The sequence below is a fragment of the Bombyx mandarina genome, chromosome 07 (genome assembly GCF_030267445.1).
Source record: "Bombyx mandarina strain Sakado chromosome 07, ASM3026744v2".
In the NCBI taxonomy this organism is placed as follows: Eukaryota; Metazoa; Arthropoda; class Insecta; order Lepidoptera; family Bombycidae; genus Bombyx; species Bombyx mandarina.
The window spans coordinates 11,479,690-11,623,868 of NC_143214.1; the positions used below are offsets into that span (position 1 = coordinate 11,479,690).

At 40.3% G+C, this 144,179-nt stretch overlaps 3 protein-coding genes and 3 long non-coding RNA genes across 12 annotated transcripts in view; 1 reads left to right on the forward strand and 5 right to left on the reverse strand.

Annotated features, from left to right (window-relative positions):
- bnl (fibroblast growth factor branchless) overlaps positions 1-39,056 on the reverse strand; it is a 278,176-nt gene extending 239,120 nt beyond the window's left edge. Inside the window, exons 1-2 of one of the 3 annotated variants that reach the window (XM_028181499.2) lie at positions 38,894-39,056; positions 37,790-38,115 (exon numbers count right to left, since the gene is read on the reverse strand). The gene's annotated coding sequence lies outside the window, so the exon portion shown is untranslated. Of the gene's footprint in view, positions 1-37,789; positions 38,162-38,796 lie in introns of all 3 variants that reach the window. The other 2 variants (XM_028181500.2, XM_089728771.1) reach the window with 2 other exon arrangements.
- Positions 39,057-55,364: 16,308 nt separating this feature from the next.
- Positions 55,365-104,901, forward strand: LOC114248305 (MYG1 protein). Of its 4 annotated transcripts, XR_016323341.1 has the most exons (6): positions 55,893-56,933; positions 58,831-59,081; positions 59,454-60,020; positions 60,374-60,551; positions 89,075-89,196; positions 102,668-104,901. XR_016323341.1 is itself a non-coding variant. In XM_028181513.2 (5 exons), the coding sequence occupies exons 2-5, from the start codon at positions 56,838-56,840 to the stop codon at positions 60,537-60,539; spliced, it is 1,080 nt and encodes a 359-aa protein (XP_028037314.2). In that variant the 5' UTR covers positions 55,365-55,463; positions 56,724-56,837; the 3' UTR covers positions 60,540-60,559. The 4 variants fall into 4 exon arrangements, 3 of the variants coding, with proteins under 3 accessions (XP_028037314.2, XP_089584893.1, XP_089584892.1); XM_028181513.2 differs by lacking the exons at positions 89,075-89,196; positions 102,668-104,901 and adding an exon at positions 55,365-55,463 and having other exon boundaries at positions 56,724-56,933; positions 60,374-60,559; XM_089728767.1 differs by lacking the exon at positions 89,075-89,196.
- On the reverse strand, positions 90,816-91,446 carry LOC114248315 (uncharacterized). The gene is made up of 2 exons (XR_016323345.1): positions 91,158-91,446; positions 90,816-91,035 (listed from the first exon to the last, which is right to left on the reverse strand). It is a non-coding gene; the product is annotated as an uncharacterized LOC114248315 (long non-coding RNA).
- Positions 91,451-92,553, reverse strand: LOC149502687 (uncharacterized). 2 transcript variants are annotated; one of them, XR_016323342.1, is made up of 2 exons: positions 91,948-92,553; positions 91,451-91,573 (listed from the first exon to the last, which is right to left on the reverse strand). It is a non-coding gene; the product is annotated as an uncharacterized LOC149502687 (long non-coding RNA). The 2 variants fall into 2 exon arrangements; XR_016323343.1 differs by having other exon boundaries at positions 91,524-91,677.
- An 8,423-nt stretch (positions 104,902-113,324) lies between the features above and the next one.
- On the reverse strand, positions 113,325-118,735 carry LOC114248311 (uncharacterized). The gene is made up of 2 exons (XM_089728779.1): positions 118,362-118,735; positions 113,325-114,148 (listed from the first exon to the last, which is right to left on the reverse strand). Exons 1-2 carry the CDS (start codon positions 118,476-118,478, stop codon positions 113,867-113,869), a joined length of 399 nt encoding a protein of 132 aa, XP_089584905.1. The 5' UTR covers positions 118,479-118,735; the 3' UTR covers positions 113,325-113,866.
- Positions 118,736-137,871: 19,136 nt separating this feature from the next.
- Positions 137,872-139,910, reverse strand: LOC149502688 (uncharacterized). Its single transcript, XR_016323346.1, has 4 exons — positions 139,466-139,910; positions 138,788-138,898; positions 138,002-138,110; positions 137,872-137,910 (listed from the first exon to the last, which is right to left on the reverse strand). It is a non-coding gene; the product is annotated as an uncharacterized LOC149502688 (long non-coding RNA).
- Positions 139,911-144,179: the final 4,269 nt, after the last annotated feature.

The window sequence follows — 144,179 nt, forward strand, 5'->3', positions numbered from 1 at the left end:
ATATATTTTTAGCCTATTGAATAAACTGCGACACGAAATGTTAACAGCGAACCATTTGTGTGAGTTGGCGTTGGATACGTTTGTCGGTGTGTTAGTCATTGACGTTGATAATGAGCAAAAGACAAATGACAGTTGCACGAGTGGACGAAAGATATTCTAGTGAATATTTTTTTTATTGCTTTAATGGGTGACGAGCTCACAGCCCACCTGGTGTTAAGTGGTTACTGGAGCCCATAGACATCTACAACGTAAATGCGCCACTCACCTTGAGATGTTATCTCTAAGGCCTCAGTATAGTTACAACGGCTGCCCCACCCTTCAAGCCGAAACGCATTACTGCTTCACGGCAGAAATAGGCAGGGTATATATTATAAAGTATATACTTACCCGTGCGGATTCATAAGAGGTCCTACCACCAGTAAAAATCTTCAAAAATATGTTTTTTTTTTAATCAATAAGCCAAGTATCCGCATCCTCGAAAATGGTTGTCGTGTGACATCCATTTATATTTATTAAAGTTACATTATAATATTTTTATTAAAAATAATAATAATTGCATTCCAGAAAGATTATTGTCGATAAATTCAACGTTAAATGCGGATTATTTCTCAGGCCCAAGCCTTATAAGCGTTATTTTATTGAAGCGGAAACGTTATTAGCACCTTGTCGTTAATGAATTTATTGAATGAAAAATGAAAAAACACCATTTTATTTAATCCCGAATTCAGCAACATTGTTGATTTTGTTTCGTTTTTTTTTTATTGCTTAGTGGGTGGACGAGCTCACAGGCCACCTGGTGTTAAGTGGTTACTGGAGCCAATAGACAACCACAACGTAAGTGCGGCACCCAGCTTGCAATATAAGTTCTAAGGTCTCAAGTATAGTTACAACGGCTGCCCCACCCTTCAAACCGAAACGCATTACTGCTTCACGGCAGAAATAGGAAGGGCGGTGGTACCTACCCGTGCGGACTCACAAGAGGTCCTCAGTAATAAAAAAATTAAGTTACGAACGTCTTCACGTTCTTTTATAAAAGTAAATATTTCGATTATGATTATGTAATATCTAATAATAATAATAAGTTAATATTGATAATACTGGTTAACATTAAGTTAATATTAATAATGGATATTTGAATTTTTATGACATTTTCTGGTCACTTAGTCAAACTGGTCGATTATGACGAAGAGTTCGACGAGCGGACTAACCCACAGACACAGCCCACTGAGTTTCTCGCCGGATCTACTCAGTGGGTCGCGTTTCCGATCCGGTGGTAGATTCTGCGAAGCACTGCTCTTGCTAGGGCTAATGTTAGCATATTCTCCTCAGGTTGAGCCCGTGGTCTCACCTAGCCCTTTATCCTCTACCCTTCAAAGACATGTGCGTGTAGGTTGTTGCTCTCTATAAAAGGCAGTGGGGGGAAGATATTCAGAGCTCTCTCATATTTAGTGACACAGAAGCTTTGTCAGTTTGATTCAATGTTATTTATAAGGCGTTTCTATTTTACTGTTTCATTGATTCCTTGATTTTGATTTTAATTGATCGGAGTGTAAATAAATCTCATTGTTCAATATTGTTACTTAAAATTCCTTTTCGAAGGGACAATTTGCACTTTTAGAATTGAAGTGGCATAACTAAAAAATGTAAGAAAATTAGTTGTATGTATACTTCGAATGACTTCTAAACCTATTCTATCAGTTTATCAAGTTAAACAGTCACTTTTAGTCCGGCAAAAGGGCAAACGTACTCTTTCCGTCTCTTTTAAATCAAGCGCGTACCTTAAATTAATATTTAAATCGAAAAACTAAAAATTTAAAGCGTATCAGTTACATTTTTGCGCTCAACAATTTTTTTTTTTTTTGATTAAGCCACTAAAGTTATGAAGAAGCGAATTGTTACTTTGTTTTTAAACTTTATTTCACTTTCGTGTCTTAAAACAGTATTCTGCAATAATATTATTATGTTGTTTACTATGAAATATTTACGCGCAGAATCGAGAATCTCCTACATCTTACCATTTAAAAAAAAAAACTAACAAAAAAAATATAATCTAATATTTAAAAAAAAAGACATACCCGCTGAGTTTCTTTCCAATTCTTCTCAGGACGGAGGCTAGTTCTTGTGAATTGGCGGTAGTTCTTTTGACGTTCAACAAGTATGTACTTTCATTTGTGTTGAATAATTTTTTTTTGATTTGATTTGATTTGATTTGATTTGATTTAAAATTCGTATAAAAATTCTGCATCAAAAATGTAATAATCATGCACATAAACTGGCATAATCAAAAAATCGTTCCATAACATCTTAAACAACGGCTTAAAACAACGTTGCAAAGTTTCACGCTTATATCCATAACCCGTTATTTGTACACGATCATTTCACATTGGCAGCTTACATACATACATTCATTTTTATTATATTACAAACTGGTTTTATTTAAAAATTCGAAATTCCTAAAAATAGATAAAACTTATGTTGCTCTATGGTATTAAAGACACATAATAATAAAAATATATATATTGCTTATCTGGACCTCACGATGAGACGACGACCTTATGACCTCACGGCTAGTATTAAGCGGTTATTTAAGCCCATGGGCATCAACAGCGTCAATGCTATCACCGACCTTGAGACATGAATTCTACAGTAGTAGCGCTCTTCATTAATTTCCTCCCGATCCATTAACGGCGCTCTTAGGCACTACGAAGCACCGATCGCCGTCTTCGTCGAACCCGTCGCGTGCGTCGAAGGGCTCGACGAGTTAATTAACCCATAGACGACGCAGCCCACTGAGTTTCTCGCCGGATCTTCTCAGTGGGTCGCGTTTCCGATCCGGTGGTAGATTCTGCGAAACACTGCTCTTGCTAAGGCCAGTGTTAGCAACGCTCCCGGTTTGAGCCCCGTGAGCTCACCTACACGTCAAGGAGAAGCGGAAATAGCCTCTCAAGGCTATCAGCATAGGTACGGAAAAAATACATTAAGGCGATAATACAGCATTTAACAAAAAAAGGCCATAACAGACATATTTCTCCTAAAATCTATACTGATATCATAAAGCTGAAGAGTTTATTTGTTTGAACACGCTAATCTCAGGAACTACTGATCCGATTTGTCCGATTGAAAATTCTTTCAGTGTTCTGAAAGAAGTTTTCAACAATATTATCTAATAAGATAACCCGTTTATTAAGAAAGGCTAGATAACATCACGCTAAGACCAATGCAAGCGGAACACTAATAAAGAATGCTTCAAAACCGGTTTTTTTTCTCCTTTTGAGAGCTTCCGCTGCGTGCGCTACAGAAACGGTTAAAGTTTCGCTAAAATAATGTATGACAGAATTGTTCTCCTTTAAAAGATCTAGAAAAAAATCCGCAACAGCATATGTCTATATGTTAAGGTTGGCTCACTATAACGTTTTTTATGCTACCCAAATTGGTTCTAAAATAAAGCATTATTTTTGAACTATTCTACGCGGACGAAGTCGCGGGCAAAAGCTAGTAACATAATAATTTCGTGTATTTCTTAACAACTTAATATAATTACAAGAAACCGTTGTACAATTGTAGACACTTCATGAGCATACCCGTAAACACAATACTAAGCCTATTCATGATTCCCAAGATTACGCTTAGTCAATTCCGTAATTGACATTAAATATAATAATAATATTCGTGTAACTAATAACGTTATTTATTACGGACTGACAGTTATTAACGATGCCAATTCAGTAAGCGGCTGCTTATTATTTGATGTTCGAATTGAGTTGCACCCGTTATTTCAGACGTGCAAACGTGTCATCTACGCATCCTACGCATAGTACGATCTATAATCGATTTTATTAGTCAATCGATTAAAATGTAAAAAAAAAAATTACGTTTAAATCTAAAAAGACCAAAAATTCCAAAAATGGTCTCACAATGTTTTGTTTTTTGATTCTTTTTTTTATTGCTTAGATGGGTGGACGAGCTCACAGCCCATCAAGTGTTAAGTGGTTACTGGAGCCCATAGACATCTACAACGTAAATGCGCCACCCACCTTGAGATATAAGTTCTAAGGTCTTAGTATAGTTACAACGGCTGCCCCATCTTTCAAACCGAAACGCATTACTGCTTCACGGCAGAAATAGGTGGGGTGGTAGTACCTACCCGTGCGGACTCACCAGAGGTCCTACCGCCAGTAATTCACAATCATGTAATCATAAAATTGTTATGTAGATAAAATTTGTTCCTTATCCAATATAGATGAAATAATAATAGCTGAATCTGTCAAACAAACCTTTTTAAATGATAACTGGTAAAGGTTTCACGGTAGAAATAAGCAAATGCTAGAAGACTCAGCCGATAACACGCCCAGTACTATGTCACTACACATCTACACATTTAGATGAAAATTAAGAAGACGATAATTGGTGGTTTTTTTTATTTAATTCTTTGTTAACTGATTAGAAAAACTAATGTATATTTTAAAGTAATCTGTAATGAAACTAATATTGACGAGAATATAAAAAAAGGAAACTATAACTTGAAAACGACTATAGCAAGCTATCGTTTTTTTCCTACCCAAGCCGGTAGCCTTGAGAGGCTATGCCAGCGTAACCGAGTGAATAGGTGAGCTCACGGGGCTCTAACCTAACGACGTTGCTAACACTAGCCATAGCAAGAGCCGTGCTTCGCAGAATCTAGCACCGAATCGGAAACGCGACCCAATGAGAAGATCCGGCGAGAAACTTAGTGGGGTAGCTTAGCTACTGAACAAAATAAGGTATATATGAAACTAAAGTCAAAAGAGCGAGGCGTGGTGCTTACATTAATATGCATGAATTATAATTCATATTAAATAGAACATATGTTATTTCATTGTATTCAGGATTTTCACTCTTTATTGAGGTGATTTAATGTCATACACATTACGCTCATTTTAGACATAAATATTAGACCAAACCACCTAATATGCAGATTGCTATGATGTCAGAAATGGTGATATTAAAATAATAGATCAGAGCTATTTTTCTTTCTTACTGCGACGAGGTACTTCAAACCGTAGCGGGTAAATATCGCGGTACACAAGATAAGTTTGCATAAGTATACAAGTTCCGATAACATTCGGGCGATTCCGATCCGATGATAGATTCTGCTCTGGCTTTAGCTAGTGTTAGAAAACTCTCTATATGAGCCCGTAAACTCACCTACCGGTTCGCATGCATTTGGAATAGCCCCTTACCAGTGAAGAGGCAGAAAAAACTCCTTGGGACCGTTAGTCTACCGAGAAATATCACCCGCTCGGTGGAAGATCTTCTCTTTGTCGCTACCTCCCGAAAATCAAACGTCCTCATCAAAATACCGTTCAAACTACACACACACGCATAAAAAAGGTTCATGACTCTTTACTTAAACCATACACACCCAAAACTGTGATTTGGTCTTAAGCAGCCCTCATTAATACATCAATTAACACACAAACTCTGTTCGTTCCAGGAATGCTATAAACGTTATCTCGCGAGATAATGAAGTACGGAACAATAAAAACGTCAGTTTACATCTTCAACGCCACTTGACAGATACGAGTAAGATGGTTAATAGCACGCGTACAGTCCTACAAGTATATCTATGAAAGAATGGGGTGATTGTTTTATTTTAAGCAATTCGTGTTCCGCTCTTGTTGATTTCACGAAATCACTATGGTACCTTGGTTTTAGTTCAGACTGAAACCGTATAGGAATGTAATTAGAAACTCACAAAATGCGCTTGAAGATACTGTTTTTTACCGCTACTTTCCTATGTACCTTGCATAGCAAAGTGAAATCTTTAAGCAAGGCAAATCGACCGAGTGGATAATGCGTTGACTGTGTCGCTAGCATTGTCAGTGATGAACGACAAAAATATGTCAATAATGATTATTAACCAAATCAGTCCTTGGTGGAGACGACACAGTAGACTAAAATATAGGGATTTCTTAATGTATTGGTTAAGTGAAAAGCGTCATAATAGAAATTCCCGATAATAATACTTAGTACTTGACCTACGTCTCCTTCTTCGTCAACTCGCCGAGACGGTGGAGCATGTCCCCTTATGATGCTGCATTGGAATTTGGCACGAGTTGTACGTTCAACCCACAACCCTCTTTAGGCTTCATATCTCCACAATTCCACTGCAACGCGCCATAGGGATTGCCATTCATTTCTTTAACATCACCTGTTTTTGTTTCCTCAATCTTCTTTTCATTTACTTTATCCATTTTTGGTTCTATAATTTGCATTTCATTATAATATTACAAACAGTTACTGTAAAATTTAGGTTATTTGCTAATCCCCAAAAAGATAAAAATTTATTTATATTATTATTATTATATTATAAAACAACTCTATCTACGTGCATTCTTGGATATTTAGAGCTAATGATACGCAATAGAGAAACACAATCAAATATGTAAATAAAATGAAACTTGTTAAATTATGCACTAATGATGTTTTAATTGATCATTATTTATATAGGTTGATCTTTATAGGCATACATTTATCTAACGGCTTGTCGGTCAGTAGTCACCGGAACATACAACTACCGCTACATATCGTAAAACAGGTAGGTTTTGTTAGGCTGTGACTAGGCTGTGCCCCTGGCATTGCTCGCGTCCATGGGCGACGGTAACTGCTCACGATCAGGTGGGCCGTATGTTCGTCTACCTACAAGGGCTATAAAAACATACGATGCTTTTTTTTTGCCCATAGATGTCTACAACGTAAAGGCCGCCACCTAACTTGAGTTATAAGGTTTCAAATTTCAATATAGTTACAACGGCTGCCCCATCCTTCAAACCAAAACGCATTACTGCTTCACGGCAGAAATAGGCAGGGCGGCGGTACCTCCCCGTGAGGACTCACAAGAGGTCCTACCACCAGTAAAAGCACCGATGTAAGTACGAAGAGTACGTAAGCAAGAGAGAAGATGCATGTGACTAGGAGATGTATGGAAATGGTAGTGCAAGGTAGAGGGAGAAGAGGTCGACCGAATAACCCATGGATGGAGTGTGTGAAGGACGATATGAGAGAGAGAGAGGAGTGAGTGTGGAGATTACGGCTGATAGAAGAGAATGGAAGAAAAAAATTAGCTGTGCCGACCCCACCTAGTGGGATAAAGTGAAGAAAAAGATGAAGTAAGTACGTGGTGCTAAAAGTGTTATCTCCGTCCATAGAACGTTCTATGCCCTAACAAACCTCATATTAGAGTATTAGGGCCAAGCAATGACGTCATGCCGTGAATACGACAGATAGATCAAAAATTCAAAAGAGGAATTTTACAACGGCTGTCGCACTCATAGAAGTCATCACTTACACACACAATAGACCTGACAGAAGACCAATAAAAATTGACACCCGCCACTGCATCCGGACATTATTGCAACCCGATATCAGCACATTTATTAGGCTTACGGTATTCCATTTCCACGGATGAAGATTGGGTTTCCAGATCAGCACAGTGAAAGTATGAAAGTAGTAAAGGATCATGATGACTCACAAATTTATATTTGGGTAACTTTCATGACATGTGAATAGTCTGCGCGCCCATTCAACATACTGCATGATAGTAGTAAGCAAAAGATCATGATGACTGACAAATTTATATCTGAGTATCTTTCATGACATGGGAATCGTCTACGCGCCCATCCAAGATACTACAAGTAGATTCATCAAACCAGTTGGCAATTGGCGATCGTTGACTGGTCCTAAATACATATTCGCTGTTTTATCCCATTTCTTGTTAATTTTTTATTGCTTATATTTGAAGACCAGCTCACGGCCAGGTTTCAAGTGATTATCGAAACTCATCAACAACATCGTAACATCACCAACGTAAATGCATCCACCCAGAACTTAATTCTAAGTTTTTGTTTTTATAGTACAAGGCTACCTCAGCCTTCAAATTCAAACTGCCTATAACAGAAATAGACGGGTGATGGTACATCCCATGCGGACTCGCAAAATGCCCTAAACTTTTTTATTTTATTGCTTAGATGGGTGGACGAGCTTACAGCCCACCTGGTGTTAAGTGGTTACTGGAGCCCAAAGACATCCGCAACGTAAATGCGCCACCCACCTTGAGATATAAGTCCTAAGATCTCAAGTGTAGTTACAACGGCTGCCCCACCCTTCAAACCGAACGCATTACTGCTTCTCGGCAGAAATAGGCAGGGTGGTGATACCCATCCGCGCGGATTCACAAGAGGTCCTACCACCAGTAAATGCAATCACGCAAAAGTTTAATATAAAAGTAAAACAAAACCAAAAGTTCCGAAACATTTGGAAAAAGTGTCTTGAATTTCATAGAAAAACATTACGTCCGCCCACTTCCTGAATTAGCTCATTGAAAAGGCGGTTAAGACGATCGGACTGTAGGGTACCACGATTGTCGAACGGCTTAGTGGGCGTGCCACCTTGTCGCACAGTACCCTATTGTTTTTCACCTATGACTTGGAAAGTACATCAGAGCGGGACATCTGCGCATTCCTTCGCGTTTCAAGTTTTTTGTAAAAAAAACTTCATTTCGACATCTTGAAAACTAAAGAAAATTCCTAGTTACACATTTAGGCAGCAGCTTGGCTCTGCCCCTGGCATTGCTGAAGTCCATGGGCGACGGTAACCACTCACCATCAGGTGGGCCGTATGTTCGTCTGCCTACAAGGGCAATAAAAAAAATTCATTACTGCAATAATTGATCTGTTTATATGGATAACAATGTCTTTTAAGATGTGGCTTTTTATTCGATTCTGATAGTCCTGTGTATATATATTTTTTTAATGCTTATCGATTTTAAACAATTCGACTTTAGAAACGTTATTTAAAATCACGTTAAAACCCACGGTAAAAATCACGCTATCGCACGACATTGAACCCTCATGATTGTATTTTAATAAGCCCTTAAATAATTTTAATCTCCGAATTCACAATACTAACGTTCTCATTTTAAAATTGTGAAAACATACGAATATGTTTTTTGTATTTATACGTTACATAGACGCGTTTATGTTATCGACCTTATTGTTCGGTCCCAAAGTCTGTATTGGACCGGCCATATCGTAACAATTCAAAACATTAATACTAAAATATGAAGCAACGATACAATCGCTCTTTTGTGTTAAAAACTTCTTGTGTTTTCTCGAAAAGACGAAGATTACATTTAGCTACAGACTTCTTCTCATTTAACATGTTTTGTTAACCCACAGACACAGCCCACTGAGTTTCTCGCCGGATCCTCTCAGTGGGTCGCGTTTCCGATCCGGTGGTAGATTCTGCGAAGCACTGCTCTTGCTAGGGTCAGTGTTAGCAACTCTCCGGTTTGAGCCCCGTAAGCTCACCTACAAACGTTAGGGTGAAACTGAAATAGCCTCTCAAGGCTATCAGCATAGGAAAAAAAAAAGTTTTCTTTTTTTTTTTTGGGTCTCCGTGAAAGACCAGATCTATCTCAATGACCCACAAAGATGGAATTCGGGAAGTTATCAAGGACTATCAACCGCAAATGTGCGAATTAGCGTCGGAAATTTCATGAAAAGACTAGGCTTCGTGCTTCTTCTTAGTCGAATACTTCATTGCTGAAGGTCGTGTCCTTGAAAGCCCTTCGTGGCTCTTTGTACCCTCAGCTTCCATTTGCTTCGCTTTTCGGCTTCTCTCAGGGCGTTCGTAACAGAGAGTCTAGTGAGCGTGGTTATCTGATCCGATCAACGGTTTGGTGGCCTAAAATCGTGCAAGCGTCCTAAATCGTTAGCCGGTAAATTAGAATTTTTTTTCGTTATGTTTACATGTTATGCCAACTATACAAAAATTTAACACCTGTAATTTACAAATTATTCCTTCTCACTTCATTGAGTAATTCTTGAAATAGTATGCTTTTAAACTTCACAAATTACCAGACCAATTTAGCATACCTAATCGTCTTCTCACATCCTGGTCGGCACATTACTAATTCTGTGTTGCTAATCAACTTCAGGCGTTCCGGTTTGCAGTAAGAATAGCCTAAAGCGAAACAAACAATCACTTAGACGTTTACTTAAGAATTGAGATATGATCCAGATTAAACTTCAATAATATTCTATTGTTTTAACATTTAATTATGGGATATGTTATTTTATTTGACGGCCGTGTCTTTTAAAAGCGAATGCGACTGCTCCCTGGCCTCTCCGTAGGATCGTTGGTAAGAAGTAACTGGTGATTTTTTATCCGGTTTTCATTTTTATTAAACGGTGCTCTTTCTTGATACGCATCATATCATTGACATCGTCCTATACGCTCAAGCGGTCACGGTGCTTGTCGAACCCGTCGCTTGCGACGAAGGACTCGACGAGCGAATTAACCCATAGACACAGCTCACTGAGTTTCTCGCCGGATCTTCTCAGTGGGTCGCGTTTCCGATCCGGTGGTAGATTCTGCAAAGCACTGCTTTTGCTAGGGCCAGTGTTAGCAACACTCCGGTTTGAGCCCCGTGAGCTCACCTACACGTTAGGGTGAAGTTGAAATAGCCTCTCTGGGCTATCAGCACAGGTAGAAAAAAAAAACGCTCAGGCGACCGCTTAAAAGCATCCGCGAATTAATCTACCCATAGGTACAGTGATTATTATGTTGTCACAAAAGACTATATTTAAGGCGTCACAAAACAGCGTTATTTGACTGCGGCTAATAAACGCGGGCCTATTTTAGGCGCGTTATTCTCGACTATTTCATGACGTGCGTACACACAGTCGTTGCGCGGGCTCGGTGCACGTGTGTTCAGGTCATGTGGACGCAGATCTAGATACCGTATTCAGGTTTGTAAGCGAAAGGACTATTAGAGGACAATTCTTGTTACAGTTACAGCTCTAATTATTATGTGTATGTTGGGGTCAGAAAGTTCTTGAGTGGCGACCGCGTATCTGATGACGTAACGTGGGTAGGCCTCTCATATGATGTACCGACAACCTATTGAGGTTCGCGGGGATCCGCTGGAGGCAGGCGGCGCAAGACTGGTCTTTGTGGCCAGGCTTGGGGGAGGCCTATGTCCAGCAGTGGACGTCTGTGGGCTGATAAGAAGAAGAAGAAGTATATTGGAATATAAATTATATGATTTCATATCATATTTAACGGTATATATCTATTTATTATATGTATATGAGGCCGTCAGCGCAAAAGTGTCCTAACCCATAATTCATATTCGTGCTTATGTACCATACCTATTACAATTTAATTTGAAACATTATAAATTTTGATGAAAAATCGGCCTATCCCTAGTTTCATCCATAAATAATAGATGCCTTTGTAAACATCATTTTAGCGCGTATTTTTTTTGCTTACGAAGTATTTTAAAGGTAAATTCGAACCTCATTATCTCCATACTAACTATGTTAAGCTTAGGCCACTTTTGCGCTGACGGCCTCATATATTTCCTTCAATCATGTATTATTAATAGTACGACGCAACATGCCTGCTGTATCTTAATTTTTTCAAGAATTTCTGTTAATTAAACGGTGGTCTGGGAGAAATCCCTTTTAGCGATAAGACCGCCTATTGTACAAACGTATCTGCTTGTTGACTGTTTTCTAATGTTTGATGTGTTTTGATGTGCAATAAAGTATGTTCTCTCTCTTTCTCTCTCTTTCTAAGCGTAACTGAAGGATTTACACTATGTGTTGTATGAATCTTGGAATGTATTGAAATTATTACGTTGGCGAACTACTTACAACTTTTCAAGCAATTCGTTCACCATGAGCTACTCGTGAACTAGAAACACGTAATGTATGCTACATATAGGTATAAGCGAAAAATGTAATTAATATTAATTTAATTAATTGCCAATTAATTGCATTCTATTTCGAACATTTCGTTTGGAATCAGTAAATTGTAAAGAATTAGTTCTTTTACGATATAAACGAATGAAATTTTAATAAAATACAAATAAAACCCACAACGAACGTCCATTGGACCGGACCGCTTGCAGAAATAATACGGCTACAAAACTTTCCTTGAGCGAAAATTTTCATTACACGTGTAAAAATAAACAAAAACACACTGACACAAATAAATACAGTTCTATTCGCAGCTAAAAAGCGATGCTTATAACTCTAGCCTAGAGGTATACAGATCTCTCTGGCAGCGGCCAAAACTCGATGCCTATATGTATGCCTATGCGCGCACAGCGATCTGTCGGTGCGTACGCCTCATTATTCAATTGTTATGTAAGCCGGCGACGACCTAAAACCGAAACGGATTGTGTGCGGGGTGCCCGGCGCTGTGGGGTCCCACTGCAAGCGAGATACACTCATTTTTACTAGCATTAAGGCTTTTGAACCCCCACAGGAATTTACAAGCACTTCGCGTATTTCGGCCGTAAAGCCAAGCGAGATACACTCATTTTTACTAGCAGTAAGACATTTCATGAGCCCCCATGGCGATTTACAAGCACCTTGCCTATTCCGGCCGTGAAGCCAAGCGAGATACACTGGTTTTTACTAGCAGTAAGGCTTTTCATGAGCCCCCATGGCGATTTACAAGCACCTTACTTATTTAGGCCGTGAAGATAAGCGAGATAAACTCATTTTTACTAGCAGTAAGGCTTTTCATGAGCCCCACGGGGATGTTCAAGAACCTCGCCTATTTCGGCCGTGAAGCCAAACGAGATACACTCATTTTTACTAGCAGTAAGTCTTTTCATGGGCCCCCACGGGGATGCACATGCACGTCGCGTATTTCGGCCGTGAAGCCATACGAACTAGAACTCATGTCTCTATGTGAGTGACGGCATTTACTTTGTTGGAGTCTATGGGCTTCAGTAAGCAAGTAACCACATAAAGAAATAACCGGACGATCTGCTAGAAGTTCTTAAGGCAACATTGTAAGATTCGAACCAAAGCAAGCGCGATTCTGTCTTCACCTTTCACCGTCACAATACCGAATACCTCATTCATAATCGAACGGCTCAGAAAGAGCTATGTTCTCCTTCAAACAAGGTTTTTAAAGAGTCCCTCAAAGAAACACGTCTGGCTCTATTTTTTCTTGTTAACAAATTGCCTTTTAAAATTTAATTTAAATTAGTAAAGATGATTGATATCACAAACATTATAGGTATGTTTTTAATCTTAGAAACACGGTATTTCAGACATTTGCCGTATGCTTAAGGCTATCCATGAGTCATCGACTAATTCATTTCTTATTTGGTAATTTCCAAAGAAAAGTCGTTTAAAATTATAATTTTTCACTCGCATAACAATAATAATTATGATCGATTTGAAATAAGATTGCCGTTAATTATATAACTATATTAAGACTATGACAAATAATAATTTGTACGGGCACACATAAAACACAATACAAAAATCAATATTTAATAATATACTTACTTTATTCGTCAAGAATTTCGAGCATTTTGAATACATTACAAATATTTAATACGGCCGTCTGGTGTAGTGGTAAGTGACATGGTCACTACACAAGGGGGTCGCGGGTTCGAATCCCGCCAAGGGAAGATATTTGTATGATAAATATAAATGTCTTTTCCAGGGTTATGGATGTATATTAAATATATGTATGTGTATAATAAAAATCTTACATTTATTTCCGTTATCTGGTACCTGTAACACAAGTTCTTTACGATCTCATCACGGGACCAGTTAATGTGGCGTGATTGTTAGTAAATATAAAAAAAAATACACTCGATACATACAACTGTAGAAATGTTTTTTGATCAAACGAATATTTTAGTTTTTTAATCGCCGCCTTCCATCCCGCCCGCACTTTGGCCACAAGCCGCACACAATATTAGGTCTGCCAAATCGGAAAGAGCACTTTCTGTTTTCAAGGCGTTTTGCAGTCATTCGATTTTGTTTTAATATTTTAATTGCATTTAATTACTGCACAATTCTCTGATTAAATTCAAGCACTAAACCACCGAATGTATTCATTGTACAAGTCGGATTGAATTTTGATCACTGGAATGTACTACACTGTATTTTAGTAGCAAGCTCGGTCTCACTAAAACATATTGACTTATGATTTAAGACTATTACTGCAAACGTGATACTGCATTACCTTGCTATTACTTAATATCCAATGCATAAGACACAAAGCTATAGATGAGAATGCAATTAAAAAAAAGAGTACAGATTTATAATTTACAAATATCACATATCATTCTCCAAGCAATGTTTGAAAAACGGTCTTCAGTTGCAAGCCGCGATATCTAATGTTAATAAACGACATTAATTGTAAAGTTTAAAGCATGTCTTTGAACGCAATACATAAATATTCTAAAACAACACTTTTTAAGTACAAAGATAGCGAATTATTTCGCTCTATGCCTGGATTAGACAGTAAATTCTTCACATCTCCTTAAGGCCCACGGTCGATTGCACTTGTTCCCATAACCTATGCCTCTATCTTTGCTATTCAATGCCAGTCGGCGACTTGGAGCTGCAATAAATCTTATTTCTAGATAATAAATAGATAGGCACAGATATATAGATATATTTTTTGTGTCACATAAATTTTAAACGCGGAAAGTTGTCTCTGGATACTGAGTTGAATGGCGTTATAATTCTAAAATTAATCTTCCAGAAATACCCACCGTACTTATAATATATTTAACCGAGGTGCACAAAATACCAAATTAAGTCAAATCATTGTCTAATGGAATACGTATTAGAGTCCTAATTTCATACATATTTTTTTTATACGCAATACAATTGAATGTTTTTGCGTTTACTTTTGGCCGGTCGTGGACATAGTTAAAACTATATTTACAGCTCAATCGTTCCGTAATACTTTAACGTTTTGACATATTAAATGCACGATCAAGTCGTAAAAATAATTTTAATGAAACTTTTTGTTTTACAGCATTAGATGTATTGACAAGCCTGTCTGATAGTCCTTATTGGTGCCCATAGACTCTTAATTGAATAGACTCTTCTCTCTTCACTACATAGTATAAAACAAAGTCGCTTTCTCTGTCCCTATATCTATCTGTCTGTTCCTATGTATGTTTAAATCTTTAAAACTACGCAACGGATTTTGATGCGGTTTTTTTTTAATAGATAGAGTGATTGAAAAGGAAGGTTTATATGTATAATAACATCCATTAAATAGTGGAGGAATCAATAATAAATTACAGTTTCCGGAGCGAAACGAAGAAATTCGGGATTTTAATTTAATGAATATAATATCATTTGCGTTCCGTTTTACACACTAGTTACATGACAGTTCGTTGAACTTTACAATGTTACACATTCCGAGTTTAACATATTACAAATAACTTTTGGCCTAAAGGTTTCGTTACCAGGCCATAAAATTTTAAAATAAACATACATAAATATAAAGAACGTTGTGATGAGCATCTATATATTAATACGTGAAGAAAAAACTTTGTATCCCTTTTTACGAAAATTGCGCGGACGGAGGAGTATGAAATTTGCCACACTTATAGAGAATATAGAGAAGAAGTGCACAATGCTAATATTTTTTTTAAATAATGCATAAAAGATACATTAAATCAATAAAGAAAACATTACACACACTACATACCATGTATTTGACGCACACACGCTTTCATACTATTTATTGTCAAACTTTTGTTCTTGACGTCTGTGGTCAAATTGAGAATAGATTAAATATTGTTTGTCTTTATTAATATTTTTCTATAGTGTAGTCTTAGCGAAATTTGTGATTATAGAAGTCTTTGAAAATAGAATCTCAATAGTGTACAAACTTATAATTTCAATTGATTATAGTCGAATTTCGACTACTGCGGGACCACTAGTAGACTTTTCATACGACAGTACGTTTAGAGTAATATATGTATGTGTGTAGTAATAATTTACGTGCGTGTATTGAATTTTATCAATTAACAGCTTAGTGAGTTTGTGGGCGTTTCGTTGGACATGCATCTGTTTGGTCTTTTCATTCATTGACATTTTTAAAGACAGCTTTGTTGTTATTACTTTCTACAAAAATAATATTTCTTTGTTAATTGTCACTCGTAGTAGAAGAAAACATGGATGGAGTGTGTGAATGACGATATGATAGAGAGGATTGAGTGTAACTGTACTGAGACCTTGGAACTTATATCTCAAAGTGGCTGGCGCATTTACATTATAGATGTCTATGGGCCCCAGTAACTAACTACTTAAAACCAGGTAGTCTGTGAGTTCGTCCACCCATCAAGGCAATTAAAAAAAAGTGTTGAGATGACGGTTGATAGAAGAGAATGGAATAGAAAAAATCGCTGTGCTGACCCCACCTAGTGGGATAAGGTGGAGAAAAATAAGAGAATTTTCACTCGTCAGCAAACATCTTGTCAGTTTCATATAGGTATGACGCGCAGTTTAGAATCGCACGGATCTGCTTTAGTTTAATTGATCTAGCCCGTAATTTAGAAATTCCAAATTTAAATATAAACATTCATAAGGCCTGAATCACAGTAAGTCACGCGGCTGTGTCTGATAGTGAATCGTGAAGCAATCAACCGTTACTATTTACAATATGTTTATTTATACTTTAGCACTGTCCGTGAAGCTAGATCAACTGTCTGTACGATGAGCCAATAGAGGTTTTTTTGTTACTTTTCTTTAGCGGTAAATAGGCACAGGGATATTTGTGCGCTAAACCTAAAAAGTCAATGTTCAAAACTCTGCTAATATACCAAGTTTTTATTAATTATTTCTAAGATTTTCTATTGTTTTTCAAATTTAGATTTTTATATAACAAAAACAATTGAACTTCTATAAGCCGCTGACAGCTAATTTTTTTTTAAAGAGATTTTATGACCTGGTAACTGAGACCTTTAAGTCATGTCTTATTTTAATTTATATTATTCATATTTTTATGAAAAATGATACTAAGGAGTGAAATGAAATGGAGATGATTAATTTGAGACACTAATCAACTGGGATGAAATGAAATGAATTGAGATGATATGGGATGAAATATAATCTCAGTAAAATGGTGGTCATTTACTAAGATTTTTTTAATGGACTTTTTGGAGGATCCCGAGAAGTTACGTCCAGCAGCTTTGTTTCATTTTCCCACATTTGTGCACTTTCACAGATATTAAACAGTTAATAAACCACCATTATTACACATTTAAACCCGAAGAAACACTAAATAGACAAAATAAAACAAATCACACAACTTCACTACTCGCGTTCCCGCCAAAAAGTCAGCTAAATTAAAAAGTTTTTGCTATAGATTACCCCGGGTATTATTGTGAAAAACACGGGCGACTATTTCGTTTGAGGCCGCGATGTAGATGCGACATCTACAGTTTAATTAAAAACAGTTAAAATTACAAATCGATCGCGGCCCTCAATTCCCTCAACATCATTGATACTAAACGTTCTCCCTTCAACAGATTCGTACTCCAAATACGTAAATTTAAATTACAATGTACTGACCGAGAATGAATGGATAAAAACTTGACTGAGACGTTAATTTCGTACAGAATACCTGTTGGACGGGTTCGCGGGTCTATTATCGAACGCGATGGTCATCGTTTTGGACGTGGCGATGATAGCGATGGCGAGTCTCTTGGCTGTGCCGTTGAAGTAGGTCAAGGTTTACTAAAAATCACTGAAGCGCAAGATTCTTATTTTAAGACGAAATTATATTGGTCATTTTTTTTATTGCTTAAATGGGTGGACGAGCTCACAGCCCACCCGGTGTTAAGTGGTTACTGGAGCCTATAGACATTTACAACGTAAATGCGACACCCACCTTGAGATGTAAGTTCTAAGGCTTCAGTATAGTTACAACGGCTGCCCCACCCTTCAAGCCGAAACGCATTACTGCTTCACGGCAGAAACAGGCGGCGTGGTGGTACCTATCCGTGCGGACTTACAAGAGGTCTTACCACCAGTAATACTTCACAAATTTAAATTGGTAAACAAACTTATTGCCACACCGACTATTAGATTCTTATTGAATTACTTTGACGTCACAACGCGAACACCGCCAGTCGTCACCCTCGTATGTTGTATGATATCACAATGAAGCTATCCAAAAGAACTTTCCATTCGTCGAGCTAACGTTTCTAAAGCAATGTAAGTTCTGAAAGAGTTCGTTAATAACCCCTCTAGTTCCAGTTACTCCTCGTTTGATCCTCGACTGAGATCTCATTAACGCATGGCGTTTGTGATTTCAATATCGCGAACTCCGGCGCGTTTCGCTTTGACACTTCGTTAAAATGAAATTTGTAGTATTTTAAATGAAATGAAAAAAAAAGTAACCAACCTCTTTACATTTCTAGGTTAAGTTTAGGAATTTTATGTACAGCCTAAAAATGACATTGAGAGGTGTGAAAAACGAAACGTCAATGTCAAAACTAGTTTTTTTTTTTTGTGCAGCCGCGCCTATTATTTTAACTAGCCAATCGCAACAATGATTTCGGAAACAGCATTGGGTTTTATCAAATTGTTACTATGAATAATATGTTCACGTCTCGTAATATTTTAAACGATCTTTAAAGTTTTCTTGTTTGGTTCGATTTTCGACAAAACGCTCGAGGGCGATTAAGATTTAAAATGATAAGTTAAAATTACACAAAAATTATAATTTTCAACTTATCTTATTACTGAATCTAGTTGCGAACACTGTATAACGTTTTCGCATTTTGACACAACGTAGACTTTTTAATGTCAAAAACATTAAATTTCCTTTACAACAAAACAGATGCTATAGAAAAAAAAAAATTAAACTTCATCGAGTCACATCTCAGTAACAAAACCGGTGCCTTAATTATAGATAGAAAAAAAAAACATTCAAAGTAAACAAATTTAAACGACAATCTAAAGTGTTTATTTATTACGTAAACAAGTTTTCTATTACGATTTTCTTCGAATTAACACGTTTTATTGATCCACATTTTATGATGCAAAAATGCGGTCTCCCCGCCCTTATCTACTTACTACGGCCATATATTCGGTCACAATTCGCTCCACATCAACACGTGTGTTGGAAAATTCCCTTCCTGCAGGTTCATGTTCTTATACGAGTTTCGAAGCTGAGAGACAGATAAAAAATTCTCTTAATACATAGTTTCGGTTTTTCTGTATTTATTTTCACTACCTAATGGTTTGGCCTAGGGGTTTTTTTTTTTTTTTTATTGCTTAGATGGGTGGACGAGCTCACAGCCCACCTGATGTTAAGTGGTTACTGGAGCCCATAGACATCCACAACGTAAATGCGCCACCCACCTTGAGATACAAGTTCTAAGGTCTCAAGTATAGTAACGACGGCTGCCCCACCCTTCAAACCGAAACGCATTACTGCTTCACGGCAGAAATAGGCAGGGTGGTGGTACCCACCCGCGCGGACTCACAAGAGGTCCTACCACCAGTAATTACGCAAATTATAATTTTGCGGGTTTCATTTTTATTACACGATGTTATTCCTTCACCGTGGAAGTCAATCGTGAACATTTGTTGAGTACGTATTTCATTTGAAAAATTGGTACCCGCCTGCGGGATTCGAACACCGGTGCATCGCACAACACGAATGCACCGGACGTCTTATCCGTTAGGCCACGACGACTACTATTCGACTACGGTCCCAAACGATGGTCGGACCAAATAGGGGAGGAACTGAAAATACCTTTTTTTTTATTGCTTTGATGGATGGACGAGCTCACAGCCCACCTGGTGTTAAGTGGTTACTGGAGCCCATAGACATCTACAACGTAAATGCGTCACCCACCTTGAGATATAAGTTCTAAGGTATCAGTATAGTTACAACGGCTGCCCCGCCCTTCAAACCGAAACGCATTACTGCTTCACGGCAGAAATAGGCAGGATGGTGGTGCCTACTTGTGCGGACTCACAAGAGGTCCTACCACCAATAAAAGATATGTCATTATTGGCAATACAGAAACAAGCTCATAAAAAAACAAATACCTAACTGCTGTATTTTTATTTGAATGGAAAATACTTATGTTTTCCGTTTGCTCAAATCTAGCTTTTTGATATTTTGAGGGCTGTCTGATTAGTTGTTGTCTGATGACTTCGCGGCGCAGTAATTAGCGTCCCTGACAGTTGCGCCGAGGGGAGGGTTCGATTCTCCCATCGGGCAAACATTGTGGATTAACATGTTTCCGTGTCTGTCGTTTAGGTGGGAATAAAAAAAACAGTTTTCGTTTGAATGCCTTTAACAACAAAAATTGTATTTTTTTTTAAGGGATTTTATGACCTGGTAACAAAGACCTTTAGGTCATGTCTTATTTTAATTTATATTCTTATTTTTTTATGAAAAATGATAATATGGAGTAAAATGAAATGAAGATGATTAATTTGAGACATTAATCAACTGGGATGAAATTAAATGAAATGAGATGAGATGATATGGGATGAAATACAATCTCAGTAAAATGGTGATCGTTTACTGAAATTTTTTCAGTGGACTTTTTGGAGGATCCCGAGAAGTTACGTCCAGCGGCTTTGTTTCATTTTCCCACATTTGTGCGCTTTCACAGATATTAAACAGTTAATAAACCACCGTTATTACACATTTAAACCTGAAGAAACACTAAATAGGGCAAAATAAAACAAATCACACAACTTCCGTCCTCGCGTTCCCGCAAAAAAGTCTAAAAATTGTATTAGACATTAAAATAAAGGCATTGAAATTTTGTCAAATCATTTTTTTATTGGATAGACGAATGAATCGCTCACATTCTTATCTGCGGTTAAGTGATTACCGGAGTCCGGACATAAACGTGAATGCTACTACCGATCTTGAGACACGAGATGCGAGTCTCAAATCACCAACTTTGAGATAATTTTGAGACGATGCAAGTCTGAATTCTATAACCGTTGTCCCAACCATTCAAGATACCTGTCAACCTCAAAATCCATTATACATTCGACAATTTTATTTAAAAAATCTTTAAAATTTCTATCTAGAAATAATTAAATTAATTGAAAACGTTTGCTTCAGAAGTCAAGCGATAAAAAAAAATCAAAACAATATCACCAAACAGAATATTAACTCATTCATGATATCATAAATATAACAACAAAAAAAAACTCTATCTCTTTGAAAAATCAAACTATTACTTATACACGTGCCAACTATTCCTCCTATATATAGACAGTCCGTTTCCGAGTTCAAGGGAGTCATCAACATCGGACTGACGTGTTTTTAACGATCTATTAAAATATCCCTGCATTATGTAATATTTACGGGTTTCCGCGTGCTACGGTCAATTTAAAAAAAAAACCTTGACATTAGTTTGACGTTTCAAAAATTTGACATAAACTTTATCGTTTTCCTGACTCTGTGGAATCGCGTTAACGTTTCATCAAGCTCGCAAATACAAGATACGACCCGAACAAATAGAATGTTTAGCGGAATCTGTTGGCAATCCATTGACATTGTTAACGTCATGGTCGAAGATCGCGCTTGAACAGGTGCAAACGGGCTACCGGAGGCCATGGACGCAACGTTATTGAACGCTTATGAAATCGAATGTATGAAGTGGATTGCTTCGTAATATAAATACTAAACAACTGTCCACTTTTGACCCAGCGATTTTCGTGCAGTATGAGCTTTGAACCCAAGTAAGTTATGTACTTAGAATAACATGACTCATTGGATTTTTTTTGTAGTTGTAACATAAGTGTGTATTAGTGTTAATAATTGGGAAGCCCCGATACTTGCAATAGGTGAATTAGTGAGAAATCATCGTCTTATCAACCTCGCTTGTCAAGTGCTTCATCCTCCACATCTGGAAGTAGGGTTTTTTTTTTTTTATAGACATTTAGATTTTCAAATTCCAAATGTTAAAATATTTAGCATTTTGAAAATACGCAATATGAAAATACAGAAAGACGAATACTTTCTGACTTTTAATGAAAACAGCAAAATTTTTTCAAGAATAGTTAATTCTTAGTAAAAATTCGGGTACTATAACTCTTGCATTGCAGGTCATGCTCTTGAATCAATAGTAGAGACCACACGTAACGGCAAAGTTAAGGGAGCCCAATTGAGAGAGTTAATTCATCTCAAATCCGGTAACGATATAAATAAAAAGACAACAGGAAACAGAAGAATCCAGACTCAAGTTCCCTACAACGGGCCGAATTCCCGAAATTTCGTGACCTTAAGAATAATGTGACCAGTAAACTCGTATCATGCCTTGCGAATTTGCTGACGATCAATTCACGCATATGAGTGCCAAAAGCTATAACTTCCCACATTTATTAGTGGTAGGATTTATAAGTCATAACAGATCCCACAATCCTGTCTATTTGTAATGCGAAGCAGCGATGTATTCCTCTCTGAATGGTAGAATTGAGAGTTTCACCTCACGTCTCAAAGTGGCGTGATCCTGTTGCAATATCTATGGGCTTTGCTAGCCACTTGAGAGAGATATGCAATGTTTTGACTATAAGGGATCTGGAAACAAATGGCCACCGCTTTAATTTTCCCCTCAGTTTTACGAATACGTCGTCGTTTGAAGTCGTCGTGGCCTAAAGGATAAGACGTCCGGTGCATTCGTTTATAGCGATGCAACGGTATTAGAATCCCGCAGGCGGGTACCAATTTTTCTAAAGAAATACGTACTTAACAATTGTTCACGATTGACTTCCACGGTGAAGGAATAATATCGTGTAATAAAAATCAAACCCGCAATATTATAATTTGCGTAATTACTGGTGGTAAGATCTCTTGTGAGTCCGCACGGATAGGTACCACCGCCCCGCCTATTTCTGCCGTGAAGCAGTAATGCGTTTCGGTTTAAAGGGTGGGGTAGCCGTTGTAACTATATTGCGACCTTAGAACTTATATGTCAAGGTGTGTGGCGCATTTACGTTGTAGATGTCTATGGGTTCCAGTAACCACTTAACACCAGGTTGGCTGTGAGCTCGTCCACACATGCAGGCAATAAAAAAAAAACGTAAATTAAAATTTTTTAATCCACAAACCTAGTAAATAATTTCCCTCTTTTTGTAGCATGAAGGCAAACTATTAAAGTGCTCACCAGGCGATGAATTGCCACAGTCGCTCACGGATGTGAAAGCCCATAGTACTTACTACATAGTAACTTTAGAGTCAAAGGCGGTTTACATATGATCACCAATAGGGCCTAAACGTACTTGGTATAACTGGTAATTCCAAAAATCCTGTACACTACCGCGCGGGCTGTCAAGCGACAACCTTGAACGAGTGGCAAATCAGTCAACGATACAGCAGTGGCATACGTGCTATATATCAGTGACGTCACTACGGTTCGACGCACCCAGCCTCACGTGGATCTCGTTGTGTAACTTCGAGAATATATTAAACATATGACTCTTTCATTCTACTTGTGGTAACGTGTACTGGAACCTGGCACAGGTAGACTACAGTATCCCAATCAAAACTACTATTACAGTGAAATCTGGCATTTTTGTTGTCATTATTTTAAATAAATTACAAGGTCACGGATGACTAGGTTTTATTATTAATTTGGTTTTAATTATTTAAAAAGATAACATTCAAGTTATAGAACAAAATAGGGAATAACTAAAAGAAGAAATAGAAAAAGTTCCTTCCTATGGCACGTTGCAATAGATAGAGATCCAATAGTTGGAGATATAACCTAAGGAGATTTGAAGTCAGGCAGGCGCCGGTCTTTTACTCCAGCATCATAAGAGGTTACACTGAGCCGACCGCAGATAACGTGGGATAAAGATAAGAAGAAGTATGACTGAAAACTTAGAGCTTGAAGAATGAACGGCAATCCTTGGCAATCCTTCTCAAATTATAAGGTTAAGCTCCAATCGTTATTCGATTGCGACTTTGAGCTCAAATAATCAACCGTTGATGTGTGACAATCATTCTGCCCCAGAATAACAAGCATTTTTCTATAAAGGTACTTCATAGAATGCTCGAGTTTCTATTAGGGGAAACAGGAGAATGATACCAATCCGGACGCAGCAATACACGCACCAGATTTGAGTACGTGACTTTTATCACGAACGATAAAAAAAAATCGCGAATGATGCGTGGAGATGTAAACAACGATGACACGTAAACTGAGAATTTGTTTGTTCTGAAACGGTTAGTTTTCTTTGTAATTCTGCTGTGCGTGTGTTTGTACTTTGGCACTAGTTTTTTTTTATCTGTTTTCGTGCCTTATGTTTCTATGGAAAGTGAATTGAGGAACTGGTGTTTCCGTTCCATGGGATCCTTCATCTACAGGACGTTTCAAGAGATATTTCAGCTCTGCTATGAATTCAACCCCCACTTCCATTTTGATTGTTGATAATCCCAATTTGGAAGGGTCCTTTACGCCAGAAAGACTTGAACTTTACAAAGCAGAAGCTCGCCTTCACGTAGAGTGTTTCTCTCATCTCCGGGCTGGTAAAATCAATTATCAGTTGCTTATATTGAGTTTACACACAAGCGGGTCATTTGGATTTTCGATGAGCCTAATATAATGGGGTCGTTTAAACACAATTTACTTAGGTTCACTTTGTATTTTACGCCAAAAGTTCTACTTATTTGACCAGCCGCAGGTACATCATTTTTGTTAGCTCGGGGAGCACTCCGAGGAATTGTTTGCGAAGATACTGCCTTCTCGTTAGTACCATCGCACCACCTGCCACTGAAGCAGATATACATGTGAGGGTGAGGGCGTCCTAAAACACTTTGATGGACTTTGGGAAAGAGGATATGTGAGAGAAGGATGCGAGCACTGAGATGACGCCTAAATGGATAAAGAGAACATGCTGTACCGATCCCACATAGTGAGATAAAGGCACGAAGAAGTCACCCATACTATGAATCATCATTACCAAAGTAGGTATGCGCGAATCATAAAGTTACGTTCTCAAATGTACGTAAACATATAGAGGATCTATTAAAATTTGCAGTAAAATTTATATGTATTTATACATAGATAACAGTATATTGTCTGATAATGTTAAGACGATAACGACTAGAGAATGAGAAGTACTAATGTATTCGTATCGAACGATGCGAATGTGCCGAGATTCAAATCACACAGACAAGTGACCAATTGTAATCGAAGGAAATGCGTACATTAAAAAAAATCACTGAAAAAAATCTTATTATTTAAAAATAATAACAATCTAAAAACATATACAAAGTGTAACTAAGCAAGGACGTTTGTAAGCACACCCATATTACTGCCCATATTACTACCTGCACTATTTTTTTTCTCCCTACCTATGCTAAGTCTTAAGAAGCTATTTCAGCTTCACCCTAACATGTAGGTGAGCTCACGGGGCTCAAACTGGAAGTGTAGCCAACACTGGCCCTAGTAAGAACAGTGCTTCGCAGAATCTACCACCGGATCGGAAACGCGACCCACTGAGAGGATCCGGCGAGAAACTCAGTGGGCTGTGTCTATGGGTTAATTTACTCGTCGAGCCCTTCGTCGCAAGCGACGGATTCGGCGAGGACGGCGACCGGTGCTTGTGGTGCCTAAAAGCACCGTTAATGGATCGGGAGGATCCGTAATGACGTGTTTTGGGCGACGTCGACTGTTTACCATTCGATCTACAGGATCGGGTGTGTAATTCGTTATTTGCGAATGTCAATTTGAAGTATAAGACAGTTCTTATAATTCGACTTGATGTCACAAAACGGTTAGCGGCGTACGTTGTGATGATCGATGTGTAACATCTAAATCACGTGGGCCATGAACCCTTTTAAATAAATAAAGAAAATATATACGTATGTCGGAGAAGCCACAATTATTAACACCATCGTTAGACAAAAAATGATGGTAGGATCTCTTGTGAGTCCGCACAGGTAGGTACCACCACCCTGCCTATTTCTGCCGTGAAGCAGTAATGCGTTTCGGTTTGAAGAGTGGGGCAGCCGTTGTGACTATACTTGAGATCTTAGAACTTATATCTCAAGGTGGGTGGCGCATTTACATCGTAGATGTCTATAGGCTCTAGTAACCACTTCTTACTAGAGCCTAAGGTGGGCTGTGCGATCGTCCACCCATCTAATCTATAAAAAAAAACATCGTCGAGAAACATTGGGTACACCAATCACGTTTGTTGTCTAAGAACAATTTGGAAATCTTCTCTTGACGTTAGCAAACGAAAACGAATGACAGTTCTTAGGACGGGGGCACCGCTCTTCAAGAAGGCTGGTTGGTAAGTGTGATGGCGTCTACGCGCCTCTATCGGCTAGGCTCTGTCGTAGCACGAAGTTAGCCGAGTTCCGACGATACCGCGATCGTGCTGCCATCTCTCGGGTATCGTGCTGCGTTTCGTTTAGCTACCAAACTAATGACCGTCTTCGACATGTACACATTTCTTCTTTAAAAATCATACTCCTTTATCGCATGTTGTCTTTGAGATCAGATGGGCCGAATCGACGCAAATGTGAATTGAAAAACAAACTAGAAAGACCAATTTATCCGTGGTCATCATTTTTTTACTAATTTACCATTTTATGCAAATAACTAAACGACCTTTGACCTTCACAGTTACGAGGCGAAGTTTGGTATGTTTCTAAAAGAATGTCAAGAGGTACTCGTTGGAGAATAGGTTAAAATAAAATAAAAATAAAAAACTTGTTTCAAAAAATCTGCCGGCACATTCACTTTCACAATGCATTATATTTTTTGTTTAGTTAAATAAGCCTTTGGACAAGCAGCGGTTTGTCAGCGCTTCTGACATGTCCTTGAGCACTGATGTGTTGACGAGCTTACAGCCCACCCGGTGTGAAGTGGTTACTGGAGCCCATAGATTTCTACCATGTAAATGCGCCACCCACATTGAGATATAAGTTCTAAGGTCTCAGTATAGTTACAACGGCTGCCCCACCCTTCAAACCGAAACGCATTACTGCTTCACGGCTGAAATAGGCAGGGTGGTGGTACCCACCCGCGCGGACTCACAAGAGGTCCTACCACCAGTAAACAAATTCTCAGTAAACGAGCAATTCAAAGATCCATTGTGAGATTCGTTCTCCGGTTAGTCTATTTAACCGGCAATCAATCAGAGGCAGACTTTCAATGTAATATTTTCGGCGCTGATAACAGCAATCGGGGTCAAGTGATAATTCTTTTATCGGTACTTTCACGGCTTATCGTAAAATCAGTTCCGACTTTAATATTCAGTACAATTTTGATAAATGTAACAGAGTACTGAAGTCTTGAGGTATGCGTACTGGTGGTAGGACGTCTTATGAGCCTGCACGGGTCTACCTTGCCTATTTCTGTTGTGAAGCAGTAATGCGTTTCGGTTTGAAGGGTGGGGCAGCCGTTGTAACTTTACTTGAGACCTTAGAACTTATATCTCAAGTTGGGTGGCGCATTTACGTTGTGGATGTCTATGGGCTCCAGTAACCACTTAAAACCAGGTGGGCTGTGAGCTCATCCACCCATCTAAGCAATAAAAAAATTATAAAAATGCCTGGTCCTGGTATTGCCAATGTCTATATAACAAAGTGATGACTGTCTACCCTCAACCAGTCAATTGAGGCTTTGCTATACTTATGCCAATACTTTGTTCCTTCCAGAATCCTCCAATTTCCGTGTGTTCATTCGCACTAAATTTCAATCAATAACCGGATTTTTCACACCCTTTTTTTTCACTTTTGACATTACGAAATAATAATAGAGTACTTCCAAAAGTAATGATATTGTTAACATTTAAGCTTCTCAATAGTTAATAGGAAAAAAAAAACAAAAATCTCTTGAAAAATATATGGGAAAATGCTAGTGATGCCTAACTAGTTACCTGTTTACTTAAGTATGTATGTATATTAATTAATTTACAACGGATCTCTGGAATTTCACCGATTAAACTTGGCAAGATTATTTGAACTCCAATGTTGGGTTTTATAAGAATGACTAGCGGCCCGCCCCGGCTTCGCTTGGGAAGTACGCGTACGCGCACGCGATGTAAAGAATTTTAGGTAATTTTGTTCCACATTGGATTACATTATTGGAGTTTCAGTGAGGATCCCTAATTTTTTTGAAAATATAATAAATATAGCCTATGTCACCCGGGGATAGCGTAGCTTTCCAAAGGTGAAAGATTTTTTTAAATTGGTTCAGTGGTTTCGGAGCCTATTCAATACAAATAAACAAACAAATCTTTCCTCTTTATAATATTAGTATAGATAAAGAAAGTGGTTCGACACGCACTTGCCCGTTTTTATATCACGATTTTAAAGATAAAAAACTAGGTACGTAATGATGATTTGCGTCAGTTGTAACTAGATTAGCCATTTCATATAGACATTTGCCAAATTTTTCAAGTTCCAAATCTACACGTTTTGTTTACGTCGCATACGTGCGCATTTACGTCGTAGATGTCCATGGGCTCCAGTAACCACTTAACACTAGGTGGGCTGTGAGCTCGTCCACCCATCTAAGCAATAAAAAAAAAAAAAAAAAAAAACTTAAAGAAAGATAGGCTTAGATTTCATCCGCACAACTAAGGTCAGAATTTTTTTTTAAAATATCTCAAAACAAAAATTATATTAATTTTAACTACATAGAGATTTAATTGTTTTTATTAAGTTACGCCTTTAGATAATTAAGCTGATTAAACAGCAAATCATAAATTCTATTTTCGATTTTAATGTATCATTACACTATTGTTAGTATATGGTATATTCACAGAACAAGCGAAGATCATCACGTCCTTACGGATCCGATGAGATCCAAAAACCTTTGCACTAGACGCCTTCAGCTCTAACACTAGGAGCAGGCTTAGGAACCCCGGTAACCATACTCGTCGATTTCGACAGAGTTCGGACGTGCAACCTAACTTATGCATCAGCCCGCTGAGTTTCTCGCCGGATCTTCTCAGCGGGTCGCGATTCCGATCCGGTAGTAGATTCATTCACGAAGCAGCTACTCGTGAGCTGTTAGGTCTCCTTCGGAGGCGCTCGGGCAGCTGTTAGCAAATCCCATCCCTCCTGGCTGAGCCTTTGCTCGTCCCCCTGTCCTGGTGAAACTGGAAGGCCTCAAGACAACCAGTAATAATTCAATCATAAAAAAAAAATTACCACCCTTTTTTTACAATAAAATCATTTTTTCTTACACTATTTTTAATTCATACTTATTAAAATTTATTTTCCATTTTTTGTTGGATTTTCTATAAAAGAGTATGTTGTTAGTTTTTTTTTAAACTATTTTTTTTTTTCATTTTTTAGTTTAATATCTTTTTTTTTATATTCAATTGTCATCGGTCCTTAATAAGTATACCAAATTTCGAGTTAATCCGACGTTTTGAAGGGGGTCAAAATCATGTTCAAAGATTCCTTTACAAACATACATACATACATACGTCTGAAGCTAATAAAAGCGAAATTAAAAAAAGCGAAGCGATCACGCTCGTATACTACAGCGCCACGCATTCTGGACCGGCTACTCTTTAGCGATGTAAAAAGTACCAGAAATAAAATTACCAAGAGACGAATTGCTACGTAACACAATTGAGGAGAATATTTTTAGTTTCATGATTTTTTCGTTCGAGGTCGCGTGTCTACTCCCCAAGCAGACGGCGATTCGCGTCTTGAAGTACTCCCGTGTACGTAGAGTACTCAATAACAACTGTGTAAACCGTGTAGGTGATATACATATAGGTGTACATGTGAAGTATTTTATGTGTTTAAGGTTATATATATCACTAGCGGCCGCTTTAGGTGCGACACTCTAGTTGACATTTAAAATGCCTATACTATATTTTAACTTGATTGCTTTTTTAATCGGTTACGTAAAAGCTGCCGCGAAATTTTAATTGAGTCTTAATGGAATTCGTTTCATTAATATAATACTTTTTTTAGCTCGTCAATAGTCGGTAGTAAACAAAATAAAATGAAAAAACTTTTGTGAAACTAAGCAATAATATTCTTTTCTTTTTTTTATTGCTTAGATGGATGGACGGGCTCACAGCCCACCTGGTGTTAAGTGGTTACTGGAGCCCATAGACATCTACAACGTAAGTGCGCCACCCATCTCGAGATATAAGTTCTAAGATCTCAGTATAGTTACAACGGCTACTCCACCCTTCGAACCGAAACGCATTACTGCTTCACGGCGGAAATAGGCGGGGTGGTGGTACCTACCCGTGCGGACTCCCAAGAGGTCCTACCACCAGTGATTCAACTTTTATTCTCTTTGTCTATTTTTATATGTAGAATAACGAATACCAAGTTTGACAATCTGACTCTTCTCTACTTTGCGAAGAGTCCAAGCGACTAAGAAGAAGAAGACATGTAATAGTATTCATCTGATATTTCATGGTAATTTCTCTAATCGCAGAACTATGACACCTAAAAAAATATGACAATAAAAAACTCGATACTAAACCTTCAAAGCAGTTTAATTAAGATACTACTATAGGTCACGCAGTAGTCGAAATTCGACTATAATTAATTGGAATTGTAAGTTTGTACACTATTATGATTGTATTTTATACTTCTATAATCACAAATTTCGCCAAGACTACACTATACAAAATATTAACAAAGACAAACCATATTCTATTCTCAAATTGACAACAGACGTCAAGAACAAAAGTTTGACAATAAATAGTATGTATGCGTGTGTGCGTCAAATACATGGTTTGTAGTGTGTGTAATGTTTTCTTTATTGATTTAATGTATCTTTTATGCATTATTTTAAAAAAATATTAGCATTGTGCACTTCTTCTCTATATTCTCTATAAGTGTAGAAAATATCATAATCCTCCGTCCGCGCAATTTTCATAAAAAGGGATACAAAGTTTTTGCTCCACGTATGAATATATAGATAATAATATGATTTAGATTAGAAATCTGTTACGTAGACTCTACATTGTAGAGTGTAATATTAATGTCACTGTTTTAATGAAACAGTAGTTAAGTAAAAAACACAGCTAGATATAGCTATAGAATACAGTTACCAACGCCATCTAGTTTATTTTCTTTAACCCTTTGAGCGCACACCGTCGATAGATCGACTCTCTATGAACACGAAAATGCGGAGCATCGGAATACCGACTATTACGCAATTTGAGTAAAATTAATTTTTGTGTCTTTTTTTAAGTTAAAAGATTTTATGAGGTACTTTTCTTCAAAAATCCTTTAACAATTTCTGCAAAATATGTGAAAATAAGCTTAGCATTATAAGGATTGACTCTGATTGAATTATTCTTAGCAAAGTAGAGATAATCTTATGTATCCATGCGATTCAGCAGGTGACAGTACGTAAAATTAAAAATAACAAGATATTATGCTCATATTATAAAAGTCGTTCGATATTTTCTCTTCACACGAGCAAACCGCAGATAAATTATCTAGCGCTTGTCTACTGTTTTACAATTAGATTCTTAATATTGTGCGGAGCTTTTTTCATTCGTCATAAACCGGCCTTCATTCGTAACGGTGAGAGGCGAACATTCGAGAACGATCCAGATATTGCAATTACTGATAAGGCTTCGTACTCTTCCTATTGGCCGTGTGACAGTTACCGTTCGTCACAATTGATCGTGGATCGTGTTAATAATGATTTCTCTCTCTTTCACTGGTGATAGGACGAGTGGTAGCCGGCACGGGCAGGCTCCACCACCCTGCCCAATTCTGCCGTGAAGCAGTAATGCTTTTCGATTCAAAAGGTGAAGCAGCTGTTGTACTGTAAAAACGGAGACCTTAGAACTTATGTCTCAAGTTGGGTGGCGGCATTTACGTTGTATATGTATATGGGCTGGGACGTGACATGGCTCACCCATCCAAAAAATAAATATATTTGTCAATAAGATATTATTATTTAACCACTTACTGGGTTTTTTTTACCTTTGCTGATAAGCTTGAGAGGCTATTTCAACTTCTTGACGTGTAGGTGAGCTCACGGGGCTCAAACTGGGAGTGTTGCTAGCACTGGCCTTAACAACAGCAGTGCTTCGCAGAATCTACCACCGGATCGGAAACGCAACCCATTGAGAAGATCCGGCGAGAAACTCAGTGGGCTGTGTCTATGGGTTAATTTACTCGTCGAGCCCTTCGTCGCAAGCGACGAGTTCGGCGAGACTTATTAGCAAGTGAGCACGTCTGATTCAGCAAAGAAACTATAAAGGCGCATTTGACTTGACCGCGCACTTACAAGACGGTCATTAGCCAGTCACTAATGACCCATTGAAATTCCCCTTCGCTGTTCCGGAAAAAAAAAAAACGTTTTAGCACATTCTCGAAGACGTAATTTTATTCGATCGACCACGTGGTTTAAGTTTTTTTTTTATTGCTTAGATGGGTGGACGAGCTCACAGCCCAGCTGGTGTTAAGTGGTTACTCGAGCCCAAAGACATCTACGACGTGAATGCGCCACCCACCTTACGATAATATAAGTTCTAAAGTATCAAGTATAGTTACAACGGCTGCCCCACCCTTCAAACCGAAACGCATTACTGCTTCACGGCAGAAATAGGCAGGGTGGTGGTACCTACCCGCGCGGCCTCACAAGAGGTCCTATCACCAGTAAAGTCATGTATTATTGTAATTAAATAGATTCCATTGCATTTTATAAAGGAGGGGCTTTCGTCAAACGATGTTATGTCGGTCCACCGATTGCTTTCACGCGAATGCTTCGGAGTTTCAACTTAATGAAACGAATAAATAAAACAAGTTTGTACACAAAGTCATGACCTTTCTAGAAGACTAGTAGTATCGCGGATATTGGACGTCTAAAGCTTTTGACGAATAAAAATACTTCTAAAAAGAAATTTGAATTCTAAAACAATCCCTATGACTTATTTAGGGTGTTGCTTACTAGTTAATAATTAAGTTTATGAAGTTTCAAGTTTAATTACAAAATCCTTGTTTGTGTAATTTACACAAAACCCACGCACGAATTTTCACAGCTTACTCAACTAACGGTAGGTAGCCCCTGGCACTACTGAGGTCCACGAGCGACAGTAACCACTCACCATCAGGTGAGTCGTAAGCTCGTCTGCCTACAAGGGCGATAAAAAATGCACAAATCGTCTAAGTTTTCACTCATTTCAAATTAAATTCAATATTTTATAAATGACCTACACAAAAATCCCTAGAGTGGTGGCAGGACCTCTTGTGAGTTCGCGCTGGTAGGTACCACCACTCTGCTTATTGCTGCCGTGAAGCAGTAATGCGTTTCGTTTTGAAGGGTGGGGCAGCTGTTGTAACTGTACTTAGAACTTACATCTCAAGGTGGGTGGCGCATTTACGTTGTAGATGTCTATGGGCTCCAGTAACCACTTAACACCAGGTGGGCTGTGAGCTAGTCCACCCAACTAAGCAATAAATAAATAAAAGCTGCTATTGGCGAATTGATTGTGATATTGACTCGGGTAATGATTATAATCGTAACACTGGGAATATATTACTAGATACTCCGGCGAATACACGACGATACTGTCGGCACACCAGTGACCGGTTCATGACAAGTTCAAAAGTCAACACAAACAAACTGAACACTCGGATCCGTCTCCAAACGAAGACAGCTGACGATCCGTTAAAACAACTTTCATTTTCGAATCACACATAACGGTTTTGTTCTGGGATCCATCGAAATTTTATTCAAATCTGTACTTCGATTCTGTAAATCCGATAATCTTGTCAATCGTAAAAATGCGTACTTAATATCATTTCGGGTCGTAAACTCGAAGTGAAATGTGTCAACACGACCTGCCTATTTCTGTTCTGAAGCTATTATATAACCGTTATCTTTATATATAAAAATGAATTGCTCTTCGCTAGTCTCGCTAAAACTCGAGAACGGCTGGACCGATTTGGCTAATTTTGGTCTGGAATTGTTCGTGGAAGTGAAGTAGGGAAGGTGTAAAATGTGAAAAAATATAAAAAAAAGCTCGGAATTATCTAAAAACAAACAATTTTGTTTTTCCTGTGATGTGTCCCCTTGATGTGTCTTTTATTTGAGTCGACTATTATCAAAGCCGGCAATGTGACTTTTGGACAATGATTGGTAAATCAGAAAAACGAATTATTGACTTTGTATTCCATTGGCAGTCACAAAACTCTTCGGAACGACATCTTAGATAAATAACAGGTTAACTATTAACCTTTTTTTAATGCAGGTTTTGAACCGTATTCTTTGAAGGAGACGATTATATTCAAATCAATCTGTATTGACATATCAATAAATTTTTTTTGTCCAAATGCACAGATTGCCACCTTTGATAATAGACGACTCATTTATCGATTGAGGCACTACGAAGTCTGCCGGGTCAGCTAGTAGAAAATAAAAACACAAAATAATACGCGACCACGGAAACTGTCGAGTATTCGAAAGGCCGTTGAGAATATAAAGATAATAAATAAACAACGCTAGATTAAACCGTAAAAGTTGTTTTAATGATGTCAAAACAAGATTGAGAGTTGCAGTTAAAAACTTAAGATTACGGATTGGTCTTTCCAATGCAGTCAACATAAAGATACGAAATGTAACTTGGTTCGTATGAGTTCACGAAGAGGGAAGTAAGTTTTTTTTTTTATTGCTTATATGAGTGGACGGGCTCACAGCCCACCTGGTATTAAGTGGTTACTGGAGCCTATAGACATCTACAACGTAAATGCGCCACCCACCTTGAGATATGAGTTCTTAGGTCTCAGTATAGTTCACGAATCACTTCTAAATCAAATACGTACTTATTTACGTATGGAACCAAACACGCATTCTTTAAATTTGCTTTTTTTTTATTGCCTTTGTAGACAGACGAGCATACGGCCCACCTGATGGTAAGTGGTCACCGTCACTCATGGACGTCAGCAATCCCAGGGGCAGAGCCAAGCCGCTGCCTACCATTAAGTACTCTCCGCAAGCCTCGTTTGATAGAATATTAAATACAATAAAACATAACCTTAAGTGTCAGGCGAATGGCGAAATTCACGTTGCGATTTCTATGGATTTCGGTCACCACTTAAAACCAGGTGGGCCGTGAGCTCATTAATTACGCACTACTCGCTTTGATCGTGAATACTTATATCTTTTTTCTATTACCATATTCCGGTTCAATACATTTTCTTGCGATTCTCTAGGTCGTAGTAATTATTAAACTTTCACCGTAAAATCACGCGTTTATTATTTATTATCTTTCTATAATACCCGACGATCAGTCCACTGTGACCACAAAAACTGTAAACTATTCGAAAAGTTTAAGTTCATGTGATGGAAAGAAAATAATAATCGTAATCATCTAGAAATCATATTCTAGAACCTTCTATATTGGAACAATTAACTGTGTAATTCGTGTAACTGTGTAATAACGTTCAATTACTACCTGTTCATAGATTTAAGAAAACTGTTAAGGAACGTTTGTGCAACAAGGCATATTATAAAGTTAAGGATTATTTACTAGATGGCACTACGTGGGAATGAGGCGCTCGCTCCTGGCCTTTTCATTTTTCATTATTATTATTTTTTAATTGTATTTTTTGACTTGTTTTTTCGTTCGTGCAAATAAATATTTTTATTTAATTAAGTAAAATAAATTTTTTTTTGAGAAAAAACAAAAAAAAAAGCCCGCTGAGTTTGTTTCGCCGGTTCTTCTCAGGACTGTGGCTTTTTTTGGAACCGGTGGTAGAGTTAACATTATTATTTGTATTTTGACATTCAACAAGTGTGTCATACTGACATCTAAGTTGAAATAAATGATTTTGAATTTGAATTTGAATTTGAATTTGAATTTGAATTATAACTGCGAGTATAGGTACGTCTGGCTGACATCGCTAGTCCGTATTAATTTTATTAATTATTAAATGAATTATTATTAAACAAAATTTCAACTTAATGCCATAGTTGTGTTTCACACTCAAAAGCGTGATAATATTGTGCAATAGTGTTTTAATGTTTTCTATTTAAGTTCAATATTTGTGTTTGTAGATTTTATCCAGTTGGTTAAATATAAAAAATAAAATCACATTAAAAAATATTTTAATGTCAATGCTTTTTTTAATTTTGCTTTTTTAACTCAATCACGCAAAGCCCGATCTACGTTTTTGATTGTAATTGAATGTATAACGCAAACAAGTATAATTGTAAATAGACATGCTTTAACAAAAATCGACTTCAAATAGAAAAAAATTAGATATTCCAAAACAAATTAATATACACTAAAAACAATAATCATCGAAATCGGTTGGCGTGATATTGAGTTATTGAGTTATTCATCTATTTGTCGCGCACGTACTTAATGCAAATTTAAGACTTATATGGTTTTCTCATGGATATCATTATCAGAACTGAGACCGCACGAGAAGCGTCAGCTTTCTAATAAAAAAAGAATCATCAAAATCGATTCACCCAGTCAAAAGTTATGAGGTAACAAACACAAAAAAAACATACAGTCGAATTGAGAACCTCCTCTTTTTTTGAAGTCGGTTAAAAAGATAGTCTCTAACCTGGATTAACATAAAACTTTCTACCGTGATGCATGATTTGACCCGGGCGATAATACCTATTGCTGCTTCTTTAAATAAACTTCTTAATTTATGTAATTAATGGAAAAAGCAAATCCTTTTTTTTTATTGCCCTTGTAGGCATACCGCTCACCTTATGGTGAGTGGTTACCGTCGTCCATGGACGTCAGCAAGCCGCTGCCGAGCGTCAAATGTCACCGTCTACTCTTTAGCTTGTTGAATTAGTACTGAATTAAAAAAATCATCACACGAGCTCGCTGATACAATCTTTTAAGTAAATTCTCTTGTGAATCGGATTTATGGATAATCTTTGACTGGAACTAAACGAGACTAAGCATTGTGTGATCTTTATTACATCGTTTTCCTTAACAAATCACAGTCAAAACTTATCTTGATTGATTTTTCGAATATTTGTTTTACGCGAAAGCTTTTTTTTTTATTGCTTAAATGGGTGAACGGGCTCACAGCCCACCTGCTGTTAAGTGGTTACTGGAGCCCATGGACATCCACAATGTAAATGCGCCACCAACCTTGAGATATAAGTTCTGAGGTCTCAAGTATAGGCCACGTCCCTACCAAAAAAACCGAATATTTGTGATTAAAAACTTTATCAACGTGTTTTTTAGTTTTATTTTTCGTATCAATAAAACAAAATATTATTTATTATAATTCGATCTAATCTAATCACATCTAACGGCCGTCTGGTGTAGTGGTAAGTGACATGGTCACTACACAAGGGGGTCGCGGGTTCGAATCCCGCCAAGGGAAGATATTTGTATGATAAATATAAAAATATTTTTTTCCAGAGTTATGGATGTATATTAAATACAATATGTATGTGTATAATAAAAATCTTACGTTTATCTCCGTTATCTGGTACCTGTAACACAAGTTCTTTACGAACTTAGCACGGGACCAGTTAACGTGGCGTGATTTTTAGTAAATATTTATATTTATTTATATTATATTTGTTTAAAATTGTTCTTTAGTTTGCAAAATCAAAGTCAAGTTTTTGTTTTCCTTTTTAAGACGGATAACGGACATACGATGGTAAGCGGTTACTGTGGGTTATGGACGTCAGCAGCAATGCCAAGGAAATAAGCAAGTCGTTGCCTACTAGAGTAATACTTTTACTACCAATGTACTATCAATTTACAACCAATGGATTTACGTAATTGCTAGTTTAAAATGAAAAAGCAGTAACGAAAGAATGATTCGGGAAGGAACTTAAAATTGTACTTCATTGAAAATAACATTAATGACTTTACGAGCTAGTTCCATCGTGGAACTAATTAAAGACAATTCGGCTCCTTAATTCGTTAACTCATTAACTCGACTTCTAATTTTTATGAGAGCCATCTTGAATTTTTCAAACTTCGCGCCATTCTATTAAACTCTAAAATACATTACACAAACTCACCTGAACAAACACGAGTGTGTGGTCACGACGATGAAATATGTCGAATTTAGTAGAAATTCACTTTTTTTTTTTTCAATTAATAAGAACTTTCCACAGTATAACCAAAAAAAAAAGTAACTAACACATATATTTTCAAGTTTTTCAGAAACCCCCTCCCTCGATTATTTCACAACGCCGTCTCACTTTCCTACTGTTTTCCAATTGTGTTGTGGTTATTGTAATTCAAACTCTTGTTAACCGAGCACTGGGCGTTGGTTTTAAAACGGCATCTCGCACAAGGAAGTAATTGATACTAGTGGCATTTCCATTCGTCGAGTTCCGGTGAACTGAAAATTCACGCACGTTATTAAATGACACATACAGAGCGAGGCACTAAGAAAACAAACACTCGGTATCCGAACAGCGAAACGCCATAACGTAGCTTTCATAAAATCAACGCGTTTTTTTTTCTTCATCTAAATCGTTACGTTCGTAATAAAAATTGAATGTGTATCGATAATGTAACCGATAAAATGGCCATAAGAACGCAAAATGTTTACACAGATAATCGGGCCGGCGCGTTGAGCGAACGTCGAGTCCCTCTCGCATTATGTATCCGTGCCAAAACAGATTCTGTCTGGCAATTAGCAAGATATCTGGTCGTCTGACAAAACGAGAAAAAAAAAAGTTTTTTTTTTTTTTATTTATTTTTTGTGATCGCGTACAAACTTTTCGGCTCTTAAAGTTTCGTAACACGCGAGTTCGAGTGGTCGTATCGTTTCACTGAAACCGTTCCGAATCCGCGATCACGTACGCCGCCCGCGTGGACGCGACTGACCCAAACGTGAAACAAACAAAAATTTTCACTGCTAAACCGTGACGGCGGCAACTTTTCCACGCGGCCCGGCCTTCGGTGCATTGTTATGCAATTGCAGAAACCGTTCCGTATCGAGTGGCCGAAACGCGAAACCGCGCGTTTCGGGAACGCGCAAACTTAATACGGAAAAACGTTGGCCGGAAAATCTAACCTAACAGCAAAACGGCGGGAACAACTCCGGGATCCAGCGCTGAGGTTATTACGGTACGGCGTTCCGCGTTCGATGTTCACATATGCTTTTAAATTACTGATCGCGATTTATCGAGAGCGTGTTCTGTGTCGCTCCGGCGTCGGAGCGTGGCGCGACATCACATGACCGTCCCGGCCGGATACTAGCGCGATACTGAGGCGCGCCGTCCGCTATCTCCGCTCCCGCGCTGGCGGCCCGGCCCGAACCCGAAATGGGGAACGAACGTCTTCCCGAAAATGCGGACCCCGAATTTTCGGCCAATTGTTTTAGCGGCGGTTTAGCGGTCACGTGGGACCTGTTCGAACTTCCCAGAAGCGTGTGTCATGAATAACTCGTCAGGCAATCCTCATTTCGAAAGTGTCACGTAATGACTAATCAGTTTCATATTGGTATTAATTAATTACGATTATAACATTAAAATTGTGTCATTATTTAAAACGCTTTACGGCTTAAACTTGTGCTTAGCTTATATTTTTTGCAAATACACCGACAGCGAAGCGGATTTTTTTTTTTTAATATTTCAACGCCAGACTGGATTACGGTCGAACCGATGATAAGGGGCTATCACTCATACATATCACCAATACAGGAGCACAGCTAAGTCGTTATTTACCCTAGAGATCTCAAAACTCTTCCAGCGGTATAGCATGTCATATCTAACAGTGCTCTTAAAACTCTGGGGCGGTAACCATACAACGCAAGATATTTGACAGATGCCTGAATCTCGCTTACGGCATTTTCAAGATAAGCTTGCATATATACAAGTTCCGAACAAGAAACTTTAGACCGTCGGTCTACCGAGCAATATCACCCGCTCGGTGGAAGATTTTCCTTTCGCCGTTAAACCTACAACTCTGTGGAGGAAAGCTCATCGCGTAAGTAATGGCGGCTGGTGACGTGACAGCAACGACATCTTTTTAAAATTTCACGGGTATCTGTATTGCGCGCACTATTTTGTAGCAATTGCCCCGAACCGTTTTCATATTAGGTATAAGTAGAGTCTACCCGTTTTTTACTGGTGGTAGGACCTCATGTGAGTCCGCACGGGTAGGCACCACCACTCCGCCTATTTCTGCCGTAAAGCAGCAATGCGTTTCGGCTTGAAGGGTGGGGCAGCCGTTGTAACTATACTGAGACCTTAGAACTTATACGTCAAGGTGAGTGGCGCGTTTACGTTGTAAATGTCTATGAGCTCCAGTAACCACTTAACACCAGGTGGGCTGTGAGCTCGTCCATCCATCTAAACAATAAAAAAAAAGAACACGGCGCATGTAGCAGACCCATATCTAGGACTAGTTCAATGTGAAAATTATTTTAAGAACCCCATAATTAATAGTCTATGCAACACACAGTCACGTATCTATGACGCTTTTCATAAAAAAAATACATATTTTCATAAATACAAAGTTAAATTTTCAATGGCACACACATAAAATCGTTACCTATTATAAAACAAATTAATTGCTTCCACTAAAATCGGGTTCGATGACCGCGATAATAATAATTGATTAGCGGAAAATGAAAATTTATAGAGTCGTTTCGAATGTAAATTCAACATTAAACTTAAGTTTTTAAAGACTAAAATACAGTGGAACGTATCGACAGAAGAAAATGTCAGTATGGACGTAACTGGACATAGAGAGAGAGAGAGAGAGAGAGAGAGAGAGAGAGAGAGAATAGACTTTATTGCACGCCAAAACACAATTTACATTAAAAAAACAGTCAAAAAGCAGATACATTTGTACAATAGGCGGTCTTATCGCTAAGAGCGATCTCTTCCAGACAACCGTTTAATTTACAGAAATTCTGGAAAATATAAAAATATAGCAGGTTTTTTATGCTGCGGGGTACCATAGACAATACATTATAATAGAAAATATATACATACAATAAACAGATATATACCGTTTACATATAATATATACCAAACATACTTACATACAATACATACTAATAAACTTACACACACATAATAAATCAACAGTATGGAAATGATAAATGATAATGATGCAAACAAACAGCACTAAGCAGTTAAGTAGTGTTCCTTCACCATTCTTTTAAAACAGTTTAAAGTTGGAGCACTTCTCACTGCATCCGGCAGAGCATTCCACAATCGAACCGCCTGGACGGTGAATGTATTGTCAAAGAATGATGACATATACAATCAAAAACTTTATATCTAAAAAAGTCAAAAGTCTGTATGTTTGGATGTTCATTTCTAGCGTCGCTTTCCTTATTACTGTGGGTCGTGACTCCCTCGCTCCATTATTCTTTCATGTATAATTTCCCATCATCTGCTGCGATCCTTGGCTTTGTGGAGGTCATCGTGGAACTTGACGTTCGGACAAGATCGAATCTGGTCGGACCATCTCATGGGACTGCATCCTCTGGGCTCTAAATCACGCGATAATGAATGAACAGATTTGTTTAGTAAATTTCCCACAAAATTTATAGTCTGGGTTTTTATCATTGCAAATGATACGACCCTACCAACGCTGGGTGTATCTGGTGTAATAAATATGAGAATTTCTTCGCTTTTTCGTCATTTTACGTACCAAAGGATTTAAAAATCGTCTAAAAGTTTACGGACCACAGAGCAACACAAGCAACTCTTTAACACGGGAAAATGCAACGTGTTTACTGAGTTACAAATTTAAAGCAAGTAAAACCACATGGATTGTCCTGGGGGGGTTATAAAAATTAAAGCTTAAAATTATTTTGACTTCTTTAATGCTTTAGATGAGGAGAGCGCTTAAGGCATATTAAGCATTAAGTGGTTACTATAACCTGTAAACATAAAATGTGAAACCTAACCTTTTTTTTTTTTTTTTTCGGGCCGGGGGCCGAACCTCCTACGAGGTCCCCGCGCCTAGGGGGCGCGCGGGGTATGTGAGACTCAACGATCTGCAGGTGTTGAGAGCAGATCGCGGGCCCAAGGATTTTAGGGCCCACCCACTAAACGACTCCCCTGCACTCTTACACCCGACGTCCGATCTCCGTCCGGGGTCAGAACCCGTTCAGAGTAGGGGGGTTCCCGCGGTCAACACTACAACCAGACACGCGGCGCCACCCCGAGGACGCCCGACCGACGGGTCGTCGAGGCGATAGTCGACGACCAACGACGTCGGTCTCCGCGGTACGGCGGCCCTACCAGGCCGCCCGGGCGGTGCCGCTGGTGTTCCGGGATACCCCGCTGGGCCAGAACCAGCCTGCCGGGTCGGAACGCGATACACCGCCGACCGGGTTGCTCTTCAACAGTATGTTCGGCGACGACAGCGACGACGAAAATGCGGACCGCATCGCAGTCCGCAGCCGCCGACGCGCCATCCCGTCCTCCTGGTGCCAGCGCGCTAGAGTGACGGTAGCGTGCGGCGCAGCCTCAACCCCCTTAGGTGGCCCCGTGACCATCACCGGGAGGAGACTGCCTCCTCATAGGGGCTGGAGCTGGACAAACGCCCTCCTCCGAACCCCGGCTCGACGGCGGCGGCACGGCGCCGAGAGGGAAGAAGAGCTCTCCCTCTCCCGTTCCGCCGCCTCCTTCTGCGAGATGGTGGACTCGCAGAAGTCGAGCATCGCCTGCCAGGACTCGTCGCTGCCAAGCATCGTAGCCACGACGGTCGGAAGCGACAAGTCCGGTCCTATTTTTGCAACGAGGACGCGGCGCTGCTCCGCGAAAGCGGTGCAGTACGCGAGCGTGTGCTCCGCCGTGTCCTCGTTGCAGCCACTGCAGTGGTGGCACTTCGGCGTCGGCTCCCTCCGGGCGACGAGGTGCAGGTAGCGACCGAAACAGCCGTGTCCCGTGAGCACCTGCGTCGCTCGGAAGGTGAGACGTCCTCGGTCGCGATTCACCCAGTCCGAGAGGACCGGGCGGATCGCCTCGACAGTCCGTCGCCCGTAGGCGGGGTCCGCCAGGCGGCGAGACCACGCCTCGAGCACGGCACGCCGAGATTGAAGTTTCCGCGCTCGAACTTCCGCCGCGCCGGGACGCGGCTCCCCCCTGGAGCGGAGATCGCATCGCCACGCGTAATCCGCAGCGAGCGCCTCCGCTTCTAGGTCCCAGGGAGGCGTCCCAGCTAGCACGCACGCCGCCTCAAACGAGACGGTGCGGTATCCACGAACCGCCCTGACCGCAATCGCGCGCTGCGGACGTCGCAACGCCGCAACGTTGTCACGGGTCAGGGCGTGGCACCACACGGGAGCCCCGTACAGTGCCATCGACCGCACCACCCCCGTGTAGAGGCGGCGCACTACCACGTCAGGTCCCCCGACGTTCGGCAACAGCCGACTCAGCGAGCCGGCAGCCGCCATCAGTCGGGGACCTAATCTTTCAAAGTGAGCGCGGAAGCTCCAACGACCGTCCAGTACGAGACCGAGGTACCGCAACCCGGTTGCCTCGATCTCGACGCGAACGCCTCCGATCACGAGGTGGGCCCCCTGAGGCGGCGCTCTCCGGGCCCCGTGAAACAACAGGGCCTGGGATTTATCAAGCGCCACCTCCAGACCCAACCGTCGGATCCTGCCGATGACGAAGGCCACCCCCGCGCAGGAAAGACGAGCAGACTCGCGCAAATCCTTCCCCCGGGCCACGACCAAAGTGTCGTCCGCGTAGCAAACTATGCTTAGACCCGGGAGTAAAAACCTAACCTAACCTAACCTAACCTAACCTAACCTTAAAACCTAATATCAAGGATGCACTAATTTTGTAATAAATAATATGAAATCGAATTCATAATTTAACCTACTTAAACTGTCATTACTATTATTAATATTATTTACAGAGATTATACAGTAAAAATAGCTTCATTAGACGACCCGCGAAAACCGAATAAAATATTAATATATTTCGATTCAATATGTCTCTACCGTGTCTCTATAATGAAGACTCTAATAAACACTTGCTATGTGCCTGTCAGATATTTCCTTAGAAATCAAAAGGTTTTTTCCTTACAAATTTAAACACCGACCTAGCCGCGTTAATTACACCTCCTTACAGATCCATCAGATCTAATAATCCTTGCGTTAGACACCTTTAGCTATAACACCAGGAGTAGGGACACTGGTAACCGTACTCGTCAAACTCGTCAAAGATTTCGACGTGCAACCTAACCCATGCATCAGCCCGCTGAGTTTCTCGCCGGATCTTCTCAGCGGGTCGCGATTGCGATCCGGTAGTAGATTCATTCGCAAAGCAGTTGCTCTTGAGTTGTTAGGTCTCCTTCAGAGGCGCTCGGGCAGCTAGCTGATAGCAAATTCCACCCCTCCTGGCTGAGCCTTAGCTCGCCCACCTGTCCTGGTGAAACTGGAAAGGCCTCCGGGCCACCAGTAATCCTTCATATGAAATTAGTAGATAAACGGTTTTTTTGAGGCCACGATTTCTATAACCAATAGTTCGTAGAAAATACGCACCTGAAACAATGACATGTTCACGAACATCAAAAATGACAGTATCATATGGAAATCTAAAGCACACAATTTTTGAATATATATTTTTATTCTCCTTCGAGGTAGACGAGTATACGGCCCGCCTGACGATGAGTAGTCACCGTCGCCCATGGACGTCAGCAATGCCAGGGACAGAGCCAAGCCGCTGCCTACCGTTAAGTAATTAAATTATATGTATGATATATAAAAAAATAATTTGCTTAATAAGTAGTAGATAGAGCGTATTGTGAGCCCATTGTAACAACATCATCCCCATTTCTGTCGCAAACCAGTAACGCATCCCAGCCGAAAAGATCAGACAGCAGACATACCCAACAATTGAGACTTCAAGCTCATGTCTCATAGTGGAGGGTAACACGTCTTGTTGTGTATATTCTTCGAAAAAACCGCACGGTACGGTAACCCTCCTATCGTGGTCGCTTCTAAGTACATCTCTAACCCGACCCAGACGATAGGGTAACATAGCTATCGTAACCATAGCACTGATTCATCTTAAGCAACTTAACCCAGAGACGTAGCTCATTGAGTTTCTCGCTTTATCTTCTCAGTGATCTTCTTCTATCAGATGGTAGATTCAACAAAGCACTGCTCTAGCTAGAGCTAGTGCTATCTAAATCTCTCAGATTGACCCCCTTGAGTTCGCCAACCAGTCCGACGAACATCCCTTGAGGCTACCGGCGATTAGGCTTAAAAAAAACTTGATCATGGCCTTCGAAAAGCACTTGAGCACGTGCATCATTAGCTCTTGAAAAGACTAGAAACAAGATAGTTTAAAAAAGAAAAAAAATTGTATTCATTATTTAAACAAATCTAGTTTAGTAATATTGGTTATCTATTAATTCTAATCAATATCCAAGTAAGCGTTGATGTGACACTTATTTTGGCGTGTATGGGAAACAGATTACATGTTTAGCATGTGACAAAGTTGCGCGCTCTTGCAGATAATTTACTGCACTATAAAGATTTCGTATCAAGATTTGAAGGCTGTATTTGTGTCAGTTTTGTTTATGACCAAAATTAGAATATATGAATATTATTAGCTTCTTTTTTTCCGTTCCTATTCGCTGGTGACTTTAGGGACTATTGCAGCTACGTCCGGTCGGGTGGATGAGCTGACGGACTCAACCTAAGAGAATTTGCTAACAATTTTTCTAATGAAATACGTACTTAACAAATGTTCACGATTGACTTCCACGGTGAAGGAATAAAATCATGTAATAAAAATCAAACCCGCAAAATTATAATTTGCGTAATTACTGGTGGTAGCACCTCTTGTGAGTCCGCACGGGTGGACGAGCTCACAGCCTACCTGGTGTTAAGTCGTTACTGGAGCCCATAGACGTCTACAACGTAAACGCGCAACCCACTTTGACATATAAGTTCTAAGGTCTCAGTATAGTTACAATACAAATATACTGCCCCGTCCTTCAAACCGAAACGCATTACTGCTTCACGACAGAAATAGGCGGGGTGGTGGTACCTACACGTGCGGACTCAAAAGTTCCTCCTACCACCAGTAAAAAGCCACTATAACAGGGAAGTTGATCTGTCGTATCTAATTAAATTTAAGAAATGAGTGTCATAATGTTTTAGAGCCAGCAATAAAGGATTTTCAAATTGAAAAGTCCATGTGCAACAAAAATAAAATACGCCGTGCCTGGACCGGACCACGACTTCGCCGCGTGACTGCAAAACCGTAAGCGTCTGGCCTATTAAGTCCATAATGAATGCGACAAACCAAATTCAGCATTGAATCAACAGATTCATTAATCTGACCATTCACATGCAGTGTTTGTTCGTATCGAAAAAGTCTATCAAGCACTTGTACAAACAAGACTGCCAAAATTTGCGATGTAAAGTCTAGACTAACACAATAGGAATTAACAGATGTTCGTACGTGAATATCTTCCGTTACAAATCTTTTTAATGTTGCTATCTTGAAACGTTCTGATGAAGACATCATTTAACTGGGCAGCAGTAATCTAAAGTTGCCCATAGTCGTTGTCAAACCAAAATCTGCTATGTGCACTTTTTGAGATTTTTACTTTTTGACCTTTTCATACAGTTCACAGCCCTATCTACCGTATAAAAAAAACTGTTATGTGTCTATAGCTTTAATATTTATCTATAGCTTTCATTTGATATAGTTCTTAAAAATTCACCTTCATATTAAATTTTATACGAAAATGTTTTTACTCATTCATTCAAAATAGAGTTTTTGCTCATAGCAGATTTTGGTTTGACAGCGACGACATTCAAATTTCTTTGGTAAAGATTCAAACAGAAGAAGATAGTCGCCCCTTGAGTAGCGCGGCCGTCACACCCACCTTGAGAAATGACGGTAGTCTTAACTGTATTGTCTAAAAGCATCCTTCCTTCCAACTGGAGCTCATGCTGTTACGGCAGACATAGGACGGTGGTAGTGACGCGCCTCAATGCAACCAATAATTAAAAAGATATTTAAGCATAATCTCGCGTTTACGTTAAATTTACAATTTGAACACTACGGTTCTTATGGTCGCGGATAACTGTATTTAATTAATTATCTGACACATCATTAGCTTGTACGATAACTGCAAAACAGTAATAGTAATGTGTCTGATCGGAGATATTCCCAAAAGATGTTTACGGAATATGGTACACATATGGTATGGTATGGTATGGTATGGTATGGTATGGGACACCGACAGCGGATCAGCGAATTTTTCAGAGCACCCAAAATTAGTCGGCCAAATTTGATGGAACTGATTTTGCATAATCTAAAGCTGCTTTCCTACTACTCTATACTATAGTGCCATATAGCAGCCTATACTTAGCTAATAATATATAGTACATTACAGTGTGAACGTGTCCATAACAATGTATGGTTTGCGATTTTGTTGTGCTATAAGCTATATACTTTAAACTATTATATTTTAGCGTAGTATGAGAGCGGCTTAATAGATCTGTAGCGTAGCTATTGTGAAACAGAAAATATTTGACAGATACCGGGAATCGCGCTAATGTCATTTTTCACGATAAATATTGTAGGATTGGTAAGAACGGAACGTATGAAAAGAGTGTGGAACGGAGCGTTAATGTGTGAGTGAGAGAAAACGAAAAGAAAGGGAGAAGCGAATGACAGACAGGATGACAGAGAAAAAGGAAGATGGCGAAGACGGTTAAAATATGAACAAGGCGTAATAAACGTGCTAATGAATTTTTAATTATTATTATAACTGAAGATTTTGGAACAGTGGATCAGTTTTATTTTATGCGCTGCGATACCTATTCTACAATATTATCTATAGTAATATCGAACAACTTCACTGGCTCAGTAGAAGAAATTCCCTTTGTCGATACCTCTAAACACAGCGGTTAGCATATCCCATCCCTCCTGGCGGAGCCTTTGCTCGCCCACCTGGAAAGCAACCTGGAAAGGCCTCGGGGCCACTAGTAATCCTTCATTTAAAAAAACCTCTAAAAATCGATATTGAAATTTAATTGGAACATTTATTGGCAGTCTCAGGTAAGTTTAAGGCATTAAAGGAGCACCATCTATCAATTTAGTATTACTTATATGTATTTATTTTATGTATTTCATTATATATGTACGTGTATGTATATGTTTATGTTATTTATGTGTGTAATTGTTTATGTATATAGTCTGATATAATATGTATTAGTGTTTATTTTTATTATTGTTATTGTCTATTGTATCAATAAGTAAATTAATTAGATTGTACTCATCTACCCACTCATGTAAAGCTTTCGTTCTTTAAGAACGGTTAGCTGGTAGATAACTCAATTGTTGAGTTAAGCCATTTTTTATATCTTATCGCAATTACTGTATTATATTATTATAATTTTTTTTTTATTGCTTAGATGGATGGACGAGCTCACAGCCCACCTGGTGTTAAGTGGTTACTGGAGCCCATAGACATCTACAACGTAAATGCGCCACCCACCTCGAGATACAAGTTCTAAGGTCTCAGTATAGTTACAACGGCTACCCCACCCTTCGAACCGAAACGCATTACTACCTCACGGCGGAAAAAGGCGGGGTGGTAGTACCTACCCGTGCGGACTCCCAAGAGGTCCTACCGTCAGTGATTACGCAAATTATAATTTTGCGGGTTTGGTTTTTATTACACGATGTTATTCCTTCACCGTGGAAGTCAATCGTGAACATTTGTTGAGTACGTATTTCATTAGAAAAATTGGTACCCGCCTGCGGGATTCGAACACCGGTGCATCGCTACATACGAATGCACCGGACGTCTTATCCTTTAGGCCACGACGACTTCAATTAACTGTGTGTACAAATAAATAAAAGTTTTTTGGCGTTAGTAGTGTCTATGTGTCTATGTACTGTAATGGCAACACTTAATAATGGACACACGTACATTTTAATAATTGCATGCGCATTGATATTCCAGCGAAAGTCACAGTGAAGTAATGTAACAAGAACTTATTAAGTTGGGAACAAAATGAAATGAATGAAGATGTTGAATATGATTGCATTAAAAATCGATATAGATTTATGATTTAAATATATACTAGTGGTTCCCCTTTAATCGAAATTCGACTATAATTAATTGAAATTATAAATTTGTACACTATTTCCAAAGACTATTTATACTTCTATAATCATAGACTTCGCTAAGACTACACTTTAGATAAATATTAATAAAGACAAACAATATTTAATCTATTTTCAATTTGATCGCAGACTTTAAGCAATAAGAAAAGTTTGACATTAAACAAATAGTATGCATACGTGTGTGCGTGTCAAATGCATGGTAGTGTGTGTAATATTTTTTTAAATTGATTTAATGTATTTTTTAAGCGTCATTTAAAAAACTATTATCATTCTGCACTCCTTCTCTATATTCTCTATAAGTGTGGGAAAATTCATAATCCTCCGTCCGCGCAATTTTCGTAAAAAGGGGTACAAAGTTTTTGCTTCACGTATTACTATAAAGATAAACAAAATGAAATGAACGTCTTGAAAATATCAGCTCAATGTATGCGGGTCGTTAGTTAGTCTTGAGGAAAATTTGTTTGTTGAGTGGCCGAATAACCTGTCCCTAACTACTACTAAATCATATAACTATCGACTTTTAATGCAATCAAATTCACCATCTCTATCAAATATTCAATTCATCATCATATTCATTATTTTTGTTATTGCTTAGATGGGTGAACGAGCTTACGGTCCACCTGGTGTTAAGTGGTTACCGGAGCCCATACACATCAATAAAGTAAATACCGCCACCCACCTTGAGATACGAGTTCTAAGATCTCAGTTTTTACAGTAGAACGGCTGCTTCACCCTTCAAACCGAAACGCATTACTGCTTCGCGGCAGAAATAGGCAGGGTGGTGGTACCTACCAGTGCGGACTTCAAAGCGTCCTACCACTAGTATCCAAATACTGCCATATGCTTTTGCGTGCTACTGAGATAACTCACGTATCAAAGCGGGCGGTAGCACACACGTTGCAATATCAATAGGCTCTGGTGTTGACTAACATCTGGTCGGTCGTGAACTCCTTGACCCGTTCCCAACAAACAAAAAAGAGCACAATGATAAAGGAAGATTCCAGAGGAACGGTATGGATGTGAAGTCGTCGTGGCCTAAAGGATAAGACGTCCGGTGCATTCGTATCTACTAGCGATGCATCGATGTTCGAATCCCGCAGGCGGGTACCAATTTTCTATTGAAATACGTACTTAACAAATGCTCACGATAGACTTCCACGGTGAAGGAATAACATCGTGTAATAAAAGTCAAACCCGCAAAATTATAATTTGCGCAATTACTGGCGGTAGGACCTCTTGTCAGTCCGCACGGGTAAGTGCTACCGCCCTGCCTATTTCTACCGTGAAGCAGTAATCCGTTTCGGTTTAAACGGGGCAGCCGTTGTAACTATACCTGAGACCGTAGAACTTATATCCCAAGGTGGGTGGCGCATTTACGTCGTAGATGTCTATGGGCTCCAGTAACCACTTAACACCATTGAACTCGACATTCGTTGTCTTAACAGTGCACTGAATTGCAAACTTAAACCATTATCGAAATCACTGGAACACACACAAAAAAAAATCATCAAAATCGGTCCAGCGTCTTAGGAGGAGTTCACTAACATACACACGGACAGAAGAATTCTATAGTTTATGATTATTGCGCAGCTATTCTTAATACCATATTGTCTTCGTCGGCAGACGTATTCATAATTGATTACGGCTACCCTCTTGTCAAGATTGGCTGTCTGAGACAATGGGTCACTGACCTCATTGAAAAGGGCTCTACCAGCGGTTCGAAGACCACCGACCAAATTCCAAATTGATTAAGGACTAACTTATAAAAGGCATGGATTACATGAAACTACTCGCGCATCCCCTGCCTTACGTTGAAGGTAATGCAACCGAAATTATTGGTAGCAGGACCTCTTGTGATCGTCGATGTCCTCTTGTCGATGGTAACTAATCGTGCGGGCACCATCGACCGTTTTGTTTTTTAACACGTTTCGGCCTAACCCATGCATCAGCCCGCTGAGTTTCTCGCCGGATCTTCTCAGCGGGTCGCGATTCCGATCCGGTAGTAGATTCATTCGCCAAATAATTGCTCTTGAGTTGTTAGGTTTCCTTCGGAGGCACTCGGGCAGCTATTAGCAAATCCCACCCCTCCTGGCTGAGCATTTGCTCACCCACCTGTCCTGGTGAAACTGGAAAGGCCTTAGAACCACCAGTAAATCTTTTAATCATTAAAAAAAAAATACGTTTCGGGGTGAAGTTTGACAGTTGTCATGCAGTAGGTATTTACAGTAAGCCTCACGTTTTTTTTTTTTTATGATTTACGGATTGCTGGTGGCCCTGAGGCCTTTCCAGTTTTACCAGGACAGATAGGCTTCATGTCTAAAAGTGGGTGGTGGCATTCACACTGCGATATCTATAATCTCCAGCCAGGCTGATCGTGAGCTTGTCCACCTGTACATACAATAAAAATAAAATCAAAAGGACTCCGAAACAGTGCGATGTATTTGAGACTTTAATATTGAATAGGTAACGCCATCTGTTAGCTATCTGGAAAACAAAAAATTCCACAAAACAGTGTGCTTAGTGCGAGCTTATTAGTTTTGAGAATGTAGTATATATGTAGTATATAACTCCTCGGGGTCACTAGAATAGGTAGAAAAAAAAACGAGTTTTTTAATATTCTCGATAGCGTAAAAGATAACTCAAATTTGTATGGAATTGGAACAGTGCCCCTAGCGGCAAACGTACACAAGCACAACGAACAGACTTCTACAAATTAAGAAAATGCAGAAGTAATACTATCGATTTTGGACAAAACATAATAAAAAACTCATTTTTAAGCCGATTAAGCCATTGAAGTACTCAAATTATATTTGTTTCGAAATACTAAATTAAAATGTTACAAATAATTTTAAATTTCTTTCAGCGACATCTATTAGCCCTTTACAAAACTAAAAAAGCCAGTTTCAAGTACCATTATGGTACCATAGACTAAGGATGAACTCGTAATATGTAAGCGTCTAAATAATTTTATTTATTTAAGAATCAGTATCAAGAATTTATTGATCTCATCACCAGCACTACGAAAGCCACCGCAGTACAATGTGCTCGCAATGCTAACAGTCGCCTCCAATTGAGGAATATCGGTCATCGTTCTCGTCGTAGCTGTCGCTTGACGAAGGGCTCGGCGAATAAATAAACCCACAGACACAGCCCACTGAGTTTCTCGCCGGATCTTCTCAGTGGGTTGCGTTTCCGATCCGGTGGTAGATTCTGCGAAGCACGGCTTTTGCTAGGGTTCGTGTTAGCAAGGTTTGAGCCCCGTGAGTTCACCTACTGGTTAAGATTATGCTGATATGGTCTCTCTAGACCATCAGCTTAGGTAGGAAAAAAATATATGGAGGAACATAGCTCGACGTGTGGCTGCCTTGGAAGCGAGCGGCGCCGGCGAGACGCAACCCTGTCCATAGACAGCCACGACTATTCGGCCAAGCGTATCTAACTAGGAAGAAAAATCAACAAAATAAACGCAGAGTACATACATTTTTGAACATAATTAATTACCCACACGTAAACAAGACAGGTGCTGGTGTAAATTACTGCCGTGAAGCAGTAATGCGTTTCGGTTTGAAGGGTGGGGCAGCCGTTGTAACTATACTGAGATCTTAGAACTTATATCTGAAGGTGGGTGGCGCATTTACGTTGTAGATGTCTATGGGCTCCAGTAACCACTTAACACCATGTGGGCTGTGAGCTCGTCCACCCATCTAAGCAATAAAAAATAAAATAAAGAAAATAAATGACGCTAACACCCACAGGCCTTTATTTTAGGACTGAAGGATTACCGGTGTGGAATTCGACAAGTATGGTTACCAGCCTGCTCTTTGTGTTAAAGCTGAAGACATCTGAAGAACTATTGGATCTGATGGATCCGATAGGTATCCGTGATGTCGTATATAAGGCCTCGAGATGGTGACTGACTTCTGGTAGAATTCGGGCGGCAGTCAGCGGCGGCAATGATAATGTGATTGTTATGACGCATAACTTTATCAAAGTATCGTTCCGACGTTGATTTCATGTGTTCGCAGATCGATTAGAGGCCCAGGTCGACGTGTAGGTCGTCGCTCCTACGAACCACGGAGCTCCGACTGCTAAACTGCAAAAGCGGGATTGTACGAATGGGAGGATGTCTATGTGAGCGCGGGCCGCGTGAGCGAACACCACACTCGTGTAAGTCACGACGGGCCTCATGCAAGTTTTGCAAAGTATCAATTTATTTCGAAGGGACATATTACTCCGCTTACAGATCATAGAATAAATTCTGCTGACAATAAACGCGGCGCGGTTATGGACTGATTTTATATGTGGGCGGAATATCATCGATGCATCCAGAGTGACTCCCAGGTACTTGAGCTTTCTGGCTTAGGATATTGGTTGGCCAAAGAAGATGACCGAGGTGACCCACAAGCCATATCGAATGAGTATACGGAAAAACCTTATAAATTTACTTCGGACTGCTATTCAAGAAATATTCACAACAGTAGGATACAAAGAAGAGCATTTGAAAAGTACTTATTAAAAAAATCCAATATTGAATACATTTGAAAGAAATTTAAAGTTAAAGAACTTAAACAACAAAGTAAAAGTAAAAAATAAAAGATAATTTTATTCCCATTTGTCAAAGTATTCATATCTTATAAATCAAATTCATCTTATTTCATTCATATATTTATCACTGTATTTTTTTTATAACAGAATATTTTAAAAGAGTAGGCTGGATGGTACGATAACTTTGCCTTTCCGATTGTAATTTGTTTATGGTCCAATGCGTCTTTTCATATATTAAACACATTAATAATTGAGAGTAGGGATGGCGATTCTTTACGAAAAAGATCGATTTTAATACATCGATTCACAAAAAAATCGAGATCCAAAATATCGATTCCTTAAAAATCGATTTTTTTCAAGTTTGTACTTACAATGTAAATATAAGTCCATTTTATGAAAAACAAGAAAAATACCATAATAAATGATGTCTTATCGGTAAAATCACGGAATTTTTTAGTTCAGGGGATTCGTTAATAACATTTATAGAAAATAATTATATAATTATTAAATAATTTGTATTACCATGTCAAAGTATTAGGTCAGGTTTAAAAAAAGATATTTATTGATGTGAAACATCTGTAGCCGCACGTAAAACCGATTTCTGGCGTGGTGACGCATGCCGTGGCAACGCGTCGCCACCTTGTATGACGGTGTATATATATACAGTTTATATGCAGTAGTGTGTACGATGTGGCGACGCGTCGCCATGCGCAATCGACTATGCGATTCTCTCCCACTCGATCCGGCGTTAAGCCATCACTCTCGCTACACTGAGCTCGGATACCTATAGTGTATACTCCGTAGTGTATACAGTATTGTTTACTACAGTACACATAACCTGTGTTTTACTTGAAAACAAATTATTTTTTCGTAATATTTTATTTTATCATTATGACATATTTAGTTCCTATCACAATATGTTCTTTTCTGCATATTACTTTTACAAAATAATGTCGATATTTCACATCTGCCAGGCGTCCCGTGACGGCTCACATTTTTTTCTAAATATATTTTTTAAATTAAAAAGTGAAGAAAATAGATAATTCAGCTTATAGCGAATTTTCGAGCCATTAACTCTTTAACCGACAACACCGTAATATTACGGGTACATTCAACCAATCTTCTATCATCTATCCTGTATGTTATATTATATTATATTGTATTTTTTTTTTTAGGTGGGTGGCGCATTTACGTCGTAAATGTCTATGGGCTTCAGTAACCATTTAACACCAGGTGGGCTGTGAGCTGGTCTACTCATCTAGCAATTAAAAAAAAAGATATAAGTTCTAAGGTCTCAGTATAGTTACATCGGCTACCCCACCCTTCAAACCGAAACGCATTACTGCTTCACGGCAGAAATAGGCGGGGTGGTGGTGCCTACCCGTGCGGACTCACAAGAGGTCCTACCACCAGTATATGTCGGGGGCAGCTTGGATCACAGAGCACACCCACAGCCTTTGTCGGCGCGGGCTGTCAGCCCACTTGCAACGTTCAACGTCAAGCATTCGTGCTCGGACCATCGAACAGTTCGGACCTCTGTTACGCTGCTTGTGAAAATACACGAAGTTACTCGTGAAGTTTTCTTTTAATATGAGCCATCACGACAATACCAACAATCGTGACGTCTGCTTTGCTGAGGTCACACATTTTAAAAACACAGCAGATGCTCCTCTTCCGTTTTAAATTATATTTATTATTATGTATTTTATATAATATAATAATAAGTATTAAAATAGATGAAATCAAAATAAGTATAAATTTAACTTTTGAAAAATTAGAGCGTGCGGTGCGCGAAATTCTTAATCGAAATTCTTAATTGGAAATAATTTTATGGTTTTTCAAGGGTGAGATATCAATTCACTGATCGATTCAGAACTACCTATCGATTTAAAAAAATCGCTTTTTTGCTTGAAAAATCGATTTCTCATTTAATCGATCGCAAATCCCCATCCCTAATTGAGAGTAATTGATACGTCTTTTCATGGTCTTTTCGTTGCTGCTCTCCAAATTTTGGTTTGCTTGAAAAGAAAATTACTGTTCTAAATATTTTGCATTTAAAGTACCGTAAAATGGGGCGATTAGGGACAAATTCCAACTTTATGAGCAATTTTAAGGTAGTTGTTGATGTATATAATGCTATATCAGGATCAAAATGATTGAGTCTTGGGGGCATCTTTGTTGTCTAATTTAAAATTATGCAACTAGCATTCCAGTTTAAGCAAAAAATGCAAAAATAGGTGTAATCCCTATTTACCCGAAAATTGCGGTTAATTGGGATGAAATGAGAAATTTGCTAGGGTTGGCACTACTTTTATTTTTATATATAGTTTTAATTTATTTATTTATTTAGTTGCACCAACAAAGTGATCATCAATAAAAAAAATTGAAAAACTGACAAAAGTACATGGCAGACATCACCTCAATTATAAGTGCAATCGACAGTGCATTAACAACTAAATATATATATATAGTGGGCTTTCTTAGAAACGGTTTATGTTTCTCCGTTCTTGGTAAGTACTTAGGGGCTGATATTTCTATCTGGGTTAAGAGATTAGGTGTGTCGGTTATTCCATGGATTAATCAGATGAATACCCCCACTCTGAACAAATATTAAATATTTTATTATGTATTACTTAGACATTTTTGTCCACCTTGAGATTTCATTGATCTTGTTACATGTCTCTGCAAAATCGACTTACTTATATTAAATTGCTTATCTATTTCAACTAAAGACTTATTCCCAATTTCGCTTCGAATAAACCAGATTTTTACCAACAAATTTAAAAAATATTGTTATAACTACATAGACAACCCTACAAACCTGTACCTATTATTACTTAGGTCGTTTCCATTTCACGTATTCTCATCCCAATTGACCCCTTTTTCGTTGTTATTTATACCTAAGACGTCCCCAATATCCCCAAAAACAACAGATTTTTACATGTATTTTTATTTAATCAAATACATTAAAACCAATAACAACTGAGACTTACCTTTAATATATATGCTGGTTCAAATACTAAATAACGTTTATAAATCATAGTCGTCTTCTATTATTATCAAATAAATAAAAGAGAGCAAAGTTTCTAGCACTAAAATAATGACCACCACAGAAAGTTAATTTGAAACGCGATTTTTTATAAGTTAGCAGCTATTATCATGCATATTCAGAGTTGTTTTGTGAACTTTCAACATTCTACTATTAAACTACAAAAAATGGAAGATTTTGCAACGAATATAAAACTTATATTGAGCGTCGAAAGATTTTCCCGGTTTTTTCCCGATTCGCCTCTCAATCCCTAATCGCCCCATTTTACCGGTACTACATATCTAATTGAATTTATCACAATAGGTGACATTCCACAGTCTGTGTTGAAACTATAAGCAATGAATTCTACAATTTGATTAAATACAACGTAACATAACCTATGTTATGTTAAATAGAATTTTACCAAGAACCTGTAGTTTACTTAATTCTGCATCATATAATTTTCGTCATTACTGTTTGTCAAGTTTTTTAAAGATGAAGGTATGTAAAATGTTTTAATTATTTCCTTTCGTGAATGTATTGCTCAGCACAATATAGCAATAAGGTTACTTTTTTATGAAACTTTCCCAATTTTGATATCTTATAAATCCTAAGATTTACATAAAATAAACTTAACAATGTTTAAAATAGGATTTTTATGGCTTTCTAACAATATCAGTTATAACACTTACAACCTTATCATGTGAACATACATGTCGAATCAATCAGAACCAGGTACAAATCATACGGACATTCCGTAACAATAATTAATTTGTATATACAGATATTTAAAATAATAAAATTAGCAATTACTCCCCCCATTCCAGGCATAAAAATACATTTTGTTTAAAAATGCTTCCATGTCTATTTTCTCTTCTATTTTCATCCTCTATTACCTTCAACATCTTTGAATCGATAATTTTAGTTACATATGGATCCGTCGGCCACGTCCAACATCCTTCAATCCTTTTATTCAGTGTTCAACCACACTGAATATGGTGTTTAGCAGATTTTTTTGATGCGTCCTGGAAAAAGACTTTCTTCGTCTTGAAACACACAAAATGTTCCCACTTCATACCATTCTTTTTGGGCAGTTGTAACTAGATTTCCACTGGTCTTAACTATTTCTTCAATTATTGTCTCCAACTCTTTATCATTGTTAGTGACATCTATCTCCATTACTCGTTTATTCTGTTGCATTTAAATTGTTGAATTTTTTCATTTATTTCTTGAGATTCAGTAGGAGTGGCGATAGTCGCCTCTGCCACAATTTGTGGGATTGGAGTATAGGATAGTATATCATCCACAACCTATTCTTCAATTCTGTCCATTTTGGAAGTAGGCTTTTCCGTTCATTGTGTTCTTGAGTTGTTGTTACTATTAATTGAAAAGATTCATTTTGTGATGCTTCGCACTCTGGCTATTGATTATAGAATTACTGCTTAATTAATAATCACTTCAATTTGGCCACCAACTTCAGGTGTTACTTCTTTTTCTATCTCTGATTTCTTCATTGCTTTTTATGTTTTATTTATTTTGTTGGGATGGATGAAATATCCAATAGCATTGCCAGCAAATACTATAGTAAAACAAGATATACTGGAATTTTCTACCAGTTCTGTCCTATGCCTTCAACCTCTTCTTCTAACCTCTTGAAGTATTCGTTCACCAGGTGCCTGTATGGGAGATGTTATGTGCAATTTTTCTTTAATAGGAGGATTTTGTTTGTATCTAGGACTATTATCTTTGAAGATGGGAACTGCCTATGTTATCTAAGTACCTTTTAACTAAAATGTTATGTTAAGACTAGACTAAGACCTTATTAGTCTAAAATCTTGTAAGCCAATCCAAATACCCATGTTGCTTAGTGCAAGCAAATCATCCCTAAAAATTATCTTTTCTTCCATTGTTAAACAAGTAGGACGTCCCACAGGCTTATTATGTTTATTTTTAAATTTCAGATTAATTGTGCTTCTAGGTATATTATAAAACTTGGAATCTTTTCTTTGGCTTAATACTCTTTGACTTAATTTTTTTCAATGGTTTCATTTAACATTTCTTTGGTGTAATTATACTATATTTTCATACATCTGGCTCTTTTATATTACTTTTTCGTGGCATTCTACTAACATTGGGAAATGCATACAAAAAATGGTAGCAGTTCAACTCGAAACATTTTCATCTAAAATATCACATTCTAATGATTTAAATGTTGTCAGACTAAAGACAAAAATATTGCCAATGTTTAAATTATACTAAAAAATATGAATACTTTGGTAGTTATTGCTAAACAGGGTTTTAGACTTTTTACCAAGAATATTTCTATTTAACCCGTGGATCTTATTCACCCTGTTATGCGGTATATGAAATAGAAGGTGTGTAATTTTTTTTTATCCAGATTGGAACTCACGACGGAGTATTCCACTGCGATGAAGTACTAGCTTGCTTTATGCTGAAGAATCTTCCTCAGTACAAAGATGCTGAGATTGTCCGCACAAGAGATCTAAATAAGCTGAATGATTGTGATATAGTTCTTGATGTAGGATGTGTTTTTGACCACGAAAAGAAGCGTTATGATCATCACCAAGCCGGTTTTAATGAGACCTTGAGTACCTTGAGGCCTGAACTCGGAGACAGCTATAAAATTAAGTATGTAGTAGTATATAGTTGTTTATTCATTAATTTAAGTTAGTAATGTTTTAATACTTAGTAATACTTTTTTGTTCATAAATATCAACAGGATGAGAACCCTAACTTTATTTAAAAAAAAAACAAGCTATTAATATCATTAGCAAACAACAATAAATGCTCAGGCAGCATGAGTTACCTACGTATTGAGCCTGGGTGGCAGGATTCACATTATAAATGTCTCTGATTGTCTATGGGTTCTGTTAATAAGTACACCAGATGAGCCGTGAATTCATTCAATGTAGCCAATAAAAAATTAAACTTACTGGCTTAGCTATTAAATAGATAAGTCATATACAATGTTCATATCAAATATGTCGTATCTCTTTTCAGACTTAGTTCAGCAGGCCTTGTGTATGCTTACTATGGAGAGGACATCATCCAGCAACTCAAAGAAGAGTCTACCTCCTTGACAAATGAAGACTTGAAGTTAATTTACAAGAAAGTTTATGAATCTTTCATTCAAGAGATTGATGCTATTGATAACGGAATTCCAATGACAGAGGAACAACCGAAATATGACATTCATACTCACTTAAGTAACAGAGTGAAAAGACTGAACCCAGAATGGAATTCAACTCAGGAAACCAATGTAGATGAATTCTTCAAAAAAGCAATGGCTTTAGTTAGTGAAGATTTCCTATATTTTACAAGATACTACATAAGCACTTGGTTTCCAGCCCGAAATTTGGTCAGGAAAGCTATTGATAATCGTTTTGAAATACACAAGTCAGGAGAGATTGTGGTATTCAATGAAAGGTTTCCTTGGAAATATCATTTGTTTGATTTGGAACAAGAATTGGGGATTGAGCCGCAAATTAAATATGTTCTATTCAATGATAAACCAAAATCTTGGAGAGTTCAAGCTGTTCCAATTGATCCTATGAGTTTTGTTCTTAGGTAATATAGATTAATTTATTTATTTTTTACCAAGCTCCTGCTCCTTGTTAAGATGGGATGGTAAAAGGACATGGTACAGCACTTTATCAAACATATGCATGCAAAAAAATCTTACTTTTTGCACCCAATATGGAGAATTTAATATTCCCTTAATATTAGCATACTTATAACATGATAATTGACCAGCAATTACTACTGATAAAATAGTCATATGTATTATTTTGAAGTAAGAGGCTCAATAATCACTAAATTCTACTGTGGTGGAAACTTGCACTCCACTTTCAACTAAATGTGTAAAGATAATAATTATTTGTTTATTGATTAAAATTATGTAAATGTGCTTAATATTTTAGGAAAGCATTACATAGTGCATGGCGTGGAATCCGTGACGATAATCTTAGTTCAGTCTCTGGGATTGAAGGATGTATTTTCTGCCACAGCAATGGTTTTATTGGTGGTAATACCACATTGGAGGGAGCTTTGAAAATGGCCATTGCCAGCCTAGAAGCCAACGAATGAAATAAAACTTTGGTTAGTTATTTGTTTTTTGTTTTTCGAAAACCTGCAGCATTGCATGCAATTATTCAGATTCGCATGTCACCATAAAAGTATTACAGGTTTCAATATGAAATTGTCGTTTTGAATATAAAGAAGCAATATGAGAATGAACTGTCAGTGGTGTATTTTGAGTATTTTATCATATCGCACCATCGTTGGACCAAGAACATAATTGCAATTTTTGTAATTTGTACAGGAGAGCCATATAAAAATATTTTTTGCATTCAATTTGATCTTGCTCTGTTAATATTGCACTAAAGTAGTTCTTTTTGGCATGACATAAAGCATATTATGTCATTCTCAGACATGTATTACTCATTCCCTTACGGCTAAAACAACTATCAGAATAAAATATGATGTCTGTATCAGGTTGCTTATTAGTAATATCTTCCAAAAACTTATAAAGGCATGTTCCTATCTCATTAGCTCCACATTTTGCAAGACTTTTATGCCAGAAAAAGCATAATGTTGTATCATCGTTGATATTTGAAACCTTAAACTAAAATAAATAATTAATTTAGTGGAAGACTGAGGTATATTATAATTATAAAATTTAATTAAAAAAAAATAGCAACTCCTACCGTAAAATTGTAGTAGTTGAGCTTTGACATATAAAAAAAGCTGACGATTGGCCAACTGGTTGTAGGACTTCTTATGAGTTTGCACCACCCTGCCTATTTCTACCGTGAAGCAGCAATGCGTTTCGATTTGAAGTATGGGGTAGCCGTTGTTATTATACTGAGTTAGAACTGTATCTCAAGATGGGTGGCGCATTTATGTTGTAGATGTCTATAGGCTCCAGTGACCATTTAACACCAGATGGGTTGTGAGCTCGTCCAACCATCCAAACACCAAAAAATTTTTTTTTGTAAGACTGTTTGTAAGTCAAATATGACTACTATATTATTAGAATCTCTCAGTTTGCTTTGTTCTATATCATTTTCAAGTTCCAACCGGGCCACACTTTTTTCTTCAAGGTGTAATTTATGCTTATTCATCAATGGTACTTTGTCGACGGCGTTTTTGTATGCTTCGCATTCATCGCATTGGTCTTTGCGAGGTGCAAATAAGCCTAAATTAAAATGAGTCTTAAAAATTGGATGGTAAGCGTCATAATTGATAGTTGGTCTGCTAACTTCTTGTCTGAGTCTTTGATAGCTGTAAAAAATTTGACATCCTTGGTCCCATTTTTAGGTACTGTGATTGCAATTATCACAATTTTACAGTGATTTTTTTAATAATGTTATCTCAAATAACAGTGCTATTAATCGTAACCACAAATGAAAGTAATAATCATTGTTAACTAAGTAAAATAAATTAAATTTTGACGAGTTATGGTTTATAAAATTTATATCAGTCAACTTTGACACTCGACGTTGGAAAAAAAATGTACTACACTACCTATGGCAAGTTTTTTTAAAAGATGGCCCATTTAGTCTAGATTTCAAAATAGTACAACACTTGCCACTTTTCTTGGCTATAAAACTGCTAATTCGTATTTTTTGCGAAAGGAACTCCTGGAAAATTTAATCAAAATAAAACGGTAAATTATCGTAAGACTTTATTATCCTCCTAAAACTAAAGCAGATGCTCAAATTGTTTCCCTCCAGCACGAATACAAGCTCTGCATCGCCTCAGAAATGACCTGTTCACCAGTCTTGCAAATCTCCTCGCATTGATTACTTCTGATGCTGCATCAATTGTTTGGCGCAATTCTGTTACATTTTTAATTGGTTTTGAGTATACTTTTTCTTTTATGCATCTCCAGTAAAAAAATCTACTGGATTCAGGTCTGGGGAACGAGGGGCCATGAAATTGGTCCAAAGCGTCCGATCCATTTACCGGGATATAATTCGTTTAAATATTCTCTTACAGGCCGGGCATAATGTGCTGGGCAACCATCTTGTTGATACCACATTTCTCTGTAGATGTTGAGTGGTACATCTAGCAATGTCGGTAAATCATTTTGAAGAAAATGCAAGTGGGTGGCGCCATCTAAATTTTCAGTCAACTCAAATGGTCCAATTATTTGACCATTTAATATTCCTGTCCACATGTTGACTTTAAATTGGTACTGGGATCGATCCTCACGCATCAAATGCGGGTTTTCCGTATGCCAACCATGAAGGTTATGTAAGTTTAAATAACAATCTCTTTTAAACGTCGATTCGTCAGTGCACAAAACTTTATTTAGAAAATCCGGATCTTCACGAATTTTCGCTAACATGGTTCTGCAGAAATCAACTCTGGGTGCGTGATCACGTGTTAACAAGCTCTGCACACGTTGTCCACGGTAAGGATGAAAATCGTATCGTTTTAAAATTCGATGTGCGGTACTCTTTGCCACACCCGTTGCAATTTCAATCGCCCGTACTGAGGTACTGGGGTCATTTTCAACTTCATTCAAAACTTCAGCGTCGTAGTTTCCTTGAGGTCTCCCACCAGATGTACGAGCACTGGGTAATCGTCCTTCCGAGTATGATGCGTGCACATTTTGGATAAATCACTTTGATGTCCTTGTAGGTGTAGATGACTAAGTTGCAGTATGCTCTGCTTGAGCAGAGCCCTTGGATTTGATAGTAATAATAATAATAATAAGCCCATTTTATTTCCAAAACACAAATAGAAAAAAAGAAAAAAAGAAAAAAAACACCTTATCAAATAAAAATTACAAAATTAAATATAAACTTGTGCTTGGAACCCCATTCGGGTATAGGCCTCCTCCAGCTTTCTCCACTCTTCCCTATCCTTGGCTTTGTTTCTCCATTCTTTTCCAGTTGCTGCTATTATTTCGTCGATCCATCTGCTACTTGGTCGTCCTCTTCTTCTTTTGCCCGCTGGTCCTTCCCATGTTGTAATTTCTAATGTCCATCTTTTATCCGTATATCTCGCAAGATGTCCTGCCCAGCGCCACTTTTGTGTCAGAGCGTACCTGAGAGCATCTATCAGCTTTGTTTTTTCTCTAATGTATTCGCTTCTTATCCTTTGTATTTTTCTTATATTCAATATGCTTCTTTCCATCGCTTTCTGACAGGTCGCTAATTTTGTTTTTATTTTTGTGTTGTAAGTCCATTGATTTGATTTGATAGTAAGATTTGATATTCCAAGGATTTGATAGTAAGATGGGCATATTTTTTATAGACAATATCCCTTGCATTTTTCCAAGTAAGGCACAGTTATTATAATAATTTTATGTCTTGTCACATGGCTCCACTAGCTAATCATATCCATTGGCATATTTTGTTAGAGCAATTTTTTTCATTTAGTAAGTCATGGGTTGGTTGGTTCAAAAGAATTGTTTTAAAGGCATGGGTGAATTAGGGAAACCAATTATTAAATTCTTAATGTATTATAAATTTATTTATTAAGATTTTTCAGAGGATAAAGCTCAAATATTACCTTAATTTCCTGCTAACTCATTTTTTCTGCGTGGTCTGGGATACCATTGGGGATTTTTGGTATATGGAATTGTAATTTTTGTGTACACACTTCGTGGAGAAGTATAAACTTTTCATGCACTATATTCTCAATTGCTAGTAGGAGGACAGCAACATTTTTACAAACTGCATTCGCACCACTTCCCGCAGGACATTCACATTGGGATTCTACAGGATTTCTATTTTTAAGCTTGATATTAACTTCATACTGCAGGCTCTTTATCGTTTTCCTGCAATATCCTTTTTCATAAGTATATTCCCCAACGACAGACAACCTGGCCGGAATAAATTACCGGCATGTATAGAAATAATCAACTTTATTATTGCAATGGGGTTGGCAATTGCCAAAGTGGCGCTAGTGTGGATGGTTCTCATAACATTCACTATTCGTATGGGCGTTTATGATTAATAGTTTTATACATAATGACGCGTTGGTTTGTGCCAAAATGTTCAGAAATTAGAGTACATCGCTTTCCGAAGGCAAGAAAAATAGAAGACTGTGGTTAAAGGCTATTCGACGCGAAAAAAGTACTCCCTCAAACAGTTCGAGACTATGTCATAGACACTGGAAAAAGGTTATTGATTTTTTATTTGGAGAAGTTTGCATAGGCGAAAAAAGTACTCCCTCAAACAGTTCGAGACTATGTCATAGACACTGGAAAAAGGTTATTGATTTTTTATTTGGAGAAGTTTGCATAGTATAGTACAGATATTTATCATACCATGTTTTTTTTGAAAACATTATCATAAAAGGTATCGGTATATACCTAGTCAGGTCATAAATTCTGTCACATGTTTAATGTAAAATAATTGAAACAAGTTTATATTCATTATGTAACCATTCATATACCAAAATGAACTTAACAAAACATAGATTCTTATGACACTAAAGTTTATTCAAAATGACCTCCGTGATTTTGAATACAGGCCTTCAATCTGCGCGACCAGTCGTCTATCGCAGCACGAACGAGGTCCATGTCAATATCGGCGGCTGCCTTAATGAAGGATGTCTTGAGTGACTCCAAATTGGGATGAGGCTTTGAGCACGCCTTTTCCTCCAAGTGTTGCCATATCTTGTAATCTAACGGATTCAAATCTGGACTGGAGGAGGGCCAGTCTTCGTGCCGGATGAAGTCGATATCACGCGCCGCCAGCCAGTCTTGTGTGCTCTTCGCTCTATGAGCTGGCGCCGAATCTTGTTGGAATACCCAGTGCCTGTTATTGAACATAGTATGAGAAACAGGTTCCACAAGGTTCGTCAGGACTGTATTTTGATACACAACTGCATTCGTTTTTACACCTTTCTCACAAAAATGTACCTCTGTTAAGCCCCAATAAGAAACTCCCAACCATACCATGAGCGAGGATAGAAAATGACCTCGTTAGACACGCGGAATACGGTTGCTCGCTTCTTCACTACTGTGTGCGTACACCTTATCATTTTGTTTGTTGTAGGTCTCTTCTACGGTAAAGATTTTTTCATCCGAAAAAAGAATTTCCCGATATTTTTTTCCCGCGTACCGCTTCAACAAAGCGCGGTATCTCTTCAGTCTCCGGTCCATTAGACGAGCATTCAAACGATGTCCTGTTTTTCTTCGATATGCCCGAAGCCCTAAGTCTTCATTTAACACCCTTTTCACCGTGGTTCTGCTTAACCCCATCTGAAGGGCCAACAGTTTCTGCTTACGTTTGGGATTTCTTTGAATTCGCGCCTTCACAGCTTTTATCACTGCTGGAGTCCTAACAGACCGAGGGCGACCACTTCTTGACCTGTCTGTCATCTACACTAGAGTCTTCATTGTATCGTTTGATGGTACGATAAACGAATCTTTTGGTTATATTCAAAATTTTCAGTATGTTAAAAATTTGAATTGGCGCGTAACCGCAACGATGCAACGCAATAACTGCAACACCGTCTTCTTTAAGCGTCCACTCCATATTTAAAAATGAGTAAAATTCTAAAAGTATACATTTTTATTTTCATGAACAATTCGAAATTCGAATTCAATAAACTTTTTTGTGGCCAGCATTCTAAAAGAAAAGTTTTTACTGTGCGACAATACTTATGACCTGACTAGTTATATTTAACATATGGTTTATAAAATAATTGTCTTTTTCAACATAAATCACTTTGATGTCCTTGTAGGTGTAGATGACTAAGTTGCAGTATGCTCTGCTTGAGCAGAGCCCTTGGATTTGATAGTAAGATGGGCATATTTTTTAGAGACAATATCCCTTGCATTTTTCCAAGTAAGGCACTGTTATTATATTAATTTCATGTCTTGTCACATGGCTCCACTAGTTAATCATATCCATTGGCATATTTTGTTAGAGCATTTTTTTCATTTAGTAAGCCATGGGTTTGTTGTTTCAAAATAATTGTTTTAAAGGCATGGGTGAATTAGGAAAACTAATTATTAAATTTCTAATGTATTATAAATTTCTTTTTTAAGATTTTTCAGAGGATAAAGCTGAAATATTACCTTAATTTTCTGCTAACTCATTTTTTCTGCGTGGTCTGGGGTACCATTGGGATTTCGTTGGTATATGGAATTGTAATTTTTGTGTACACACTTCGTGGAGAAGTATAAACTGTTCATGCACTATATTCTCAATTGCTAGTAGGAGGACAGCAACATTTTTACAAACTGCATTCACACCACTTCCCGCAGGACATTCACATTGGGATTCTACAGGATTTCTATTTTTAAGCTTGATATTAACTTCATACTGCAGGTTCTTCATCGTTTTCCTGCAATATCCTTTTTCATAAGTATATTCCCCAACGACAGACGACCTGGCCGTTAGTAAATACCGGTTAGTAATTCATATAGCTCATTGGCTATGCTTGATTTCTTACGAGTGCTGAACAAATAAAATAATAAAAAAATAGGAGATTGAGAGTATGAGTAACTTAAACTTGTAAACATTCTATCTATTAATAACTTACTAGTTGAAATACTGCCTTCACAAAATAAACTTTTTCTACTGGTGTGTACACATTTTTATAGTTTTTTTATGAACATATTGAGTACGTCTTTTATTTTATACAGTCTGTCATCAGTATCAGCAATTTGGTTGTTGGCGAAATAAACAAATTTTAGAATCAGCTCGAATCTATTCCGAGGCATAACAGTACGAGCTAGGGGTATACGAGGGCGGCACTGAAATTTTCGGGAATTAACGAAGTGACACAACATTACTATTTAAAAATGTATTTATTGCTTTTCGAAGTATTCTCCGCAGTATATTCTTTTTGTGTTATAAATAAATACCTAATTAAGTTAGCAGTTAAAATGATAACTTTGTTCCAATGTTTGTGCTAAATATAAATAATAGATAAATATGTTTATTTATAATAAAACAAAATAACAATTACATACAAAAAGGTTTTATTATCTTAATACTTCCAAGTTAAGACGGGAAGGAGCTACATCTCAACTTTATAAGTTTCTTTTACACTCTACAGAGTTCAAAAGTAGGCTTCTATTAGTTCTGTTCTATCCTTGCTATCTTTTACTTCCATAGTTTGAAGATCATCATCATCCATTGCTTGGAATGGTATTTGTACCTCTGCTGGGGTTTCTTGCAAATTATGAATTCTACAGATGTTGTGTAGAACTGCTGTAGCTATTATAACTTTCTGAATGTTTTCTAGTGATAAGCGCATAGATAATGAGATCACTAGAATACGTCGCTTCCATACACCGAAGGTTCTGTAAAAGATAATTATTGTTTAGTGTATTACTTGTATAATAAATACTTATATACATACATAGGCGGCACTGAAAATTTCGGGAATTAACGAAGTGACACAACATTACTATTTAAAAATGTGTTTATTGCTTTTCGAAGTATTCTCCGCGAAATTTGACATATTTTTCCATACGATGGAATCATTGAAGCAACCATTCCATTCGGAAGTTGGGGTCTCCAAAATCGCCGTTTTGTAGGCGTCCACAGCTTCTTCAGTTGATGAAAATCTCTGTCCACGCAATTTATTTTTATTTTAGGGAAAGTATAGAAATCTGGGTCTGCGGAGGGACTTCGGTTCCCTCTGTATTTTATACCGTATGTTCCATGTACCAGCATCTCGTTTTTACCGTCGCACCGCCCGCCACCGGAGTAGAGTTCATCCATACTACCTGGAGCCACTGCGGTCATCCACAGTGCGTTTCCAGAGATCTTTTTTGCCACGTACCATCCGGCTATGGAATGAGCTCCCCTCCACGGTGTTTCCCGAGCGCTATGACATGTCCTTCTTCAAACGAGGCTTGTGGATAGTATTAAGCGATAGGCAGCGGCTTGGCTCTGCCCCTGGCATTGCTAAAGTCCATGGGCGACGGTAACCACTCACCATCAGGTGGGCCGTATGCCCGTCTGCCTACAAAGGCAATAAAAAAAAAATCATTGGGGCTTAGGTCGGGGCTGTACGGCGGATGGTCTAATAATTCTATGTTTTCTTGCTCTAAAAACTCTTTTGTTCTGTACGCGATGTGAGAACTCGCATTGTCGTGATGGAGGATGATGCGGCGGTTGCAGTTCTCTTTACGGAGTTCAGATACGACCTGTGGCAAACAAATGCTAGCATACCATTCTGCATTAACCGTTCTTTGTCCCTCAAGAGGAATAGTCGTAACATGGCCGGTTTTGGAGACAAACGTGGCCACCATTTTTTTTTGCAACACTACGTGAACGAACAATTTTTGTTGGCTTTAACTCATTTTCGAACACCCGAACTCGTGACTGGTTTTTTGTTTCGGGTTCGTACGCGTATATCCAGGATTCGTCACCTGATACAATGTTGTATACAGCATTTGAGGATCCTGCGTGGAATCTTTCGAGAGTTCTGACGCACCAAGTAACGCGAGCCGCTTTTTGCTCTTCACAGAGCGAATGCGGTATCCATCGGGAAAACAACTTTTTTACACCTAATTGTTCATGCAAGATTATTTATATTTGACTCATGCCAATGTCTAAAGTTGCCTGAATTTCGCGGTATGTCACATGTCGATCTTCCTCAATCAGCTTACGCACAGCATCAACGTTTTCTTGGGTGACTGCAGTTTTTGGACGACCTTGACGGGGATCATCACTGAGCTTGACACGTCCACGTTGAAACTCAGCAAACCAGCGATAAATTGTGGTTTTGGATGGGGCTTCGTCACCAAATGCAGAAATCATCCGGTCAACACACTGTTTTTGTGTTAAACCACTTCGAAAGTCATAATAAATCATCGCTTTTGAATTTTCTCGACTCAATTCCATTTTCTCAACGACTAAACAAGTTTGACAAAACCTCGTGACAAGACCGAGAATCTTTTTTTAAATAAATAAATGGTATTCGATTTTTAAAACCAAGGAGTTTTCAATTAAAAAGATTTTAATATGACAGGAACAGTGGAAATATTCCATTCCCGATACTTTTAGTGCAGCCTTCGTATATTTATATCTTCGAGGTGGTCGCTCTTCCGGTATTGGCACTCAAGCCTTTAGACGTGGTTCACCAAAAAAAAAATTGTATTAGGATCGCAATTTTTTAACCTTGCAGTTACATTGTCAACCTAATTACTAATTAGTACCTATACAATTTATAGTTAAAATTAGGCAATTAATAATTTAATTTTATGAAATTCATTAGTTAATCGTTGAGGTTAGGGTTAGTTAAAGAAACTGCTTGATAATGTGTATACTTTACCTCTTTTCCAAATTACCTCCGCCAGTCGGCAGGTGTGATTGAATTTATAGCGTCCCGCGTAAGTTTTTCAATTTCATTTTTCGACTGGTTTACGTTATTGTCTGCCACCCTCTCTGTTCTTCCACCAAATTCCATATATATTCGATTGGATTTAGATCGCAATGATAGGGTGGCAGACGCAGAACTTCGAGGCCGTATGTGTTCAAAAGTTCGTCGACAACATATCTTTTTGGTGGTTTGATTCTTAGTATAATTTGATAAATTCCCTTTTGGTCATATTTTATTCAAAAGGCCACGTCATGAGCGCGTAGCCGTTCTTTCATTTCGTCCTTTAGAGATGCACTTATTGGAGCCTTTTCGCTTTAGGTCGAATGGTAGGGTGCGTTGTCAATGGCCACAATCCCATTTAATGGCAGATTTGGTATCAATTTTACAATTTTTAAAATACAAAGCCGTTTTGTAATTTTATTTGTGTTCATCTCATGGTGATAGTCTCCTATGGTGCTTTTGCATTTATACAGTGTCCCAAAAATAGCACGCCACAAAGATATTGGAAGTGGGCTAGCCCTAGGTATATTCCACACAAAAAAATGGAAGAAGAAAAGTCTCATGGATTTCGAGATATTAGAATATTTCGAATTTTTTGAAAATTACCCGATTTTTTCGTTCTATGTAACAAGATCATCACAAATACCTACTTAATGTTTATTTATTTTTTATTCTGAACTCATTACTGATCGTTTTTGGAGTAAAGTAAACCAATCATTGGTCGGTAATTGGTGTAATTGGTCACGCACCTAAGACGCCCTATCAAGCAATTCCGCATCCCTATCCGTCCTGTCAATCAAAGCATGGGCTGATGCGAACCATCGGAGCTCACTAGTCACCTTTCCGTGAATGTATGACACAGACATGTTACTTGCGGTTTACAAACTCGACAAACAAAAAATTTAATTAAATTAATCAAAGAAGTGCTCGAGCGAGGCCACCCAAAAATGTTCCAATTCCTAAGTATTTATGTAATCTAGGCGTCACCACTGTACCAGGGTATTCACTAAAGAACACCCCCTTAAATAAAAAATTAGACACAAAATTAAAATTAAAAATGATATGATAGCAAATTGCTGATACAAGTTTATGAATTAACACTCATACACCGTTGGCCTCTGGACTATAAATAGAAGCTAGTCATCAAGCAGGGCACAACCAGCAATCTACTACCACATAGCTCAAACAAGTAATCCAATTATATTCAAATTCCAAATGTGTTGCAGCTCACTAGACAATAGAAGTAGTAAGCGAGCTACAATCATACACAATTAACAAAAAATATGAAATTAATTTGTATTATTATTCAAATTGTTACACACTATACTCAAATAGATGTCGTAATATACAGTTATGATATGCAGAATTAATATAAAGCTGTAGAGTAATAGTATGAAAACAGCGGACCACTTTAGCTTTTGTGCGCTAGGTTGAACTTAGCTAGCGCATTATGCGCATTAGAAGCAAATGAACCCGTTTATTAATGTAAACACCTCGCTGCTGGGAGTATCCGTACACTATACAACCACTGTCGCACATTTTTAGCAGGATACGTAATAAAAGTAATTCAAATTCAAACATGGTTCGTTTTAATCATGATAACTAATTAACATTATCGTCATGTATTGTACAAAATTTTATTTTCATAATTTGATGTTATACTTATGAATAAGTATTGTAACCATGGTAAGCCTGGGTCGTGACACTATCTATTTCATCCATAACAACTTGTGCAATTTTTTGCAAAGGAGATATTTTTTCATGTGCGGCAACAACTTTGAAAAAAAACAGATCTTCACAAATTTTTTCTTGACTTTCGCTGCTTTGCAGGTTTATTGCAGTCCAACTTTCTTCCTTTCAATATCAGCGTCAACGTTTCTTTTCCAGTTCCATAAATTCCTGTCTTATGTCTTGTGAACAGTTACGTTTGGTGCTCGTATATTGTATACCTTAGATGATCCAGCTATTGACTGGGGAGTTGGAAACCGCTCATTGTCATTATCACTACATTTCCCATTAAAGCTGTGTCGATCGATGATTTGGTATAACCCAGGCCAATCGCGACCCGTTGGCGTAGTGGTATTTTGTATGCCAACACTGCATGAGGCAAGAAAATCTTAATTACACCAGCAATAGTGCATTCTTGGTACCCGTGAATTCACTCTCTAAGTGTTTTATTTAATTTTCTAAATTCTAACCTCTCCTTCATACTTCATCCGGGCTTAGGACCGGCAAAATTACATTTTTACAATTAATTAAATACATTTGTAATTAGAAAACAATAAACAAATATCAAAATAAAATAAGATATTCTGTACTAAAAAAAACAGTAATTTTGGCGTATTTATGAAGTTAGAATCAGGTGCTATTTACAATAATTATTTACATAGGTATTATTTACTAAACTTACAAGTATTTCAATTGTCCTTTCAAATGTTTACCACCATTGCCACTACACAGACGGCCAGGTTTAATTAAATTGTTTTTAACGAGAGAAGTACGCTTCTCTGTCTTTTCACTTTGTCAAAAGCGTCCAATATGCGCTGTTTGAATTGTTCGACACTAACCGGCTCACTTCTGTACACACGTCTCTTAATTTCACTCCAGAAAAAGAAGTCCATGGGTGTGAGGTCATGTGAGCGTGGAGGCCAAGCTACAGGCCCGCCTGGACAGATCCACTGGCTTCGAAACTCCGCTGTGAGAAATTCACAAAGCGCGCTATGGTAGTGCGGTGGCGCGCCGTCTTGTTGAAACCAGAGGCCTCGTAAGTTTGGCTATCGGGATATCATCCAACATTGATGAGACCATAGTCTGAAGTAAATTTAAATAATTTTCTCCGGTCAGACGTCCTTCTATGAAGTAAAGGCCGTTTAGTATTCCTGCCCAAACACACACTAAATCGGTGTTGGAAAAAGTGTTCCCTTGTTACATCGTTTCGAATTGACTACCAATGTTCATTATGTTGGTTAAATATTCCAATACGGGTAAACAAACATTCGTCGGAAAATAATACATTTGCTTCGGTATTGTTCAAAATCTAGGTGCAAAACGAAATCCTCGCTACATAATCAGCGGTGGTTAATTCCTGAGATTTCCTGTAGTGATATGGATGTAATCCAGATATAGTAACAATCTTCCAGGCACACGACTGGCTGATGTTAAACCGTCGTCATTTGCACTCCGCCGTGGATCTTCTTCAAAATACGCTAGTACATCGTCGTACAAATTTTGTGACAACGCCGGTCTTCCTTGTCCTTGACTATGTGATGGTGCGTGGAATAAACCGTGATCAAGTAAACGCTGGTAAGCATTTACCACGGTTCGCACATTTGGCTGTCGAGCGTTCGGGTACTCTTCCCTGTACATACGCAGAGTTGCACTCGCGTTTTCTCCACTCAAAAATTACGCACGAAGCATAGCTATATACTCCCGTGATGTGAACTGATAAGCCATCGCGTCAAGGAAAACGTAAACAAACAACTGTTGCAGCGAAAAAAAGCATGCGCACACTTTTGCTATCAATTTAGCACTGTTTTTTGTCGTTGCCGCGTGTCGGGGCGCGCCGCGGCCGCAGAGGGACAGGGGGTGGCGGGCGTGCTTCGACGCGAATTTGCCGGAATTTATCATCAAAGGAGCAGCGCCGCGTATAGTCCCCGGCACGTAACTTGGCAAGAGTCGCTAGATGCGCAGAAGTCGTTTTATAGGTCTCTTTGGGTGTCAAGCGGGACGCGGGGAAAGACGTAGCACCGTTCCGAGCGCGCGATTGGAGAGTCAGTCGACCCTCCCCTCCCGCACCGCGTCCACGTTCCGTTCGCTCCCGGTTACACATGTGCCTACAAAGTTGTAGAAACCCTTTGTTTATATTGAGTTTTTGTTACAAATTGTTATTATTGTTTTAAATTTAGTTTTTGTTACGAGTGTTATTGTTTTAAGTTTGTTTGCAATGCCAGGACCAAATACCAATGACCATATAGTCGATTCAGTCACTGAGCGTTTTATTATTTACACCAGTGACGACAGCGACTCTTCGTTATGTCGACGATGAGGAGTCAACTCCTTCCACCAGCTCAGGTGCTACCATAAATTTAATCCAAGGGGTAGTACTATTAGTAAATGATAGTGACGACGGCGACACATCATTTTTAATATTAAGTATATTTTATTAATTATACTTCTAAACTTTTAATTGTATTTTATTTATAACACCTATAACACTTCACGAATTCCTCCTCTCTTTTCTTTAACTTTCTTCTAAACACACAGGCTTAAAAATAAATTATGGCAAATAAAAAATTTCATAAAATAAAATAAAATTATATGCGGGCATAAAAATGACCATTTTTTTGTTGCAATGTGCACTATGCGCAACATTACCCCCACTACACCAAAACCTTGCCAACTTACGTGCCGCTTACTATAGGTAATCAAACGCCGCCGCACGTTTGAGTTATTACACATAGTACCTACTATCTAAGGACGCGTGTCGGTCATTGATTTAGTTTAGCATTTAACAATTATTACGTATTTTTGTGGACAGTTTTGGGACTTAGTGTTTTTCTTATTTTATAACTACACAAATATGATTAGTTAAAGATACTCAGAGCCCAGTTAATTTTTTTGTACTAATTTAAAAATAGCGGTATATAGTGAAAGAACAAAAATAATACAAGATAAATTTTGTTATATTTATAGGAAAATAAATAAATAAATAAGACGCCATGTTGCAAACGTGCGAGGTTAGCTCAGAATGGTTTGAGATCCTCGCGCTCCGCATTGTTTGCTACTTGACGGTCACGCAGTCACTCCGGCCACTTGTATGAATGTGCTATGGCTTGAATTGCCCGCGTGCTCAACGCGCCATACGACTCGCGCCACTTGCCGCGCTCGCGTGCCCACAACGGACGCTCAAATAAGGTTTCATATCTTTAAGTATGCCACGCCGCGACCGCCCCGCGCCCCCGTTTTCAGTCTGAGCAGAGTTAATAAATATTTAGTAAAAGTTAGTGAAATGAACAAACCCAATTATCTTTGCAAATGATAAAACGATGATGCAAGTTGAAGAATGATAATTTTTTAACAAAAACAGACAATCATGCAAACAGAAAGAAATAGGTAAAAATGAACAAACAACGTCAAAAGCCAAGAATAAAAAACAGCATCAACTATCAAAATAGCAAGTATAGGTTTTGAAGTCGTCGTGGCCTAAATGATAAGACGTCCAGTGCAATCGTAATCCGATGCAACAATGTTCGAATCCCGCAGGCGGGTACCAATTTTTCAATAAAAATAAAACCCGCAAAATTTTAGTATGCGTAATTACTGGTGGTAGGACCTCTTGTCAGTCCGCACGGCTAGGTACCACCACCCCGCCTATTTCTGCCGTGAAGCAGTAATGCGTTTCGGTTTGAAGGGCGAGGCAGCCGTTGTAACTATACTGAGACCTTAGAACTTATATCTCAAGGTGGATGGCGCATTTACGTTGTAGATATCTATGGGCTCCAGTAACTACTTAACACCAGGTGGGCCATGAGCTCGACCATCCATCTAAACGATAAAAAAAGGTAATGAGTATATCCGTTGGATAATCTTGTAAATGTCATATTATGAATGAATATCAATGATTATATACCAGGTATGGATTTACCTAAAAGGCGTCGAGAAAAATAAAACACAATTGTGTAGTTTATTCACTTTCAATTATTATTAAAATGTCGTCCAGGAAGACTTCAAGGGGAACAATACTATCTTGATACGTAGCCCAGCTAAGGTACCATATAATAGTCATAACATGAACGCAGCAGCCTACAGTTCGTCTGCCTACAATACAATTACAATAATTCATGATAATAGCTTCCCTTCCTATACGAGAGCTGTCGACTAAGATATTAACGAAATAAGTTTTCCGACTTATGTGTCGGGATTGTATGCGACCCTTAAACAGGTACGACGTATTGGAAGCCGACAGCTCTCGAAGAAGGCTGCTACTGACCTGCTTACACACTTCTATATTAAAATAATTATTTCCTCTAATATGTTCACCATAGTAGGAGCGTGCCTTCTTTATTTGATATGTTCCTAAAGAAATTAATATTAATTCCTTGGAGAGCTGGGAAAATTGTTTAGATTATCATTCTGCACTGTAATACTTTCAAAATTAGCTCGACGCTTATTATAATTATTTCTAGCTTCTAAATCAGCTAATTCATTTTCTTCATGTATCTATTTATTTATAGTATTATCTCCCCGGCATCTGCACGAATTGAAACTTATTTAAAAGTGAAGCAGCCACCTCAAAATCTTTCATGAAACTTGTACTGGCTACATTAAAATAATTTCGTCGTACTAACTTGAAATCACGTTTGAACCTACCGTTAAAAACTTCCACCATCCAACGGCATATGGTGACTGCCCTGGATTAATAGCCTAACTAGTTGATAGCTGTTTTACCCTCCTCTAAAGAAGCAAACACATGTAAATGCTATAGATTGGTGCAACAAAGGTAGTGAGTCACGAAGGACTCTATCTAATATAATTTAAGCATCACCTGGACGGAAATATTCTTTTAGAGGTCTTCCATTCGCAAATTCTTTTTTCATGATTTCAGCATCAGTATGGGCCCAAAACATCGATAAAACAATCAGTACAAAGAATTAAAAATGGTTTTACCAGATTCCTGTATTTGTGCAAGCTATATTTTTTCTGTTATAAATAATTTCAGCTCTTCTCAAACTAACAATGAGTTCCATCAAACATAGCTATTGGTCTGTCAACACCTTCAAAGCTACCAAATAATGTGTTTGGTATTGCAAGATTCCGTTCTATAATTTGTTGTCTATTTAAATTTTTCAAACCTAAATTTCTTAGTACAAAATACTCTGTGCGTTATTCTCTCACTTTTTATAACCACTTTTCTAATGTTGGCCTAGATACTTTTAATAAAGTTGCCAACCTTTCATTGAAGTGCCCTGTTCTAAGTTTCATAAGATAAGCGGCCAGACCTTAGGTTGCTTTTGGCATTTCCAATAACCGAGGAACTTAAGTGAAAAACTGATCGAACTATGCTTTGTTTAATCCAGTCCATGTACAACATGGCCTCCCATGTTATTTATGTTTTCAAAATGAAGTAATCCATCATCTACAACTTCTTTTATGGACAACATGTCCTGAATATGTTTTGCAGTAAAATTCTGAACATAATGAGATAACCAAACCAATAACCAAATGTTCGTCACAGAGACGGTTATTTTCAGAGATGAAATATTTATATTGATTAAATAACATTTTTCTAGTAGAAAGTGGGACTCTGTATCTTTTTGTTCTCCTGCATCCTTCGATGAAGCAGCACCTACTTTCAGATTGAGGAGCTCTTATGTATTCTGGCAAAACAATAGTAAGTTCCGGTTGGTTGTTTCTAACCTCCTCATTGAGAGACATTAGGAACATCTTGTTCTTGAGGTCTGTTTTGTTGGGATGTAGTCGACGGGCCCGAGACCATATGGACTGCAGCTCTGCCCGCAGCCATCCAATAAGTATGACGTATGCGACTTGCTGCTTGTATCTACAACAACATACATAATCAGACCTGAAATTTACTAAGATAATTAATTTGTGGTTAGCACCTATTATGAAAAGTGCAGTAAACAATATTTTAAACTATAGTTAAATACTTACAGTTTGAGGTATAATCCAATCTTGTATAACTATAAATTCTTGATTCACGGTTTGAGTTTGTATGAAATAGATGATTGGCATGTAATGCAAGAGAGCGCCCACAGCGGAAGCAAACGTTACGGTGCCAAAGAGTCTTATTTGTTTATCATGTTCATCAATATGTAGACTTTGAGCCAAGTCCCAGCATGCTTGACAGATTCACATAAAAATCTCCTGCAAGGATCACAGGCCGCTCACAATAGTCAATTTCTAGTAACGTCTGACCGACGACCGCTAGATGGGTCAACCGCTCCGCCATGCTCTGGATCAACAGGTCCTGAGCTCTGGCGGAGTGATTGAGGTTGCCCTGAAGAATCTTGTACGGGCGCCTGTCATGGTTGGTCGTCCATCGGTGTCGCCGTAGCCGTACCGGGCCGACTCCGCTGCTTTTCTTCGGCGGTGTTCCTCTTCTCTCTTCTCTGTTTCGGGGGCTTGGCGCAAGCCTTGCCCCCGGAGACGTGCGCTGCAGGCCTACCGGCGCCGGCGCAGATCGTGCAGTGCGAGGTGAGCGCGCAGCCCGTGGACTTGTGGCCGGTCTGGCTGCAACGGTAGCACTCACAACGGCGGTCCACCGACGATAGGCAGCGGGCACTCACGTGGCCCAGTTCGTGGCACCGGTAGCACTGCAGGCGCCTCGCCTCGAGGAGTTGTGCGCGAAGGACACTCCACCCGATCCGCAGCTTGTCGACGGCCAGTATTTTCTTTACGCCCGCTATGGGGCATCACCAGGACCTGCCCCATGCCTCCGAGGCCCTGTTTTATTTCACCGACCTTAACAGTGTCGGGGGGGCATTCTCCGATTCTGGCGACTTCAGCGCCAACCTCTTCTCGGCATATTGAATCGTCGAGGCCGCTTAATCTGACAGCGGCTGTTATTGTCGGCCTCGACACGACGATGTCTTCGACGGGCAGGATCTCACGGAGTTTCTGTGCTAACAGGTTAGCCTTTTCGTTTTGATCGGCTCCGTCGGTGACCAGGACCTTCGTTCCCGTTACCGCGGAGCGTACTGGATAGGTATGCCCAGGCTTGCGGGGTCAATTTTGGCCCTGGCCTCTGCGAGAACCGACCTGTACGTGTTGCCACGCTCTACGGCCTCCGGCTGCAGTTTGATTATGACCGCCTGCGAGCGCGTTGGCCGGAGCCGTTTCTTCTTCTCCTTCGAGGGGGTGGAGCGGGCACGGTGCCGGTCGCCGTCGCCGTCCTAGGCTTGGCGCCTCTTCGGGCCACCGTGGTCCAGGCCTCGGTCAGAGCAGCCGGGGCGGGGGGGAACGTCCGTGGTTCAAGGGGAGCCTGCTGCTGTCTGCTTTTCGGCACCTTCTTCTTTTTCTTCGGGCCGCCGCCGTTGGGTGCCGCCGTCGCGACCGCAGCTGTTGGTGCGGGCGTCGGCATTGGTTCTGCTGCCGGTGGTGGTGTCGGCGTCCTTTCTTGCGCGCGGCTCCTCCTGTGGTCTGCGGCCAGGGGTGACCTCAGTCTAGGCTCCGGTGGTAGCCGTGCTTCTATCCCTGTGAGGCGCGCGTCCAGCATCGTGCCGACGGCACGCATGCAGCGGTTCCTCCTCGTTGTCGCTCCGTTAGATCGGGACGGGGGCGGGGACGGCTGCTGATCCCACGGCCTGGGCCAGGCGCGTCATCTCCGACCTCATGTTTACGATCGCGTTCTTGAGGTGCAGGATCTCGGCCTCCTGCCTCCTGCAGAGCCCTGCAGCCTTTTCGCCGTCGGCAGTCCGTTCTGCCATCTCTTCTTTGGCCTCTCGGATGGCGACGGCCATCTCCTTCAGGGCACGTTGATATGTGCCCTTCAGGTTTCCGGATTTGGCCGCGATTGCTAGCACCATCTTCACGGACTCTTCTAGCCTGCGTTCGGGGTCGGGTGTTGGCTCCCCCGTGCTGCCCGCGGCGGGCGTCTTCCTCACCCGCAGCTTCCGGACGCTCTCCGTGATCTCTTTCTCAGCGCGCAGCGCCATCTCGCGCTGGGCCTTCACGTACGCCTCCTTGGCGGCCGCGAGGCCAACGTACTGCCCTGTTGTGAGTGGTCGTCCCCTGTCCCTTTTGGATGGGGTCTTGGAGGCAGCTCTTCCGACTGAGCACGGTGTCTTCCCCGGAGCTGCTCTCTGAGCACTCCGTGCTGGAGCCCTTCAGCCTCTTCCTTCAGCTTCTGGTCAGCGACGAGTGGCCCGAGCTGGCCGTCGCCATACTATCGTCCGACAGGACGTTTACAAACTCGTTGTCCTTCACCCTCCTCAACTCTCTTTATTTTCTCCGTCCTTCACGGACCTTACTTCTTTTTCTCCGTCCTTCGCGGACACTACCTCCGTCCTTCACTGACCTTACTTCTTTTTCTCCGTCCTTCGCGGACACCCTACCTCCGTCCTTCACGGACCTCTTCGGTCAGTTATTGCCCCCCCCTTCCCCCCAGAAGACGAAGGGCAGCGTGCGGCCGATCGCTCGGCCGCACGGAGCGATTCTCCCCCCGCGGAGCGGGAGGTACCCTCTTGAGGTAAATCATTTTTGTAACTGAACATTTCCATTATTTACTTTCCTGTTTTTATTAGCCAGGGGTACGGTCCCCGGGAACGCCGTCGCGACTGATCTCCCACCAGCCATGCATCCCATCGCCGGGCGCCAGAGCTTAAGATTGGGGTATTTTTTAGAAGTTTACGTCCTCTCGGTACCGTGCCTCGCGGCAGCGGCCCCCGTCCCCCACGCGGTGAGGATTACGGGTTGGCCGGCGGCCCGCCGAGTGCAACGAGCAGCACGACAAACCACCGCCCGACGCTCGAGTGAGCACCAATCCACGAGGCCACGCCGGTATATTGCTACATACGAATGCACGGGACGTCTTATCCTTTGGACCACGACGACTGTGAGAATCTTGCTGACTGACACAGTAATTTTTTAATCTTCCATAAACCCATACATCCAAGGGCTGGAGCTTATGTGAGCAGTATGGTGGAAAGGAGAGTAACACTACATTATTGTCTTTGGCTGTTTCAATCACTTCAATATCCAAATGCGAAGTATGACTGTCTAATAATAAGAGCTCAGGATCGGATGAAGATGGTTTCACATAATCTATAAAATGTTTCATAAAAATTTTGAATTCTCGCCCGTCATCCAGCTAGTTGAGCTACCTGTACCAATCGAACCAGGTGGTCCATCGCGAACAAAATATTCTCTATATTTCATTCGGGGAAAGATGAACATACAAGGCACCGGATTTCCCACTGCATTTACCGCGATGCAGAGAGTCACAAGAGTCCCTCTTTCGGATGATGTAATAAAACGAACTTGCTTAGAAACTTTTGCAGCTAAAATTTTTCTGGGTTTCAGCACCGTTGTGACACCTGTTCCGTCCACGTTCCATATACGTGATGCAGAAAATGTATATCTCTCTAATACGTCAGTCAACTTAAAAAAGAAATTGTCAACATTCGTTTTATTGTCAGGAATTCTACACCTGCCTCTTTATTGTCAAGCCACGATTTGGCCGCGTACCCACCTAGCGCATGGGCTCGCGAGCCACATTCGGGCGAGCGGTTCGGCCGAGGCTGGCTCGCGAGGCAGCCTCGTAGTTTACCAGAAACATCGAGGCGGGGCTCGCGAGGCAAGCCGAGCCATCAGTTCTACCGAGCAATTTAAAATGGACAGTCGTGTATTTTCAGCTGCAGCTATTTTCCTAGCTGCTTAGTGTTTAAAGAAACGAAAACAGTCACGTATCAAGAAAAAACCTAGATGCTTCTGGATTACAAAAGTTTATGAGCGTCGCCACCAATATGGAAATAGATTACTTGGAGATTTAATATACTTAGTGTGGCCATAAATACTGTTAGAAACTGGAAAACAAAAAAAAATATATGGCAAATAACATTCATTACTTTTACAGTGTATTAGTTTAAGACATAAATATAAAACAATTTAAAGTGTAAAAAGCTTATTCTAAGTGGTCTCCATTGGCTGCAATACAGTCTTTTAACCGTTGAGGCCAGTTATCAATAGAAGCACGCACTCTTTCCATGGGAAAAATTTTCACTGCCAATCGTACGGATTGTTTTAGGGACTCCAAATTATCATGGCGTTTACAGCAAGCCGTACTCTCTAAAACTGACCATAAATCAATTTCCAGCGGATTAAGATCGGGACTAGACGACGGCCAGTCTTCAGCTCTGATGAAGTCCGAAACGTTTGTTTCCAACAAGACTGCGTAGACCGAGCTTTATGACCTGGTGCCGAGTCTTGCTGGAAGGACCATTCTTGATTATTGAACATGGAGTTGTTAAAGGGCTTCACTACCTTCTCAAGAATGGTATCTTGATACACCTGCGTCGATGTTTTGATACCTTTTTCACAAAAGTATGGCTCAGTCACTCCTTCATAGCTAATACCCCACCAAACCATCACTGAGGTCGGATAGTGCCCACGTTGCACTCTATCGACTAACTGGGAAACTTCCTTAGAGCTTTGAGCATAAATGCGGTCATTTTGTTTGTTAAAATGTTGCTCAATTGTAAAAATTGTCTCATCCGTAAACAAACATTTTCTATGACCTCCCTTTGCGTACCGCTTCAGTAATTGTTTCGATTTTACCACCCTATTCTCTTTTAAATTATCAGTTAAGAAATGACCAGTGCGTCTCTTATAGGCTGCAAGTCCTAAGTCATCTTTTAAAATACGCGACATGGTTCTAGGTGCTAGCTTCATCTCCCGAGATAAATGCCCGTATCTTTAGACGTTTCGTAAAATAGTCCTCCACTCTTAACTCATCCGATGATGCTCGAGAATTCCCTCCAAACTTACTCGAGTTTGGTATTTTTAGTCGACCATTACAATATTCCTCAACTGTCCTCGAGTGAGGTAATAATGATGAAAATTTGATCAAGCTAGCATCAAACCCATAGAGTTCTGTAGTCTATGGTCATTGTTTAATGTCAAAGTCAAGCTGCCGCTGTCTGTTTGACACTAGATGAACTTGTTTGATGTTTTGGTTGCTGAGTTATTCGTAAATATGTGTGCGTGCGGTAAATCTGAAAGTGTATTATTTATTTTCTAACCTATTATTATTTTAGATTTCGGATCCGGCTTTGTATTTTTATTCGCCGCTTTTGTGTGATTTTGGTCGCATCGTGCTGTTGAAGTGCTTTTCCACAACCACCAGTTTATTATTATATAAATAAAACTTATAATCGCATTGACTTTATTTATCAGGTAGTAAGCAAAATATGAATCTTATGTAGGTAAATAAAATAAAGAGTTTCAAATGTCTAACTTCGAACTATTTACTTTATTAATAAATATTATCAAAATTAAATTATCAAAATATGCGGGAATCATGAACAGATCCAGGCCATTACAACATTAACATATATTTCCATTTGCGGTCCACATACTATTTGGACATTGATAGAAAACCAGCCTTGAGGAACATTCAAGGTACGTCGCGACGTACCTTGACTTGACAGTTCGCTTACTTCACTCCGGTTAGGAAAATTTTCCAAGGACGTTTGAGTGGAGTTTATTTTTACGACTAATCATACCAAAACGCGCGTTGGAGGTTGAGTCGAGTCGAGTTAGGCTCGTGTAAACGACTAAAGATACGGGTGAAAATCTTTTGCTTTCGGACAGGATTTTTTCGAATTCTTTCCCTTACTGCTTTGACCACCACTACGTGGACGGCCAGATATTTTTCTGTCACAAACAGAGGAGGTCTCATTGCACCTATTAATAGCCCGGTACCCAAACATTTTACTATAACCAAGCGTATGGAGAGTTTTAAAAATTGCATTTGGCTCCATACCTACTTTGTGTAATGCAATCACAGCGATTCGGTTCTCTCTATCACCCCACTCCATTTTAATATCGCAAAATATTATACAATGTATTGGCGCCAAAATGAGAAAACTCAATAAGCAATCATATAAAAAAGACAGATTCCAAATTCAAATGTAATATTTTGTTTATTTTTAATTGTAACAGTATTTATGGCCAGACTAAGTATGATCAGACTGTACATAATTTTACACGAATGTCCGTACAAGACTTCGAAAATTTGTGCTTATTGTTGTCTGTTAAAATCAAAAAGTGCGATATAAAATATAGAGAGGCAATCACTGTGAATGAACGAGTTTTAATAACTTTAAAGATTTTTAGCAACCGGATATTCTTATAGCAGCTTGCAATATTTATTTCGAGTATCGAAGCAGAGTATCTCAAGAAAAGTTCCAGAAGTTTGCCTTTTGTTTGTATTAATTGCAGAAAGTTGCAATTAATACAAACAAAAGATTGTCTTCTGTAACACATCCTACACGTGCCCACATCTTACAAATGACACACTCAACCCATTCTTTATTTAAATCTGTGTAAGCTTCACCACATACCAGACAATATCACTCTTCTGAATCAGATTCTGAATCAATATAAAATCTTTTTTTTAGCTCTGTACTCCGGTTTTATTTTTTGTTGATTTACCTTTGCTTTACCCGTTCCCCTTTCCTTATTCTTTAATGTTATCACCTTTTTTCTGTGTTTTCTTCATCTTTTCATCATATTCCTTTTGTAAAGCTTCTTTTTCAGGAGTGTCCGTCATCAATATTATAGATTTTCTTTTGCGTCTGCTATTGGTATTAGGTTTTCTTGGTAGCGTCTTTGATAGAGAACTAATCTTCGATGGAGAAAAAGGTTTTTGTAGACTAGAGCAACTCGGAGCTATTTCGGTCGCAGTTTCGATTTGGCTTATAATTTCCGTGGTGCTGATATCTAATTAAGCAGCAGAATCTAATAGTTCTGGATTTTCAAGATTCAAAAATAAATTTTCTGTGACATTTCGACATCTGGCTCTTGTGTAGGATTAAAAAATATGTGTGTGACTTTATAATATGACATAAACTTAATAAATGTGTGTGAAAAAGGACTGACTTTTTTACTTACCGACTTGATTTTTTTCTTAAACTGGTTTTCCATCAAAGTTCTCAATCACTTGGGCACAAATAATTAACTGCTGTTAGTATAACTGCTCGAGCAGTTAATTTATATGAAATTATTATGAGAGTTAGTTTGACAGCACTGCCTAACGGCCTGTAAGAACGATACGAAAACCCTCGTAAAATGCGATCTTCACTGACTGACGCGGCTTGAGCTGAAAGTAGATAGATAGACTCCTGCGCGAGAAAGATATGCAAGTTGGCAGGATTGTAGAGCAAGATGCCTTCCGTTCCACAGTTTGAAAAGTGTGGGTCGTCGCTGGAAATCGCGAGATAATCCACATTTATTTTGAAAATTTCACAAAATAGCACTTTTTTGTCAATTGGAGTTTTTGTTTTTTTTTGTCTAAACTCTAATATAAGATCGGTTGGTAGGAATACTACTCTATGATCATATCAACATCACTATCAGATGATATGGACCTCTTTGATCTGATGGGTAAAGGTGCCCCGGTAAGGTGAGGGTGGGATGCACTCGGGGCTGACGGACAAAACACTTCTCTCCCTGTTGTTTTTGTGGCATATGACGTAATTACTCGTATCGACTCTTCGAGTCTCCCAACACTTCTTTCTAATCGAGTCCCTATATCTGAATTGATGTTTGGTGAAGTCGCTGAGTTACCTCTAGAGTCCTGTTTGCCTTCATCTTTCTTGGTTTCCCTGATTGTCTGGATAATCGATGCTTTAAGATCGTGATAACTTAGATAGTCAATGGGGGTCTCTGTTGTTCCAATTGTTACACCCTGCTTTTCCCATCTTTGGTTGATAAACGGGATCATTGTCTGATTGAGTGAGTGCCAAGCTTGGTCTGGGTCAGAGTTCTTAAGATTATTCCATTGTCTAGGATAAGATGATCGGTCAGTAATGTACAAGCTGTTTAAGTATTTGTAGCGGAGCGTCCCTATGAAGAGAGTCTGAGGGCATGGTGTTCTGGGGAGAGCTGGGAAATTTATTGATTGTTCACTTGCGATAGGATCAGGTAACAGTTCGTCATCGTAGTCCTCACTGACTTCTTTCCCCATGCCGGAGTTTGCACCTTCTGGAGGTTCGGAAGTCTCAGGATTCCTCTCGCTGGATGTCCCTGGAGTGGGAAATGGTTCTCTCGTCTCGGATTGATCTGGCTTATCGATTCCTGAGTCCTTTCTAAGAGATGTGAACAAGTTAGTATCCCCCATCTTCCTTGTTTTGGATTTCAAGTATGTATGTATATACTCTCCCACAAGTTTTTTTACTTTGGCCCGGGTGTATGTTGGTTTTTTCTGAACTTCTTCCAGCACAGTTTCTCTGCGATCAGGGTCAGCGCTAAAGATTCCTTCATGACTGCCGCGTCTATCAGGAATGTGTCTTTTTTTTTCAGGAATGTGGCCTGCCATTAAGTTCTTATGCGTGTTAGTAACACGATGATCGGGATATCGCTCAGGTTGCAACCCGTCGCCACCCTGGGACCTGGAGGCGGAGGCGCTCGCTGCCGATTACCGGTGGCGTAGCGACCTTCGCTCTAGGGGGGAAGGGCGCCCCGGCGAAGGAGTAGTTCGAGCGCGGAGGCTCCAATCTCGACGGTCCGTGCTGGAGGCGTGGTCTCGCCGCTTGGCGGACCCGTCGGCCGGCCTCCGTACCGTCGAGGCGGTCCGCCCGGTTCTCGCGGACTGGGTGGGCCGCGACCGCGGATGCCTCACCTTCCGGCTGACGCAAATGTTGACCGGCCACGGTTGTTTTGGCCGGTACCTTTTCAAAATAGCCGGAAGGGAACCGACGGCGCAGTGCCACCACTGCGCTGACCGCGACGAGGAAGACACAGCGGAACACACATTGGCGCGTTGCTCTGGATTTGACGAGCAACGCGCCGCCCTCGTCGCGGTCATTGGAGAGGACCTCTCGCTGCCGCGCGTCGTGGCTACGATGCTCGGCAGCGACGCGTCCTGGAAGGCGATGCTCGACTTCTGCGAGTCCACCATATCGCAGAAGGAGGCGGCGGAGCGAGAGAGGGAGAGCTCTTCCCTTTCCGCACCGATCCGTCGCCGTCGAGCCGGGGGCCGGAGGCGGGAATACGCCCGTACGTCCCGGCCCCTGTAGGTGGCGGCCTCCCCCCGGTGAAGGTCAAGGGGCGACCTGAGGGGGTGAGGTCGCGCGGCGCGCTACCAGCACTCTAGCGCGCTGCCGTGGAGTGATTAGAGCGACCGGTCGACGGTGTATCGCGTCCCGACCCGGCAGGCTGGTTCTGGTCCAGCGGGGTATTCCGGGACACCAGCGGCACCGTCTGGGCGGCCCGACGGGCTGCCGTACCGAGACGGCCGACGTTTCAGAGCCTTCGATTCGCCTCGAAGGCTCCGTCGGCTGGGCGTCCTTGGGGTGAGCCGCGCCGTCTGGTTGTAGTGTTGACCGCGGTAGCCCCCCTACCTCATCCGGGTTCTGACCTCGGACGGGATCGGACGTCGGGTGTAAGAGTGCAGGGGAGTCGTTTAGTGGGTGGGTCCTAAAATCCTAGGGCCCGCGGTCTGCTCACAACACCATGCAGATCTTTGAGTCTCACATACCCCGCGCGCCCCTCTTGCGCGGGGACCTCGTAGGAGGTTCGGCCCTCTACCCGAAAAAAAAAAAAAAAAAAACCCGTCGCGACGTTGAAGCTGTGCGCGATACCGTCGCGCTGCTTCACGTTATCCCATTTTGGTACTAGAATAACGGGTGCTGTCCATGCTCTTCGATTATATCATTACTAATCATTTCATCAAGTTTTTCCCTAAGTTATTTTTGTCGAGCTGGTGACAATCTGTAGGGTTTAACACTAATAGGCAGATGTGTTCCTGTGTCTATTCTATGTACTGCGTACGGTGTGGGATTTCTGTTTTTATTTTTATGTCCCTATATTCACGGAGTAAGTAGGTCGTTGAAAACTACTAGTTCTTCTTTTATGAACACAGAGGCTTCGTGAGGTTTCAAATAAATGTCGAAAGAATACATGTTTATAGGATTTATTGGTGAATAAGTAATGAGAGGATCAACACTAGATGCTGCATTGGCTGGTTCACGTGGTCGTACTGGTCGTGGCGGTGTGCCCTGTTTTACCAATTCATAACGGGGCCTCTTGATTGATTGCGTGCTCACATTGCAGGTCAACGATCTAGCCGCTTTTTATGGAACTATGTCGCTTGACAATCTTATGAACTGATATTTTTGTTTTAGATCATCCAAGAAGTACCAACTCGTTGGGTTGAATTTAAAATAATCCCAAATTTCTGCAAACAATCTATACTCAGCAGAATTTTGTTGTCTTTTGCTTCTGGCATTGCAGAAGATGTGATAGGTAAAACTCGTCCTCCTACCACAACATCCACTGTAGCAGTCAATAATTTCGTTATACGTTTGGTACCATCAGCGAGGTTGACGTCAGCTGTTTTTTTTTTCTGTTTAGTACCTTGATATACTAGTGTCTTGTACAAATGTGTACCTGCCATGCTAGTTCTAGCTGCGGTATCTAATGTGTGCGTAGCGATGGTCGCCTTTCACGTTGATTTTAACAGTTGGTATCTTGGCATTATTAATAGTAAAATAGGGCGTAAAATGACACTGGCTTTGGCGACGTTTCAATTTTTACATGTATCGCAGTTGCTGCGAAATACCCCTGGTGCTCTACAACAGAAACATAGCAGGTTATTTGTACTCTTTTGCTTGGGGACCTATTTTTTCTCATTACTTCGACAATCGTTTACGGCAAACTTCTTGAAGATGGCCCTTCTTACCATAGTACGAGCATCTTTTTGGCTGCTTCCTCTCAATACCCGTGCGCAGGCAGAAATAATGCATCAATATTTTCGTTGGTTTGCTTCTTCGAAAACTATTCGAGGTATACTTCATGCGGCTGCATTTTTGGGGCAAAGGCACTTCTGATCGCGCCTAAAGCTTGACTCCACTTTTTATCTCACCTTTGACGCCACTCCACCACATAGCTGCTTGTCCTATTAGTAGCAGTATTAATCTTTCGAGTGCGTGTCTCCGTCATTGATTTTTCTTGTAGATAGTGATGTTTGTGATAAACTCTTCTACTTTATTATGGTTTCTTTCTTCGTCGTACCTTATTGTGCAACGAGCGAAACTACTTTTGTGTTGGTTACCTTCGTTTGTAATTGACAACTTGTTAATGAGTGTCGTGAATTGCTCCTGCGTCATAACCATTAGCTCGGGTTTTTCTTCTGACATTTTATGAGGGTAGATTCCAATTCTTCCAAATCTTAATTTTATGAGGGTAGATTCGTGGTAGAATTTTTGCCGTTGGGCGCCAATAAGATGTTGCCAGAGGAATTAAAATGGCTGTTGTCTGATTAAATATTATTCATTATTCAACTTTATTCATTCATATAACAAATTATACAAAAATATACGAATACGTAGATATTTAGGTAAACATACAAATTCCTAAGGGTTGTTCTGAGAAGGGACTGTGGGACTACCGCGTTCCTTAACCTCTTAAATGATTTTCTGAGGGCTACGAGGCTACCGTTCAGATCAAGCTTGGACAAACGAGTGGACTGCGGGGCTATCGCATTCGTCGCCGTCTAGCTGTCGAATTCTATAATTGTCGTTGGGTCTTCGTGTCTCCTTACGGGAAATATCGCTCCCTTACCTGATTCCCAGGTCCTGTATCCTGCGCTGTGGGCGAGATCGGCGCGCCTGGCTCGCAGCGGGGACGACACACTCGCAGTCGGGGGTTTCGGATTTGCACAACACGAGCTCTCCTGGACACGTCCAACTGCTAGGTAACCCAGAACGGAATGAATCCTTCCATAATTGGCGGGTTGCGTCCTCTTATATAGTAAGCCAGACATGGAAGCGCATTGCCTGGAGGGCGGTCGTCGGGAGCATACCTAACAGTATGTTATGATAGAAGATTATTTAAACGACACATCACTCACATCATATTTCTACTTTACACCGCTACATAATCACACGTCTATCATAAATGCGAAAGTAACTGCCTGTCTTTCTAAGGTAGAACTGCACTTATGAACCTGCTTGGACTTCAAGAAAAAGAAGGTAACTTTGTCACAAATGATATTCACTTACTTTTACTTACAGAATCTACTTTTGCTTACAGAAATAAAAATTGTAAATATTTTAAATTATTTATTTTGAGAATTCACTTTGTACTTTTTCTGCAAGCTAATAATAATCTTCTTCGCTTCAATAACAAAGAAGATTGCCCATTCTTCTATGGGCCGCCGTTGCGCATTTTTTTTTGTATGTTAGCATAAATTTTATATAAGAGAAGGGATATATCGTACTTTCAAAGGAAATAAAAATTATCCATTTATTTTGTGGGGTTTTTTGACTTTTTGTTCAATTTTGAGGTTATTCTCGCAACAAACCTTCTACCAAAAAACAACCACTCCTTACAACGATTATGATTTGAATTCTCATATAACAACAGAAAATAGTTACAACTCATGAATGATCCCAAGTACATAATATTGCAAATAATAGTAGGTCATGCTAAATGTAGGTGGTGTGTAGGTTGAATATAATGTACCAGAGAAAGGGCACAGTTCACACAGCGTGACACTTTTAACAGAATCATTGTTATTTACTGCACAGAGACACGGACCGTTGTAAAAACGTTCTACACAATCCGCACCTCCAGCTCAGAAACAATAGGTACAATAGTCTTTAAAAAGATTCTTGAGCGTGCAGGAATCCGAAGACTCTACTGGACACGAACTTAACGCAAGGATAAGTTATTTATTAGCACAATAAACTCAATATCTATCAGTAAAAACAATGCTCTGTTTGACTTGACAAGACATGACACTTTTGACAATTCATCTTTTTCCGTACCGTATATTGCTACCAACAGTTAATTTAACTTTCCCTGACTATAAGTGCTTTGTCAACTAAAGAAAGATTTTTAATTAGTATAGTAATATATTTTGTGTATATTTTTATAGTAATATATGTTAATTATTAATAAAAATATTCATAACTCCGAAAAATGACATAGTTGAAATTATTTTTAAAACTCAGCGTCTACCCTTATACTATTAGTAAAGACTGATTATGGGGAGATTCTTAAAATTGGCAACACTGCTTTAAGTCATAAAATAATACAATAAAATCAAATAAATAACTAATTAAATACATAAAGTTAACCCCACATACGATTTCGATCAAATGAACTAAAAAAAGCTAAAAAAATATTTTATTATTTTTGAGTATAGTGTTTGGGGCTATACTGTTTTATTATAACGCGGTGCTGATTTTGGGCATTGTCCTTTGTTTTGATTTTTTCTTGTCTTAGTATTTCTTTTTAATTTGAGTATCAACGTCATTTAAAACCTTTGTTCTCTCCGTTTCCTCCACCGCAAGTTTTTTTGTAGCTCTATTGCTTCTATCTTCTTTTTATGCAACAGTTCCAAAGAAGAAGACGTATTTGTATGGATTGGCCTCCTCCTAGAAATCCAGGTCTCGCGATTTGGTTTCTGCTTCTCAATCATGTTCGCTATATTGTCAGTCACAGGAGTATTTTTTTCCGCTGCACCAGCAATTTTGAGTGCCTGTGACACCGGAGTCCTCAACAATTGTGGTGTGTAATCTCCCCAATTCTAATGCAAAAATATTAAAATTAATAAATAGTTTAAATAATATTGATGTTCATAATGATTTTTAACAAATATTTTAAAAGTAGACTATATTTTATTAAAATAGTGTAGATATCAATAATTACCTTTGTCACAATATCTTAATCATTATGTTGTATTGTTGTCTCACTTATCTGATCGTCTACAATCACCAGATTTGGAGGCAGTAAGATATATGCAAAAATAAATTATGATTAATAACTTAGCCTGGCAGCAGTAAATAGCACATTATTGTTTACAATTTTACTAATAAATATGTAATAATGCTGAATAAAAGTAAAAGCTTGTGTTTTTTCTTTGATACCTTGATTCTGGCACAATCATTGTCAACATGATGATGGATATAAAAGAAGGCTGGGATTACTTGTACTTCGTTTGTGTAATATACCTGTATACTATGATGACCTACTGCAAAAAAGGTTATGCTAACCTTTATATTGTGCTGGGGGTGGTTCTGGGAAATCCTCGGTCTCTACAGAAGGCATTGCAGTTTGATCTTGCACTGCAAGAATAATAGAATCACTATCATAAGGGTTAAATAACCCAACAGCACTGGTGGGTATTAGGCATAAGATCTGCTGAAGGGAGGTATAGGGGATCCAACTCCTGAAATGAAAAAAAATATGTTAATTCTTAATAGTTAACATCAGATATCTTTCAGTTTGAGAGAGCTTTCATCATCAGCTGATGAAATCTTTCTTGGGAAACTTTATTTCCATAAACACTATGTCGTGTAGTGTTTCCAGTAGTACATTGACAACAATACAACAAACCATTGACACGCATTTAGCATATAAGTTACCTACTATTTTACACATATTTTTGGATAATAGGTACCTATAATGTTAATAGTAGTACCTATAATATTATACTAACCTGTTTGAATCATATGTCTCCTATTATTTGCTGCATCTTTTCTAGATACCTTTTTCATACTCTCCCACTGGGCTTTTAGGTTTTCTGCTGTGCGAAAGCAGTGGCTTGTTAGACTATTGTACTGGTCTGCAATAATTTGCCACTGAGCTAATTTTGATTTTATAGTCATTCCATCAGTTTTTTTTTTCTATAATATTAAAATGAAATTTAACTAGGCTCAACAGAAGTTCCTTTTCAGACGACAGCCAATTAGGACTGCGTTCACGCTTATCCTCACTCATTTTCACTTGCTAACGAAAAAAGATAATAGATAAAACCACACGACAAAACTTGATAATTCCCTCAGACAAACAACAAATAAAATTAACACGTTTGACAGCTAGCCAGCGTACAGTACAGCTACTTTTTCACACTATAAATACGGCAAATTCGAGTTGACATGATGTATGCTCTTACACAATCCCGTTATAGAACAACATTTATTTGCCGGGTTTTATTTTCGTTCACCATTCACTCTGCTATTGGCGTGGTGTTATTCGTAGCGCAAGTATACTATCGATTACGTGGAGAAACGACTATGGATTTACTCGAGATTAAAATCATGGAATAGATTATTCCTGGTATAGTTACTCGTGTATAAATTGAAGTTTGGTTGAATCCACCCTAAATAAAACATTTGTGTCCGCACTTTTTGCCTCTCTTATACTAACTGATCTTCTGCCTGGACTAGCTTACTTTTTCTTACACATAATGAAGCCTATCTGGGATAAATTCGGTTAAATGACACATAAAAGCAGAAAAAAAATTAAAACTAGGCAAAATTAACAACCCCCTGGTGAAGGTCAAGGCGCGACCTGAGGGGGTAGAGGCCGCGCGGCGCGCTACCAGCACTCTAGCGCGCTGCCGAGTAGTAATAGAGCGACCGGTTGGCGGTGTATCCCGTCCCGGCAGGCTGGTTCTGGTCCAGCGGGGTATTCCGGGACACCAGCGGCACCGTCTGGGCGGCCTGACGGGCTGCCTTACCGAGACGGCCGACGTTTCAGAGCCTATGATTCGCCTCGAAGACTCCGTCGGCCGGGCGTCCTTGGGATTAGCTGTGCTGTTTGGTTGCAGTGTTGACCGCGGTAGCCCCCCTACCTCATCCGGGTTCTGACCTCGGAGGGGATCGGACGTCGGGTGTACAGGGTACAGGGGAGTCGTTTAGGCCCATAATATTATTCATGGTTTAAACTAAGGATCAACAAAACTTCGTTCAATTTGATCCATAGATTAAACTACTTTCGATCAATACATAAACAGAGTTCAGCTGAACTGTGACGATGTTATGACGTGTGGCAACATTTTGTGATCCGTTCATTCTTTTCAATCTTTTAACAATCCTAAGCTAAAACTATAGTAAGCGGCACGTAAGTTGGCAAGGTTTTGGTGTAGTGGGGGTAATGTCGCGCATAGTGCACATTGCAACAAAAAAATGGTCTCCTTTATTGCCCGCATATAATTTTATTTTATTTTATTGTTTATTTGCCATAACTTATTTTTAAGTCTGTGTGTTTTGAAGAAAGTTAAAAAAAGAAAGGAATTCGTGAAGTGTATTAGGTGTTATAAATAAAATACAATTAACAGTTAAGAAGTTTATTTTAAAAAATATACTTAATGTAAAAAAATATGTGTCGCCGTTATCACTATCATTTTCTAATAGTGCCTACCCCTTGGATTAAATTTATGGTAGCACCTGAGCTCGTGGAAGGAGTTGGCTCCTCATCGTCGACATAACGAAGAGTCGCAGTCGTCACTGGCGTAAATAATAAAACGCTCAGTGACTGAATCTACTATATGGTCATTGGTATTTGGTCCTGGCATTGCAAACAAATTTAAAACAATAACACTCGTAGCAAAAACTAAATTTAAACAATAATAACAACTCCTAACAAAATTTTAATATAAATAAAGGGTTCCTACAACTTGGTAGGCGCATGTGTAGCCGGGAGCGAACGGAACGTGGACGCGGTGCGGGAGAGGAGCGTCGACTGACTCACCAATCGCGCGCTCGGAACGGTGCTACGTCTTTCCCCGCGTCCCGCTTGACAACCAAAGAGACCTAAAAAACGACTTCTGCGCATCTAACGACTCTTGCCAAGTTACGTGCCGGGGACTATACACATCTGTATTTGACAGTTGTATCGTTTTTCCAAATAAAATTCAATATTTCGTTATGTCCGTTGAAAGTAAAACGCGCGTTCCCAATCTTTCGAAATCGGAAACAGAATTGCTCACAAGCTTTGTGAGACAATATGGCTATATATTGGGAAATAAGAAAAGTGATATAACAAATAATCAGATGAAGGAGCAAACTTGGTCAAAGCTGGCCAAAGAATTCAACAGTTTGCCATCCTTTGTGTTCAGAAGTGACAAGACTCTTCGCGCAAAGTATGAAAATATATAAAAGAGGGCCAAGACCAAATATAGTACTTTTCGGAGAAGTTTGTACGGAACAGGGGGTGGACCATCCGCTGAAATTAATTTCACTCAAGAAGAGGAAGTGGTAGGAGTTATCTGGGACCAGTGTCATGGGATTACCATCTCGCAATGACTGTGATGAGGTATGTATGAGTACCTTTTAATTATATCTATATCAATTTGTCTCATAATCAGATGACCACTAATTTAACCTATACTTTACCAAAAGTCACCAATAATGAGAGAACAGCAAAACTTCAGAACTGTTTTCTATCCTAACCCTTAAATGCATGATTTTATTTTTAGACCGAGAAAAAATATATTTTGGAGCCATGAATATGCTGATTTAGGGAAAAATAATAAAAAAAATAGTTTTTTTTATTTTCATAGCTATTTTTATTAAAAACCATTTGTTGCAGAACTACAACACTATGCACTCACTAGACAATAACTACAATGAAAATTTTTAAAACAATTTTTTGTTGTGGTAAGACAAAGAGCTACTCCACACTTCTCACACCTGTTTTGCGTGTATCCCTTGCATCCAGGCATTTTGCATCTGCTGCGAACACAATTACCAGGCCAGTGACCAACATTATCAGTCCTTATGTCCTTAGGAGGAATATGTTGAGCTGGTCCTCTCCTTTTTTTTGCTTGTATTTCCATTTCAACACTGTTGCTGGTACTTGGCCTTCCTCTTTTGTTGCAGAGTTCAAATGAGTTATTTACTTTGGCTAATACCTCAGCTAGTTCCAGTCTATAGTTACATAGGTTTAGAACTGATGAATTGGCTTCAGTTGTTTTTAAATTTTTATACACAAGCCAAGAATTTATTACCGTCATGTCCAATAAGTGGTAAAAGATACGAAGATACCACTTTCGGCTTCTCATTGCAATTCGGTACCTCCCAATAAAGCTATCCATTAGGTCCACTCCGCCCATATGGGCATTATATTCCTTTATTATATGTGGGCATGAAATTTTAATTCTAGTCTTCTTTGCCTTGTCAAATCTTTCTACTTGGCCCACAGGTTCAGCTCCAACATATGAAGATAGAAAAGTTACAACTTTATTGTCCTTCCAAGTAACTGCTGTCAAATCAATACCGTCAAATTCAGTCATCTGCTCTTCATAAGTTCCACGAGGAACAGATTTCTTCATCATTGTTTTTTTGTCCGGCAGTTTGCAGTTCACTAGCCTGTTAGATTGCACAGTACCTAGGCTATAGATTCCTTGTTTGGCAAGATAGGTAACTAAAGGTACAGAGGTGTAAAAATTATCAAAATAAATTATATGATTTATATGCCTTGGGACACCTCTAGCAAGCCGGACTACAATATTTCCCACTGGCCCAAAATCTGGTTCATCTGGAAGCCGTTCATTCTCTTGGCCAGTATATATTTCAAATTTATGAGCATAACCTTTCACGCTGCACATCACATATAAACCTATAACCTATAACCTAATAAAACAATTAACAATTATAGTGCCTTGGCCAATATATATAATTTTAATAAAAAACAACAACAAGAAACAAAGGAGCATGAACTGAGATGTACACTTCTACAATTAGAAATTGACATAAAAAAAAGTACTCGATAGTTTTAATTAATTAATAAAATGCATTGTAATTAAATATATATGTAATTGTAAATTGTTGTAAATGTGTAATTAAATGTAATAAAAAAATATGAGTTTGTTTTCATTTCATATTAAAATTGGTTTTATTAAACATATAAAGGACAATAGTTCAAATATAGTACCTAGTAAATTTACTTTATATCTTGATTTTCCTTTTTTAAACAAGTAATTCAGCTATTGTGAACTACTAAATTGTCAATTAACATTTGCTATAACTATTGTTGCTGTAATTTCTGCTGTGGATGGTATCTTGGTTGTTATCATTGCTAATCACATCAATGATATTTTCTATATTAACATTTAAGTTAAGCATGACATCATTATTCTTGATACACAAGTTAGGTAAAATGGCTGTTGCAACAATAATATCTTGTACCAGTTCAACTTTGGTCTTATTTCCCAATAACAAAACTGGAAACCGTCTCTTCCATATGCCAAATGCCCTCTCTATACAATTCCGAGTTCGTATATGAGACACATTGTATAGCTTCTCAGCTTCTGTGACAGGATTTTGTAGATGTCAATAGATATTTTTTGTTCGAATATCCAGCATCACCGAGAAGAACTACATAGTTGACCCGTCTGACCTGTTTCAAAAATAGCACAGAGTCTGCTATTTTGAAAAATGGTACTGTCTTGACTTGCCCCCGGCCATCTAGCCACAATATCCGAAAATTTCAAGTATGAATTGCAAACTGCCTGAGTATTTAAGGAAAAATATAGCCTTTCCTATTCCTAAAATACTCTGCATTTTGTCTACATGGTGATTGAATCCGTATATGAGTACAATCAAGGGCTCCATACACTAGACTAGAGGAAACCTAGCCATATTGTAGAATCCATTCTAATGTTTCCTTTTGTCTTCTTCAGAATCTTGCGGCATTATATATTGGCATCGTCTTGATGCTATCGCTTCGGTAACTTTTTTAATAGCCTTTCCTGCTGTAGTTTGATGAACACCACTGAAATCGCCAACAGTAATTTGCATGCATCCAGTAGCATAATAACGCAAGGTTTAATAACTGGCTACACGCTGACAATGCATGATTCCTGCAATAAAAAAAAGTACCAAATAACATTACAGTACAAATAAACATTAGGTAATATAATATAATTCTCAATACTATATATTCAATGGGTACTTTAAAAAAAGTCCTGTAAATAAAGTCCGCCTTACCTATTTGTAGGGTGTGATATGTCATTAGCGATTTCTTCTAAAATAGTAGAAGCTGTATTCTTAGACACACGAAAACAACGTATAAACTCCGTATCGTCCCACTTAACGAAATTGTTTTCTCTTGGTCTGACTAGATAAGGTCTGTTAAAGTACGAATTGAAGTCATTGAGAATTTCTAAATCTTCAATATCAGAATCAGTGTCTTCATTCCACTCAGACATTTAATAACACTATAGATGCCTACTTTTGTAAACAATTAATTTTTTACTTAATTTTACCTAATAATTATCTCTATTTACTGACATTTATTATAAATTACATTTACTTTAACAGAGCAGCCATTTTAAAAAGAACAGTTTAAACTCTCCCCCATGGTCGTTTAAACTTTGCGATAGTTTAAACTCTGAAGGGCAGTTTAACTTTGATTGAAATTGCGAGTTGATCTTCAGTGACAGTTTAAACCTTCGATTTTAGTTTCAACTACGATTGATATTATGGGCCTTAGGGGGTGGGCCCTAAAATCCTTGGGCCCGCGGTCTGCTCACAGCACCATGCAGATCGTTGAGTCTCACATACCCCGCGCGCCCCTTTTGCGCGGGGACCTCATAGGAGGTTCGGCCCTCTACCCGAAAAAAAAAAAAAAGGTGGTCGGCCTTCCTTTCAGCCGCGCCGCACTTTGTGCGGTGTGGTGCAGGAGGCTGCCTTGTGCCCCGGTTGGCCGCAGCGGAAACACAGGATGTGGCGCACTCGTCGAGACCCGTAATCTTCACGTCCGCCATTTTTACGGGCCGCGCGATACGCACCACCTCGGGGTCCGGCAGGATCTCCCTCAGCCGGGTCGCCAATTTTTCGGCCGCGGGCCGGGGCACTCTATAAGACAGGCCCCGTTGGCCGTCTGCCGGACCTTGATGCCCCCCTCCACGCCGAGGGCGTCCACATTTACGCCGCCGCGCGCCTGGGTCATCACCTCATGGTAGGTGATGCCCTTTTCCTTGCCGGCCAGCAGCAGCTCCACTACCACTGCAGCCGACTGCGGGGCGCGCGGCCTCCTTCGTCCATTTCGGCCCCTCGGCTCCGCTCGACCCTCTTGGCGGGGAGCGGTGGCCGCAGGGGCGGGCTTGGGGCGCGGCGCAGGAGGCGCCGCCACCTTCTTAGGCCCGCGCCGCACCACCGTCGTCCAGGCCTCGTTCATGTTGGCTGGGGCAGGGGGCAGTGGGCGGGGCTGGGGGGTCGGGGCCGGTTTGGCGGCATTGACGCCCCCCTTATTTCGGCTCCTGCCGGGCCCCGCCTTTGCAGGCAGGCAGGAGCGGACGCCAGTTTCTTTGCAGGGGTTGGTTTTGTGGCCCCCGCAGCCGCAGATATCGAAGCAGTCGCGGTCACGGCGGGAACCCGCGCGTTTCTTGAAGTCTTTTTAGGGCCACTATATGTTTTAGCGGCCACACAGTCTTGCGGGGTGCCGGCACAGGCGCACTGCCTTTCGCCTCGTGGGCGAGGGGCGGCCTCGCACGCACCACCTTGGAGCTGCGCGCCTCCTGTATAAGGAGCTGCCGCCTCAACTCCTCGACCTCAGTGAGGCCTTCCGCTTCGAGCGGAGGAGAGAGGGACAGGGGCCGAGCTGCTTTGCCGCTCTATGAGGTCGGCAACCAACGTTCGCAACTCGTTCTCCGCCCGAAGTTGGCCATTCTCGGCCGATACTTATTCGAGGCGGGCGTGCAGCAGGTCTACTTGCTGCCGCAAGCCCCGCGGTTGTGGTGCGGTCCACGACGTCCTGCAGCCTTTCCTCTAGTGTGGCGGCCGCCGATTTCATGGCTGACACTTCGGAGCCCTTGAAGCCCGAGGGATTCTCCCCCCGCGGAGCGGGAGTTTCCTTTTTTATTAACCAGGGGTCGGTCCCCTGGGGTCTGGTTGGTACCCTTGGGACTGGACTCCCTCCAGCCATTCATCCCATCGCCGGGCACCAGAGCTTAGGATTGGGGCAATTTTGTAAAGAGCTTTACGTCCTCGCTGCGCCGTGCCTCGCGGCAGCGGCCCCCGTCCCCCACGCGGTGAAGATTACGGGTTAGCCGGCGGCCCGCCAAGTGCAACGAGTAACACGGCAGACCACCGCCCGACGCTCAAAAGAGCAACAACGACGAAGCCACGCCGGTATACCGGTACCCCCCTCTGGAGGGCGTGCCCCTGTAGCAGAAGCCGGGGACATGGCGACCCGCGGCCGGAAGATGCGTAAGCAACGCCGGCTCACTTCTCCACCGAAAGGTAGACCAAAAGTGGCCCACCATCTCCCATGGGCTACGTCCGAAACGAGTCGGACATGACCCGAAAAACAAAAAGGGGGAAGAAAGGGGATGAGAGAGGGAGCCCGAGCGTCTCCAGGAGGAACATCCTTCAGCGAGTGAAGGGCGTGGTTTTGGTCCGCGTCATCCGACCTCCAGATCCCGAACCAGAGCTATGGTTCGCGCAGGTGGAAGGCCAATTCGTGTTGGCGAATATCAAAACGGACTCCACAAAGTTTTATTCCGTCATCGCCGTTTTGGAGCACAGACACATATCGGAGGTAAAAGATATTATAACCAACCCTCCGACCGAAGAAAAATATAACAAATTGAAAACGGAATTAATTAAACGGTTATCTGCATCTCAAGAACAGAAAGTAAAACAATTATTAATGCATGAAGAATTAGGGGACCGCAAACCGTCTCAGTTTTTGAGACATTTGAGTAACCTGGCAGGATCGTCAGTGCCGAACGATTTCGTAAAAACGTTGTGGTCGAGTCGATTGCCGAGTAATATACAGACTATTGTAGCTTCCCCGTTAGATCTTCCACTCGATAAATTAGCTGACCTGGCGGATAAAATACACGAACTTGCACCCTCTGTACCATATCAGGTAGCGAGTACAGCCCACTCCGCGCCTACTTCAGTTCAAGGTATGCCCACAACAGTTATTGAGACTATGGCCAACCAAATTAGTGAATTAACAACAAAGCAGGTAGCATTGCTCACTACAAACATGAACCGTGGTTATCATCATGCACGCCAACGGTCACGGAGTAGGCACAAAAGGGATAGGTCTAGGTCGCGGTCACGATTACGTCAGCCACCTGAAAACCATCCTCATTGTTGGTACCATTTTAATTTCTCTGGTCGAGCAAAAAATGCCGGAAACCATGTCAATGGCAGTCGGAAAACTCCATGGACAACCGAAAGTAGCGGCCTACGACTGTCCAATAATTCAGGCCGACTTTTCATATCGAACCGACATTCTAAAATGCAATTTTTGGTTGATACAGGGTCGGACCTGTGGCATCAGTATAGTCCCCCAGACCCTCGAGGTACTCAGCTGCTCCTGCTGCCATCTCTAAAGAGCCGTAGCCCTGGACAAATTTCACCAAGCGGTCCTGCTCTAAGGACGCGGACCCTCGCTTCTGCGAAATGAGGGCTAACTTATACCAATAGAGTAAACCATGGTAATAAGCGTGCGCGCTCGCTGGGATAGGTTTTGCGTAATACTTATCTACGTCCGAGATAGCTTTATACTCGGCTTCAACAAGGTGGACGAACCATGCTGCATCTGGATGAAACTCTTTGGCCGACTGCTCATTCACGAACCCCGATTCGCCGTCTATAACGAAGGAATCCTTCCATAATGGATCATTTGTCAAAGGTTTCTGTTGTTGATTTTCTTGAAGGTCCTGGAAGGGAGTTTCCCATCTTATTTTTCGGGCGCGGGAAGTTCGGCTGCTTCTTATTCTTCGAAGCTGCGGCTGGCTTAGGTGCATCATTTTCGACTGCGGCTGGCGCGTTCATCTGCTGTTGCGGAGCTGCCTTTTCGCGGGCTCCCTTTTCTATAAAAAGAGAACCGTTGTTGGTGGTGAACCGCATCCGGCGCCTGGGCCTGGAGGTAGCCCTAAACAAGTCGGAGGCTATGGTGTTTCATGGCCCCCGACGTGCGCCGGTGCCGGGATCACACATCGTGGTAAGTGGGACCCGGATAGCTTGGGATTGGTGCTCGACAGCCGATGGGAATTCGGGCCCCACTTCCGGCGGCTGGTGCCCAAGCTGATGGGTGCAGCGGGCGCGCTTTCAACGTTGCTTCCCAATTTGAGGGGCCCGAGCGCTGCCTGGGAATCGTGCGGTCCATGGCCCTGTATGGGGCACCTGTGTGGGCGATGGACATGACGGCCAGCACTCTCGCCATTCTGCGTAAGCCGCAGAGGGTGATGGCCGTCAGAGTCGTCCGCGGGTACCGCACGATTTCCTACGAGGCGGCTTGCGTCGTGGCCGGATCCCCTTGGGACCTAGAGGCGAAAGTACTCGCGTCATTATATCGATGGCGCGAGGAAGAGCGGGCACGGGGCTCGAGGCTGGTGCAGCGGCAGATCGCGCTGCGCCGCGAGGAGCTCCGTCAGGCCTTGGTGGCGGAATGGCGGCAAAGGCTTCTGCGCCCTACCGCCGGCCTCGCAACCGTTGAGGCGATCCGGCCAGTACTCGACGACTGGCTCAGGAGAAGGCACGGCTCCCTGTCGTTTAGGGTGACACAGGTGCTATCGGGGCACGGTTGCTTCGGCAAGTACCTGTGCCGCATAGCCAGGGAGCCGGACGCTCAGTGCCACCACTGCGTCCACTGCGGGGAGGACACAGCACAACACACGCTCGCCGAGTGTGTAGCTTGGGAGGAGCAGCGCCGTGTCCTCACAAATGAAGTAGGAAGCGATCTGTCGCTGCCGGCCGTAGTGCGGAGGATGGTCGGCAGCGCAGAGTCGTGGGACGCCGTGGTGTCCTTCTGCGAGGACGTGATGTCGCAGAAGGAAACTGCGGAACGGGAAAGGGAGATCTTGACTCCCTTCCCCGACCGCAGAAGACGCACCGGGCGCAGGAGAAGGGCGGATAACGCCCTTTTCCGCCCCCCATGAATGGGTCCAGGGGCGAAGGACTTGGGAAAGCCCTCGCCCCCTATTCGATGGACCTGAGATGGAGGTGCGTGCGGGTGTCAGCACGTGCCTCTGAGGCGATGCACGGAGTAGGTGAACGCCTCACCACCCCGTGCAGGAGACGAGGCCTGGACAGACCAGGCCAGCACTGGTGTGGGGCTGCGGAAGAATTTGGATTCCCGCGGCCCTGTGCGCACGTGTGGGTGAACACCGGGGTGGTTTTAGCCGGTAGGAGTCCGGCACGCCCCTCCGCCTTTCCTCAGGCGGAGGTAGTCCATGAGGATTTCCCCCTGAAAAAAAAAAGGGTCGGACCTGTGTGTGTATCCTAGATCAGCTATGAAAACACCCTGCACGCAAGCCAAGTATAGCTTAACTGCCGCAAATGGTTCAGATACCTATTGACAGATACATATAACATTAGATTTGGGACTGCGCCGTGCTTTGTCTTGGAAATTTACCATTGCAGACATTGCAAAGATTTTTATGACCTGCTAATTGACTGCCGTAATCACAGAATTATAGATGGGACTACTTCACTAGCTGTGCCAGCATCACATCAAAAAGTTCCGGATAGCGTGGCATCGGTCAAGACAATTTCCGGCGATTCAATATTTCACTAGTTTCTACGTGAGTTCCCAGAAGGTACACGACCTGCGGGTACTGTAAGTACACCTAAGCATAACACTATGCACTTTATTAAAACTACGTCTGGACCACCAGTTACGAGCAGACCTCGACGGTAGGATCCCGAACGCTTGCGACATGCCAAGAAAGAATTTGACGACATGCTAGCATGTGGCACGGCAATGTGTTCGTCAAGCCCATGGTCCTCACCGTTGCACTTGGTCAGAAAGAAGGATAATGGCTGGAGACCCTGTGGCGACTACCGTGCACTAAATGCTCGTACTGTGCCCGATCAATACCCTGTGCGCCACATTCAGGATTTTAATCAGCAGCTTTCTGGATGTATTATATTTTCAAAGATTGATCTTATTAAAGCTTATAACCAGATTCCCGTAAATCCCTCTGACATACCCAAGACAGCGATCACCACACCCTTTGGCATGTTTGAGTACCCATACATGACATTTGGTCTAAGAAACGCAGCCCAAACTTTTCAACGGTTTATTGATGAAGTGCTCACAGGCTTAAATGGCTTCTGCTATGGGTTCATGGATGATTTGTTAATTTTTTTCGAGTCACGTGATCTTCACATGACCCATGTGCGACAGGTACTTGCCAGACTAAAGGAATACGGCATCCTAATCAACCCAGCCAAATGTTTCTAGGGTAGAAATGAAGTCACTTTTCTCAGATATCATGTTTCTGCTGAAGTTACACGTCCTCTTCAAGAGAAAGTCTAGGTTATCCAGGAATTTCCTGTACCACGAACAGTGAAGGAGCTCCGAAGGTATTCTCGGTATGTTGAACTTCTATAGAAGGTTCATTCCAGATGCAGCGACTATTGAAGCACCTCTACACAGTATGTTGGCAGGAGAAAAAGTAAAAGGGTCACAGCCTGTCCACATGATCCCACTACAGCTGGAAGCCTTCGAAGAATGCAAAAGAGCATTATCCAAGGCTACACTTCTGGTACATCCCAATATGCAAGCTGAGTTGTCTATAGTTACTGATGCATCTGACGTATCTATTGGAGCAACTTTGCAACAGCGTGTATGAGAACAATGGGAACCACTCGGGTTCTTCTACAAAAAATTAAGTCCGAGTCAGAGGAAGTATAGTCCATATGACGGAGTTACTAGCAATACATGAAGCAATTAAATATTTTAGGCATATGGTGGAAGCTAGAAACTTTAGTATATACACCGATCACCGACCACTCGTTTACGCTTTTTCTAGGTCAAAAGATAATTGTTCTCCAAGACAGTACAGGTATTTTGATTTTATCGCACAATTTACCACTGATATAAGGTACATACCTGGTACGCAGAATATTGTGGCAGACACGTTGTCACGTATAGAGGGGGTACAAGCCATCGACTTCCATCAGTTAGCCCTCTCACAGGAATCAGATCCCGAACTACAAAACCTACTCAGCAAGGGATCGTCACTAAAGCTACTGAAGATAGCTCCAGCTGGATTACACACGAAATTGTACTGTGACATGTCAGTGCAACCGCCAAGACCCTACGTCACACCTGATATCAATCGGAAACAAGTTTCGACTCACTGCATGGTCTTAGCCATCCAGGTGGTGCTGCTACAGTCCGACTTGTGACCGAACGATTTGTATGGCCTGGAATACGTCGTGACTGCAGAGATAGGTCGAGGCATTGCTTGCACTGCCAGCGATGCAAAAGTTACCCGTCACACAACAGCCTCACTTTCCCGTTTTCCTTATTAATTTGCATCCGATCCCAGCGACCGATTGATTCATCGTGTCTGCATCAACATCGCACTCGTTTGAAGTCTGATGCACCCCGAAAACTGTTAACCCTCGCACAAGAGTTGTCGCATTATCCCCACGAGGTACCCTCGCTGATCAACTAGGGCAGATCCAGCCCCGAAGCACTACTCCCATAGAAGGGATTGCCACGCATCCTTTATGAAAATTGTCACTGCATTTACTACAACGCGCACAGTCCGCGGTTAACGAGAATTTTCCACATGCTCCACACTTTGCCATTGTTTTGTGCTTTACAAATGGACAGCAGAAATAAAGATGTTATATATAGTAACCTGTGTGATTTAATGTTTTGGGCCAAATAAATAAGAAATGTAAGTGTCGTTTTGTTTTTTTTCTTTCGTGTGGGTACCGAAACCTTGTAGTATTGAAACTAATAGAACTTTAGGTTCGTATGTAAAGTTTTGCGATGAATAACCTTGCTAAAAACTATCACAAATACTATTTTAGTAACGTTATACACTATTAAAGCAACTTTGCAACAATACACACTAGTTTTACCATGAATTTAACTAAAGAATAACAGAGCTAATCAGTACAGATGCACGAGCGTGACGTCACTCCCACACTCTTACAAATCCTTTTTCATTTCTTTTAATGAAATAAATCTACTACCGCGGCAATGCTGCTCTCATGCTACTACATAAATAAACATACATTAAATATACCAGTTTGCATTTTTAAATTAATATTCAACGCATCGCTAGCACGCCCCACCCAGTGCTGCCTAGGCAGCACTCACTTTCAACTGGTAATCGAGCGATGCGCGTGATCGATCTAGTAAAAATTCCTGATTTGGTTTTTATTCGAACCATTCTGACTCGATTGTCTCTTCCAGGTATCACTTCTAGAATTATTATTCCTTTAGGCCAAGAGTTTCGGGGACCGTCTGGATCCACTATAAGTACGAGATCGCCCACTTGTAAATTTTTACGTTCCTCTTGCCATTTCCTACGGGGTATCAAGTCTGGTAGTACTTCCTTGACCTATCTACGCCAGTACATGTCGGCTAGTCTTTGTGAACTTCACCATAGTTTTCTCAAGTAAGTATCTGAATCGTCAAATTTTCCGATGTGAAGTAAGCTAGATGACGTCGTCCTGACACCATGTCGTGTTCTCCGGTCACATAAAATGTTTCCAGTGGAGGACAAAATTTTTACATGGCACACCTGTTGCTAGTGAATTTAATCTTTTATAAGCAAGTATTGCCGAAAGTGGAATTTTTATTATTATTATTCAGCCGTTCCAATAGCGAATGACTTTGGTATGACCGTGTCATCGATGTAGCGCTGAACTTCTGTAATAATTGCTCCAAATAGAATTATTACCTGGTCCCAAAGTTGAGGTTTCTGTGGTAACTACTTCTTCATTCCGTTCCATAATTAATGAAGTAACTAAACTAATTAATTTTTTTTGGTTTGTCGGTGGTATTTTCATTTTCAAAATAGAGTTTGTATCCAGGATCAAGAAACATGCAAGTTGTAAAGGTGCGGCTGTTTTCTAGTGAAGAAAATCGTGATTGCAGTCCACCAATGATATCTTGCCTGACTATTTCTACTTCATCCGGCAAAGGCTTAGTATCGTCTGAAACAGATGCCACTAACGACGATTTGAGAGCAATAGTTATTGGGATAACTGAACTACCAGTCACGTATCTATTGCCGCTAATTTCTTTAGTCACTTCTTCACAAGGCTTCAAAACATGGACAAGTTTACCGATAATATTCTAATCGTTCGCCGACAAGGCTGAAATATTTGCACTTAATTAAATTGGAAACTTTACTGTTTAATACCTCTTTTAGTAGCAATAAACGTTCCACATGTAAAACGTTGAATTCCATCGAGTTGGAACTTCTTGAAGGGGCCTAAAAATTGGTTTTCCTGCTTGTTCTAAGTAGCGGTTCAATATTTCCCACGCGACTGTGCTTTTTTTTAAATGGATGGAAGACAATAGCTTTGGCTTTTTGTATAATATGGGTGATAGTGTTATTTTGTAAGGCTTTGCTTACCACTAAGTTTATGCAATGTGCATAGCAATTAAAATGTTTCCAACCCAAGCATTTTTATAAAGCACACTTGATGTTAGATCCATTGTCAGATACAGTGAGAAGGATTTTATTTTCTATGCCCCATTCCTGAACAATTCGTAATAATTGTTTGGCTAAAGCAGTGGCTGTGTGATGTGCCATTCAATGCACAGCATTCTAATAGAACCGATCATAGGTCCATATTGTTATCAATGAAATGTCCTGTAACACCCAAAAACCAATCGCCATTTCGAGACGTCAACATATCAGTTGATAAACATATGGAATCCATTTCCATACTAAGCAACTTCTTGACTTGACCCTTCCTCATTTCATAGAGTGCAGGCAGAATATTAATTAAAAAAAAAAACTTGTTGGTAATGTGTAATTTGGAAACGCTATTTAGTCACGAAAATTTCTGTCTGCCACAATGGAAAATGGTTACAAGTCATTCAAAGAGATTCATAATATGGTGGTCTATCCCTTTTTTTTATTTTGGAACAGTCTTATCGCAAGTAGGATGTCATCGTATTCCTAACTGTCGGTATTAATGTTTGTTGCTGCGTAAATGTGGAGGGCAGATTTATTTGCAGCGGTGTTACTGCACCAGTAACAGAAGCTGCAGAATGTGTTATTGCTGCCAATCACTGCTCGCTCGTAGCTGAAGAACAGTATCTAGACCCCCCTTCTTTTCTTTTTTTTTTCGGGTCGGGTGCCGAACCACCTACGAGTTCCCGGGGGTGCGCGGGGTATGTGAGACTCAACGATCTGCAGGTGTTGAGAGCAGGATCGCGGGCCCAAGGATTTTAGGGCCCACCCACTAAACGACTCCCCTGCACTCTTACACCCGACGTCCGATCTCCGTCCGGGGTCAGAACCCGGTCAGAGTAGGGAGGTTCCCGCGGTCAACACTACAACCAGACACGCGGCGCCACCCCAAGGACGCCCGACCGACGGGTCGTCTAGGCGATAGTCGACGACCAACGACGTCAGTCTCCGCGGTACGGCGGCCCTTCAGGCCGCCCGGGCGATGCCGCTGGTGTTCCGGGATACCCCGCTGGGCCAGAACCAGCCTGCCGGGTCGGAACGCGATACACCGCCGACCGGGACAGTATCTAGACTCTGATGGTATCGTGCCATGTTTTCTATTTATATGATTTTTCAAGTTTGTTAGCGAAGACTTTGTCATTGCCCTTATCTTCAAAATGGTCCCAAACCACACTTCTTATATTCAATAAAAAATACTTAGAATTAAATTATTATTAATATTTATACGAACTTACTTCGTCTAAGTTCAAATGTAACACTAAAACAACTGAATTACACTACACAACAGTTATGTTTATACCTACTATAACACACAACAAAGTTAATTACGGATGCTACAGCTGGAGGTTGCAAAAAAAAACAATGCTAAATTTAATTATAATAATTACAATTTAAAAGTCATACAAAATTAAGCTGGGCTGGTGTGTTTTGTTCGAACCAAGATCCAAGAATGCTGTCTCTTATATATGAAGCGATGCTGCTCACTGCTGGTCTGCCCTCATTGCTGGCCACGTAGACCCCTCACGTTGTGCTGACAGTGCGCCTCGTGACAGGCGACGTAACTGTAACTCTGTAACTCTTGTAACTCTGATTGTCCCACTTCTACAACTTGTGGTGACGATGTTATTCGTAGCTTGGAGTGGCACTTGCGATAGTAAAAGCCACTAATTAGTGTACATGCCCTTAACAGTATTACATAGAAGGGTATTGTAGTGTAATAAAACAAATGTTCACGATTGACTTCCACGGTGAAGGAATAACATCGTTTAATAAAAATCAAACCCGCAAAATTATAATTTGCGTAATAACTGATGGTAGGACCTCTTGTGAGTCCGCGCGGGTAGGTACCACCGCCCCGCCTATTTTTGCCGTGAAGCAGTAATGCGTTTCGGTTTGAAGGGCGGGGCAGCCGTTGTAACTATACTGAAACTTTAGAACTTATATCTCAAGGTGGGTGGCGCATTTACGTTGTAGATGTCTATGGGTTCCAGTAACCACTTAACATCAGGTGGGCTGTGAGCTCGTCCACCCATATATGCAATAAAAAAAAGGTATAGTCGGTGTATCTATACAGTTTGATCGGAAGCTGCGCGGAAATTGTTGTGTTGATTTGATGTAGGTTGTTCAGGTTGACAGAGTTTAGTGTCAATCTTGGTGCAGATGTTGGAGTGACGGCGATATTACTGGGTAGATTAAAAAAAAAAAGATTGATAATTTTTAGTAGGAGTAGAGAAGCTGAAGGTGTAATTCATCTCATCCAATTCTTCGTATGCTGGATGGTCTAACGCCACTGATACAGGATGACAAATGGCGCCTCATTACTGAGTGGTAATGAGCTGCTAAATACAGCCTTCAGATGATCGACTCTGGTGGCTCGGAGGGAATACGCGTATTTAATTAAATCATTTTCTCTAGTCGCATCGGTTTCCCTAATTTTATTTATTTGTGTGGTGATTTTATTCTGGTTATCTGCCATGTTATTTATGACCTGAGAATACTGATTTGTCCGATTTTTAGTTAAGCTAAAGTGATTATTAAATTCATGTATAAAGTCCTTCTGATTATCCTGAAAGAATATAAGTATCTGACTATAATGCATAGCATCTGTATAATCGAGGTTCCTTGTAACGATTTTTATAACCGATCCCAGACCGTCCATCAAACCTCTTCTAGCACGATTTACCTCAAATGTATCTAGCTGACCCAAAACACTATCAAGTTTATTTCTGAGAAAGATTAAATGAGGTTCATATAAAGAGTGCGTTTTATTATGCAATTCAGGGCTAATACTATCCAACTGATCATTAATAGAATTAATGTTACTTCTGATATCCTGAAGATTAATAACTAGGCTACTCTATGATGCTGTATTTTATAAACCCTTACAAACTGCAATAAGTTGGTTAGTAAACTCGGTGCCGTTATCGGTGACTATAGTTATTGGTACACTGTGATGAGTAAAAAAGTTAAGCAAAGATTGTAAAACGCTTACAGTAGTTCCGTCTCTCAGATTATAAGCTTGTGCGTATTTAGAAAATGCATCTACGATGGTCAGGAACTTTTCGCTCTCAATGGTTAGCAAATCTAAGTGAACTAATTCGATTGCATATTCTGTTATAGCATTGAGTACATCTTCCTCTAAATTAGATTCAGAGCTGTACCGTATGGGTCTCAAAAAGTTTTGTAACTATTGGCCTTCCCTTCATATTACGAACTATACGAAAAATTGGTTGTTTAATGAAGTTATTCAGAGGGTCGTCTGAAATCGGGACCCCTAAAATGGGATTTTCATATTCTGTGTGCACAGTAGCGGTTCTTGCTCCTGTGACGATGATGGTTCTAGAATCATCTAAGTTACTGTTACGTTCAGAAGTGTCAACTTTTTTTTTTTCCTACCTTTGCTGGTAGCCTGGAGCGGCTATTCCAGCGTAACCGTAACTAGTAGGTGAGCTCACGGGGCTCAAACCTGACGACCATGCTAACACGAACCCTAGCAAGAGTCGTGCTTCGCAGAATCTACCACCGGATCGGAATCGCGACCCACTGAGAAGATCCGGCGAGAAACTCAGTGGGCTGTGTCTGAGAGTTAATTTACTCGTCGAGCCCTTCGTCGCAAGCGACGGGTTCGACAACAACGGTGACCGGTGCTTGAAGTACCTAGAAGCACCGTTAGTGGATCGGAAGGATTCGAGATGACGTGTACCGAAGTGTCAACGATGATTGACATAAGCTCTTCATTGTTAAGCTCTATTCGCGAAAGGGCGTCATTTTTGTTCTGTTTTTAAATTATTGTGAAATCATATTCGCTGAACTTTAACCGCCGTCCGCCATTAGAAAAAAGCCGCTCTGTTGGAACTAGAGCATCGAAACTGGGTTAAATTTTGAAAACCCGGGTTTTCGCGTCTAAGAGTAATCAAAACCCGGGTAGACCGGTTTTTTCGAGCATTTTGATATTTTTATTGTAATTTTTTAAAGTACACTAATCTGCGTTTTTATATCGATTTCCTACAATTAGTACAAAATATGAAGAATGAGAAAGAATTTAAATAAATGAAACAGTACTTTACAAATTACAAAAACAGGTTTTAATATTTGAAAAAGTAATAAAGATTTATTTTTTCTTCAGAATATCTTAAAACTTAGTAAGTAATCTAGTCTTTTTTTAAATCACAGACTTGCAGAGATTGATATTAACATTAAATGAATTATTTTGGTAGCGTTCACTTATGCTATTTAAAAGCTAATAAAAATAATATCTTCAAAAGACATTTTTGTAGTATCACAAATAATTTTAAAATTAATAAAACTCTTCTTCGCATTAACAATTAAGTAACGAATAGTTCTACTCTTCTATTCTACTATTCTAATATAATTTCAGTTTCAGTCGTTTGGTTAATAATCAGTTCTTTATCTAATTAACTAAAATACCAAGTAAAAACTAGTTATAAATTTGACACATTACTTAAACAACATAGTTAAGACATATAAAATAATAACTAATACCATTTTGTATATATCGTAACGTAACATAAAAAAAAGAGAAATCAGAACTGAATTATTAGAATTTCTTCTTACTCATGTAAAATGAACGTACAAAATAGTGCACCCAAATTTTTGTCACTCAAAGACGAACGCAATCTATTGCAGACAATTCCAGCCGAAGAAAATATACGCTTCTGGCTCGACGCTAGTAGGTGGATTAGTTTTTAAATCTTCATATACCAGCGATAGGTAACGCCCTCGCTGTTGCGTACCGCCATTATCAATAGCAAGCTTAACTTAACCATCTGTTCAGTTCCTCTTCATTTATTAAAGTAGACAACTGAATGTCAATTTCTCGCAGGTCTTCGTCTGGCGCTGGCAAATTTTCAAGAGGTACTTTTTTTTTTTTGTTGTGCGTTTAATCAGATTAACAATTTCGTTTAGCATTTCATCACATGTAGGCCGATAAAAAACAGTTTATGTTCATTTTGAATGTTCTCAAAATATTTACCAGGATTAGTCAAGTACTGTAAGTGTTGCTGCTTGAGTTAGTCTTCTTTTTGCGTATCGTTTGCTCAATGCAGTTGCCATTTTGTTACTTACGGCCGGTCTCAATAACGTATCCTCGATATTTTTTCAGTGATCTCGGATTGAAATTTCAATCCAAAAATAAAAAAACTGTTTCAATAACCAAACTACAGATTTGGAAATCCGAAAATGCAATCTATCTGCAAGAGGGCGTCAATCCATTTCTGCCACTTTTTGGATCGCCCTCTGTTGGAAAAAGTCTGTGGTTGGGTTTCAATACTCGATCTTTCCTCTTTGACTAATCTATTTATGGCTATCTGCAATCTATTTTTACGATCCTAAAATTTTGGTCGATTGCAAGCAATCTTTCGGATTATTTACTGTTTACAAAATATTTATTTGACTTATTAATTACTGAAAGAATTAAAATAGAACATAATGGCCGAAACTTTAATGTCTAGTGATAGTGACAGTGATCTTGAGAAGTGCTGGAGCAGCTTTCAGATTGGGATAATGAGGTTACTGATGATACTGATGGAGACGAAGATCCATCAGGATCACGCAGAAGGTATTGCCGTATAACTACTGATGCTGAATTTAAATTTAGATTTCGTCTTAACAAAGCTGCGGTAGAGTTACTTTTATCGGAAATAATGCCACATGTAAAAGTAACCTGCAATCGGTATGTACCTCTATCACAATAAAAAACAGTATTTTTACCTACTTAATTATAGGATCACTTATTATTAATACGCCCCAATTATTTACAGAAATCATGGACTTGCACCACTGCACCAGCTATTCCTAACCCTCTGATTTTATGCATTGGGTACAATGTTAATTTCTGTAGCGGATTTCGTGGGAGTGTCAAAATCGACCGCCAGCAGAATAGTTCACGATATATCTGGAGCTATAGCCATACTGTACAATAAATACATTGTAATGCACCCTAATCATGTGGACAAGTTTTTTCAATATGTTCAGTTTCCACGTGTCCTGGGTGCAATTGACTGCACTCACATACGGATACAATCTCCAAGTAAGTAAAAGCTTAATAATGAAGTCATTAATAATTATGTAAAAGATAAAATTGTCTACATCGTGGAATTAAACAATATTGTTCGAGATCACACAGTAGGCGAAGAGTTCAGAAACCGAAAAGGCTACTTTTCATTAAATGTTCAAGCCGTTTGTGAGGCTGATTTGAAGTTTATGAATGTTGTAGCTCGGTGGCCTGGTTCTGCACATGATGCTACTATCTATACTAATATTATAAAGAGGAAAGGTTTGTTTGTTTGTTTGTATTGAATAGGCTCCGAAACTACTGAACTGATTTCAAAATTCTTTCAATGTTTGGAAGCTACACTATTCCCGGGTGACATGGGCCATAATCTTTTTTGAAAAAAATTAGGGATCCTTACTAAAACTCCAATAATGTAACCCAAGGTGTAAAAAGTTTACCTAAAATATTCTTTACACCGCATGTCCTGCGAAAACTATTGATTATAGAACAAAATAATGTACTACGACTTTGTAGAACACACTATTATTTACAAAAAGTGTCGCGACTGCATAGGTCTACCTATTATGGTTAAGCCGCAATAAGTGTTCTTTTATTTAAAAAAATAAAACAACGTCAAATGTCGTTGAAATTTTTGTTGTTTAATTTTTTATTTTCTAACACTATATTTTCAAATTTTGCTTCTAAAAGTTTAGTTTTTACATTATAATAATTTGCTAATGCCTGGTTTCTGGATCCCCGGTACTCATCAAATTTTGATTTTCTTTTGAAACCTGTAAGAATTAAAGTAAATAATATTAGTAATTATCGCGGAGACTTAACCTTCAGAATAAAGTCTCCACATGCATTTCTTCTTGTCTTAACATGGAAGTGTTAAGACAACAATAAAGTCTCCGCATGCATTTTCTGTCTATCAGTCCACAATAAACTCTAAAATCTTTCTACTATCTATAATTGATAGCAACTAAACTAGGCCACCAGCTTCTGGAAATTTATTCAATTTTATGAAAATTAGAAAATTTACAACTTGTAGTTGTAAAGAAAGATAAATTCTAATTTTAAGTAATAACTTTTGTACTTGATAAACTACCCCGCTTTGGCAACAATAATATTATGCAAAGTGAAAATATAACTTAATAAAATAATTTACCGCTGGCTTTGGGAGTGTGTAAAATTTTGGGCTTAGGTGGTGTGACTGAGCAAGGCCCTGTGTCTTTCTTTCAACACCTCAACACCACTATTACACTCCAACACCTCAGCACCATTATCAATTAAATTATCTAAAACTGCAACACCCTCCAAACCATGTTCATCACCACCACCATTAATACTGTCGACACATGGTATTAGTTCCGCATCACCACCATACGTTACTGTGAACCCATCTACTGTACTTCCTAACAATGCAGCCACTCTGTCCAACACATCATCAGGGGGGATGTAGGATGGACCACCGCCACAAGTCTAAAAAAGATGTTGTTGTTCGAGATGATACCAGCATCTCGTTTTTACCATCGCACCGCCCGCCACCGGAGTAGAGTTCATCCATACTACCTGGAGCCACTGCGGTCATCCACAGTGCGTTTCCAGAGATCTTTTTTGCCACGTACCATCCGGCTATGGAATGAGCTCCCCTCCACGGTGTTTCCCGAGCGCTATGACATGTCCTTCTTCAAACGAGGCTTGTGGAGAGTATTAAGCGGTAGGCAGCGGCTTGGCTCTGCCCCTGGCATTGCTGAAGTCCATGGGCGACGGTAACCACTCACCATCAGGTGGGCCGTATGCCCGTCTGCCTACAAAGGCAATAAAAAAAAAAAAAAAAAAAAAAAAAAAAAAAAAAAAAAAAAAAGAGAAAGATAAAATTTTAATTACAGGATTGGATATTAATTAAATATGTTCTACAGATAACATATTTAGTATGCCATAAAGAGTTAGCCATATATATATGTCGGCGGCGGCGGCAGGGATGGCTAAGCGGTAGGTTCCGTCATCACTCGTATTCGATTGAACTCAGTTCAGTCAACAAAACCTTTCAATAATAATTATTGAAACTCAACACACACAACTTTCACAATGACAGGATAAACCGACAGTTTCGTTGCACATACCGACAGACCGACTGACTGACTGACTGAGACGGACGGACCGTCTGATACGGACTGAACGACTGTCTGACACGGAATGCCACGACTCTGTCCACGTACCGCCATTTTATAACTGTGGCGTTACGGAGTCTACCCTTCATTTTGTGATATTTATCAAAACAACATTTCATCATTTAAAATAATAATCAAAACCACCGTCTTAATATTACTAAAAGTCGTCAACCACGACACGGCCATTCTGTCACTTTGACGTTTGTGTATCGTTGATATTCCGAACTATTGACCCGGATGCGACACGGCCATCCTGTGTTACACACGTCCTCGTGTGTTAATCTGAAACAAAAGCCAATACCGCACAGTATCATTCACGCTCGGCCATATCTGACCACTCTACTAAATAAAAGTCTTGTGTCATCACAAATTCTATAACGACATTGAAAGATTACACAAACGAAAATAAGTGATTTACTACTGCTGCAAGTTCTCCCCGTACAATTCATGTACACAGTAACTAAGTCATCCCTGTGACTACAAGTGTTCAATGATAGTCATCCCTGTGACTACAGGTGTTCAATGATAGTCATCCCTGTGACTACAAGTGTTCAATGATAGTCATCCCTGTGACTACAAGTGTTCAATGATAGTCATCCCTGTGACTACAAGTGTTCAATGATAGTCATCCCTGTGACTACAAGTGTTCAATGATAGTCATCCCTGTGACTACAAGTGTTCGATGATAGTCATCCCTGTGACTACAAGTGTTCAATGATAGTCATCCCTGTGACTACAAGTGTTCAATGATAGTCATCCCTGTGACTACAAGTGTTCAATGATAGTCATCCCTGTGACTACAAGTGTTCAATGATAGTCATCCCTGTGACTACAAGTGTTCAATGATAGTCATCCCTGTGACTACAAGTGTTCGATGATAGTCATCCCTGTGACTACAAGTGTTCAATGATAGTCATCCCTGTGACTGCAAGTGTTCAATGATAGTCATCCCTGTGACTGCAAGTGTTCAATGATAGTCATCCCTGTGACTGCAAGTGTTCAATAATAGTCATCCCTGTGACTGCAAGTGTTCAATGATAGTCATCCCTGTGACTGCAAGTGTTCAATGATAGTCATCCCTGTGACTGCAAGTGTTCAATGATAGTCAGCCCTGTGACTGCAAGTGTTCAATGATAGTCATCCCTGTGACTGCAAGTGTTCAATGATAGTCATCCCTGTGACTGTAATCGACTAACCTTTTATGAGAACCATCGTATGAAATTGCTGAATTATGAAGCTACTACTAATAGATTTCTCGACAAGAGAACATTCGGCACCAGATTCCAAATAAAAATAAAACGACTCACCAGATTTTTCTCATTTACCAAAATAACCGATGTTACGCAGCTACCGGCACGTCACGGCGTCGCTCCGCTGCTGCGTTGCTCGCGGCCGTCGATGACATCGCGCCATCAATTTGCCTCGGCGGCAATTCGAGGCAATGTTTTTGCTTAGATGGGTGGACTATGCACGAGCTCACAGCCCACCTGGTGCCATGTAGTTACTGGACCCCACAGACATCCACAACGCAAACGCGTCATCCACCCCGAGATACAAGTTCCAAGGTCTCAGAATAGCTAAAACCGCTGCCCCACCATTCAAACCGAAATACACACTGCTTCACGGCAGAAATAGGCAGGGTGATGGTACCCGTGCGGTCGATAGCACTATACGGAGCACCCGTCTGGCGCCACGTCCTTACCCACGAGAAAGTCGCCGCGCTGCGACGCCGGCAGCGCGCGATCGCAGTCAGTCAGAGTCATTCAAGGATACCTCACAGTCTCCTACGAGGTGGCGCGCCCTAGCGCAAGTGTAGCCGGAGCGCGGGGGCTCCAATCTCGGCAGTCCGTGCTAGAGGCGTGGTCTCGTCGTTTGGCGGACCCGTCGGCCGGCCTCCGTACCGTTGAGGCGATCTGCCCGGTTCTCGCAGACTGGGTAGGCCGCGACCGCGGAAGACTCACCTCCGGCTACCTGTGCAGACTCACAAGACATTTTACCACCACGCAAACTTTTTACCACAGCAAATCTTACCAGCCACCACGCAAACTACAATTTTGCGGGTTCCACCTCTCCTACACGATGTTACTCCCACACTGCGGAAGCCAACCGCAAACACTTGTCAAGCACGCACTTCACCAGAAAAACTTGCATCCGCCAGCGGGACCCGAACACCGCCGCGTCGCCAGACACGAACGCACCGGACGTCTTATCTTACAGGTCACGACGACTTCAGATGTGTCAATTTTTCTTCCCCACGGAAACTTGCTTGCTTTTTTGTTTGCTTGCTTGCTGGAGCCCGAAGTCATCGAACGTGTAGTGTTATTGGTATTGAATCTAGTAGATTCTAAAGTTTCAGCGACAATTAACAGTCTCATGTCCTGGTTTACTGCACTAGTGCCATGTAACTCTAGCAGAAGTCAGCCGCTTAAAATAATTCTTGTCGGAACTACCCACTCGTCATGACAGATCCATTATTGCGATCGAAGTTTCACTTGAGATTTGCACTTTCCTTAATTTCTTGCAATAGCTTGTTACGTGTTGTATTTCCGCTAGTAAATGCCATGTGATAAAGTCGACAGTCAAACTGGGCAACATGAGCCAGAACGTAAGATGTGACGATTTCTTCGTGGCTCAGATCTTCCATCGAGGTAACAGAGACGTTGTTACACGACTTACGTATGCTGCATTCACGCTCTTGTGGCGTACCACTACTAGTATTCTGATCTGCATCATGTTTTTCTGCTGTACTTCGAACATGTTCAAACACGTCACGCCAGTGAGAGTAGAGTCCTGATCCCACTTCTGATGTCGGCGGCGGCGGCAGGGATGGCTAAGCGGTAGGTTCCGTCATCACTCGTATTCGATTGAACTCAGTTCAGTCAACAAAACCTTTCAATAATAATTATTGAAACTCAACACACACAACTTTCACAATGACAGGATAAACCGACAGTTTCGTTGCACATACCGACAGACCGACTGACTGACTGACTGAGACGGACGGACCGTCTGATACGGACTGAACGACTGTCTGACACGGAATGCCACGACTCTGTCCACGTACCGCCATTTTATAACTGTGGCGTTACGGAGTCTACCCTTCATTTTGTGATATTTATCAAAACAACATTTCATCATTTAAAATAATAATCAAAACCACCGTCTTAATATTACTAAAAGTCGTCAACCACGACACGGCCATTCTGTCACTTTGACGTTTGTGTATCGTTGATATTCCGAACTATTGACCCGGATGCGACATATATATATATAATGATATACACGTAGTTAATCACGCATATTGATTAGTATGGTAAATAGTTGTGAGTGTACAATAACTGTTGTTTGTTTATGAACCAATTATGATGATTCTTTTTTTATTGGAAAGAAGATATGTCAAAGGTGGTCCAGTGAAAAGGAAATAAGGGTTTGATGATGGCAAACCAGAGAATCATGTTAAGCTTGTCAAATGTTAAGTTCACTGTGTATCCCTTGTAGTTAAAATAAATAAATATACTAACCTTTATGTTATTCATACGTATTTGTGTATTGCGTTTACGGGAATTCTTTTTAAGATTTTCCCATTTTAAACGCAAATGCTGTGGTGTCCGGTAGGATGTGGTAGCTAACCACAGCATTGAACTGGTCGCTTATGCGTTTCCACTCCTCATTTTTCAATTTGTTAGTAGTCGCATTTGTTGTTTTATCATAAATAATTTTGCTACTTTCAATAAACGAAAGCAGTATTTTTGTCTCGTCCTTTGTGAGAAGCTTGCTTGATGCCTGGAAATAATAGGAAATTACTTACTACCTATGTGAAGTGCTTACACAAATTAGGCGCGAAACGAAGCGTCTTCAAAGCGGGAGTTTGTTGAATAAAAATATAGAAAGTAAGAACACGCTAAAATAATAGTATACATACCATTGCACTTATACTTTCCATGGTGAGTATTTCACTTCACTTCACTAACTTAATAATTCAATATTTTGATAATTAGTTACTTGTTTAGCAACAAACCACGTACAAAAGCTCCTTCAATTTCAAACTGACTGAATCTGATGTCAAATGACACTGAGAGACGATTCGTTTCTCAGATTATGATTACGCTCCGCTACCAAAACTTCAGTATCGGGAGTATGGGTTAGTGACGATTTGCTTAGAAAATGTTGGAACACGTGTTTTATTCATAAAATACGTAATACGTAATAAAAAATTCACTAGTACGTCAAAACCCAAATGTATGATATTTTCTTACATAGTCATAATCATAATGATATCTGCTTGAAATGGAATGCACGGGAGGGAACTTCACAAAATAGATCGATTGGCGATCCATTTTGAAAATCGATCGATTGTTGCTATCCGTAGTTATTGAGATTCACGGCCTCGAGGGTGTGCCGACGGGTGACTGAGGTTTGATTAAGTTTCTCTAGCAACCACTCCCTCCATTTAGCATACGCCAAATGACGCGCAGTACGCCTCCACCGACCGACAGCCGACAGACAGGCCGGGTGTCCGTCACCGACTTAGAGACTGTGTCCTGCGCCGATAGTTCTTTCGATACCTGAACGTTTCGTTTGATATAATTGTTGTAATAAAATCAACTTCCTTTAAAAACACATCTGGTTGTGTTATTGCTGCGGCGCCCGTTATGCAACTTTTACATAAACTCATTAGATTTGTATGTAAAGGTTTGGTGATTTGGTAGGCTTGTTGCAACTCAATTTTACTTGGAAGTATAGGTGTGCCTTGTGTTCGTTTACGTTCTCGTAATTTGGGAAAATTTACGTGATGAATGCATTCCAAAAAAAACTTGTGATATATGGCAAGATATAGCTGCAGGACTTCTTCAGAGAACTAATTTTCCTAATAGTGTTGGTGCCTTTAATGGCAAGCAAATAAAAATTATAAATCCAGTGGGTGGCGGGTCAATGTTTCTACAATTACGAACACTTTTATCCTATAGTTCTACTAACTGTGCGCCGTACAGATTACTGTTTTACTTATGTAAATGTTGGAGCCCATGGAAAAAACTGATGCACCAATATTTCGAGATAGTGAAATAAACAGAAGACTTGAAAATGGCACATTGAATATACCGGATCCTAAGCCTTTACCAGGAACACACTCCCCGTCATCTGACTGCCGGAGTCCCGCAAGGCTCCGCGCTCTCCCCGTTATTATTTAGTTTGTATATCAATGATATACCCTGGTCTCCGGAGACCCATCTAGCGCACTTCGCCAATGACACGGCTATCTACTACTCGTGTAGGAAGATGTCGTTGCTGCATCGGCGACTCCAGATCGCAGTAGCTACCATGGGACAGTGGTTCCGGAAGTGGCGCATCGACATCAACCCCACGAAAAGCACAGCGGTGCTCTTCAAAAGGGGTCGCCCTCCGAATACCACTTCGAGCATCCCACTCCTTAATAGGCGCGCAAACACCTCCGCCGTTAGCCCCATCACTCTCTTTGGCCAGCCCATACCGTGGGCCTCGCAAGTCAAATACCTAGGCGTCACCCTCGACAGAGGGATGACATTCCGTCCCCATATTAAAACGGTACGCGACCGTGCCGCCTTCATATTAGGACGTCTCTACCCTACGCTTTGCAAGCGAAGCAAACTGTCCCTCCGTAATAAGGTAACTCTCTACAAAACTTGCATACGCCCCGTTATGACGTATGCAAGCGTAGTGTTCGCTCACGCAGCCCGCACCAACTTGAAGCCCCTTCAGGTTATTCAATCCCGATTCTGCAGGATAGCCGTCGGAGCACTTTGGTTGTCGTTGTTGGTGGTTGTAAGGTCACCAGTGCCGGGCGGCACAATAACGAGTCCGTAATTGGATAGACAGTTTATTTCCAAGCACAGACGGTATAACAATATTTAGAAGGAGAAATTAAGGAGTACAGAAGGCACAGATAAAGCGGTAGCAAGTTCGTGTTAGTGGGTACATCCCTATTAAGAATGAGCTGTAGCTCGACACTAGTATATAAAAAAGGATAAAGAAGAGTAGCGTCATAACACTATGGTCTCTAAGAAAATGTATAACAGTAAAACCAGTAATGTCCAGTTAAATAAACAATATATATATTAATAAAATGTTTGTTTTCTCTCGTCTGAGCATCTCCACACCCTTCAGGTTATGGGCCCAGGACCCGAGACTGCTCAGACAGGACCCGAGACTGCCCAGACAGAACCAGAGACTGTACAGAACCAGAACCAGACTGCCCAGAGTGAGAAAAGTGTATAAAAAATTAATAAAACAAAATGAATAACCAAGAAGAAAATATAGAAAAACTTACGAACTCTGAAAATTTCCACATCTGGAAATTTTAGATAAATATACATGTTTCGGCATCGAATCTGTCGGAAGTGTTGAAAGAAACAAAACCAGAACAGAGAGAAAAACCAGAATTCCAAACTAAGGATGCTAAGGTAAAGAAGTTGATTTTAAACTCCATAGATAGAAAATTAAAAGGTCACATCATAAATTGCAAAAATGCACTTGAAATGTACAATAAGCTATGTGCAATATTTGAAGGATCTGAAGAAAGAAACAAGTCTTCCTTATTACAAGATTTCTTCAACTTCAAATTTGAAAACCAGACAATGTCACAGTTGATCACCGATATAGAAAACTTGAGGATGAGATTAAATAATCTTAAACAAAATGTTGATGATGACATGGTAATTTCAAAAATATTGACCTGCTTGCCAAACCAATATAAGTTCTTCATCACAGCATGGGAATCAACACCTGATGACAAAAAGACACTTACCAACTTAACTAACAGACTTTTATCAGAAGAAAACAGATTTACAGAAAGGAAAATTGAGTACAAACAGGTTTCTTTTAAGGCGGAGAATAAAAACATAAAATGCTTTAAATGTCACAAAATAGGCCATCTAAAAAAGGATTGTAAGATGTGCATTTTCTGTAAAAGATATAACCACGAAGAGAAAGATTGTAAGTTAAAAAACAGCTGTTGTTCAATTTGTAAGAAAAATAATCATACAGAAGAAAATTGTTTCTTTAAGAAAAAAGGTGATAGTAAGAAACACAAAAATGTTGCTTTTTTGACACAAAACTCTGAACAGACTTCAATAAAATTCATAGTAGATTCTGGAAGCACAGTGCATATGACAAATGACTCTAGCATTTTAAGCAATTTCGAAGAAATGGATTCTACAGTTTATGCAGCCAATGATGAAAAAATGAAAGCACAAGGATCAGGTACTGTCCATGGAATGTCATGCGATTTACAAAAGACTTTATTTATACCAGACCTAGCACAAAACCTTTTGTCTGTAAATTGTGTTACCAACAATGATGGCTCTGTTGTGTTCACAAAGAATAAAGTGGAGATTTACAAAAATTCAAAATTAATTTTAACAGGCAAAAAAGAAAATGGCTTATACAGGGTGAATTTAGAACTAGACTTGAAAAATGAAAATAAATCTTTACTTACACAAGTAAATGGAACAGCATTGGAATGGCATGCAAAACTGGGACACCCAGGTAAATCAGTACTAGAAATACTAACAAAAGTGGCAGACGGCATTAATATACAAGGACCAAAAGTATTACAAGAACAGTGTAAAATATGTGCTGAAGCAAAACAGTCAAGACTACCATTTAATACAATCAGAACTCGTGCTGAAAGGTACCTTTTTTTTTTTTTTTTTCGGGTAGAGGGCCGAACCTCCTACGAGGTCCCCGCGCAAAAGGGGCGCGCGGGGTATGTGAGACTCAACGATCTGCATGGTGTTGTGAGCAGACCGCGGGCCCAAGGATTTTAGGACCCACCCACTAAACGACTCCCCTGCACTCTTACACCCGACGTCCGATCCCCTCCGAGGTCAGAACCCGGATGAGGTAGGGAGGCTACCGCGGTCAACACTACAACCAGACGGCGCGGCTCACCCCAAGGACGCCCAGCCGACGGAGCCTTCGAGGCGAATCGAAGGCTCTGAAACGTCGGCCGTCTCGGTACGGCAGCCCGCGTCGGGCCGCCCAGACGGTGCCGCTGGTGTCCCGGAATACCCCGCTGGACCAGGACCAGCCTGCCGGGTCGGGACGCGATACACCGTCGACCGGTCGCTCTATTCACTCCACGGCAGCGCGCTAGAGTGCTGGTAGCGCGCCGCGCGGCCTCACCCCCTCAGCTCGCCCCTTGACCTTCACCGGGGGGAGGCCGCTACCTACAGGGGCCGGGACGTACGGGCGTATTCCCGCCTCCGGCCCCCGGCTCGACGGCGACGGATCGGTGCGGAAAGGGAAGAGCTCTCCCTCTCGCTCCACCGCCTCCTTCTGCGAGATGGTGGACTCGCAGAAGTCGAGCATCGCCTTCCAGGACGCGTCGCTGCTGAGCATCGTAGCCACGACGCGCGGCAGCGAGAGGTCCTCTCCTATGACCGCGACGAGGGCGGCGCGTTGCTCGTCGAATCCAGAGCAACGCGCCAACGTGTGTTCCGCTGTGTCATCCTCGTCGCGGTCCGCGCAGTGGTGGCACTGCGCCGGTGCTGAAAGGTACCTACAAATAATACACACAGACATCTGTGGTCCCTTCGAAGAAAAAACTTATGATGGATACAGGTATGTTTTAACAATAATGGACGACTACAGTCATTTTACAAAAATCTATTTACTTAAAAACAAGAGCGACGCAAAGGAAGAAATTAAAAATTATATTGAAGAAACGGAGAGAGAGAAAAATAGTAAAGTATCGACTATAAGATGCGACAATGGAGGTGAATATACAAGTAACGATTTTAAAGCATTTTGTCAACAAAAAGGGACAAAATTAGACTACACAGTGCCCTACTCACCACAATTAAATGGCAAAGCTGAACGCCTAAACCGGACATTATTAGGAAAAACAAGAGCATTACTCTTTGATTCTAAATTGAACAAAGAAATGTGGGGTGAAGCAATATATTGTGCTACTTATATTTTAAACAGACTACCAAGTGATGCCCTGAAAAACAAAACACCATATGAAATGTGGGTTGGAAAAAAGCCTAATATATCTAATATGCAAAAGTTTGGTTCTACTGTCTATGCAAAACAGTTACATCCAAATGTAAAGAAACTGGATCCTAGAAGCAAGAAACTGATAATGATTGGATACACCAATAATGGGTACAGACTGTGGAATGACAAGGAGAGAAAAATAGAGATATCAAGGGACATAGTGATAGTAAAAAGTGAAAATGAACAAAAGAAAGAAAACTATAAGAAAATAAATAATAATAAAAGTGAAAATGATGAAGAAGAGACAACAGAAAACCAGGAAGAGACTATAGACAACCAGAAAGAGACAACAGAAAACCAGGAACAGATTATAGAAAAGCAGGAAGAGACAACAGAAGATACCAGAACAGAAGAAAATAAAAATGATGAGATTTTTGAAGATGTAGTATCTGAAACTGAATCAGAAGACACAGAAAGAGAAAGAAACAGACATAATGAAGAAGACGGTTACCTAAGAAGAAGCAAGAGAATTAAACACATACCAATACATTTAAGAGACTACAGTTTACTTACTTACAGAGAGGCTGTAACATCTAAAGAGGGAGAAAACTGGGAGAAGGCCATAAATTCGGAGAAGGAATCCTTGGAAATCAATAATACCTGGGAAGTAGTAGACAAGAAAGAGGCAAAAGATAGTAAAATACTTACAAACAAATGGGTATTCCGTGTGAAAGATAATGGCACTTATAAAGCTAGACTTGTTGTACGAGGATTTGAACAAAACAGTATTGACTACAATGAAATATACAGTCCAGTTGTCAGTCAGTCAACTTTAAAATCTTTATTTGCACTTGCTGCTTCTAAAGACTATAATGATGACATTTGATGTTAAGACTGCATTTTTATATGGAGAGCTGGAAGAAAATGTGTATATGAATATACCGGATGGTTATGAAAAACAACCTGGGAAAGTTTGTCGATTAAAGAAATCCTTATATGGACTAAAACAAGCTCCTATTACATGGAACAAAAGATTTACAAAAGCAATGTTAAAACTTGGTTTAAAAGCTACTAAAACAGATCAGTGTGTATTTACAAATGAAGATAATACAATAATAATAGCAATTTATGTAGATGATGGACTTGCTTTGGCTAAAGAAAAGCAAACATTAAAAAACATTTTAAACTGCTTAGAAAAGGAATTTGAAATAAAAGTATACAATGATCCTACTACTTTTATTGGATTTGAAGTCAAGAAGACTGAGAAAGGTATAACACTGAAACAAGAAAACTACATTGAAAACTTATTAAAGAAATTCAGTATGGAAGATTCTAAACCTGTTAAGACACCCTGTAATACAGAAAATAAAACAGAAACGCAAAACACAGATACTATAAATTTTCCATACAGAGAACTGATTGGAGGACTTCTATATGTATCTACAAGAACAAGACCAGACATAAGTCAAGCTGTAAATGAAGCAAGCAGAAAAATATAAAACCCTACGAAAGATGATGTGATAGCTGTAAAGAAAATACTAAAATATTTAAATGGAACAAGACAGAAAGGAATCATGTACAAGAAAGGAGGAGATATTTCAAAACTAAATGCATACTGTGATGCAGACTATGCCAATTGTAACAAGACAAGACGGAGTACAACCGGATTTGTGATAATGTTAGCAGAAGGACCTGTGTCTTGGTGTTCAAAACGACAACCAATCGTTGCATTATCATCAACCGAAGCAGAGTATATTGCAGCAGCGGATTGCTGTAAGGAATGCTTATGTTTAATGTCATTTTTAAAGGAGTTGATTGGTTCTGAAGTTGAAATTACATTAAATGTTGATAACCAAAGCGCTATTCAACTGATCAAAACAGGTTCATTCAATAAAAGATCCAAACACATTGATGTGAGATACTATTTTATTCATGAAAATTATAAAAAAGGTAAAATTAATATTAAATACTGTCCTACTGATAAACAGACTGCAGACATATTTACAAAACCATTGTTAAATAATAAATTTAATTTTCACGCCCAAAATATTGTCAACTAAATAAGTTCATTATATATGTATATAACTTAAGAAACATCTACTTAAAATTTGTATAATTTAAAATTTGATAGCATAGAATAACAAGTATTATTAAAATTGTAAACAATTTTAATAATAGGAGAAGGTGTTAGTGGGTACATCCCTATTAAGAATGAGCTGTAGCTCGACACTAGTATATAAAAAAGGATAAAGAAGAGTAGCGTCATAACACTATGGTCTCTAAGAAAATGTATAACAGTAAAACCAGTAATGTCCAGTTAAATAAATAATATATATATTAATAAAAGGTTTGTTTTCTCTCGTCTGAGCATCTCCACACCCTTCAGTTCGAACACAATAATACAAAATAGACGAAAGCAATAAATCGTAACGAAGCAAAAGAGTACGCGTAAGTCGAGGAGTGACACAGTCTTAGCGTAGCGTTGATCAAACCCGACTGGCCGAGTCGTGTCGCAGGCGACGACCAGTACGTACGCAGTTATACATAGTCGGGGTCTTTGCCGCATACTAGCGGCTGCGCCCGACTATGCTTGTGTAAATAATATAATTTTGAGTAGTGTTGTGAATGTATGATTGTTTAGCGTATTTGTGTACTGTATGAGAGTGTGTTATAGAATACGTAATTAAATATGATATAATATTAAATATTGAGTAGGTGTGCAATGTAAATTAATAAATAATATGAACTAATATACATAAATATAGTAGAAACACCTACAAGCACCATGGTTCCTGAGGAACGTGGATCTCCACGATGACCTGGAGCTCGACTCTGTCAGTAAGTATCTACAGTCGGCATCATTGCGCCATTTCGAGAAGGCGGCACGACATGAGAACCCTCTTGTCGTGGCCGCTGGAAACTACATACCCGATCCTGTAGACCGAATGGTAAACAGTCGACGTCGCCCAAAGCACGTCATTACGGATCCTTCCGATCCATTAACGGTGCTTTTAGGCACCACAAGCACCGGTCACCGTCCTCGTCGAACCCGTCGCTTGCGACGAAGGGCTCGACTAGCGAATTAACCCCTAGACACAGCCCACTGAGTTTCTCGCCGGATCTTCTCAGTGGGTCGCGTTTCCGATCCGGTGGTAGATTCTGCGAAGCACTGCTCTTGCTAGGGTCAGTGTTAGCAACTCTCCGGTTTGAGCCCCGTGAGCTCACCTACACACGTTAGGGTGAAGCTGAAATAGCCTCTCAAGGCTATCAGCATAGGTAGGAAAAAAAAAAAAAAAAGGATCACATAAGCTAGTTCAGCATGTGATTGTTGGAGATGGTACTTTTGGAATATCTACTACTATTACTTTCACATTGCGGACAGGTAAGCACACTATCATAATAGTTGTAAGAAATAACACAAGGCGAGCGTGCTTTCAGTTCATTGCGTCGAGCAGCGTTTCTCCTCAAAGTTTTTTACTCTGGTTTTCACCAAAGACGTACCCATTCCAGTCGTCGAGCGGCTATTGGCTCCCACTCGGAAGTCTCAATGTCCTTCTCACCTTCAGTGCTGCCAACTGCGCTCAATTCCATATCAAGCAATTTAGCCTTGATGGCGTCGGTAGTAGTCGGTACTTATCTTGTATGTCAGAATGATCAATCGCCATTATCATTGGTGCAAATTTTTCGCTAAGCCCTGTTAATAATAAATAAATAAAAATAATAAAATAAAAACCTTTTATTTCAAGACATCAGTCTCATATTGTGTTAGTATTACAAAGAACTTACGAACTATGTTAGTATTTAAATAAACAAATCAATAAATCAACTAAATCAACTCCGGCCCTGGCAACCCCATCAAGCAGCATGTAGAACATGCAACTTGATGAACCTACCCAGGGTCGGGCCATCCAATCTTCCAGCTAGTACCCTCAAGACGTTTTTGGTGCTTCCTCCTACTCTACGAATAATGGATGCCACCTTTTTGCGCATTATCGCGAAGTAGTCATCTGTGTGCGCATCTGCGAACATGCCTGATGCACTACAATAAGGTGGAAGCCTCAACAACGCCCTGAAGGCATTATTATATTGTATACGCAGGGCATTATCCGTTTTTTGGGTATGAGTAGCCCAAAGACCGCTTGTGTAAAAGGTTTGGCAGTAAGCCTTGAAGAGGGTAATTTTGACCGGCACTGAACAACCCGCAAATCTTTGTGCCACTACATTCCCTCTGACAGCCAATGCCCTGCGTTCCCTTTCCATGTCCATATCATCTTTTAATTCCTCAGTTACAATATGCCCTAGATATTTGAACTGTGTTACTCTTTGTACAGGTAAGCCACCGAGCATTAGAGGCGGGACATGAGGTGGACTTTTGTTTACACCTCTGAACACCAACAGCTCACTTTTACTAGGGTTATATTTTAGGCCATGATCCTCAGCATAGGATTCACATATGGAAAGCAACTTTCTTAACCCACATATTGATGGGCTCAGCAGCACCATGTCATCTGCATAGCTAATGTTATTAAGACATAAATCATCTATATGACAACCAACATGTGTGCTGCTGAGCTCCTCGAGTAGCTTATTTACATAGATATTAAAGAGCCTTGGGGAGGTCAAACCACCCTGCCTTACACCACATTCTAGTTTGTAAGGGTCTGACAGTACATTGGACCACCTTACAAAGTTCCTCTGCTTCTCATACCACAGAGATAATATATTTACTAATGAAGGAGGTACACCCTCTCCCAGTAGCTTTTTCCACAAGATATTATAGGAAACAAGGTCAAAGGCTTTTGCTATGTCCAGGAAACAGGCATACACTGGTGTTTTCCTATCAGTGTAGTATTTGACAGCATGCTTCAGTGCAAAAATGGCACTCTCAGTAGATAGCCCAGCACAAAATCCAAACTGTGTATCATGTAGTTTAGTGTATCCACTGAGATGAGAGTCAAGTACGCTGTCAAACACCTTGGCTATGACGGTTGCCAGTGAAATTGGTCTATAATTTCCCTTGTCCGCTATGTCTCCTGTCCTGTTTTTTACAATAGGTACAACTATTGTGTCCAACATCTCCCTTGGTAAGTGAGAATGCCCTACAAACAAATTGAACAACATAGTCAAAACTCTCGGCAGGTGAACACCAGAATTCTGGAGATGCTCGATGCTGAGTCCATCATTACCAGGAGACTTGCCTCTTTTCATACCCTTTATCACAGTTTTTATTTCTTTACAAGTAAAATGAACTGGCAAACCTGATTGACAGAACTCAGCACCATTCCTCAACGATGCTGTCTTTAATGGAGAAATTACTTTAAAATGATCTTTAAATATATTTGCTATTCCAATGTAGTCACTCTCACCCTCCACGCTAACTGGAAGACTTAGTGATTTATCAAATTTTTTAGTACTCTTCCAAAATGATGAGAAATTTTTTTTTGAATGAAGAGAAGCCAAAATGTCCATTTCAATTTTTTCTTGGTGTTTAATGCACCATTTTAATCTAGATTTAAAGATTTTACGAGCTATTCTCATGTCCTCAAAAATAGGGCCACAGCTGGGTTGCCCATACCACATCCATAATTTAAACTTAATTCTTGCTTGTTTATGAAATTCTTTTACATGTTTATTCCAACCCTTTAAACCTCTATTTTTTCCTATAATACCTCCCGGTGCTTTACTATTACAGGCAGCATTACTTAATATATTTACAATTTTTTTATACATTTTATCTAACAAACTTTTATGGTGTAGATTATCACAAAATTTATCTGCACATAGTTCAAAATCTTTTAAGAAGTCTAGGTTCTTTAATTCACTATTACATAAATCTAAATATTTATTTATTTCATTTATATTTCTTTCTCCCCAACGTATCCCATTACAAGCAACTTTAATATCACATCTTTTTTCTCGTATAACATTTATATCACACATAATTTTTAATGGAAAGTGGTCTGACCAGAATGAATCATAAATAATCTCAATATCCAGGATTGCATTAGACGCAGACTTTGTAACAAGACAGTGATCAAGCCAACGCTTGCACCCATGTGAGTCACTAATAAAAGTATAAGTTTGCGACAATGCACCAAGATACTCTATGTCTGCAAATATTAATTCTTGCTCAGTACAAAAACCAATAAGCTCATCGCAAAAAGACTCACCAGGATGTGCGTTGAAGTCCCCCAACACAAACACAGTTTCAATATTACAATCTATTATTAGAGAATACATTTCACCAAGACATTGTGTAAACATTGGTAAATTGTCATTGCAGTCTGTTGGCATATACATATTAATAACCATAAATGATCGATTATTAACTAATATTTTTACAGCACATATTCGATTACTCTGACTTTTCACTAGAGATACGTAATTAAATGCACTTTTTCTCCATAATATGGCAAGGCCTCCATATGGTCTGCCTTTACAAATACCGGCTGAAGTGTCGACTGAGGACTTCCCAGTATAACTGAATTCTTCATGTATATTTTCAAGAAAAGATAAGTCATGGGGATATAGCCAAGTTTCTTGTAGCAATATAATGTCAGCCGTCTTGCACAATGTACGTACACAATTCAACGACCTTTTCACATTTTTGCAGTTAAATGTAATTATATTCACTTTTGCAGTACTATCCATTTATATTGTTAAAACTCACCGCTTTGAGAAACGTTTTCTCCTTCTTTTGTTCTACCCCTAAAATGGATAAAACGTCTAAATGTAATTCCATCGGGCCACATCTCGTCGTTCAAAAACATTTCTAATTTGTTTTTGTTCACTAAAACTTTAAATGCATTATAGGATCTTTCCTTTTTCATTATAATTTTTTCCAACGAAACAACTTCAGATGTTTTAAATTTAATATATTGGCAGATATCATCTTCGGTGGTCTCTTTGTTTACGTTAGAGATAAACAAAGGGATTTTGATTTCGGCCGCTTTAAATTTCTCGTTTAGTTTCGTCACAGCTTTCCCAGTTTTTCCCGCAAAACGGTTTCTATACCTACGTTTTTGTACAGAAATCCATTCATCGTTTGGTTTATCTCTCAGTATAAATTTGCCGGGTCTTACTATATCAGCCATAGTGGGTTCCTTCGACTTTGAGGTTATATGGTTTTGTATTCTGTCAATATTAACTATATGTTGACTGTCCGATGATTCTGACATTTGTGCGCATATTTCACGTTCCATCGACATCGAGTTATTGGAAGCAAGCATACTTGCCTGATCTGTCTTAGTTCGTGCAGGAAAGGGAGTTAGATACTTAAATGACTCAGCACGTTCCGGGTTCGGGCTTGTCGTCACTATGTTACCGGCCGGCGATAAAACAGCCTCTACACTATTTTGTACATACCCCCTTTTTTTCGTATTTATATTACAGTTTAAATACGGAGTTGTTGACTTGTATGATTCCAAATTATCTTTTAGCTCATCTAATTGCTTTGTTGTCGCGTAATTTTCTTTAATGTCATTAATATCAGCACGCATAATTATCAAGTCTTTTAGCAATTTGGTGACATCTACATGATCAAATGTTACGGGCGGTAATTTTTGCAAGTCACGCGCTACAAAAATTGGTATTGTGTCGGGTTCAGTCACTTTGAAAACACATATTATATCTTCTAGATTCCTCTGCTTTTTCCCCTCTTTGCGCCTGGAAATCTTCTTCTGAGTACCTTTTAGCGAACTTTTTAGGGAACTAAAAAGCAATTCTTTAGCAGTTTCCACCTCCTCTTCAGAAAAAGCAGATGAACAGATCCGAATTAAACTTTCATTATCAATCACGGTGATCTTATTTTGAACAAATGACAATAGTTCACTAATAACTATGTTACAGTTCACACATTTAAGCGTATTCACATTTTTCTCAGATACCGTCACAGGAGTAGCCATATTCGATCCGCTCTCGAGCACGAACGAGAACTGATGATAATAATGAGCTGATCCACCCATCCGTGATTTCAAATCCTGTTCCTTTCAATTTTTGCGCTGAATCGACCATCTGTAAAGACATAGGCCTTCATCGAATCGCTGTCTTCAAGCCTAATTGAAATAAGCTGACATAGCAAACTGATTCGTCGCGTGAATCCCGTCATCAAATAGAATTTTTAGCCGATTTCCATACTTTCGCAGTTGTTTCATTCTTAATGTGCACGTAACAGGAACCGTCTATGGTCATGATGAGTTTTTTAGATCTGCCGAAATCGCATCCTCCGCAAAAGAAAATTTTCAGCTGCTAATGCCCATTCGTCATAGTTTTCCCTGTCTTTTAATTTAGGCACGTTCACGATATAACTGTCCGCCATTATACATACTATATACCTATGAACAGATCCGGAAATGCTTTACGAGAACATTATGCAGAGTACTTTTTGAGTCCCGCGGGTAGTGTGCCCTGGCAAGATTCATGTATATTTTAAAAATAATAATTTACCTACCACTTTGTTAACCAATGAATAAATAAAAACTTACTAGCCTAATAATAGCCTAAATGTTGTTTTTCTTTAAATGAAACGTTTTCAAAATGTCATCTCAGGCTATGTTACGTGTATCTTTGTTTCGATATAATAAGTCCGAAGTGTTTATAGTGATAGTTATTGAAGTTTTTCGCAATAATGAAATAACACTTTTTTTAAACATATTATTATCCGCAACACGCTTCGTCAGATTATAGAAACAGAGCTATCAGCAACATGCTTCGTCAAAAAGTACAATACTTACTTTCAGCTACAAGCGTCATCATAAGTAACCTATAGGTCCACGCTAACAGCAATGCGCGCATAGGCATCGACTACTCAAACAAGCCACTCTGGATCTTTTTTTTTTTTTTTATGATTGAAAGTTTACTGGTGGCCCGAAGGCCTTTCCAGTTTCACCAGGACAGGTGGGCGAGCAAAGGCTCAGCCAAGAGGGGTGGGAGCGCCTCCGAAGGAGACCTAACAACACAAGAGCAATTGTTTCGCGAATGAATCTACTACCGGATCGGAATCGCGACCCGCTGAGAAGATCCGGCGAGAAACTCAGCGGGCTGATGCATGTGTTAGGTTGCACGTCGACCTCTTTGTCGAGTTCGACGAGTACGGTTACCGGGGTCCCTAAGCCTGCCCCTAGTATTAGAGCTGAAGGCATCTAATGCAAAGGTTATTGGATCTGATGGATCCGTAAGGACGTGTCTAGGGCGTCGACGGTGACTGGCTCCTGCATGATCAGGATTCGGGGAGTAGTCAGCGGCGGCAACGATAAGGCGATTATCATGACGCATAGCCTTATCGAAGTATCGTTCCGACGCTGACTTCATGTATTTCCGAATTGATTCGAGGCCCAGGTCGTCGTGTAGGTCAACGTTCCTCACGAACCACGGAGCCCCGACAGCTAACCTGCAAAAGCGGGATTGTAGGGATTGGAGGGTGTCTATGTGTGTGCGGGCCGCGTGAGCGAACACCACACTCGCGTAAGTCATGACGGGCCTTATGCAAGTTTTGTAAAGTGTCACCTTGTTCCGAAGGGACATTTTACTCCGCTTACAGATCATGGGGTAGAGTCTACCGAGAATAAACGCGGCACGGTCACGGACTGATTTTATATGCGGGCGGAATGTCATCGATGCATCCAGGGTAACGCCCAGGTACTTGACCTTCCTGGCCCAGGGTATGGGTTGTCTAAAGAGATTAATCGAGGGTGTGAGATTCCTCCTCCTAATCCGGGAGGAAATCCGTGTGGAGCTTCCCCTCTGAAATAGCACCGCAGTACTTTTCGCTGGGTTGATGTCTATGCGCCATTTTCGGAACCACTGTCCTAGGGCTAGGGCTGCGCTCTGAAGCTTCTTCGCGATTAGGGACTTATTTCTACTAGAATAGTAAACAGTCGTGTCGTCGGCGAATAAAGCTAAATGGGTCGGCGGCGACCGGGGAATATCGTTGACGAATAAGCTAAATAGGAGGGGTGAGAGGACAGAGCCTTGCGGGACTCCAGCTGTGAGAGGTCGTGGGGAGGAGCGGGTTCCCTCGACTCGATATCGAAAAGAGCGGTTCGACAAGAAGTCCCGTATGATGAGCACGAGACTATCCGGCACGCCCATGTTGAATAGTTTGAAAATCAAACCATTGTGCCAGACTTTGTCGAACGCCTTTGCGACGTCGAAGAAGAGAGCTCCCGTGTATAACGGTTTTGGTCGATTAAGCCCCACAAGAATGTGCTCCGTGAGGCGGTGCACCTGTTGAACGCATGAGTGATTTGTACGGAATCCGAATTGTTCATCGATGAGAATGCCCTTGGATGAGACGAAGTCTCTGAGGCGTTTGTAGAGCAGACGCTCATACAGTTTGCCTAGAGACATGAGGAGGCTAATCGGGCGGTAGCTCGTCGGATGGTTTTTTGGTTTACCGGGTCTATGTATGCCGATAACGTCCGCTTCTTTCCACACCGCGGGAAAGATACAGTTCGCCATAGCGGCATTGAAAATAGATGCCAACATCACGATGAGTTGGACGGGTAGCAGTTTAATAACGCGGTTGGATATACCGTCGGAACCGGGAGCCTTGCGAGGACGTAGGTCTTTGATCAAGTCTTTAACTTCCATCAGGGTGACGGGTGGTAACGCATCCGAGGGTGGCAAGGAGGCTCTGCGTTCTACCTCACTGTCTACTAATTCTACATGAACAGGGTCCACGGATTGAGTGCTGGGCGTGCACTGGGTTTGCAATGTATCGGCCAGCAGCTCTGCTTTTTCGTCATCATCGAACGCCGCGAGTCGGCCTGAGGGGCCTACGAGGGGGGGCATAGTTACTACCGTATCCGATTTGAGAGTACGAGCTAAGCGGTAGTAAGACCTTTGGGAGGGCGCGAGTCCTTCTAAGAAATCAGACCATCTGGCATCTCGGACTTCGGCGATGCGAGACTTTACGTCGCGTTGTAGGGCACGCATTCGAATACGATTTTCCGCGGTAGGATACCTGTCGTAGGCGCGTATCGAGGCGTTCTTAGCTCTAAGGAGTTCCCTAATATCGTCGGACAATTTGAAGCGGTGAAGGAAGTCCTCCGCTACAACTTGTTTCGATGACCTATCTAATGTCTAGGTGATGTGTGACGTTAAGATGTCTATGGCTTTAGCGGTATCCTGAGGAGACGGGGTAGAGTCCGGGTTAAACGGGAGCGATGGTGGATCAGAAGCCAGGCTGATGCCCAGCGTGTGCCAATCCACCACAGTCCTCGTGACGGGAACGGAATCGGGAGCGCGACCGAGCTTCATAACGGCGGGACGGTGGTCTGAATCTAACTCTGAAACTACTTCGATCGAGTGTAAGCGCAGAGTTACGTTTTTTAATAACGCTATGTCGAGTATATCCGGGCGATGCGCGATATTTAGCGGGTAGTGAGTCGGGGTTAACGGAGCGACGATATCGAAGGCGAGATCATCGACTAACGCGTCAAGCCGCCTGCCATTCGGGGTTGTGGTGTGTGAGTTCCACCTGATGTGTTTACAATTTAGGTCGCCCGCCAGAATGACAGAGCTCTCCATACCGAGCAGCGCCTCGATATCACTGGTTAGAACGATCTTATCCGGTGGAAGATAAACGGACGCGATAACGATCGGCGCGTGTCCCGTCAGTGAGATTCGGCACACTGATGCTTCGATATTAGCGAGCGCGGGAGGATCGAGCGGGACGCAATGCAGGGCTCTTCTATAGTAAATGACGGTACCACCACCACGGGCAGAGAGCCTGTCGTTCCTGACCATGTTATAGTTCGCGATTTTAAGGTCACAGCGCGCGGGCTTAAGTAGGGTCTCCTGCACTAAAAAGATATCAATTTGATGGTCACGCAAAAAGTCAGAAACCTGATCACGTTGATTTGCGAGACCGTAAGCGTTAAAAAATCCTATCGTCACGGATAGGGGCTTTATTCTACTTATATACGCCATTGATTACCGGCGGAGTGAGGGGAGGACGTACGTATTTAATGACGTGTATACGTCGGCGTATTCCTGCACAATGGCGATAAAGTGTTGTGCAGTGGAGGCAGCGCGAATGGCGTCGCCCAAAGCGTTAACACGCTCAAAGTTGATCGACTGAAAGAAGTCGATCGCTAAAGCGAGATTTTCGGACGCGGTCGGAGGGCAAGTCGCGGGAGAGGGACGAGTCGCGGGGGCGGGACGAATCGCGGAGGAGGGAGTTGTAGCCGTGTTCGTGTACGGCAGCGGTATCGCCCAGGCCGAGACACTGGGCACCGCCGCGGGAACGAACGCTGGCTTAGCCTGCGACGCAGAGGGTGCCGAGTCTTTGATGTCTGGGCCGGAAGCATAGATTATACACTTAATATATTTGAGATAGATGCGCAACTCTCATTTTTATTTTTGCTTTAGTTAGAGCCCAGGACAGCAGGCGTCGCTACTGTCGATTATTGGTCTCCCTACCCCCACCAGGTGGCTTTTTTAGTAATTTTAATATTTTTTATAATTAACTCTCTTTATGAAAAAATCTTATCGTTTAGAATCACTGAAATTCCCGGTAGTACTTATGAAATATTAAAGAGCGTTTGATTGTTTTCAGCATTCTAATCGATAAGATCTTTTCATACAGAGAGAAAACAGATTTTTAAAATAAAAAGCTGTAATTCTCTGTAAGCTATTTAATTTCCCTATATTACAAACAATTTACTGTTAAAAGATAGTATGAACGTACAATTGTATAAAATTTCGAATAACAATAACTTCTCTAGATTAATCCTACTAGAGTACTTAATAACATTAAATCGAAAGTTATCTAAAAGTAAAATAAGTCTAGATAATCAAATCATTCCATCTCAATTAAGTCATTCGTGCTAAATATAAACATGTCTGCTTTCCATTACAAACATAGTAGACAATTTGAATTGAATTTAATAAATTTGTTTCGCAATGATAGCAGTTCTTGCTTAAAGTTGATCGTGACAGATCATGACCTTGTACGAAAAGCTTACATCTATAAACACTACCTATGCTTCTTCATACAATAATTGTCATTTAAACTAGCATTGTAGAGATAATACACACACTAAAGTGAATACTAAATTATTCTTAGCATTCTTATAAATATTTACACATTTAAGAAACAATTAACCCACAATCATGTTCATAATATGTGACATTTTGTTCTGCAAAAAACGTTTTGTTACATGATTTGAAACAAAAAATGTTTAAAAAATGTAATTATGATTTAAAGTACTCTTAAATATTGATAGTTTGTACTTAATGACGCTTATAGAAATCTTAGACATGATTACAATAGTTATAGTTTTATTTCCTATCTAATTTATTTCTATTCTGACGTTTCTGACGCTTTAGCTTTGGTAATACTAGATGAAGCAAACAGCAGATTGAAAGAAAATCATCTTAAAGTTAATTACATTCATTGCAAACCATTAGTTTGAATTTTGTTACAAAAGAAACTGATGTTCGTTACATGCAAATGAATTATAAACATACACATGCAAACATAAAATGTAAATTTATCTTTTAATCCAAATTAAATGTACATTAATATTATATCTAAGAAAGGGTTTCGAAAATTTTTATTGCCCTCAACGACAGACGAGCACGCAGCCCGGCTCGTGATAAGTGGTCACCAGTGCTTATAAACTTCAGCAGTGCCATAGGGGTCGCTGTCTATCTCTTAAGTTTTAATAAATTATTAATATACTCAGTCACAAGCATATTGATTTCACATAATGAAAATGTAAGAAACGTAATCATGTTTGGGCATTTTCATTTATATCTGCTCATACAGAAAACACAACTTAGCAAATATATTCCACAATAATGCTTTTGAATTACCATTAATTAAAATCATCTTCTCGTAGAATTTACAAAAGGTTATTTACAAAAATTTATATCATTATTTTCATATATTACTAACTTACTAATTACAACAACTATTCAAATGTAATATACTATAACTATAAGAACTAAACAACCTATTTTAAAACAAAAGTGGTATCAATTTAGTTCATATGAACTATTTCAATTATTAATTAATAAATTATAAACATATTTAAAAAAAATTAAGATCCTTGTGAGTTCACATTCCTTGCTGAATCAGTTCTTCTTCTGAAAAGGAGAAGCAAAGTATCTTAAGTATGTAACAAATATTGAAAAAATACGACCATGAAAAATTGAGTGTTAATGTAATCATACTTACATAACCTTCTGCTTCAAATATAGTGCATCAATCTTAATTTTCATGTTTCAGACATTTTATGTGCTCCTTATAATTTTTCCATAAAATTTTGTCATTATCGAACATTTGTCTACAAAAAAAAAAAAAAAATATATATATATATATATATATATATATATATATATATATTGGATAGAAGGATGAACGTGGTCACAGGCCACTTGGTGTAACTTGGTTATCAAACACCAGAAAACAAAACGTGAATGCCATCATCTAACTTTGGATGTGAGATCAATTGTGTTGTATTTTATTTAAATAGGAAACCATGACTGCTTCCCGACAGAAATAAGCAAGATGGTGATACACATCGGTATAACTTTACAATATGCCCTACCTCAACCATTTATATTCCAGTCAGAAGTTGCAGTATTCTTGTTGGATCCAGTTTTGGATTGAAAGAGTTGATTTGTGTTTAATATTTACTACATTATTTTTTATAACTACTGATTTGAATTTAATAGACTCTAATATAGGCAGTAAATCATGCCATAAGTTAAAATGAGGAAAATTTCTTTTTAAGCAGTTTTTATATTGTTTTGGAGAATTTTGATAAGAATGACCATTAAATGAATGAAATAATTTGTCAAATTATAATTTGAGCTCCTCTTAAATTCTGAAAAGAAAAGTGTATAATTCAAAATCAAATATACTAGACAAACTATTCATTCAAATATGGGTTTTAGTCATGAATAATTTTATGTTCAGTATTAGAGTAGTTTATTAAGAAAGACAGATATTGGCACCTACTTCTGTATGATACACTTGAAATTTTTGTCATATTATTCATACTTGAAGTCGGCACAATTCCACTCAACAACTGTGGCTGATCAATTTCGATGTGAGCTGCATAATTTTGGTCTGAAATATTTACAAACAAATAAATTAATATTGTTATCTCTGTTATAATAAGTCTATTTGATGGTAGTATGAAGCACTTTTCAAAATGTCTGTTGCAAAGGCGAATGTTGTTATACATATATTTTTCACTGTTTTCCTGAGATTCTGCACTTAGTACAGATTTCCACTTATTAAATATCTCAATTTGTTCTATTACTAAACTTTGTGGATTCGCAAATGCATGGAAGGGACCTTCAAATACGTAAAATTAAGAAAATATGTTTTTAGTAGCTAGTCTTTAATTGATCATTCCAAAAAATTTGTTCCGAGCCCACTTGACAATAAGCATATAATACGCTGCGTTGCAAAACATAAATGATGCCACCCACTCGAGACGATTATCTTAGGTGTGATTGGGTGATAGTACGAGACTTAATAACGACTGTTTCGATCAAAACTTAACATAATAATATGATAGCTTGGCAGCAGAAATAGGAAGGACCATTAGTTGGTGTTATTTCATTCAAATAAATAATTAATAATATTTCTGTTAGCAAATGATATAGCGGGAAAATAGTGCAAACTCACCGTTACCAAGGCATCCGAAATAAAATTTCCTTCCCGATCTTCGAGGCATGCTGACTATTAATAATAAACTTTCTGTAAGTAATGAAAACAATATACACAGGCATACGAAACTATACCTAACGAAGAAAAAGTATTGGAGCCAAGTTATGTCTAAAGAGAATTCGAAACAGTTTCTTAATGCCTAATCGTCTAATATTCTCACAAACTAAAAGTTGCTCCAAATTGATACTAAATCGTAAAATAACTCACAAACTGTTATGTATAGATATTAAGTCACATTATAAAAGGGCAGGTAGTTGCAAAAATAAATCAGTCTGCTTTGGAATTCCGACTTTCATTTGTAATACACAACAACTGGCGACGAGGATAATCATTTAAAAACATTTTCGACGCGTGTTTTCTCTTAAATTGTAATAATGCCGATTGGGAAAGTTGAAAGTTTTGATATGGGATCTCAAGATTGGGACACATACATTCGTCGTGTAAAACAATTCATGGAACTCAACGACATTGAACAGAGACTTCACGTTGCAACGCTCGTGACCTTAGTTGGGTCTGAGTGCTATGACTTAATGTGTGACTTGTGTGCTCCGGACTTACCAGAAGAAAAGGATTTCGACATACTCGTAAAATTAGTCAAAGATCATCTAGAACCTGAAAGAGCGGAAATAGCAGAACGTCATATCTTCAGGCAAAGAAAGCAGCAAAATAACGAAAGCATTCGTTCCTACCTACAAAGTTTGAAACATTTGGCTAAAACTTGCAATTTCGGCATCACATTAGAAATTAATCTACGCGATCAATTCGTATCAGGATTATATAGTGAGGAGATGCGATCAAGGCTGTTTGCTGAAAAAGATATAGATTACAAGCGCGCTGTTGAGTTGGCATCAGCACTGGAAGCAGCGGATCGACATGCGATGGCGGCTGGGGGCACTGGGCGCAGCTCACAGGCTGCGTCCGAGAGCGAAGGCATGCATCGGGTCGGCGGAGCGCGCGCGGAGGCTCGCTGCGCCTGCAGACGCTGCGGCAAGCTGGGCCATGCGGAGGGTCGGTGTCGGTACAAGCACTACACCTGTGACTCATGTGGCGAGAAGGGACACCTAAAATCAATGTGTCGGAACCGTAAAGGTAACCAAAAGATTGAAAAAAACCGAGGTCAGTACTATTTAAACAATAGTGACTGTGATTCTAGTGATAATTGTTTTTATCACTTAAAGGACCTGATCAGTAGCGAGGGTGAAGGACCATATTACGTGAAAATTTTTGTTCAAAATGTTCCATGTAAATTTGAGATTGATACGGGTTGTAAAATTTCGGCCATATCTAAAGCTTTTTATGTGTATTCCTATACAAAGCGAAATCTTGAATTTTAGTTCATATACAGGCGATGTAATTGAGACTATCGGTTATATAATGGTAGACGTATCTTGTGGTCGTGAGTCCGCCAAATTAAAACTATATGTAATTAAAAACGGCGGCCCGCCACTGCTAGGCCGAATTTGGATTAAAATATTAAAATTAAGTTTTCTAAAATGTCATTCGATTTCTGAGACGACCTCGACGGTGGAGGCTTTACGAAACGAATTTCCAGAAGTGTTTGCTGCTGGCTTAGGAACATGTAAATCACGCATAAAATTACATCTAAAAGAAAAGACGCCAATATTTGTAAAGGCGCGGGCGCTGCCACTGGCGTTGCGCGAGCGCGTTGAGCGAGAACTTGATCGTTTACAAAGTGAGGGAGTTATTTACAAAGTAGATAGGTCTGATTACGGCACGCCTATCGTACCAGTCGTTAAGGCAAATGGCGATATTCGTATTTGCGGCGACTATAAAATCACAATAAACCCACGTCTGAAGGATTATCGGTCGCGGCGGGGGTCGATAACGTCAACTGGAACACCTACAGCGATACCGTTCCTGTGTACAGCGTTGGCGTGAACACCTGGGCCAACGAGGACGAGGTTGTACCTTACAGCTCCCTATATAACCACGTGGCCGAAAGGATCACGGACCCTAACGCTACGGGCGCACTAGGGGCCCTTGTCAAGGGATCCACGATGAAGGACTCGGCGAGCGTCATCACTCTCGTGAAGCATATGCAGCGGGGAAACGGCTCATACAGGGATGAGGCCCCGCTCGCTCGCGCCTATGGCATGCTGAATGCTACTGCCGCCGCGGGGAGTCCACCCGACCCCGTAACATACAAGTGGATGCGTAACTTTGTACCTGCCGGAGACGTCCAGCTGGAGAACTTCCAGGGACAGGCGGTGGGGGGGTCGGTTATTGCCGTTCCCCACGATATGTTTACTGAGTACGTTTTCTTAAACTTCAACACTCCTTTTCCCGGCATCGGCGGAAAGGTGAATGACTTTTCCCTGGATAAGATGGACGACACGTGGGTGGCGGTGCCTGTCAGTAATGATTTGCTGAGAACAAAGGCTCTAATCCCATATTTGCTGTCTTTTCTAACTACTGGATATACGAACGGGACGGTTAACCACGTGGTGTCTGGGCAGTTTAACATGAGGGCCAACGCATGCAGATGGCGTCATATAGACTGTTCCCCCGTTCAAACCTGGCTTATATACCTGGACCCATCCACGCGGTTTTGGTTTTGACCGACTGCACGACGTCATCTGCCCCTGACTTCATTGCTGGTGAGGGGTACCGAATTCCCGTGGCTAGCGCCTACCGTAAGGCGGACGAGGACAACCCGCTCCCGAGGCCCACCCCAATTGATGATCTGGTGGCCAAGTGGTGGGTGCCCTTCCAGGCTGCTGCTGGCGGGTCTGACATAATCACGGCTATAAACGAGATAGAAAGCAAGTTGGCCATCGACGGCCTCACTAGGCGCGCCAGCAGCGTCGCTGCCGAGTTGCATGGTGCGCAGTACCCCCCCCCTTATGATACCCGCCGAGGGCGCGGCTTACCGGGTGGACACGCCTTTACACGGGGCGTGGGTCTTGGATGGGGATCCGCAGCCCCGCCTGTTTTCTGGTTCGGAGTACCGCGCGTCCCGCGCCTTGTCGGGCGGCGACGCGGTGGAAACACGCCGGCTGATGGTGGGGTACAATTTTGGTGCTATCAGTCCTCTGGCCCGCCCCTACTCGGGTGCGGCCAACACCGAGGGAGTGGACTCAATCGTTGTTCCACAGCATCGGGGCAGGAGATGGGCAGGCGACGAGCGTGTGCTCCGCCGTGTCCAAGTCGCAACCACAATGGTGGCACTCTGCCGTCAGCTCGGCTCCGATCCGGTGCAGGAACTCACCGAAGCAACCATGCCCAGTGAGCACCTGCGTGAGCCGGAAAGTGAGGCGTCCTCTGTCACGATTCACCCAATTCACAAGAACCGGGCGAATCGCCTCGACGGTCCTACGACCAGCCGTCTGGACCATGACTCCAGCACGGACCGGCGAGATTGGGCCCTCCGCGCTCTGACCACACTGGGGCTGGGACGTGCCACGCCCCGTGCACGAAGGTCAGCCCGCCACTGATAGTCAGCGGCGAGCGCCTCCGCTTCCAGAACCCAAGGCGGCGTCCCAGCCAGTACACATGCCGCCTCGAAGGAGATGGTGCGATAGCCGCGGATGACCCTGACCGCGATGGTGCGTTGCGGCCGTTGCAGCAGCTTCGCTACCCCCACGGCCAGGGACTGGCCACACACGGGCGCCCCGTATAGGGCCATTGATCGCACCACCCCTGTATAGAGACGGCGCGTCACCTGGTCAGGCCCCCCAACGTTGGGAAGAAGCCGGCTTAACGCGCCGGCCACCTCCAACAGACGAGGGACCAGATTTTGAAAGTGAGCACGGAAGGTCCAACGACTGTCCAGAATGAGGCCGAGGTACTTCAACTGCACCCCGACCCCGATACGGACGCCTCCAACCACGATATGGGCATCGACAGGTGGCACTCTCCGGGGCCTGTGGAACCACATGGCCTCGGATTTACTTAGCGCCACGTCGAGGCCCAATCTCCTGATTTTGCCGACGACATGCGCCACCCCAGCCGTAGCAAGACGGGCAGACTCAGCAAAACTCCCCCCCGGGCCACGACCAACGTGTCGTCTGCGTAACAGATTACGCTTAGGCCCGGGAGGAGGGCACCCCTCAGTACCCAGTCATACCCGATATTCCACAAAAGAGGGCCGAGCACCGACCCCTGTGGAACACCGCGCACGACCGGGAACCGGTGCACGATCCCACCGTGTCCGGTACACGTGACACAAAATTAGTTTAAATTTTATTTTTTAATTTGCAAAATTGATTTTATTAACATGATTTTTAGTTATTTTGGTTTATTATTGTTATCATTCAAATATATTTTATTGGTATTGTTTTTAATTTGACATATTTAAATGGAATTGTTATAGCTTTATTACTATTATCATTTTCTAATTTTACTTTTCTACAATAGTTATTAACTTAGTTACATGTTAAAGATTTTATAATATGTTTAAAATAATATGTCTCACTCACAACCGCTACCGCCAAATCCGAATACTTTTCCTGCTGGTCTTACTCAATGTGACGAATGTTTACGGTATTTTAAAGGTAATAGGGGTCTAAAAATTCATACAGGTAGAATCCACAAAGCTGAGTCAGTTCCAAATACCCTATGTCCTGGTTCATCGAGGGATAATAGGGTTTCCGTGGTCCCGTTATGGAAGAAACTGAGCCTTTATAAAAACAATTCGCCGGTTGTTAAACGA

Bases quoted from the DNA above. Each gene is read 5' to 3' on its own strand.
- LOC114248311 (XM_089728779.1), bottom strand. From the start codon at position 118,478: ATGCTGTGGTTAGCTACCACATCCTACCGGACACCACAGCATTTGCGT. The intron at 114,149-118,361 runs GTTAGTATATTT...CATCTTTTTTAG, and splicing joins TACGTATGAATAACATAAAG to ACTTGTGGCGGTGGTCCATC.
- LOC114248305 (XM_028181513.2), top strand. From the start codon at position 56,838: ATGTTAAATAGAATTTTACCAAGAACCTGTAGTTTACTTAATTCTGCA. The intron at 56,934-58,830 runs GTATGTAAAATG...TTTTTTATCCAG, and splicing joins CAAGTTTTTTAAAGATGAAG to ATTGGAACTCACGACGGAGT. The intron at 59,082-59,453 runs GTATGTAGTAGT...ATCTCTTTTCAG, and splicing joins GGAGACAGCTATAAAATTAA to ACTTAGTTCAGCAGGCCTTG.